The 144,179-nt window shown below is 44.6% G+C and overlaps 3 protein-coding genes, 1 long non-coding RNA gene and 1 pseudogene across 4 annotated transcripts in view; 4 read left to right on the top strand and 1 right to left on the bottom strand.

The window, feature by feature from the left end:
* Nucleotides 1–5,483, top strand: part of LOC120051813 (vesicle-trafficking protein SEC22b-B-like) — a 7,262-nt gene extending 1,779 nt beyond the window's left edge. Inside the window, exons 2-5 of the mRNA XM_038998698.1 lie at nucleotides 2,495–2,604; nucleotides 2,800–2,960; nucleotides 3,513–3,659; nucleotides 4,550–5,483. Coding sequence (XP_038854626.1) covers nucleotides 2,495–2,604; nucleotides 2,800–2,960; nucleotides 3,513–3,659; nucleotides 4,550–4,704 — 573 coding nt within the window. The 3' untranslated portion in view covers nucleotides 4,705–5,483. The remainder of the gene's footprint in view (nucleotides 1–2,494; nucleotides 2,605–2,799; nucleotides 2,961–3,512; nucleotides 3,660–4,549) is intronic.
* A 41,652-nt stretch (nucleotides 5,484–47,135) lies between these two features.
* LOC120052473 (neurogenic locus notch homolog protein 2-like) lies at nucleotides 47,136–105,376 on the top strand. Its single transcript, XM_038999405.1, has 34 exons — nucleotides 47,136–47,434; nucleotides 57,024–57,105; nucleotides 77,259–77,524; nucleotides 78,096–78,437; nucleotides 80,868–80,990; nucleotides 81,155–81,388; nucleotides 81,544–81,699; nucleotides 81,840–82,037; nucleotides 82,150–82,263; nucleotides 82,361–82,474; nucleotides 82,606–82,839; nucleotides 85,792–85,902; nucleotides 86,010–86,202; nucleotides 86,297–86,442; nucleotides 86,567–86,680; nucleotides 86,797–86,916; nucleotides 87,030–87,182; nucleotides 87,369–87,597; nucleotides 87,853–88,054; nucleotides 88,141–88,294; nucleotides 88,472–88,656; nucleotides 88,757–88,889; nucleotides 89,033–89,284; nucleotides 89,381–89,493; nucleotides 90,120–90,661; nucleotides 94,093–94,446; nucleotides 94,582–94,724; nucleotides 94,948–95,152; nucleotides 95,424–95,505; nucleotides 96,213–96,366; nucleotides 96,492–96,811; nucleotides 97,530–97,677; nucleotides 100,418–100,515; nucleotides 102,928–105,376. The coding sequence occupies exons 1-34, from the start codon at nucleotides 47,362–47,364 to the stop codon at nucleotides 104,329–104,331; spliced, it is 7,491 nt and encodes a 2,496-aa protein (XP_038855333.1). The 5' UTR covers nucleotides 47,136–47,361; the 3' UTR covers nucleotides 104,332–105,376.
* A 4,576-nt stretch (nucleotides 105,377–109,952) lies between these two features.
* On the top strand, nucleotides 109,953–115,514 carry LOC120052474 (annotated as a pseudogene).
* A 4,234-nt stretch (nucleotides 115,515–119,748) lies between these two features.
* Nucleotides 119,749–121,721, bottom strand: LOC120051814 (protein FAM78B). Its single transcript, XM_038998699.1, has 2 exons — nucleotides 121,459–121,721; nucleotides 119,749–120,271 (listed from the first exon to the last, which is right to left on the bottom strand). The coding sequence occupies exons 1-2, from the start codon at nucleotides 121,719–121,721 to the stop codon at nucleotides 119,749–119,751; spliced, it is 786 nt and encodes a 261-aa protein (XP_038854627.1).
* An 8,012-nt stretch (nucleotides 121,722–129,733) lies between these two features.
* On the top strand, nucleotides 129,734–131,329 carry LOC120051815. The gene is made up of 4 exons (XR_005477325.1): nucleotides 129,734–129,945; nucleotides 130,084–130,236; nucleotides 130,724–130,860; nucleotides 131,225–131,329. It is a non-coding gene; the product is annotated as an uncharacterized LOC120051815 (long non-coding RNA).
* The last annotated feature ends 12,850 nt before the right edge of the window (nucleotides 131,330–144,179 follow it).

The following is a 144,179-nucleotide window of genomic DNA, read 5'->3' on the forward strand; positions in this document are numbered from 1 at the left end:
GTACTTTTTGGAGAAATGTCCTCTAGTCTGATGAAACAGAAATATAACTGTTTAGCCATAATGACCATTGTTATGTTTGGAGGAAAAAGGGTGACGCTTGCAAGCCGAAGAACACCATCCCAACCATGAAGCACGGGGCTGGCAGCATCATGTTGTGGGAATGCTTTGCTGCAGGATGGACTGGTGCACTTCACAAAATAGATGGCATCACGAGGAAAGAAAAGTATGTGGATATATTGAAGCAACATCTCAAGACATCAGTCAGGAAGTTAAAGCTTGGTCTAAAATGGGTCTTCCAAATGGACAATGACCCCAAGCATACTTCCAAAGTTGTGGCAAAATGGCCGAAGGACAACAAAGTCAAGCTATTGAAGTGGCCATCACAAAGCCCTGACCTCAATCCTACAGAAAATTTGTGGGCAGAACTGAAAAAGTGTGTGCAAGCTAGGAGGCCTATAAAACCTGACTCAGTCACACCAGCCCTGTCAGGAGGAATGGGCCAAAATTCACCCAACTTATTATGGGAAGCTTGTGGAAGGCTACCTGAAACGTTTGATCCAAGTTAAACAATTTAAAGGCAAAGCTACCAAAAACGAATTGTGTGTATGGTAACTTCTGACCAACTGGGAATGTGATGAAAAAAATAAAAGCTGAAATAAATCATTCTCTCTACCATTCTGACATTTCACATTCTTAAAATAAAGTGGTGATCCTAACTGATCTAAGACAGGGAATTTTTACGAGGATTAAATGTCAGGAATTGTGAAAAACTGAATTTAAATGTATTTGGCAAAGGTGTATGTAAACTTCTGACTTCAACTGTGTATATATATATATATATATATACACACACACACAAAAAGTATGTGGACACCCCTTCAAATTAGTGAATTTCAGCCACCCGTTGCTGACAGGTGCACAAAATCGACCACACAGACATGAAATCTCCATAGACAAACATTGGCAGTAGAATGGCATTACCGAAGAGGTCAGTGACTTTCAACGTGGCATCTTCATAGGATGTCACCTTTCCAACAAATCAGTTAGTCAAATTTCTGCCCTGCTAGAGCTGCCCCTAGGAACAACAACGGCTCAGCCGCAAAATGGTAGGCCACAAGATCACAGAACGGGACTGTCAAGTGTTGAAGTGCGTAAAAATCATCTGTCCTCGATTGCAACACTTAGTACCGAGTTCCAAACTGCCTCTGGAAGCAACGTCAGCACAATAACTGTTCGTCAGGAGCTTCATGAAATGGGTTTCCATGGCTGAGCAGCCACACGCAAGTCTAATATCACCATCCGCAATGCCAAGCGTCGGCTGGAGTGGTGTAAAGCTTGCCACCATTGGACTCTGGAGCAATGAAAGCACGTTCTCTGGAGTGATGAATCACAGTTCAACATCTGGCAGTCCGGCGGACGAATATGGGTTTGGCGGATGCCTGTGGAGAATGCTACCTGCCCCAATAATGGTCTGGGGCTGTTTTTCATGGTTAGGCTCCGTAATTCCAGTGAAGGGACTTCTTAACGCTGCAGCATACAATGACATTCTAGATGATTCTGTGCTTCCAAATTTGAGGCAACAGTTTGGGGAAGGCCATTTCCTGTTTCAGCATTATAATGCCCCCGTACACAAAGCGAGGTCCATAAAGAAATGGTTTGTTGTGATCTGTGTGGAAGAACTTGACTGGCCTGCACAGAGCCCTGACCGCAACCCCACGAACACCTTTGGGCTGAATTGGAACGCCAACTGCGAGCCCGGCCTAATCGCCGTGCCCAACCTCACTAATACTCTTGTGGCAGAATGGAAGCAAGTCCCCGCAGCAATGTTCCAACAGCTAGTGGAAAGCCTTCCCAGAAGAGTGGAGGCTGTTATAGCGGCAAAGGGAGGACCAGCTCCATATTAATGCCCATGATTTTGGAATAAGATGTTCAACGTGCATGTGTCCACATACTTGTGATCATGTAGTGTAGGTAGTGAGTCAAAGACCAATTCTCAATGCAGAACAGCCATTTGTATACTGTGCTGAATGATGTTGTGATAGTGTATCTCCTCTGGTTAATCAAATCGCTAAGTCCATTGAGTAAATTCTGCTCCCTTTAGTTAATTTGTGATGGTCTACTTCATTCATCCTTGTTACTTTCTTGTAGTTGTAGCAAATCAGGCAGCCATGTATTTCTAGGACATGTGTAGTATTTATGAGTTGCAGTAGGCTACATATGAGTCTTGCCACCTGCTTGAAGAACTTTAACACGTTTCCCTTGCTTTCTTATCTGCTCTCCCAAAGGGAAGTGAGAAGGTTGGTCTTTTCTCTGCACTGTAACCAATGTTTGGACATCATACATATTGTTATTGTTCCTGTGATGTGTTACTGTGTTTACCATACCCAGACCACCCGCTTCTTTGTCGATAACATTTATATTGATCCCAATCATTGGTTCAGTGTCCTCTTAAATATGCTTGGTTGCATAATCTTGCTCTGTCCTCCGTGTTTAGTTGGGTCGGGACCTGCAACAGTACCAGAGCCAGGCTAAACAGCTGTTTAGGAAACTCAACGACCAGAGTCCCACACGTTGCACATTAGAGGCTGGCTCCATGTCCTTCCAGTGAGTTCAAACCAGTTAGAGGAAAGACGCCACACACACAGACACTCGCGCACTCTCTCTTGGCAAAACACTCATCACAATTAAAATACCATTAACATACTTACCGTATACCATGCACTAATAAGCAGGTATCCACTGACCGTTATGCTTCTCAGACACTCCACTCTCATGTTTCCCTCATGGTTCTCCCAACAGCTACGTCATAGAAAAAGGAGTAGTCTACCTAGTGCTTTCTGAAGCAAGCTTTCACAAAAAACTTGCCTTTGCTTACCTGGAAGACCTGCAGGCAGAGTTCCATGAACAGCACGGGAAGAAAGTCTCCACTGTGTCCCGACCGTACTCCTTCATTGAGTTTGGTGAGATTCAATTAAATATATCATCATTAGAATCCCTACTAACAACCCAACGTTGATTAAAGGTCCAATGCAGCCATTCTTATCTCAATATTAAATTATTTCTGGGTAACAATTAACGACCTTAATATTGTCAAAAATAGCTTCTTAGCAAAGAGCAATTTCCCAAGCACGAATTTTGCTACCACTGTCTGGAGGTGGTCTGAGTGGGGAGGGGAAAAATCTAAACTAGCTGTTATTGGCAGACAGGTTTGGAACTCTCTTATTGGTCTATTAACTAATTTACCACCTGGTGATGTCACCAGGCAGTCCAAAACTCCATCCCACCACAACAGGCTAAAATTAAACGCAGTCTTTTCAAACAGCTCTTACACTAAAATGGCATTATCATAATTTTCTGAATTGTACAGTAGTATTCCAACCTCGTAGTGTGGAAATATATAAAACATAGGAAAATCATATTTTTGACTGCGATGAACCTTTAAAGGATACCCTAGCATGAATTATGAAAAAATATGCCATAAATTCCTGCAACGTTTTCCTCTCTGTCGACAGACACCTACATTCAGAAGACCAAGAAGTCGTACATAGACAGCCGAGCCCGCAGGAACCTGGGCAGCATCAACACAGAGCTGCAGGATGTCCAGAGGATCATGGTGGCCAACATTGAGGAAGTGTTGCAACGAGGGGAGGCCTTGTCTGGTAATGTCTGTTTACTTGTCCTTCTTATAGATTTACAGAAATAATGTAGGTCAGGGGTACTGAACTACTATTTGAGAAGGTCTGGTCACACAAATGTCCTCAGTGGCAAAGGTCCGGATGGATATTGTCATCTATCGGCATAGTAACAATCCCCACCGCGCAACCCATCCGACTCAAAACTGTTCAAAATGTTCACACCCTTCTTGTTGGCGAAGACAACCGAAGTTTGCTAACTTCCAAGATCAAGCTTCTTGGTTACAGCAGAGACAATCAATCCACTCCTGGATCAAGTTCACTGTTGCCTAAATGTGTTTTGTTTGTCAATTATTATTATTACGTTACATTTTTTTGTGGAAAGAAATAGCACCCCTTGTGTGCACTGCTGGTAAAACCATATACCGCAGTATGGTATGGTAAGGTATGAACATCTGGATACTGCCCAACCCTACTATCTAAGGTCTGTCAGTGAATGACATAACAAGAGGAAAACTGCCCATACACTATCAAATTTCAAATTGCACCTTGGGGGAGGGGCCCAAGGTCCGCCAGTTGAGCATGGCTGATGTAGGTCCTCGATGTATAACTGAAACACCTTTATCTATGATTCTCTGATGTCTAACTTGGGCAGGGCTTATTGCATTATCATGAATGCACATCATTGCAGCAAAACACATTGTTAAAATGTAAATGATGTTGGGTAGAATTCACTAGATTAACTAATAAAAGGGAGTGCCACTTCTCAGCTACATACTGTTTGTCAAGTTGTGACAAAGAATAGTGTTTAAGTCACAAGAGGAAGCAGATGCCATTCTCACTTGTGTTAAATGAGGATTTGTTCTGGTTTCTGTTCCCTCTCTTTGCTCACCTGGATCCACTTGCATCACATCCAGCTCTGGACTCCAAGGCCAGTAATCTGTCCAGCCTGTCGAAGAAGTACAGAAGTGACGCCAAGTACCTGAACACTCGCTCCACCTATGCTAAGCTGGCTGCCGGAGGGGTCTTCTTCATCATGCTCATCGTCTACGTCCGCTTCTGGTGGCTCTGAGAAGGGAGAGGAGACAGGAGGGGTTGGAGAAGAAGAGCTGATAGGAGTTTAGCTGTGGTCTTACATTCCATCCAATATGGGATCCCTCCTTTTAACACAAGACTGTTGAAGTAGACAGACACTGCATGTTATTTTTCCAACTGTCTGTCCATAGATCTATCATGTAATTACAAATGTTATGTTTTATTAACAATTACATAGTCATCCTGTAGTGGTAATGCCTTGGAGTTGAGTGCTTGTATTGCGCTTGAGTGTGTGACAGAGGACATTTTATTTTCCTGTGTGTGTGTTACCAAAACCTGTATGATAACAATTCTTCTCTTATCGATTTAATTGTGTATACTGTGTAGCAGTACAGAAAAAATCGACATAATTCTATTTACCCAGAGGACATCATAAGGGCTTTGGCATTAATAACACTACTATTATGTTGGTTTGGTAGAGATTTCTTAAATGTTAACCTGCTTTACTGGGGTGATCAATCACATTACCTGTGGTATTGGCTGCAGAAATAATATGTCTCATTCACCTTCATCTCCACACTGAGTGGACCAGTTTAACACCAGACATATTCATCGGTTGATGTCTTAAGGGTTAATTTATTTTATTTTGGAAAAAGTTTACACAAGTTGAAGGCTCCATGTAAAAACATGTTTTATCTAGATGAGAACGATAGCTAGCTTATGCTATGTAGCTGGCTTATGCTAATTGTGGCAGGGTTAATGGATTTCAACTTAACTGTTTCATTTGCTATGAATAAAGTGATTTGCACAAAGGTATTTGATTTCTACTAGAAAATACAAAGTTGCTCACAAATCAGGATCAATATAGATCAGTGGAGGCTGCTGAGGGGAGGATGGCTCATAATAATGGCTGGAATGGAGTCAATTTGTTCTTAAATGACTTGCCTAGTTAAATAAATAGAAATGGAATGGTATCATACACATCAAAGATGTGGCTGATACCACTCCATTGACTCCATTCCAGACATTATATTGCTGTCCTCCCCTCAGCAGCCTTCACTGATGTACATATTATACAGTACTAATAGAAACGGTTGTATTCCTGCCCGGTGTTGTGCTTGTTCATGAACTTTGGACACTTAGCCAGTAGTGGTCCTTACGTACCACCAGGTCAAACTCAGACCTCTAAATACATAAGAGGAAGATGTGTCAACAGCTCAGTTTTCTAAATAAGGGAACTATAGTGAGGTGATGCATTCAAATCGTTATGTTTGTTTAAAAGGACCAACTACTGGTAGGCCTCCTGGTTCATACATCAGCTCTTCAAGCTATGCCTATCCCAGCCAGCAGCTGGTGTCCTTTGCTTATGATAATCTTGCAACTGAAAATGGCATACTCTTGCAGCTTGAAACACTGTTGCGGCAAAGACGTTTGCTGCACAAAATCAAAGGGTAGTAATGGCTGGAAAATATATACTGCTGCTTCTAGGGTAGAAAAAAAACACAAAATGCATTACATACATTTAGAAAGTACTGCAGCCTGTTTCTGCTGACATAGTTTGAACAGGAAGTGGGCATAGCAGAAATGAGAAGCAGCAGAGTAGCGTCAGCTAAGATGGTTTTGGATAAATTAAGATGTCCCACTCAAGCCGTTTACCCCTGAAAAAAATGCTCACAGTTCCGGTCTGCTTAAAGGGTGGCTCTCCCATAGGCACCAATGCATTAGCAGCTGGGTCTGGTCTGCTTAGTTCATTGACTGTACATGAACCAGAATAAAGGAGCGAGTGTGATGCCTCGCTTTCTTCTCCGTCTCTGGCATCAATAGCGTGCAGAGCTAACCACAGGGCACAGCCTGACTTTTTCACCTCTCATCTTCAAGGGATACACATCTTCAAGGGAAGTGTGTGTTACTAATCTTGTAGTGACAAAGTAGATCTTATCATATCCAAGAGTCTTCACAGGAAGGACATGTCAGATATTTTTATTTATTTAACTAGGCGAGTGAGTTAAGAATAAATTCTTATTTACAATGACGGCCTACCCCAGCCAAACCCTAACCCGGTCGATGCTGGGCCAATTGTGCACCGCTCTATGAGACTCCCAATCACGGCCAGTTGTGATACAGCCTGGAATCGAACCAGGGTCTGTAGTGACGCCTCTAGCACTGAGATGCAGCACTGCACCACTCGGGAGCTAAATGATAATGTTACTTAATGGACTCAAACTGATAACACACAGCCTGCAGTCATCACTATAGTAATCATTATTCTAGTCTGTGTTACATTGCTGGAATCAGCCCATATGCTTCATATGAGCACTTGAGAGAGTAAATTAATGCATTGTTTGGTTTTCGCCAGGCATAATGGGTCCCATGTCATCCAAAAAAAAGTCCACTTTCACAGTAAGAATCTCATACCATCGGTCAAGCATGGTGGTGGTAGTGTGATGGTTTGGGGATGCTTTGCTGCCTCAAGACCTGGACGACTTGCCTTAATAGAAGGAACCCTGAATTCTGCTCTATCAGAGAATTTTACAAGAGAATGTCAGGCCATCTGTCTGAGCTGAAGCTGAAGTGCAGCTGGGTCATGCAGTAAGACAATGATCCAAAACACACAATCAAGTCTACATGAAAATGGATAAAAAGCAACACATTTTAAGTTTTGGAATGGCCTAGTCAAAGTCCAGACCTATTCCCTATTGAGATGTTGTGGCAGGACTTGATATGAGCACTTCATGCTTGAAAACCCACAAATGTCACTGAGTTAAAGCAGTTTTGCATGCAAGACTGAGTCAAGATTCCTCCACAGCGATGTGAGAGTCTGACCAACAACTACAGCAAGCATTTGGCTGCAGTCATTGTAACTTAAAGTGGCACAGTTATTGAGTGCAAGAGGGCAATACTTTTTCACACGGGAATTGGGTGTTGCATGACTTTGTTCATTAAGTAAATAAAATAAGTATACATTTTGTTTGTTATTTGTAAACACAGGTTCCCTTTATCTAATATTAGGTTTTGGTTGAAGATCTGATAACATTCACTATCAAAAATATGCAAAAATAGAGAAAATCAGAAAGGTGGCAAATACTTTTTCATGGTACTGTATGTCACTAACTGACAGTCACTCAATTAGCCCATGTCAGTAAAAAAAATTTTAGATTGGTAAATTATTCTAGTTAGTCTAGCCAGCTATCTAAACTTGTAGTAATCATGGCTGAATTACCGACAGTGCACGGAGGGCATGTGTTCAAATTCAGGAAATAAACTTAAATAACAATTCAAAATTTGTGAAAACTGCTTTTATTTTCAATGGCTTCTCAATAAACTGAGGAGTAGAAGCTATTTATTTTAAAAGTTTTTCCATTTTTTTATTTTTAAATTAGAATCACTTCCTGATTGACTGCCTTCAATTCTAATTGGCCCCAGCCCTGGTGCCCAGGGGCCCTGACCTCACTCTTACTCAGATATCATATTAACATGGCATGAGTCATGGCAAAATGTGAAGGGAAATTAGCTTTAAAACGGACCTTTTGTTAATAAAATACTTATTCTGCTAACAGATCCCTATGTATGTTTTAAATTATAGTTTTTAATCCCGGAGGTGAGTTAATGTGAGTTAATGTGTAGCAGCTAATCGTATAGCTAATAGGCTATGTGTTTGTAGATTGCCGAATGAAGCTACTGTGACATTTCGAGTAAAACAAATCTAATTGTGATGTTGTATGAACATCAAACTCAGCCCCAAAACCATGTTATTTGGTTTAGGGATTCTAGAAGAAGAATAGTGCCCACGTATGTAGTGGAGGTCGTTTGGTGAACTACACTGACATAAGTAAACCATCAGTGTGCTAATTTTGGTCTCCAATCTCAAGTTTGTGCATTTATTGTATGTTCAAGGTCCCAGACTTTTATGCAGAGTGTGTATCCAGAAGGATCTCTTTGGTATAACGGAGGTGAGATTCCTACTGTTCCTAGGTGAGGCTCACTTAAACCCTGCCTACACCAACTCATTCCAGCTGACCTGTGCTATGGTGGGGAGTTGGTCAACCAGCTCAATGCTGGCCTCTCAGTGGCAATGCAGGCCAGCTCGGGTAGATTCTCCCCCATAATGTTAGATGGTTATGATGCTGGTGGATTACCAGCAGGCAGGGAGATGGTGCATGTGGTCTCGGTCCAGCTACAGACACTAATGGACAGCTTTGATGGAAAGGCTGAGCCAAGGTAGTGCATGAACATGATTAAGCCCCTAATGGACCCTTTGACCAATGAGTTCCTTAATGTCATTGTGGAGAGTATGGACATAATGGCAGAGAACTTCAATGTTCTTTTGGATTTAACCAAGAAGATTAAAATCTTGGGGTCTCATTTTCTATCTAAACTTCAAGCTGAACTTGATGTTTCATCTGGAAAAGAAGAGCCCACTAACTCTCTCAAAGACTCTGGATCCTCTACCAGTGCGGTGTCCAGAAAACTTCAGACTCTCTCTAGCCCTGACTTCCAGTCTAACGCCCTTGCAGTGGTGAGCACCATACTTATGAGAAAGGTCAGCAGCTCTTCTGGTGTGCTTATTTCCTGAAGGCATTCTTGTGTTGCTCTCATAGTTCTGACGCCTGTAATCTCCACAACCAAAGGGATTATTAATACATTTATGGGAGACATGGAGGCCATAGCACAGTCATGTGAAGCATGTGATGAGCCAGCTTCTCTCAATAACCAAGAGACAGAGTTTTCATTGAGGAGTGTCTTCTCTGCAACCCACAGAGTCTATGGCCGTATGGACTTCCTTACACTTTTTGTTCCAGACCAAGGCGTGGCTAAAGATGCTCCTCTTCAGGAGTTTTCAGACACTCTGCAAAAGGACAACGTTTCCACTGGTGAGGAGCAATTACCCACCACCCAACTCAGTAGAGTCCCCAGTGAGAGCCAACCTTTACCAGCTATCTGTCTTCCTGATCTAGACGACAGCAATCAAGAGGTGCTCAGCAGCCTTGTGAACATCTTTAAGACAGAGGTCTCAAAAGTGGAGAGCAAATCTTCAACAGTAGCAAGTTCCCTGGGTTGGTTTGTGGATGGTGTTCTCACTATTTCCCAGTCCCCCTCAACCTTTCAGGACTTGAGTCTTCAATTTTCTGAACTGAGCTCAGGAGAGAGTGTAATATTCACACAGTCATTGGCTAGTCTGAGTCAGAGCAATCAAATTCCTCTAGCAAGGAATTCCAGGCAAAAGAGGCTATTAGTAAAGTGCTTATGACATCCAGTAATTTCCTTATTATGCAGGATAGCCATACTAGTCTTCAGGAAGGTCTTCGGACTGGCTTGTCATCTGGCTTATCATCAGAGATTGCCTTCACATCCTCTCAGGACACAGCCTCTGGAATAATGGGAACCTTTGTCAAAGGGGTGGCGACTATTTTCCAGAACACTGAGTCCACTAAGTGGCCAACAGAGTCAGTGCTAGGGGGGAGTTTCAGAGACCTCAACAGTGGCCTCCCAGGGATTGACTGTGAAAATATCAGAGGAAAAGCTTTGGTCAATGGCTAAGAACATCTGCACCAATGTGCAGAAGAATTAAGGATTTCCTCACAGGGGTGAAGCCATTATGTCCTAAACAAACAACAAAGGCTTCAAATGCCTCTTCCAAAGAGAGACCCTCAGAAAAATCCTGGTCACTATCCAGAGTGAAATATCCACCTCAGAGAGAATGAAGACATCCAGGGAGCTCCTTTAGATCAACATCGATGTTGAAGGAGGAAGAGAGAAGTGAGGGTGACAGCGAACAAGTCTGTCAAGAGACACCCAGGACCCACTCATCATTGTCTACATCTTAAAGGAGTCATAGCCCAGCATCCCGGAGGCGCCTATTCACTGTTGACGTTGAGACTGGTGTTTTGAGGGGAATATTTAATGAAGCTGCCAGTTGAGGACATGAGAGGCGTCTGTTTCTCAAACTAGGCACTCTAATGTACTTGTCCTCTTGCTCAGTTGTGCACCGGGGCCTCCCACTCCTCTTTCTATTCTGGTTAGAGCCAGTTTGTGCTGTTCTGTGAAGGGAGTAGTACACAGCGTTGTATGAGATCTTCAGTTTCTTGGCAATTTCTCACATGGAATAGCCTTCATTTCTCAGAACAAGAATAGACTGAAGAGTTTCAGAGGAAACTTATTTGTTTCTGGCCATTCTGAACCTGTCATCGAACCCACAAATGCTGATACTCGAGATATTCAACTTATCAGGTATGAAGGTAAGACCCAGATGCAGACCGCGTCAAATAAACAAGAGTTTAATATTCCAACAGGGGCAGGCAATAGACAGGTCAAGGCAAGCAGGGGTCAGTAAACCAGAGGTTGGGCAACGGTACCAGGCGGCAGGCAGGCTCAGGGTCAGGGGCAGGCAGAGTGGTAAGGCAGGTAGGCTCGGAGTCAGGACAGGCAAGGGTCAAAACCAGGAGGGTGAGAAAAGAGAGACTGAAAAAAGCAGGAGCTGAGACACAAAATTCTGGTTGACTTGAACAAACAAGACAAACTGGCAACGGACAAACAGAGAATACAGGTAAAAAAATACACTGGAAACAGTAGACAAAGGGCTGTGAGACATGGGTTTGACTCTGGACACATGAAAGGTGAGATGTATACCAAGGGTACGGGGCAACAGAAGATGAACAGCAGAGGGGCTAATGATCTTGGAGATGGGGAATGGGCCGATAAACCGGGGGGAGAGTTTGTGGGATTCCACCCGGAGGGGCGTATCCCGGGTGGATAGCCATACCTTCTGCCCGAGACGATACCGGGGAGCCGGGGTCTGATGGCGATCCACTTGTTGTCAATACCTGGAGGTGGTCTTGAGGGCCGACCGGGCTCTCCTCCAGGTACGATGACAGTGGTGGACAAACATCTGGGCAGAAGGTATGCCCACCTCCTCTTCCTGCTCAGGGAATAGCGGTGGCTGATACCCCAGAGAACATTCAAACGGTGATAGGCCCGTGGCAGAACAGGGAAGGGTGTTGCGGGCGTATTCCAACCACACCAGCTGCTGGCTCCAGGTGGTAGGGATGACGGAGACCAAGGAGGTCTCAAGGTCCTGGCTGGCTCGCTCCGACTGGCCGTTAGACTGGGGGTGGAACCCGGAGGACAGGCTAGCCGACGATCTAATGAGGATGCAGAACGCCTTCCAGAACCGGGACGAGAACTGAGGGCCGTGGTCGGAGACTATGTGCACAGGCAGTTCATGGATCCGGAAGACGTGCTGCTCCATGAGCTGGGCTGTCTCTTTGGCAGAGGGTAACTTGGGGAGAGGAATGAAGTGGGCGGCCTTGGAAAAGCAATCCACCATGGTCAGGATGGCAGTGTTGCCATCAGACGGGGGGAGACCAGTGACAAAGTCCAGAGAGATGTGAGACCAGGGGCGATGAGGGATGGGCAGAGGTTGGAGTAGGCCATCTTGAGCTTGTCGAGGGGTCTTGTTCCGTGCACAGACCGTGCAGGCAGCGACAAAGGTGGCGACTTCCGGAACCATGGTAGGCCACCAAAGCGTTGTCACACGAAGGCCAGGGTCCGCCGGGAGCCTGGGTGTCAGACAAGCCTGGAGGAAAGGGCCACTCCAGGACCGCAGAGCGGACAATGGCCGGCACAAACATCCGGTTATCCCGGCCCCCCCAGGGTTCAGCTGGGACCGCTGGGCAGACAGGGGGGATGCCAAGGTGCTGTAACCCCGGATAAAGCGCCGATAAAAGTTGCCGAACCCCAGGAAGCATTGCAGCTGCACCCTGGACGTAGGTTGAGGCCAATCACCCATTGCTTTCACCTTCTTAGGATCCATCTTGATGCTCCCAGCAGAAATGATGTAGCCCAGAAAGGGAATGGTGGAGCGATGGAACTCGCACTTTTCCGCCTTAACGAACAACTGGTTCTCCAGAACGCGGTGGAGAACCTGCCAGACATGGAGCACGTGTTCTTGGGGGGAGTGTGAGAAGACGAGGATGTCATCAATGTGGAGAAAGACAAACCGGTTCAGCATGTCGCGGAGAACGTCATTTACCAGAGCCTGGAACACGACAGGGGCATTGGTGAAGCCAAAGGGCATGACCAGATATTCGTAGTGGCTGCTGGCTGTGTTGAAGGTGGTCTTCCATTCGTACCCCTCTCGTATGCGCATCAGGTGGTAGGCGTTACGTAGATTCAGCTTGGAAAACACAGTGGCCCCCTGGAGCAGCTCGAAGGCCGAGGAAATGAGTGGTAGCAGATAACGGTTCTTAACAGTGATATCATTGAGTTCCCGGTAGTCAATGCACAGGCGCAGGGTCTTGTCCTTCATCTCCACGAAGAAGGACCCTGCACCAGCAGGAGAGTAAGAGGGACGGATAAATCCAGTAGCTAGGGAGTCCCCAATGTAGTCCTCCATAGCCTTGGTTTCAGCTCCCGACAGCGAGTACAGACGCCCCTGGGGCGGCGTGGTGCTAGGGAGAAGGTCAATCCCACAGTCATAGGGACAGTGCGGCGGAAGGGAAGTGGCCTGGAACTTGCTGAACACCTCCCGGAGATCCTGGTATTCCGCGGGAGTGGCGGAGAGATCCGGAACCACCTCCGAGGACCCAGGAAGACATCCCGGGGCATGTTGTGCCAACTTCAGACAATGGGCGTAGCAGAACAGACTCCAGCCCATGATGGCACCTGTAGACCAGTTGAGGAGTGGGATATGTCACTGGAACCAGTAGACTCCCAAAACCACGGGGATCTGGGGGGACTTGATGAGCTGGAACTGAATTGTCTCGCTGTGATTCCCTGACACCTGTATGTTGATGGGAGTGGTGTTATGGGTAACACAACCTATAGAGCGCCCGTCCAATGCTCTACATCCACGGAAATGGGAATGGGGATGTTCAGCTTGGAAGCCAGTGTTGCGTCCAAAAAGCTCTCATCGGCCCCAGAGTCAATGAGGACCCGGAGAGATTTGGACTGGTTTCCCCACAACAGAATGACATGAAAGAGGTGCGAGTAAGGGAAGCTTTTACCGGCCACGAGGACACAAAATTACCAAAAGTCCCACAATAGAGACAGCTCCTTGTGCTGATCTGGTGTTGCTGTTCTGCTGGTGACAGCCCAGCCCTGCCTAGTTGCATGGGCTCGGGAAACAGTGTCTTGGCCCTCCTCGGTGACTCTTGAGGAAGGTCGGGAAATCTCGGGTGCTCTTGGCCATGGGACCATTAGGGACTTCCGGGATGACTCGGAGGCGAGGTGGAATCCCTGGAAGTGCGAGTGAAATCGAATTTCCTCTCCATCCGTTGTTCCCGCAATCGCCCATTGATGCGGATGGTCGAAGTGATGAGGGAGTCAAAATCTGTGGTTAACTCCCAAGCCGCAAGCTCGTCTTAACCTCCTCCGAGACGTTGTGCAGGAGCATGTCGAACAGTGCTTCCGGGTTCCACACACTCTCCACTGCCAACGTACGGAAATCCACCGCATAGTCGGCCACAGTGCGGGCAGCTTCTCTCCCGGAAAACGGGGCATCAAAGACCTTCCTCACCTCTCCCACGAACCCCTCCAGGCTCGCGCATATGGCCGGCTGCTGTTCCCATACGGCGGTAGCCCAGGTGAAAGCCTTTCCAGACATCAGGGTGATGAGGTAGGCTATTTTGGAACGATCCGAGGGAAAGGAGGAGGGCTGAAGCTCGAAAATGAAGGCACACTGAGCTAAAAACGCCCGACAGGTGCTTGGCTCTCCATTAAAGTGTTCCGGAGGAGGTAACCGAGGCTCCCGGGAAGGTGGAGTGGCCGGTGGGGTGGCGCTGCTAACTGCCGAGTTGCTGAGGGGCAGTGGGGTTACCACCGTGGCAGGCTGCCCCCCAGATAACCCGCGGAATTGTTCCAGCAGCATGCCCGGTCATGGCGCTCAGCCAACGTTTGGACCCCCTCCATCAATACACAAAGCAATTCCTCGTGCCTACCAATGGAGGCTCCTTGGGAGGAGAGGGTGTTGCGCAGCTGGTCCGGGTCTGCTGGGTCAGTCATGGCCAGTTCGTACTATCAGGTATGAAGGTAAGACCCAGATGCAGACCACGTCAAATAAACAATAGTTTAATATTCCAACAGGGGCAGGCAATAGACAGGTCAAGGCAGGCAGGGGTCAGTAAACCAGAGGTTGGGCAACGGTACCAGGTGGCAGGCAGGCTCAGGGTCAGGGTAAGGCAGAGGTCGGATAAAGTAGGATCTGAGACAAAACGCTAGTTGACTTGAACAAACAAGACAAACTGGCATCAGACAAACAGAGAACACAGGTAAAAATACACAGGGGATAATGGGGAAGATGGGCGACACTTCGAGGGGGCTGGAGACAATCACAAGGACAGGTGAAACACATCAGGGTGTGACAACTAGTCTAAAGAAGGACAGTTTTATTGCTTCTTTAATAAGCCCAACAGTTTTCAGCTGTGCTAACATAAGTGCAAAAGGGTTTTCTAATGATCAATTAGCCTATTAAAATGATAAACTTGGATTAGCTAACACAACGTGCCTTTGGAACACAGGAGTGATGGTTGCTGATAATGGGCCTCTGTATGCCTATGTAGATATTCCATTAAAAATCAGCCGTTTCCAGCTACAATAGTCATTTACAACATTAACAATGTCTACACTGTATTTCTGATGTGATGTGTTATGTTATTTTAATGGACAAAAAATTAGCTTTTCTTTCAAAAACAGGGACATTTCTAAGTGAACGGTAGTGTATATGTTTTTTATGTTTGTGGATTACCCAGTTAAAGATTTCACCAAGACCCACAACCTCAGGGGCAGCATTTGTAACCAGAAAATGAAATTACAGAGTGCATTGGATTGATGAAGTAGGTCTATGGGTAATGGATGCTCGGCTCGTAAAATACGGTGATTTGATGTATTAACATTACTGTGAACATACCTATTAGGTGAGTAACATGGTGATGTTCCTCCTCATCAGCTTGGACCAGTATTTCATCTCACGAGCGAGCAGCCTTCTGTCCTCCGGGCTCACTGAAGAGGTGTCAAACCCTGCCAGAGAGCACTGGGACTCTGGGGAGGTCGCCCCACTCCTCAGGTTCAGCCCAAGGATACAAGCCAGCGCTGGCAGCAGAATCTTGAGGACCGTCTGAGTCACAATCTTAATTATCTTCAGGCACATTATGGAGAGCTGCTCGAATGTCAGCTGTAGCCAACAAACATTGTAGTGTTTTGTCAATAGCTCAAATAAGTATAGCCTCTCTGATTAAACCCTATTCCCAATATAATGCACTACTTTTGACCAGAACCCTAAATGAAGAGACATGTTATTATTCATGACATGCTGGGTCACTCTCCATTGGCTGGATAAGAAAATAAACATATTTTAGTTTGTGTTCACTGGTGTTAAAGAAGTTACAGAGTCACCAGATAGCCATTAGGTAGAACAAAGGTGTCTACTCCATTAATGTGATTACCAAGTATATTTGTATTTGTATTTATTATTTATCCCCATTAGCTGCTGCCAAAGCAGCAGCTACTCTTCCTGGGGTCCAGCAAAATTAAGGTAGTTTATACAATTTTAAAACATTACAATACATTCACAGATTTCACAACAGACTGTGTGCCCTCAGGCCCCTAGTCCACCACTACCACATATCTACATTACTAAATCCATGTGTATGTATAGTGCGTATGTTATCGTGTGTGTGTGTGTGTGTGTGTGTGTGTGTGTGTGTGTGTGTGTGTGTGTGTGTGTGTGTGTGTGTGTGTGTGTGTGTGTGTGTGTGTGTGTGTGTGTGTGTGTGTGTGTGTGTGTGTGTGCCAATGTTTGCCTCACAGTCCTCGCTGTTCCATAAGGTGTTTTTTTAATCAGTTTTTTAAGTCTCATTTTACTGCTTGCGTCAGTCACACACGATAACATAGAGCTCCATGTAGTCATGGCTCTATGTAGTACTTTGTGCCTCCCATAGTCTGCTCTGGACTTGGGGACTGTGAAGAGACCTCTTGTGGCATGTCTTGTGGGGGTATGCATGGGTGTCCGAGCTGTGTGCCAGTAGTTTAGACAGACAGCTCGGTGCATTTAACATGTCAATGCCTCTCATAAATAAAAGTAGTGATGAAGTCAATCTCTCCTCCACTTTCAGCCAGGAGAGATTGACATGCATATTATTAATATTAGCTTTCGGTGTACATCCAAGAGCCAGCCGTGCTGCCCTGTTCTGAGCCAATTGCAATTTTCCTAAGCCCTTTTTTGTGGCACATGATGCATTTGTTGTTGGCTTATGGTTAGAGTTAGGGGTACAGTTAAAGTGAGGGTTAAGGTTGTGTGTAGTGATTGTTGTTGTTTTATGTGAGTTTTTTTATATACAGTATGTTTTTTTATTTCACCTTTATTTAACCAGGTAGGCCTGTTGAGAACAAGTTCTCATTTACAACTGTGACCTGGCCAAGATAAAGCAAAGCAGTGCGACACAAACAACAACACAGAGTTACACATGGAATAAACAAACATACAGTCAATAACACAATAGAAAAGTATGTATACAGTGTGTGCAAATGAGGTAATAAATAGGCCGTAGTGGCGAAATAATTACAATTTAGCAAATAAACACTGGCGTGATAGATGTGCAGAAGATGAATGTGCAAGTAGATTGAAAGACAGGGGACGTACTCATCAGTTAGACTCAGGAAGTTGAGGAGGACTGGAGCACAGCCTTTCTCTATATTAAGAGAAGGCATTATAGTCCTCTGAGCCTCCTTCTCCAGCTGCTCAATGAAAGACCTCCGGTGCTCGAAGCCACACCAGATTTGATATCTTATCTTTCTCTCTTCGTCTTATTTCCTTCACCTGCACTGACTTGATAGCACTGGACCGCATAAGGCTATTTACCCACCTGTTAATTGTGGTAGTACTAATAGCTCTGTTAAAAACACATCCGTGAACTGTCCCCAGACTCAATCGACTGAGCTGTCATTATCCTTGACATAACAACTACACACGACGTCACAATTAAAATATGTCTAGACACATTGTCAATGTCATCAGAAACACAAGTCTTTGATTTTGAGAGCCTGATCCTACTAAATTTGAATGTCCAGTTTTGTGCTTGTTAATATCAGGCATCAACCTGATTCTCGTCATCTCCACGTGCAAAAGGTGACACGCACAACACTGCATGGCTCCCATCAAATAGCCAATCCACTCCATGTAAGGCTTACCTAGTTGATCGCATTTTATAGGTCAACTCTTGAATTAAAAATACATTTAAACAGCAGCCCCGCCACTTAACTATAGGCTTAAAGCTGAGGGGTGTGCCTGGAGAAGTGTAGCATAACAACTCTCAAATGGTGGAGCCATTTGACCACCATTTAAACATGTTGTTTAAGATGGGATTTAAATGATAAACATCTGTAAATATCATAGCCTATCTGTAGCAATTAAGATCAGCCAAGCAGTGCCTTTTTACGTTCAGTAGGCCTAGGTCTACCTGTTTGCGGCGTGGTTCCACATTCCCTTTGATTAGGCCAGTGAAACCCAGCTCAGGCGTGGTCCACTTGCTCCATTGTAGACCCTGTTATTCTTCGATTTTTTTTAAAACCTTGACATGGTCAAATAACTCAAGCATAGATTGGTCACTTTTTTTCTAATTTGGCACACAGAAACTAGAGGCCTTGAGTAACTTGGTCAAAAATAACTACATGGATTGGCCTATACGTCGCGCTGTTATAAGCAGTCTCACTTAAACCCTCATATTATCCCGAAGAACACAGTGGCCTCCATCATTCTTAAATTAAAGAATTTTGGAACCACCAAGACTTCCTAGAGTTAGCCATCTGGCCAAGCTGAGCAATTGGGGGAGAATGGTGGTCACTCTGACAGAGCTCCAGAGTTCCTCTGTGGAGATGGGAGAACCTTCCAGAAGGACAACCATCTCTGCAGCACTCCACCAATCAGGCTTTTATGGTAGAGTGGCCAGACAGAAGCCACTCCTCGGTAAAAGGCACATGATAGCCCGCTTGGAGTTTGCCAAAAGGCATCTAAAGGACTCTCAGACCATGAGAAACAAGATTTAACTCTTTGGCCTGAACGCCAAGTGTCACATCTGGATGAAACCAGGCACGATCCCTAGGGTGAAGCATGGTGGCAGCATCATGCTGTGGAGATGTTTTTCAGCGGCAGGGACTGGGAGACTAGTCAGGATCAAGGGAAAGATGAACGGAACAAAGTACAGAGAGATCCTTGATGAAAATCTGCTCCAGAGCGCTCAGGACCTCAGACTGGGGCGAAGGTTCACCTTCCAACAGGACAACGACCCTAAGCACACAGCCAAGACAACGCAGGAGTGGCTTTGGGACAAGTCTCTGAATGTCCTTGAGTGGCCCAGCCAGAGCCCGGACTTGAACCCGATCGAACATTTCTGGAGAGACCTGAAAATAGCTGTGCAGCAACGCTCCCCATCCAACCTGACAGAGCTTGAGAGGATCTGCAAGGAACAATGGGAGACTCCCCAAATACAGGTGTGCCAAGCTTGTAGGGTCATACCCAAGAAGACTTGAGGCTGTAATCGCTGCCAAAGGTGCTTCAACAATGTACTGAGTAAAGGGTCTGAATACTTATGTACATTTGATATTTCCTTTTAGATTTTTTATACATTTGCTAAAATTTCTAAAAACCTGTTTTTGCTTTGTCATTATGTAGTTTTGTGTTTAGATTGATAAGTTAATAAAAAAAAACGATTGAATCAATTTTACAATAAGGCTGTAATATAACAAAATGTAGGAAAAAGGCAAGGGGTTTGAATACTTTCCGAATGCACTGTAATGAGTTTAAGAATGATTACCTGCTGCATTCAAATATAACCAACCTACAGCACTAGACTAAACTTCACTTGCGTCATCCTTGTGGTATTGAAAGATCAAAATATAATTTCTTTATCACATGCTTCGTAAACAACAGGTGTAGACCAACAGTGAAATGCTTACTCACGGGCCCTTCCCAACATTGCAGAGAAAAAACAATATAAAATAATATAAAAATATGAAAAATAATAACACGAGAAATAAATACACAGTCAGTATCGATAACTTGGATACTGGGTAAGTACCGAGTCAATATGCAGGGGTACAAAGTAATTGAGGTAGATACTGCATGTATATATACTGTAGGTAGGGATAAAGTGACTAAGGCGACAGGCTAGATAATAAAACGTAACAGCAGCATATGTGACAAGAGTTAGTTCAAAAAGGGTCAATGCAGATAGTCCGGGTAGCTATTGATTAACTATTTATCTAGCTATTTAGCAGTCTTATGGCTTGTTCAGGTTCCTGTTGGTTCCAGACTTGGTGCATCTGTACCGCTTGCCATGCGGTAGCAGAGAGAACAGTCTATAACTTGAGTGGCTGGAGTCCATTTTTAGGCCTTTCTCTGCCTGGTTTAGAGGTCCAGGATGGCAAGGAGCTCGGTCCCAGTGATGTACTGGGCTGTACACACTACCATCTGTAGCGCCTTGCGGTCGGATGAGAAGCAGTTGCCATACTGCCAGGATACCCGGGCCAGGTCGATGAAGTGTTTTAGGGAGCGTTTGACAGTGATGAGGGGTGGCGCTTGACTGCAGACCCATTACGGATACAGGCAATGAGGCAGTGATCGCTGAGATCCTGGTTGAAGAGAGCAGAGGTGTATTTGGAGGGCAGGTTGGTTAGGATGATATCTATGAGGGTGCACGTGTTTACGGATTTGGGGTTGTACCTGGTGGGTTCATTGATAATTTGTGTGAGATTGAGAGCATCAAGCTTAGATGTTAAGCATGTCCCAGTTTAGGTCACCTAACAGCACGAGCTCTGAAGATAGATGGGGGGCAATCAATTCGCATATGGTGTCCAGGTCACAGCTGGGGGCAGAAGGTGGTCTATAGCAAGCGGCACCGGTAAGAGACTTGTTTCTGGAGAGGTGGATTTTTAAAAGTAGAACCTCAAATTGTTTGGGCACAGACCTGGATAGTAAGACAGAACGCTGCAGGCTATCCCTGCAGTAGATTGCAACTCCGCCGCCTTTGGCAGTTCTATCTTGTCGGAAAACGTTATAGTTAGGGATGGAAATTTCAGGGTTTTTGGTGGTCTTCCTAAGCCAGGATTCGGACATGGCTAGGACATCCGGGTTGGCAGAGTGTGCTAGGGCAGTGAATAGAACAAACTTAGGGAGGAGGCTTCTAATGTTAACATGCATGAAACCAAGGCTTTTACGGTTACAGAAGTCAACAAATGAGAGAGCCTGGGGAATGGGAGTGGAGCTAGGCACTGCAGGGCCTGGATTAACCTCCACATCACCAGAGGAACAGAGAAGGAGTAGGATAAGGGTATGGCTAAAGGCTAAAATAACTGTCCGTCTAGTACGTTCAGAACAGAGAGTAAAAGGAGCAGATTTCTGGGTACGGTAGAATAGATTTAAGGCATAATGAACAGACACAGGTATGGTAGGATGAGAATACAGTGGGGGTAAACCTGTGCATAGAGTGACGATGAAAGAGATATTGTCTCTAGAAATATCATTCAAACCAGGTGATGTCACCGCATGTGTGGGACATGGAACTTAAGTGTTAACTAAGGCGTATTGAGCAGGGCTAGAGGCTCTACAGTGAAGTAAGGCAATAATTACTAACCAAAACAGCAATGGACAAGGCATATTGACGTTAGGGAGAGGCATGCGTAGCCAATTGATCATATGAGTCCAGTGAGTGGCTTCAGGCAGCTAGCAAGCTAGCAGAAGGGCCTTCGAGGGACGTCGGGACGGAAGAAAGTCTGTTGTGGCCCCCTCGTGCTGTGACGCCGGGAGACGGATCAGTAGGGCTCCGTGTTGTAAATCAGGCCAATTGGCAAAATAGGTATAGTGGCCAAAGAATTTGTCCGGTGAGCCTCTTCAAACCTCTCTAGGGTACGTGAGATGTTAACGTCCCACCTCTTCAACAGCCAGTGAAAGTGCAGGGCGCCAAATTCAAAACAACATAAATCCCATAATTAAAATTCCTCAAACATACATGTATTTTACACCATTTTAAAGATACACTTGTTGTAAATCCAGCCACAGTGGCCGATTTCAAAAAAGCTTTACGACGAAAGCAAACCAAACGATTATGTTAGGTGAGTGCCTATTCACAAAATAACATAGCCATTTTTCCAGCCAAAGAGAGGATTCACAAAGAGCAGAAATAGAGATAAAATGAATCACTAACCTTTGATGATCTTCATCAGATGACACTCATAGGACTTCATGTTACACAATACATGTATGTTTTGTTCGGTAAAGTTCATATTTATATCCAAAAATCTGAGTTTACATTGGCGCCTTACGTTCAGAAGTCACAAAACATCCTTTGATTTTGCAGAGAGCCACAGCAATTTACAGGAATACTCATAATAAACATTGCTAAAAGATACAACAGTTATGCATGGAATTTTAGATGCACTTCTCCTTAATGCAACCGCTGTGTCAGATTTCAAAAAAGCTTTACGGAAAAAGCAAACCATGCAATAATCTCTGAGTAGGCTCTGAGTCGGTGCTCAGAGCCCAATCAAGACACAAATATAGCCGCCATATTATGCAGTCAACAGAAGTCAGAAGTAACAATATAAACATTCACTTACCTTTGATGATCTTCATCAGAATGCACTCCCAGGAATCCCAGTTCCACAATAAATGTTCGTTTTGTTCGATAATGTCCATCATTTATGTCCAAATTCCTCCTTGTTGTTCTAGTGTTCAGTACACTTTCCAAACTCACGACGCGCGGGCAGGTCCAGCGGAAAGTACGGACAAAAAGTTAAAAAAGTTATATTACAGTCCGTAAAAACATGACAAACTAAGTATTGAATCAATCTTTAGGATGTTTTTAACATAATTCTTCAATAATGTTCCAACCTGAGTATTCCCGTGTCTTCAGAATTGCGATGGAACAGAGCTCGCTCTCACGTGAACGCGCATGGTCAGAGCATGTTCAGGTCATGGCAGACCTTACTCATTCCTCTCTCCTTCGGCACCACTAAACAGTAGAGGCATCAGACAAGGTCCTAACGACTGGTTACATCTAGTGGAAGCCTTAGGAAGTGCAACATTACCAATATCCCATTGTATCTTCAATAGGAGCTGAGTTGAAAATCGACCAACCTCAGATTTCTCACTTCCTGGTTGGATTTTTTCTCAGGTTTTTGCCTGCCTGATGAGTTCTGTTATACTCACAGACATCATTCAAACAGTTTTAGAAACTTCGGAGTGTTTTCTATCCAAATCTACTAATAATATGCATATTCTAGCTTTTATGGCTTTGTAGCAGGCCGTTTCCTCTGGGCAAGCTTTTCATCCGGACATGAAAATACTGCCCCCTACCCCAAAGAAGTTTTAAGCTAACAGTCCGATGTGCTCTAGACAGCTAGCGGGCCGCGGCTAGCAGGCTAGCAGATGGGCCTGGCGAGGCTAGCTCCAGGCCAATTAGTTCTTGCTTCGGGACAGAGACGTTAGCCAGGGGTGGCCACTTGGATAGCAGCTAGCTGCGATGATCCAGGTGAGAAAAAGAGAAAAGGTTCAGAGCTTGCGGTAGGAATCCGGAGATATGGGGAAAATAAGTCTGATTTGCTCTGGTTTGAGTCGCGCTGTGCAGACTGGCAAGAGTTGTCCAGGCTAAAGGTAGCTGATGACCTCTAGCAGTGGCTAGCTGACTACTAGCTAGTAGCTAGTTAGCTGGCTAGCTTCTGTTGGGGGGTTCCGGTTCAGAGGATGGATCAGCAGGGCTCCGTGTGGTATACCAGGCCAATTGGCAAAATATGTATAGTGGCCAAAGAATTTGTCCGATGGGCCTCTTAAGCTAACAGTCCGATGTGCTCTAGACAGCTAGCGGGTGGACATTCAGGGGACGTCGCGATGGAGGAGTCAGTTGAAAAACCCCCTCGGGCGGAATTACGTCGGTAGTCCAGTCGTGATGGGTCGGCGGGGGTCCAGGTATTGTAGCCCAAGGAGTGGCTGATGGGTCTCTTCGCCTTGCCAGGAGATGGGCATAGCAGATGGGCCTAGCAATAGCTAACTGACTACTAGCTAGCAGCCAGTTAGCTGGCTAGCTTTTGATGGGGGTTCCGGTTCTTAAGTATAAAAAATTGCAGATCCGTACCACATTGGGTGAGGCGGGTTGCAGGAGAGTATATTCAGTCCGTAGATGGAAAGTGATATTAAAATATATATGAAATATATTCGAAAAAAAACAAGGAAAAACGATATTTACACGGGACAAGACAAAACACACGTCCGACTGCTACGCCATCTTGGTTCCATTCTCCAATTGATGTGGATGAGGGCATATTCGGCCCTCCGTTTCCTGTAGTCTATGATCAACTCCTCTGAGGGAGAGGTTGTTGTCCTGGCACCACACTGTCAGGTCTCTGACCGCTTCCCTTTAGGCTGGCTCATCGTAGTCGGTGATCAGGTCTACCACCGTTGTGTCGTCTGCAAACTTGATGATGGTGTTGGAGTCGTGCGCGGCCACGCAATCGTGGCTGAACAGGGAGTACATGAGGGGACTAAACACGCACCCCTGACGGGCCCCCGTGTTGAGGGTCAGCATGGCAAATATGTTGTTGCCTACCCTCACCACCTGGGGGTGGCCCGTCAGGAAATTCAGGATTCAGTTGCAGAGGGAGGTGTTTAATCCCAGGGTCCTTAGCTTAGTGATGAGCTTGTAGGGGACAATGGTGTTGACCACTGAGCTGTAGTCAATGAACAGCATTCTCACGTAGGTGTTCCTTTTGTCCAGGTGGGAAAGGGCAGTGTGGAGTGCAATAGATAATGCATCATCTTGTGGATCTGTTGGGGCGGTATGCTAATTGGGGTGGGCTTAGGGTGTCTGGGATGATGGTGTTGATGTGAGCCAGGAACAGCCTTTCAAAGCATTTCATTGCTACAGATGTGAGTGCTACGGGGCGATAGTCATTTAGACAGGTTACCTTGGCGGTCTGCTTGAAACATATAGGTGTTACAGACTCGGTCAGAGAGAGGTTGAAAATGTCAGTGAAGATACTTGCCAGCTGATTAGCGCATGCTCTGAGAATGCATCCTGGTAATCCTTTCATGCATGGCTCAGTGTTGCTAAACATGCTTTGTTATCCAACTGATCTTGTGTCCTTTCTAACCTCGTTCATTGCTGCCCGCATCTAAATTATAAGGTTAATTATTTAGGCTACATGGATGATTCAAGGTGGAAGATTAACGCTGCTGCAAGGTTTGTACAGGTAGTCTATCACTTCCAGACCAGGTAGGCCTAGTCTATATGATGCTTTGTAGGCTGCTGTATGACTAGCTATAGTAAATTAAAATATTCTTGTAAACTGGCATTCAATTCATGAGATGCCATAGCCTACACACAGAAACGGGCTCTCCTATAATCAAACTCATGGCTCCTGACAAATAAGATATCAAAATTGTGCTATTTCTTACTGAGGCACTTATCACCCAGCTAGCACATTACGTTCTGAGAACCATATGTTTCTTCGAGTTTGGTCTTTCTTAGAGTTTGGTGAGTTTTGTGAGTGTGGTTGTCCTGTGGTTATTTTGCATACAACCTTCCCACAACGTTCTGGGAATGGTGCAGGATAGTTACTTGGCTTTGGAACTTTCTCATCACATTTAAGGATCTTGACAAAATAACATTATTTTCTTGGTATTACTTTAACATAATGTTTCCTAAAAGTTCAAACATGGTTACATTTATTTACATTTTTGGTCATGTTCTAGGAATGTTCTCCATCTGGTTTGACATTGGGAATGTTCTCCAATAGTTCAGAGGATGTTAAGACACAACGTTCTCCTGTGGGAATTTCAATACTTCAGCAAAACGTTTCCACCAGGTTTCTTCATGGTTCTATTTAAAGTCATGTTTTCTCAAATTGTTCTGACAACGTTAGGAAAAAACATTCTTCTGTGAGAATTTCAGTACTAACGTTTAATTTCAGCATAACGTTTTCTACAAGTTTCCTAATGGTTCTATTTAAAGTCATGTTCTCAGAATGTTTAGAGAACGTTAAGAAACAACGTTCTTCTGTGGGAATTTCAGTACTTCAGCATAACATTTTCTGCAGATTTCCTCATGGTTCTATTTAAAGTCATGTTCTCAGAACATTAAGAAAACTTTCCATTGAAACCACAAGAAAGCATTAATAACGTTCAAAGAACGTTCAAAGAATGTTATTTCAAAACATATACATTCCATTCTCAGCGTCAACAAAACTCTCTCTGTCCTCTATCTTGTTCAGTGTGTTCAGGTGTGTTGGCCACGCCCACTATTTACACTCCTAGAACAAGCAAAATGTTCTCTTCTGTTCTCAGAATGTTAAAAAAAAACATTCAGTTTTACCAGTCAGGAAACTTATGACTTCGTTCCCAGAACCAATGGGAAAGAAAAAACGTACGTACTCACAACCTCCAACGAACCAAATGTACTAGTAGGGCAAGGTTTAAAAAAACATAACTTCGTAAAAACCGACATAAAAAGCACATGAACTATATTTTTGAGCACATCTTATAGAATCACGTAGGCCTACCTTACTGTTATCCTCCATATCTCAATTATGTTGAAGGAACATCAACATCAACTTCTGTTTCGAGTAACTTTGTTTTAATCAGGCTGCTTCTTCTCCATTAGTGATCTCCTGCCTACTGAAGTTCATACATGAAGTTCACTGCCCCTATGTCCCCTGTTATGTGTCCACATACTGTAAGTTCTCCAAAACTGTAAAAGTGTCATTTGGAAACAAAGTAGAAAATTAGTATGTGATGATTTATGCAATGTCTTCACCTCAGACACATATCTACTATGTAGCATGAGCAGCATAGAAGGGGGACGGGGGGAGTAGAATTCCACCCCATGGCATGATCCTTACTATGGGAGAGCTGAAATGTCAGGCTGATAAAAAGACTGAAGGACTTGTGAGAGCAATATACTGCTCTACTTTCTGTCCTTTTTCCCTCCTCTGTATGTTACCATGGCAGCAGTAACAGTCATGTGAATAGGAAGCTGATTGGATTAAAATACTTTGTGTGATCAGGGATCAGGAAAACTGCACATGCACTAAACGCACCATAAACGGATTATATATATATACACAGACACAGGCAGACACACACACAACATACGTACACACACATTCACGTTAAGTTCATAGCGCATAGCATCCAAATGTAGACCACAGTGACATAGACACAATAGGCAATGCATGCCCCGCTTACTTCATTAAAGAAGTTTACTGCAAAAAACACTTACAAACAGGCGAATAGGTACCCTTAGTCCTTCATGTCTCCTGCACTTCTTAATTTAAAAAGCAGCAGCACCTTGAAATTTATGACATCCGAGCCACATTCTGTAGACCTTGTTTGAGTGGAAATTCAATAACAGATCGATATTTCAAGCTTATGAAACATGGATTCAGTCCAGACCAGGAGTCTTACTAGACAGGATGTGAGGATATAAAGGCCCACACACACAACTGTCCTGTGTAAATTACCCTGAGTTTAAATGTGCATGTGACCCTGAAACTTACAGGAAGTGGTATCAGTTTTTACTATAGTAGTACAAGGCTCTCTATTGTAGTTCTACAACTTCAATATAATTATATTTACTATAACGGAAAAATATAATTTAAAAAAGTATTGTCACCTACTGTTATGGATAATTATATGATGCTGACAGTAAATGGGAGTTCCTCCTTTCCCCTGGTCAGTATTGAATAATATCAATAACAATCAATGTCATGCAACCAGTGTGTCTCCTCCCAGCTGTCCTGATGCTTCCCTGTCCCTTCCTGTTCCTCTTCTCTCACACTCCCTCCCATCCAGGCACATGGAGGCAGCAGCTGTACGGCAGTGGACGGGGTTGTAAAGTGAGGGCCGAAAGAGGAAGTAAGGGGGACCTTCTGAGTTATTACCCTCCAACGTACACACGGGGGCCTGGGAACTGTCCTCTTCTCACAGAGGACCACGGTGCAGCGTGGAGCAGGGCTGTTCTCCGGGCCTGCTTCCCCCATCACCCTCTGTGTACTTTACCACCCCATCACAAGTCCACAGCCGTCATAATGAGACATGAGAGTATACAGTATGGACAACAAGACACCGTTTGCTCCATAATAAAACCATTTGCTTACCATTGCTTTACAACAGATTTGTTCCCACCATGATCACATGCAGGTACTGCGTGGCCCTAAACACACGTCACAATGGGAGAATTTATGGCAAAGTCACAAGTCTGGCAACAGAAATAGAAAATGTGCACTATGTACTTTATGTCTGAATGGGTCAGATATTAGGTCACTGTCTGCCATTATATTGGGTACACCGAGATATTGACCATTTACAATTTCACCTGACTGTGGAGGCCTATGGTTCTTGTGTTGAGATGGTGATGCACCATCTGAGTTTATTAATAGTGTCCTATGTGGATCCCTGGCCTCTTCTCTGAGCTAGAACGGTGAGGTGTGAATACCAGTCATGCCTATCCTCTAACAACTCGTGAATTTATGATACAATTAACCCCCGCCTGGAGAAACGACAGGCTCACTCACTTTACACTATCTCTAGGCTAGTGGCAAAGCCCCACATTTATTTTTAGATACCCATACCCAAGGTATAACAAAACACAAGCATGTGTTTCCATATCTGTAAGGTCTCTTTGTAAGGTCTCCCATGTACTGCAAAAGTGGTTAGATTGATAGATATCCAGCGCTGTATAGTTCTGCCTGACAAAAATGCATACAGTTACAATGTTTTTGATGTTGTGACTTGTAATTGGCTCTAAGAAAACTAAGTGGGCTCAGACATGTTCCTTAAAGGATTTTGAAAATGTAGCCCCTAGTCTTGCAATTAAATCAGGTGGCCATCACAGATGATCTTCATATTTAGCCTCAGATCCAATATGGCGTCCAAAATCCAATATGGCTATCATAATAACTTTGATGGAGGTTAAATCACCTGTAAATATGTTTTTTTGTTATTATTGTGTACAACACTCATGCCTATAAATACTGTTGGTGTGAATAATTTTTAATCTGAATCCAATATGTCCAACATGATTACACTCAAACACTGTCGCCTGATTGTAAGTAGCCCCTGTTAATTTTGTATTGTGTTATTCTGTCTTTAAAATGGTTTCGTAAGGCTCTTGGTATATTTTATCTAGGACTATGAGTGGCACTGCCATGACTCTGTTGTGTTTGAATAGCCGAAGCCAACTAGTTTTTCAATGTGTGTTCATGCTTTAATCTCATTCACACACTTACAGCATATCAACAATGGGAAATTCCACAAAATATAATAACAAGCCTTTCACAACACGAGCACACATTAGTGTAACCAAGTTACAGGAAAGTAACCATAGTACAACAGTTAGCTACTCTAATAGTTTATATGTATAGCCCTCGTTTCCCCACTACAACTAAGTATGCAAGGTTGATTCAAAGTCTTTGAGGTGACCAGGACATGAGTGTGTCCTTAACGGGTGTGGAGACAAATTAGCCAGTGGTGGTAGTAGTTCTGGGGCCTGACCAGCAGCAAGTGGTGGTTGTAGTTCTGGGGCCTGACCAGCAGCAAGTGGTGGTTGTAGTTCTGGGGCCTGACCAGCAGCAAGTGGTGGTTGTAGTTCTGGGGCCTGACCAGCAGCCAGTGGTGGTTGTAGTTCTGGGGCCTGACCAGTAGCAAGTGGGGGTTGAAGTTCTGGGGCCTGACCAGCAGCAAGTGGTGGTTGTAGTTCTGGGGCCTGACCAGCAGCCAGTGGTGGTTGTAGTTCTGGGGCCTGACCAGCAGCCAGTGGTGGTTGTATTTCTGGGGCCTGACCAGTAGCAAGTGGGGGTTGAAGTTCTGGGGCCTGACCAGCAGCAAGTGGTGGTTGTAGTTCTGGGGCCTGACCAGCAGCCAGTGGTGGTTGTAGTTCTGGGGCCTGACCAGCAGCCAGTGGTGGTTGTAGTTCTGGGGCCTGACCAGCAGCAAGTGGTGGTTGTAGTTCTGGGGCCTGACCAGCAGCAAGTGGGGGTTGAAGTTCTGGGGCCTGACCAGTAGCAAGTGGGGGTTGAAGTTCTGGGGCCTGACCAGTAGCAAGTGGGGGTTGAAGTTCTGGGGCCTGACCAGCAGCCAGTGGTGGTTGTAGTTCTGGGGCCTGACCAGCAGCCAGTGGTGGTTGTAGTTCTGGGGCCTGACCAGCAGCCAGTGGTGGTTGAAGTTCTGGGGCCTGACCAGCAGCCAGTGGTGGTCGTAGTTCTGGGGCCTGACCAGTAGCAAGTGGTGGTTGTAGTTCTGGGGCCTGACCAGCAGCCAGTGGTGGTTGTAGTTCTGGGGCCTGACCAGCAGCCAGTGGTGGTTGTAGTTCTGGGGCCTGACCAGCTTGCACAGCTAACTGGTCATTCTGTGCAAGCTGACTGGCGGGGCATTGGGGCTGTGGTGTGATCCGTTTCCATTTCTACAGTTCGCTATAGGCAGTTAGCAGATGCAGCTTGCATACCAAAGAGAACCAATGACTAACAGGAATGCTATCAAAGTCTGAATGGTGATGCTGGGGATACTCCAGTAGTAGAATGGGTGGTTGTCTGGTTCTGAAGGAAAGTCTGTGAAAGGGCTGTCACAAACAGACTTTGCAAACTTTCCAATGCCTAATTGTGGGTGGAGTTTTTTATGTTGAATGTGGCAAAAAGTCTTGCAGGTCACATCCTACATATTTCTTTATATTCCTTTGGAAGTCAGATAGGATTATAATTTGGTTGATATTAACTGTGGGTGGTTGGTATTGATTACGGACTGTGGCATGCCCAGCAGGAGATGAGGAGAGTAACTGAACCGGTAAGGGTGAACTCAGGTTAATTAGAGGCTACTTGGAGTGTAGGTCATAGACTATGACTAAGAATCATTGGTTGTGAGGAACGAAGCACAGCTCCACACACATATACATTTGAAGATGATCACTGGGCTTTGATGAACAGTAAAAGGGTTGCAGAGGAGGTGGAGCTGATGAAGCATGGTCCACAAAGACCACTATCTCACAGTCAATACCCAGCCACCATAAATGATCACATACAGCAAGTTTTACCATCCTACAGTGCCTCTTGTTTGCCATAAATGGCATGTCCGTACAAGGATGTTGGGATTACTGTAGTTTCCCAAACCAATGCATGAGTCACCCCAGCATGAATGCTCATTCTTCACATGTGAGTCCAGTTCAAGTGTCACATGGGCTGGCCAGCCAGGGTTAATAGCAAAATAGGTACATATGAGAATAATGCACGGCAGAAATTTCCAGACAGCATTTTCGCTGTGGAATGACCTCCTGACATGTGGCAGTCCAGTTCCATGGTGTCTCTGACTCTAGTAACTGCCTGAGGGGAGGACTGATGGTGGAGTGGGCCTATCATGGACATTTCTGGGAGATTCAGGATGACATTGAAATTGGGGAGGTGCAAGTCCTATGACATGAAGGCCCAATAAGTTGATGGTATTTCTTATCAAATGAGTGTCAGGTTGTGTTGGTTCATTGTAGTGAACACCTGTCTTATGGCTTGTCATGTGTGGTTGCATCCTCCCCATACACCATAACTGTCACCAAGTCAACATATATGGCAACTCCAGGCCAGACAGTCAGGATATTGGATATGATTGTCTGGAAGAAGCAAAGTGGCAGGTCAACCCAAACAGGATAAGAGTGCACCGGAACATCCTAAAGTGCATCACAAATGCAGTGAGCCAGCAATAAGGTTATGTTGGATTCAGGCAGATGTATTGGACTAGCAATGAATCAAAGCTCACATCTAAATGATAAGGAGGTGACTTAAGAGCCCAATCCTGGAGGGGCAAGTTATACCACAGTGGGGGCAAGTTGTAGAGTTAGGGAGAGGATGTTAGAGTCCAGGGGTGGATTTTCTTACCTTTCGTTGGAGCCTCCTAGTTGTCTTATTGATCCTCAAAGAGGCTTGTGACTAAGAATACTTGGTGTTGCCATGCCAAGCTGTCTGCTGCATTTTATATATCCAGATAAAGGTGTTTGAGTGTATATGTTGGGCATATTGGATTCTTAACATACAGTAGTTGACATACACAAAAATAGTATTGAGTACAGGTCAGAAGTACAGTACACAAATCTGAAAAATGGCTCTCATTTAAAACATGTACAGATACAGGTGATTAAACCACCATTTAATGGTAATGTGGCAGCCATATTGGATTTGGAGTCAAATCTAGGGGGGCCCCCTAACGTAATTGCAAGAGTAGGGGCTAAACATATAACATCCACAGAGGAACCTTTGACTGGGAAAAATGACAATTTTCAGTGTCTGAGCCCACTTGCCTTAGAGCTGGTTACAATGGCCATAACATCAAAAAACATGTATGCCTTTTTCTCAAGCAGGACCATACCACAGTAGGTTGGTGGCACCTTAATTGGGGAGAACGGGCTTGTGGTAATGACTGGAGCGGAATCAGCGGAATGGTATCAAATACATCAAATGGTTTCCAGGTGTTTGAGGCCCTTCCATTTGCTCCGTTCCGGCAATTATTATGAGCCATTCTCCCCTCAGCAGCCTCCACTGGCACCATACAGCACTGAATGAGAGCAAATTTGAACAGCAACCAAAAAGTGAGGTTTATATTCATCATAAATATTCATAGTTGATATTTCAGACTATTGTATCTGTGTGTTTACAGGTCTATATTTCCAAGATGCATTAAGATATCCTAATGTTGTTGTTTGTGTATGTAGTGCAGACAACTGACTACTTGCTCTTTTTGTTGCAATATCAGAGCTTGCAGTATTGGGTTACATGAGCTTAGGTCACTCACCACCCCTCCAGCCAGGCATTATTCTGCACTGTTTGAGTTAAGGGGGTGTGTCAAAAATATCTATCACTTTAACCATTTAAAAAATATTTGTATTTTTATATGGGAGACCTTAGTGAAAAACATGGCTGTGCTTTGTTATACCTCGGGAAGGGGAATATCAAAAACCAAAGCCCTTTTTGAGCATTGGCTACTAGCCTACTCAGTGTGTCAAACTCGCACACACAAACACGTACAAGTACAAACACACACACATATGCACTCATGCACACACCAGTGCATTCACTTGCACAAGCCTGATAAACACTCATCACTGACTTACAGCACCAGTACTTCTCTGTACAATGTTTTCCCGCCATTTTATTTTCATTTTTTCTCTCTCTTCCCCCTCCCACTCCCTTCCTCTCTCACGTTCTCACCCAGTCAGTGTGTTAGTGTGGTTAAAATGTCATAGACTATGTTAAATTAGTTTGACCTCAGTGTACCCTGGGGCTAGAGAGGCAGGGGGAGGGAGCTGGCACTATGAACTCCAACGTCAGCCCATATACCAAATCAAATGACTCCAACATACACATGCATTTGTTATGGTGTATTAAAGAGGTCCTGGTATTGACCTCAGTACTCCCCCTATTATTCCTCTAACTAATCTGCTCCAGTCACATCAGCTTCAACCCTACCACCCTACAAGCAGACCTGGACCCTGTGGCAGACAGTTCCACATTTCATGTCTTTGAGCCTCCAGGTCATAAATATTACTTTGAGAAATAAACCCTGCAGAACCCAGCTCACACTGCTGGGGCCATCTTTTTCCCACAGTGCAGTATAAATAGCCCAGGGTAGAGTAGGGTGGGGTGACGGCAGGGCCGCTCAGGGAAGATCCCATGCACAGCAGCACATTCTAGCCCACCTAGCCCTGCCAGCACCCAGGTCACCTTTCAGGACCTATGCCTCCCCTCCCACTTCCCCAAAGAACCTCACACCTTCAAACTGCTTCCCCGCCGACCACTTCTTTCTCCACACCCCCCTTAGCAGGACCCATTTGCTCTGAAGGCATCCAGCCTATATCCTGCCTGCCTGGTCACTGGGTCGTCGGTTCGCGCTCACTGACCCTCTAATCCTGACCACTGTGGAACGCCATGACTTGGCACGTTGGCGCGCCAATGACAACACAAGCACAAGCAAGAGCCTCATGCACTGCTAACCAACTTGTTCTGGTGAGGTTTTGAAATAAGCAGATTTGCATATATGAACATCAAGTGCAATATGATATTGTGTGCTGCTGTAGAACCTGATGGAGTTTTGTATGGGATTTTGTAATAGGTCACTCGCTGTATATCTCAACCAGTGTGTGGAGACACTACGGAGACCAAGGTCTCAGGCCGCATCTCTTATCTAATGGACATTTACCCTGCCCCCAATGGACATTTATCATTGTTACAGTTGTAAATATGTATATATATATATATATATATTATTTGTTATTATTGTTTCATTCTCTTCTCTTTTTGACCTGCACTGTTGGATTTCTGAGCTTATGAGTTTCACTGCAATTACGTCTGCGAACCTGTGGATGTGACTAATAAATTAATCTAATCTAATCTAAATGTCAAATCTTACAGGAAGGTCAACAAAAAGAATGCTGTGGTAGCCATGCTGGTTGTGTGCCTTGAATTCTAAATAAATCACAGACAGTATCACCAGCAAAGCACCCCCACACCATCACACCTCCTTCTTCATGCTTCACGGTGGGAACCACACATGCGGAGATCATCCATTCACCTACTCTGCGTTTCACAAAGACACGGTGGTTGGAACCAAAAATCTAAAATTTGGACTCATCAGACCAAAGGACAGATTTTCACCGGTCTAATGTCCATTGCTCGTGTTTGCCCAAGCAAGTCTCTTCTCCTTATTGGTGTCATTTAGTAGTGGTTTCTTTGCAGCAATTCGACCATGACGGTCTGATTCACACAGTCTCCACTGAACAGTTGATGTTGAGATGTGTTTGTTACTTGAACTCTGTGAAGCATTTATTTGGGCTGCAATATCTGAGACCGGTAACTCTAATGAACTTGTACTCTGCAGCAAAGGTAAATCTGGGTCTACCTTTTCTGTGGCGGCCCTCATGAGAGCCAGTTTCATCATAGTGCTTGATGGTTTTTTGCGACTGCACTTGAAGAAACTTTCAAAGTTCTTGACATTTTCCGCATTGGCTAACCTTAATTTCTTAAAGTAATGATGGACTGTCATTTCTCTTTGCTTATTTGAGCTATTCTTGCTATAATATGGACTTGGTATTTTACCAAATAGGGCTATCTTCTGTATACCACCCCTACCTTGTCACAACACAAGTGGTTGGCTCAAATGCGTTAAGAAGTATAATAATAAATTCCACAAATTAACTTTTAAGAAGGCACACCTGTTAATTGAAATGCATTCCAGGTGACTACCTCATGAAACTGGTTGAGAGGCAAAGGGTGGCTATATTTTGATTTGTTTAACACTTTTTTTGGTTACTACATGATTCCATATGTGTTATTTAATAGTTTTGATGTCTTCACTATTAATCTACAATGTACAAAATAGTAAAAGTAAAGAAAAACCCTGGAATGAGTAGCTGTGTCCAAACTTTTGACTGGTGCTGTGCACATGAGATGAGTAAAGCAGTATGTCAACATTATTTAAACATGATTAAAATGACTAGTTTTCCATTAGTAAAGTTGCCAGGGATTTGAAGTCTATATAGGGCAGCGGCCTCGAAGGTGCAGGGTTGCGTAACCGGGTGGAAGCCGGCTAGTGATGGCTATTTAACAGTGTGATGGCCTTGTGATAGAAGCTGTTTTTCAGTCTCTCGGTCCCAATTTTGATGCACCTGTACTGACCTCGCCTTCTGGATGATAACGGGGTGAACATGCCGTGGTTTGGGTGGTTGATGTCCTTGATGATCTTTTTGGCCTTCCTGTGACATCGGGTGCTGTAGGTGTCCTGGAGGGCAGGTAGTTTTCCCCCGGTTATGCATTGCGCAGACCGCACCACCCTCTGGAGAGCCATGCGGTTGCGGGCGGTGCAGTTGCCGTAACTAAAAGGATATTGGGTTTGAATAATACTGTGAAATTGTGAGATTTTTGTTTTTAATTGTGGGATAGAGTTTTGGCCTGCCTGGTGACAATAGACCAATACGAAAGAGAGTTCCAAAATTCTCTGACAATAACTGTCACGTTCCTGACCTTATTTCCTTTGTTTAGTCTTTGTTTAGTTGGTCAGGACGTGAGCTGGGTGGGCATTCTATGTTTTGTGTTTCTATGTTGGGTTTGTTGTTTGGCCTAATATGGTTCTCAATCAGAGGCAGGTGTTTGTCATTGTCTCTGATTGGGAACCATATTAAGGTAGCCTGTTTTCACTGTTTGTTTGTGGGTGATTGTTCCTGTTCGTGTGTTCATCTGTTCTGTGTTCCCATGTTCAGGACTGTAGCATTTTCGGTTCCTTCTGTCAGTTTGTTGTTTTTGTTCGTCGTTTAAATATCCTAATTAAAATATGGATTATCATCACGCTGCATTTTGGTCCTCCTCTCTTTCACCCGAAGACGATCGGTAAAGAATCACCCACCAAACCCAGACCAAGCAGTGTGGTGTCATGACGTTGGGTTGGGGGTAGGTTTACGACAGTCATAAATACCTCTTTCCCCCTTTTTCTCTCTCCCCACTATAACTGATGTGACATAAGGAAACCCATGGGTTAACATAGAGATTCTGGGTAACATCAGAAGTTGGGGGAAATGAACTATATTCTGGTAATCCACCAGACGACGGGTCCGGAACGGCGATCCCAATCCGGACCTCCGCTGCCCAGCCATGGAGCAGACTTCTTCATTTGCAGACACCCTACCCGGGTCGACCACACCAGAGGGGGGACTGCGACAGCGATCACCAACTGGACATCTGCTGTCCAGCCATGAAGCAGACTTCTTCATTTGCAGACACCCTACCCGGGTCGACCACACCAGAGGGGGGACTGCCACAGCGATCACCAACTGGACATCTGCTGTCCAACCATGGAGCAGACTTCTTCATTCGCAGAAACCCTACCTGGGTCGACCACCAGATGGGGACCACAACGATGGTCCACAACCAGGACAACCCACGGTCATTTGTATGTTGGTTTGCAACATGCAGGTTAATCGCAAGATTGAACCCAACATGGGGGGACTGTCATGACGTTGGGTTGGGGGTAGGTTTACGACAGTCATAAATACCTCTTTCCCCCTTTTTCTCTCTCCCCACTATAACTGATGTGACATAAGGAAACCCATGGGTTAACATAGAGATTCTGGGTAACATCAGAAGTTGGGGGAAATGAACTATATTCTGGTAATCCAACCAACTGTACATATGCGGTGGTACTTAAGATATATTATGTCAGTTCGGTTGCCCTCTGACACATTCTCATCAATGATAGAATGACATAAACGCTACTGTGAAAAGTCTAAACGTCAGAGGTATCGGATTCACATGGAATTGTTGTTTAATTCAAATGTTTGAATATGACATTGTTTGTGAAGAGGTGAAATGTAATTTTACCTTCCAAATGAGAGATCTGTGTTTTCATAAATTTGGCTTCTGCTCAACGAGGGGCCCGCCCCTGTGAAGAGACCTGGGTAATAGACTTTTCAGACACACCCCTCTACCTCCACTATATAAAGCCAGTGACAAAAATGTAACTTCCTGTTCCGGGTACATTTTGGATGACGATCCGATGTCAAGATGGTTCAGACAATAACTACAGAACTAGGCCAACATCAGCATGGACTTTGATTGTGAATGGTATGAACTTTGAACTCGTGTTCACTACAGAAGTGATATCTCCTAGCCGTTGAGTTGGCAACAGCTGCTACAAACGCAGGTTAGGAAGGACAGTCCGAGTATCCCGTCTTCCACACACAACGTTACTACAAAGTATCCCGTGACAACCAGAGACATTCTCCAAAGGACAGAGGACTCGGGTTGGCGATACGTTCTTCCATCTACCACCAACCTACTGAAGCGCAGCTCAGAGTAAATATTCATTGCATTTTCCTCTTCAAATGGCGGTAATTTAGAATGCATCAGATACTGATTTACGAGAGCACAGCTTTTGCCCTGTTCCGAATCTCCCGCTCTTTCACTAAAATCCCGCCCCTTCCCTTTGTGTAACAAGCTGTCATATCTATTCCGCCCGCTAGGGACGTTTTCTGTATGACGTAATTTGTGATCAAGTTATGATCTAATTGTATATGTGTGATTCTGTGTGATTGGTTAGGTATTTAGTAAATAAATAATTAAACCCAATTTTGTATTGCTGATTCAACTTGTTAGCCAGGATTCTTGCAGATAATCAAGGACTTACAACTTTCAGATGAGACTGAATATAATGACGATTAATGTGACGGCTATTTAGTAAAATATTACAAAATCTTTAAGAGTTTATTCGAAAGATAACAGCTCTATAAATATTCTTTCGTGGTGTCCCTCTCTAGTTAATTAATATTTACCTGATTAGTTCAATCAGGTAATATTAATTACGGAGAAATAATTTTATAGAATAGCATGTCATAGCAATCAATCTGGCATAGTCAAAGACACGACAGTGGTAACGGGCAGCAGCGACAGCAGCAGCAGCGTACTCAGGACTTCTGGACATGGGAAGAAATTCTGGACGGTAAGGGACCCTGGGTTCAAGCTGGAGAGTATCGCCGCCCTCGTGAAGAGCTGGAGGCAGCTAAAGCCGAGAGGCGGTGGTATGAGGAGGCAGCACGGAAGAGAGGCTGGAAGCCTGAGAGTCAGCCCCAAAAATTTCTTGGGGGGTGGGCTAAAGGGTAGTGTGGCGAAGTCAGGTAGGAGACCTGCGCCAACTTCCCGTGCTTACTGTGGAGAGCGAGAGTACGGGCAGACACCGTGTTATGCGGAAAAGCGCACGGTGTCTCCTGTACGTGTGCTTAGCCCGGTGCGGTACATCCCAGCGCCACGTATCGGCCGGGCTAGAGTGGGCATCGAGCCAGGTGCCATGAAGCCGGCTCAACGCATCTGGTCTCCAGTGCGTCTCCTCAGGCCGGTGTACATGGCACCAGCCTTACGCATGGTGTCTCCGGTTCGCCAGCACAGCCCAGTGCGGGCTATTCCACCGGGGAGCATTCAACCAGGTAAGGTTGGGCAGGCTTGGTGCTTAAGAGCTCCAGTACGCCTTCACGGTCCGGTATATCCGGTGCCACCTCCTCGCCCCAGCCTAGTACCACCAGTGCCAACACCACGCACCAGGCTTCCTGTGCGTCTTCAGAGCCCTGTTCCTCCTCCACGCACTCGCCCTGTGGTGCGTGTCTCCAGCCCGGTACCACCAGTTCCGGCACCACGCACTAAGCCTCCTGTGCGTCTCCAGAGCCCTGTACGCCCTGTTGCTGCTCCCCGCACTAGCCTTGAGGTGCGTGTCCCTAGCCCGGTACCACCAGTTCCGGCACCATGCACCAGGCCTACTGTGCGCCTCAGCAGGCCAGAGTCTGCCATCTGCCCAGCGCCGCCTGCGCTGCCTGTCTGCCCAGCGCCGTCTGAGCTGCCGCCTGCGCTGCCCGTCTGCCCAGAGCCGCCTGCTCTGCCAGTCTGCCCAGCGCCGTCTGAGCTGCCCGTCTGCCCAGCGCCGTCTGAGCTGCCCGTCTGCCCAGCGCCGTCTGAGCTGCCCGTCTGTCCTGAGCCTTCAAAGTCGCCCGTCTGTCCTGAGCCTTCAAAGCCGCCCGTCTGTCCTGAGCCTTCAGAGCCGTCCGTCAGTCAGGAGCTGCTAGAGCCGTCCGTCAGTCAGGAGCCGCCAGAGCCGCCCGTCAGTCAGGAGCCGCCAGAGCCGCCCGCCAGTCAGGAGCCGCCAGAGCCGCCCGCCAGACAGGAGCCGCCAGAGCCGCCCGCCAGACAGGAGCCGCCAGAGCCGCCCGCCAGACAGGAGCCGCCAGAGCCGCCCGCCAGACAGGAGCTGCCAGAGCCGCCCGCCAGACAGGAGCCGCCAGAGCCGCCCGACCAGACAGGAGCCGCCAGAGCCGCCCGCCAGACAGGAGCCGCCAGAGCCGCCCGCCAGACAGGAGCCGCCAGAGCCGTCAGCCAGCCAGGAGCTGCCAGCCAGGAGCTGCCAGAGCCGTCAGTCAGCCAGGACCTGCCAGAGCCGTCAGTCAGCCAGGACCTGCCAGAGTCGTCAGTCAGCCAGGAGCTGCCAGAGCTACCTGTCACGCCGGCGATGCCGGAATTGCTCCTCAGTCCGGAGCTGCCCCTCAGTCCGGAGCTGCCCCTCAGTCCGGAGCTGCCCCTCAGTCCGGAGCTGCCCATCAGTCCAGTGGGGTTAATTTGGAGGGTCGCCGTTAAGAGGAGGCCACGGAAGCGAGGATTAACTATGGTGGGGTGGGGGCCACGTCCAGCGCCAGAGCCGCCATCGTGGACAGATGCCCACCCAGACCCTCCCCTATAGGTTCAGGTTTTGCGGCCGGAGTCCGCACCTTGGGGGGGGGGGGGATACTGTCACGTTCCTGACCTTATTTCCTTTGTTTAGTCTTTGTTTAGTTGGTCAGGACGTGAGCTGGGTGGGCCCTTCTATGTTTTGTGTTTCTATGTTGGGTTTGTTGTTTGGCCTAATATGGTTCTCAATCAGAGGCAGGTGTTTGTCATTGTCTCTGATTGGGAACCATATTAAGGTAGCCTGTTTTCACTGTTTGTTTGTGGGTGATTGTTCCTGTTCGTGTGTTCATCTGTTCTGTGTTCCCATGTTCAGGACTGTAGCATTTTCGGTTCCTTCTGTCAGTTTGTTGTTTTTGTTCGTCGTTTAAATATCCTAATTAAAATATGGATTATCATCACGCTGCATTTTGGTCCTCCTCTCTTTCACCCGAAGACAGCCGTTACAATAACAGTTCGTTTTCAGTTTTCCCCTCCGCACTCAGACCACTCCCAGACAGTCCTAGAAAAATTATTGCTTGAGAAATTGCTCTTGCTAAGAAGGTATTTTTGTTTCTATTTGACCATTTTGATTGAAAACTATCACAGTAAGGTACTTAATTGTTACCTAGAAATGATTTGATATTGAGAAAAAAACGGCTGCATTGGGCTTTTAACATTGGCTGATGTAAGCTCAAGTCACACCAATGTGATTCATTGCAATTTGCATCTTATTTTGGAATCCCGTTTCAGCTACTGTATCTCTTAATCTCTAGCATAGACTACAAACACTAAAGACATTTTGATGATATAGTAAGAAAACAGTTGCATCCAATGCAGTGTCCACTCTTGAAATATCTGTTCGGTGACAGTGGGCAAATCTTGTCTCTCATCTACTAGGATCTTGTAACTCATCTAGTCCTTTAACTGATAGCCACTGTATATCCACAGTACATACCCTTACTTATACTTTAACATCTTAACATGCAACGGTCCTGCTCAGTGCTCTGTCTTACAGACATGTATAGCTGTCTGTAAGTCTAAACAGGTCAGTGACAGGTCGGTGAGAAAGGGGTCATAATCTTCCCTAAATATACCCGTTGCTTCCTGTCACCCGGCTCCCATTTCACTTGAAGGGACATTAAGATGGGTGATGTTTCCGGCATGGTGTGCGTGAGGGTCAAGCCTGGGGGGGGGGGGCATCGACACTTCAACACTTTAGGTCCACTGCCCTGTGGTCTTTGATCTTTGTTGGTCTCTGTTCTGTCGACCAGTCTAGGATGCCACAACGAGGGGCCATGTTTGATGAATGAGGTTAATTAAATAACGCCAGCTATCACTAACTGTAACTATTTCTATCCATTTGTATGTATTCACCTCTGTTTAGTGGATCAGTCCAGGAGGCCACTAGGCGAAATGTTTTGTAGATGAGTGTAGTGAATTACATGTAAACAACTCCACCAACCATCAGACTTCATGTCTACATGTCTAACTATATATTATATATATATATATATATATATATATATATATTGCCAACTATGCCCCTACAGAGCGTTATTTCCTTCTAGAATGACAACCAGTGATTTGGTTTCCCACGGTTATCAAATCGGGGTGGGGGAGTTGTGGTGTGAGGGGGGGACCAATCCACGGGCAATTACTCTGCAGCCCTTTATCTGCCCCCTGACACCAATGTCCACCGCTATAAATCTATTGTCCGACAGCAGGAGTCTTCCTGATGATCACTACACTGGTGTGAACTGCACTGCTCCAAAATCGATTGGCAAACACACATGTTGAATCTCCAGTACTACACATACACAGAACTATACAGAACATTTCAATATCTATTGGCCTACATCTTCCTTAATTGAACAGATCAATTTCTTTAACTTAATAGATTGTATCCTTGTTTTGCCTCCCACATCAGGAAATGGGTGCTACAAAGACAAATTGTTCAGGTCATCCTTTGTGACACTGCACTGTTCAATCAAAGACTCTGAAGTGAGTGGGGTAGTTTCCGGCTATATATATATACAGTGGGGAGAACAAGTATTTGATACACTGCCGATTTTGCAGGTTTTCCTACTTACAAAGCATGTAGAGGTCTGTAATTTTCATCATAGGTACACTTCAACTGTGAGAGATGGAATCTAAAACAAAAATCCAGAAAATCACAATGTATGATTTTTAAGTAATTAATTTGCAGTTTGTTGCATGACATAAGTATTTGATCACCTACCAACCAGTAAGAATTCCGGCTCTCACAGACCTGTTAGTTTTTCTTTAAGAAGCCCTCCTGTTCTCCACTCATTACCTGTATTAACTGCACCTGTTTGAACTCGTTACCTGTATAAAAGACCCCTGTCCACACACTCAATCAAACAGACTCCAACCTCTCCACAATGGCCAAGACCAGAGAGCTGTGTAAGGACATCAGGGATAAAATTGTAGACCTGCACAAGGCTGGGATGGGCTACAGGACAATAGGCAAGCAGCTTGGTGAGAAGGCAACAACTGTTGGCGCAATTATTAGAAAATGGAAGAAGTTCAAGATGACGGTCAATCACCCTCGGTCTGGGGCTCCATGCAAGATCTCACCTCGTGGGGCATCAATGACCATGAGGAAGGTGAGGGATCAGCCCAGAACTACACGGCAGGACCTGGTCAATGACCTGAAGAGAGCTGGGACCACAGTCTCAAAGAAAACCATTAGTAACACACTACGCCGTCATGGATTAAAATCCTGCAGCGCACGCAAGGTCCCCCTGCTCAAGCCAGCGCATGTCCAGGCCCATCTGAAGTTTGCCAATGACCATCTGGATGATCCAGAGGAGGAATGGGAGAAGGTCATGTGGTCTGATGAGACAAAAATAGAGCTTTTTGGTCTAAACTCCACTCGCCGTGTTTGGAAGAAGAAGAAGGATGAGTACAACCCCAAGAACACCATCCCAACCGTGAAGCATGGAGGTGGAAACATCATTCTTTGGGGATGCTTTTCTGCAAAGGGACAGGACGACTGCACCGTATTGAGGGGAGGATGGATGGGGCCATGTATCGCGAGATCTTGGCCAACAACCTCCTTCCCTCAGTAAGAGCATTGAAGATGGGTCGTGGCTGGGTCTTCCAGCATGACAACGACCCGAAACACACAGCCAGGGCAACTAAGGAGTGGCTCCGTAAGAAGCATCTCAAGGTCCTGGAGTGGCCTAGCCAGTCTCCAGACCTGAACCCAATAGAAAATCTTTGGAGGGAGCTGAAAGTCCGTATTGCCCAGCGATAGCCCCGAAACCTGAAGGATCTGGAGAAGGTCTGTATGGAAGAGTGGGCCAAAATCCCTGCTGCAGTGTGTGCAAACCTGGTCAAGAACTACAGGAAACGTATGATCTCTGTAATTGCAAACAAAGGTTTCTGTACCAAATATTAAGTTCTGCTTTTCTGATGTATCAATATACTTATGTTTTTAATTACTTAAAAATCATACAATGTGATTTTCTGGATTTTTGTTTTAGATTCCGTCTCTCACAGTTGAAGTGTACCTATGATAAAAATTACAGACCTCTGCATGCTTTGTAAGTAGGAAAACCTGCAAAATTGGCAGTGTATCAAATACTTGTTCTCCCCACTGTATATGTCCTTGGTTATTAAAAATACTTGAGTTTTTTGTGAGAACAGTAATTAATGAGCATGTGGCAGCCAGACACCAATGCACCAAGAAAGGATTGAAAAAACTAAAGCAGAGAGACATAAAGCAACCCGTATTCTAGTAGTACATCCATTGTTCAGAGTTGATGCTGAGGTATAATGCCATGTGTTATAGCTGACCAAGTAGGGGTTTTCCAACTCTATTATGATGCATTTATTTATTTTCTCTTAAGTCCCTGTTTCTTTTTCATCAGTGCAATAGTAATGAGGAACTGCAGTAATCGGCTAGTTCTGCACATGGCTAAGCTAGAGGCCCACACTCTCATACACACTTCGGAAGGCCACATCCGGAGTTACATCATATGAATAACAGTACACTAGACAGTGACCAACTGTAATGTTTCCTTTTACATTACTTTGGACACATATGACCGCAGACTCCATTGTGAAATGTATATCATAGTACCTGTTTAAGTCTGTGTCATTTTCATGTAACTTGGGATTTTCACATTTGGGATAGAGTGTTTTTTCACAGGGCCCACTCATGATTTATCATTAAACTCTTTTGATATTTTTTACTTGCATGAATTGTTTCTACAGCAGTGAATTTGTGTCCTGGCTGTTAAACTAGTGTTTCATGAAGCCAGATGGGAGAACAGAGAGAAAGATAAATGGATGTTACTGTAAATAAAGGAATAGAAAGCGAGCAAATGTGTGATCAGTTTTGTTCCTTTTTTTGTGCTTTACCTAACATTTACCATGCAGCCTTACGGCTTGTCTTGACATTGATTACAGCAACAATAGAGTTAGGTTGAGAGCATCCTGTCGGGCTGTATCACTGCCTGGTACGGCAACTGCACCGCCCACAAGCGCAAAACTCTCCAGAGGGTGGTGCGGTCTGCCCAACGCATTACCGGGGGAAAAACTTCCCGCCCTCCTGGACACTTACAACACCCAATGCCATAGGAATGCCAAAAAGATCATCAAGGACATTAACCACCCGAGCCACTGCTTGTTCACTCCACTATCATCCAGAAGGCGAGGTCAGTACAGGTACATCAAAGCTGGGACCAAAAGACTGAAAAACAGCTTCTATCGCAAGGCCATCAGATTGCTAAACAGCCATCATTAGCACATCAGAGGTGGCTGCCTATAGACATAGATTAGGAATCACTGGCCACTTTCAGAAATGGACCACTAGCCACTTTAATCATGTTTCCGTATTTAGCATTACTCATCTCATATGTATAAACTGCACTCCACAATATTCTACGGTATCTTAGACAGTTTTAAATTGTGTTTACATATTGCATCACCCATTTCATATAAATCTACTGTATTGTATTCTATACTACACCACTGACTGTTAAAAAGCCATCTCCAGCACATCAGAGGCTGCTGCCTATAGACATAAATTAGGAATCACTGGCCACTTTAAGGAAATGAAACACGAGCCACTTTAATAATTTCGGGGTGGCAGGTAGCCTAGTGGTTAGAGCGTTGGGCCAGTAACCGAAAGGTTGCTGGATTGAATCCCTGAGCTGACAAGGTAAAAATCTGCCCCTGAACAAGGCAGTTAGCACACTGTTCACCGGTAGGCTATCATTGTAAATAAGAATTTGTTCTGAACTGACTTACCTAGTTAAATAAAAATTGGAGGATGATCGCAACAGTCAACAAAGAGCTATTTGAAAGTTTAAACCATCAAATTGTTTGGGTTGGCGACAACTGAGCACTGAAGGCGATCCTTGGTAAAGATTGCCACTCCCCAACATTTGGAAGATCTGTCTTGCCGAAAAAGGTTATAACCAGAAAGGTTAACATCAGTATTCAAAACACAAATTACCAACACATCTGGATTGGAGGGGTGAACCCACACTTTCAATTGATCCATTTTAGGCAATAAGCTTCTAGTGTTAACGTGCAGAAAACCCAGGCCTTTACAGGAGCAGAAATCAGTGAAGCAGATATCAGAGCAGAATTGGGGCTAGCAACAGTAGATGGGCCAGGATGTACATGCACATTTCCAGATATCATCAACAGTAATACAATCAAGGCACGGCATAGGAGAGGGGAGCTCTGCAGTGCTGATTTATGACATCTGAATGTGCATCAGACGGCAACAAGATCATATTGTACAGCAATTTCATCAGGTAACATGAATACAAAGCCGGCGAGAGGTGGTTAGAATGGGATGGGAGGCCAAAAGTCTGTGTAACCAATAGAGAGTCAGAGTCCCGAGTGTGAGAACAAACATAGTCTGTCCCACTGGGTAAAGAAAGTTCTTGGCCAACAAAGAAACTCATCTCATATGTATATACTGTATTCTATTCTATACTATACTGTATCTTAGTCCAATGCCGCTCTGACATATATGTATATATATTCTCAATCCATTCCTTACTTAGATTTACGTGTTTTTTGGGTATATGTTGTGAAACTATTAGATATTACTTGTTAGATATTACTGCACTGTCGGAGCTAGAAGCACAAGCATTTCGCTACACCCGCAATAACATCTGCTAAACACGTGTATGTGACCAATACAATTTGATTTGATTTAAGTGGAACCCCTGAGGAGATCAATTTGCTCCCCCTGGTCCCAGCTCTTTCATGAGGGGTCAATAGGGACAGACGGACGTCCTGGATTTAATGTCTATGGTCCCAACAGCAGGGGTCCTGCAAAGTTTCTCTAACAGGGTGTGAAAACAAACAATGGGATGAGCTCTGTGTTTAGGTCATGGGTCAGTGATTTACACCTGAATCAGAATGATGTGACCATAATAGCCTGCAATAACTGTTGTTAGTATCTGTGAATATAAAGTAATTCAGTTTATTGTTATATTGGAGGTTGAATGATACCAATAAAGTGCTGCTCTTGTTCTCAAACCTCATGATGGAAGTAGGCTATGATATCACAAATCACAAGACAGCCTATTTCTAATACTGTATGACAAGGCCTACAATTAGTCAAATGTATAGCCTATCACACCATATACTGTAGGCTACCAGATTGCACTGTGACTGCAAGTTTATTGATGTTGCTTATTTGTTTTACTAATCTGGTTATTGAAAGTAATATTGTTCATCAAAACAACATTGACAGTAAACACTATGGTATAGTTATTGAAGGGAAATATTCTGATCACCTTCATGAGTCACAAATACCAGTAAACCTGCCAATGAGGGCAACCTGTAGTAGTACAATTAGGAAAGAGTGGGAGTTAAAAGGCTGAACGGAAAAGCGTCAACATCTAGGCCCAATGTGGGGAGAAAAAAATCTATGAACGGGTTAAATTTCAGTCATACGAAGCTTTGAGAGGTAGAAAATATGTGAAAATTCCTCCGCCGCGGCGACAGAGAAAAATAAAAGTAAAATTCGAAAAGTGGAATTCTAAAACAGTTCCACAATTACAAACACTAAAATATCTCAGTAATCAATTTGTAATGCAATGTTGGTTTGGTGAGTGTCAAGTGTATCTTCAAATGTGCCGACACTCATATATACTGCTCAGATAGATCCTCCTCTGTAACTTCTGCGGAGGAATAGATTTTCCTCTAAGTGACTTCAGTGACGAGGTGAGGAGTGAAGAAACTGAATACAGTGCTGTTGTCTTTTATAGGAAAATAGAAACAAAAACGAAGATTTGAAAGTAAAAACAGACGTGGACGAAACAAGGGGAACGGGGCCTTTATTATTTTAACTCCGTAATAGTATTGTTCTTGACGACAGATTTAGAAGTTTAGTTCACCTAACCGGAGACAGAGCTCAGCCTCGCGCTGGCGACTCTATGTGGATTTTACAGAAAATATGGGCCAATTACCCGTTTTCTCTTCGGGCAAAGTCTTAGTCATCGTCGTCTGCTGCGTTCGACTTTCTTTGGGTAAGTTACTGAGATAAGTTTAGCTTTTGATACATTTCTATGACCTAAATCGTATTCTCTCGCTAATTACTTAGCATCTGCACACGCTTCTGCATAATAACATGGGCTGATTAGGCGACTTTTGGATCCAAAGTAACACATGTCGATATTAATACTTTGTCACGTGCCTCTTAACCATCAGTTTAGTAACTTTGTAACAAATAAAGTAGTCAGAAGCAGCTCGCGACAAGGTGAAGAATGGGAAAAAGCTACAGCACAGTTGTACTGTTTTGTTTGGCAGTTTATTCTTTAGAGTACATTGCATACGTCTATCTTAAATCTAGTGTAACCGACAGTACACACACAATATCAAGTAAGATTTGTGGATGGTGTTTAATTACAAATTATATTTAGTTGCCACAATTTAGCTATTGACACCTATGCTCGATGTCTCGCAGCGCTGCCCAGATGTTAGTTAACCAGCGCGCCCGCCCAATATAGTTAGTGAAAGGAATTCAAAATGGTTTTGTTGTGTTAGCTACAAATAAATATATATTTTGTCATTTGAGTTTGATGGAGTATAGATTTGACATGTTTGTTCTTCTTTAGTTCGTGTTGGGCGTGTTTTTAATGCTTATTGCGGATTGGCTACTTTTGGCTCATTTTTTATGACAACACAACTATAACATCACATATTGATGATAATCACAATTATCATAACTCTAACAGTAGTATTGTTAATACAGTACTTTTAATCGTTACACAATGAAAAATTGGGCTAATAGCAATGATATCCATACTGAAATTGTTACTATTACTATCTGCTCTGTACTATTATTGCTCCTTTGTGAAAGTTCCCAAATTCAACAAAGTACTGCTACAGACTCAAAGTCATAGCACAGAAATGGTGGTTAATAACAAAACACATTAATTCCAGCCAGGTAAGGGACATTAACATAAAAGTGATTACATGAGCCATATTTCTGCCTCGACCTCATGTATGTATGTGACCATAATTTCTCACGTTTTGGACAGAGGATTGACACAAAAGAACACAAGACAACGTAAAGCTGCTGCAGGCAGGAGAAGAAATGGGTGGAATGTTCCTGTTGGTGTTTCACATTCCTCCCTCTTTCTCTCTCTCTCTCTGACCCTCTCATGCTTTCTCTCTCTCCCTCTCTCTCTGACCCTCTCATGCTTTCTCTCTCTCCCTCTCACACACACCACGCACACACTCACTCACCCATCCACTCTTACAGCATAGAAATCGGCTGTTGCCTCCCTATTGTGTCAAGCAGATGATGTCCCTTGAGGATGAAGCTTCTGACTTTTTTTTTGTGGCACACGACTTGGTGCTGCCTGCCTGCCTCCACTGCGTGGGTCCATGGCTGCATGTATTTACTCAGTCCTGACAGCATGCCTGTGCAATGAAAAGCCCCGTGATTGTGCATGTTACTGCATTGCTTGTTCTGCAGTCTGACCCATGCTGGAGCCTGGTGTGAAATGTGATTTATCTGTGACATGCAGCGTCCTCCACGTGGAACACAAGCTTCTGTTTATTGACCTGCCTGCATTACTGAGCTGCTGAGCACTGGCTCTTCACAATGCCAGTGGAGGGCACAGTGGTCGGAGCATCAGTTCATCCCAGCTCAGTCTGCCCCCAGACAATTGTAATATTTTTCTATGTTTGTTGATTCTTCTTCTTAACCCATTCTCCTCCCTAAGCTATATGTACATATTAGAAGAAAACACATGTTTTTTGCCTGTTTCTTTTGGTTGTTGTAGTAGTAAATTACCTCAAGTTACAGCAGCAAAGAACAGCTGTGTGATAAGAACGGGATAGGAGTGTGCTTCAGATAGGTATTTAGTCGAGTAGAGGGGAGGCGATCTGATGGAAAGGGGGGCTTGGTGTGGTTAATGGGAGGTGCTGCTGTGAAGAGTGGGGGTGATTACAGAGGGTTGTGACTGCACTGTTGAGCAGGTTAGCAAATGAACAGAGAATTAAGATGTCCTACATTCCTGCCCCAGCAGAGCTTAATAATCCTGGAGCCATGAGGGCAGAGCGCTGGTGCCCATGTCCACGGCGCTACACTACACCCCAGCACTGCAGTGTGAAGGCCACTCCGCCTGCAGAGGATGGCCCTCTGTATACACAGATTTAGATCAGGGGTGCTAATTCTTCTTCCTAATTGTAACAGCATGGTGTGTCACCTCCCTCGCTGTATATCATCAGGACTTTACTGTTGCTGTTGGAACTGGGCAATTTGTAACGTCACCTCCCTCGCTGTATGTGACCTACTAGTCCTAGTACAAACCCAACTTGATGTTGATGCTGCTGTTTTTGTGGGCCACAGACATAAGTAACCCTCGGGCAAAGTCGTTTAGCTTAGTTTCTGTGCATGCTAAGTCAACTAGGAGTAGTACTGTTGACCAATCACCGACGAAGGGGCGTAGACTTCAGTTACTGAACTTCGACTTGCCTCAAGATGTTTTTTTGTGTGCACAAACTGCTGGAAAAAAACCTTTCAAAGACAAAAATTAACCAAAACATCACACAATTTAGTCATAATATATGTGCAAACTGTTTCAATTTGGAAGCATACGGTAAGCTTTAGCCCCAAATAAATTAGCCTATGATATTAGTGCACATAAAGACCAGGGAAGTTTCTCTATTGTTTAATTAAAAAAAAAAAAAGATTCTGCAACCCAATATCTTTTTATTTTACTTATTTTTTTGTACTTTTAACCTTTTCTCTCCCCAATTTTGTCCAATTTGAAGTTACATTCTTGTCCCATCGCTGAAACTCCCATATGGACTCGGGAGAGGCGAAGGTCGAGAGCCATGTGTCCTTCGAAACACAACCCTGCCAAGCCGCACTGCTTCTTGACACACTGCTCGCTTAACCCAGAAGCCAGCTGCACCAATGTGTCGGAGGAAACACCATACAACTGGCAACCGAGTCAGCTTGCAGGTGCCGGGCCCGCCACAAGGAGTCGCTAGAGCGTGATCGTACAAGGACATCCCGGCCGGCCAAACCCTCCCTAACCCGGACGACGCTGGGCTAATTGTGCGCCGCCTCATGGGTCTCCCGTTCACGGCCAGCTGTGACACAGCCTGGGATCGAACCCGGGTCTGTAGTGACGCCTCAAGCACTGCGATGCAGTATCTTTGACCGCTGTGCCACTCAGGAGGCCCCTGCAACACTATTTTTAACAATAAAATATAACAACGATAGCTTAATTGTCAACCCAACATGCATGACAATCACTGGATTGGTTGCACATGAGAATATTTAGAATCACAACATGAAAAGATGAAACAACTTATTTCTTGAATACCATCTCAGTAGACTATTTGACCTTTTTAACAAATCACTGCGAATTACGTTATAAGATGATACTCATTTGTTCTATTGTGTGACGCTGCGGGAAAAAATTGGTGCAACCAAATCATGGGCTGGTGCCACGTACTGAAAAACTTAGTGCCATCAGGGGAAATGTTAGTCTGGAGCCCTGCCATGGCAACTGTTTGCTTGTCGTCTGTTAGATATGGCTGCACTGTCGGAACTAGAACAACAAGCATTTCGCTACACTCACAATAACATCTGCTAACCATGTGTATGTGACCAATAAAATTTGATTTGTTTTGCCAACGGATATGGGCTATAGCAATTCCAGGAAACTGGGTTACTTCCTCAGTTGGTGCGAACAACTTCCTGTCCTCCCCAATATGGGACTGGAGCCTGTGCTTGGGGACGCCCATTCGTGTGCACTCTTTGTCAGTCCGTCACTCATTCCCTCCCCGCAATCAGACTCAACTAACAGAGCCTCCCCTCCCCAGGGGTTTGTAGTGGTTTCAGTGACAAAGCAGTGGTGCGTGTTGAGGGAGGAACCAACGTGTGCCAGCCAGCTGTACAGCCAAATACCAAGGCCCATGACCCTGACTAGACATACTCTTCGTTTGTATGTCCTTGATCTGTTCTTAAAATGGACAGAGAACAACATACAGTGCACAGAGACAAAACGAGTGAGAGGGAAAGAGAGCGAGCGAGAGATTCACTTCCATTTCTACGAATGTGGGGATTCCATTGTCTAGCCCACACAGTCTGTCTGACCGCAGTCACACATGCTCCTGCTCGCGCCACTACACGTGTGTAGTGGAGTCGTCGTTACTGGCCCTTTCTCTGTGTGTGTGTCTGGTCTACTAGCCTGGCCTGAAGGACGATGAGTATGTTTTAGTCATCTCATCTGTGTGTTAAATACCATTTGCCCCCCCCCCCTCCCTTCCTCTTCAACCAACCCCAATTTCCTTTTTTTCCTTAGCCGCCTGGTTCTTATCATGTCTACAATCCCAAGAAAATTCCCCTAGACCAGCTTTCACCGATAGAATAGGAGAGCCTCCATTAGGGAGAAGAAAGAATGTCAGTTGTAGTTAAACAGGCTGGTAAAAGTTATTTGTCAGCGGGGTCTGTGACGCGTGGTGGTATTGTTTGTTTGCTTGTTGGGTCTGTGTGAGAGCGGTGGGGCCGAGCTGCAATGGGGGGGATCCTCTCCTCCCTCCCCACCCTCTCCCAGAGCCAGAGCCCGGGCTGGTGGCCTGCTTCAGAATGGAAATCGAGTAATTAGTGTCAGCCTGTCCCAAATCCTGTGAGATCATTACGCCTGGCGTTGTGACAGCGTGCGTGTATGTGGACTGGAGCTCGTCAAACCAGTCAGGGGAAAGAGATTTCTCCGCTGCTTACTCGCTCACTCTCTCCTTCTCACCCTGTCTCTCCCCGTTGCTCTTTTTAGCATTCCTCCTTATACTATTTTGATATCCTTATTAGAGGTCGACCGATTATGATTTTTCAACGCCGATACCGATTATTGGACGACCAAAAAATGCCGATACCGATTAATTGGACTATTTATTTATTTATTTGTAATAATGACAATTACAACAATACTGAATGAACACTTATTTTAACTTAATATAATACATCAATAAAATCAATTTAGCCTCAAATAAATAATGAAACATGTTCAATTTGGTTTAAATAATGCAAAAACAAAGTGTTGGAGAAGAAAGTAAAAGTGCAATATGTGTCATGTAAGAAAGCTAACGTTTAAGTTCCTCGCTCAGAACATGAGAACATATGAAAGCTCGTGGTTCCTTTTAACATGAGTCTTCAATATTCCCAGGTAAGAAGTTTTAGATTGTAGTTATTATAGGACTATTTCTCTCTATACCATTTGTATTTCATATACCTTTGACTATTGGATGTTCTTATAGGCACTTTAGTATTGCAAGTGTAACAGTATAGCTTCCATCCCTCTCCTCACCGCTACCTGGGCTCGAACCAGGAACACATCGACAACAGCCACCCTCGAAGCAGTGTTACCCATGCAGAGCAAGGGGAACAACTACTCCAAGTCTCAGAGCGAGTGACGTTTGAAACGCTATAAGCGCGCACCCCGCCCACTAGCTAGCCATTTCACATCGGTTACACCAGCCTAATCTCGGGAGTTGATAGGCTTGAAGTCATAAACAGCGCAATGCTTGAAGCATTGCGAAGAGCTGCTGGCAAAACGCACGAAAGTGCTGTTTAAATGAATGCTTACGAGCCTGCTGGTGCCTACCACCGCTCAGTCAGACTGCTCTATCAAATCATAGACTTAGTTATAACATAATAACACACAGAAATACGAGCCTTAGGTCATTAATATGGTCGAATCCGGAAACTATAATCTCGAAAACAAGACGTTTCTTCTTTCAGTGAAATACGGAACCGTTCCGTATTTTATCTAACGGGTGGCATCCATAAGTCTAAATATTCCTGTTACATTGCACAACCTTCAATGTTATGTCATAATTACGTAAAATTCTGGCAAATTAGGCGGCCCAAACTGTTACATATACACTGACTCTGCGTGCAATGAACGCAAGAGAAGTGACACAATTTCACCTGGTTAATATTGCCTGCTAACCTGGATTTCTTTTAGCTAAATATGCAGGTTTAAAAATATTTACTTCTGTGTATTGATTTTAAGAAAGGCATTGATGTTTATGGTTAGGTACACTTTGGAGCAACGACAGTCCTTTTTCCAGAATGCGCACCGCATCGATTATATGCAACGCAGGACACGCTAGATAACTAGTAATATCATCAACCATGTGTAGTTATAACTAGTGATTATGATTGATTGATTGTTTTTATAAGATAAGTTTAATGCTAGCTAGCAACTTACCGTGGCTTCTTACTGCATTCGCGTAACAGGCAGGCTCCTCACGAGGCAAGTGGTTAGAGCGTTGGACTAGTAAGGTTGCAAGATTGAAACCCTGAGCTGACAAGGTAAAAATCTGTCGTTCTGCCCCTGAACTAGGCAGTTAACCCACCGTTCCTAGGCCGTCATTGAAAATAAGAATGTGTTCTTAACTGACTTGCCTTGTTAAATAAAGGTGTAAAAAAAACAAAAAAACATTTAAATCGGCAATTTCGGCGTCCAAAAATACAGATTTCCGATTGTTATGAAAACTTGATATCGGCCCTAATTAATCGGCCATTCCGATTAATCGGTCAACCTCTAATCCTTATCCTCAGTTGCTCATTGTCTGTCTTTCTTTACCCCTGTGTATTTTGCTTCCTGCTTTATGTCTATTTCTCTCCTTCGTGTCTAAAAAGTTAAGAATTGTGGCTGGCTGGAGCAGTTTTTTTTCTGAAGTATTTCCTATTTAATGAGCCAATGTCAGTAGAGAGAGAGTGAAACCCCAGACGCGAACTTCACTGTTCAATCATGTGCATATTTTTGGCACTTCTTTTTAACCACAGTGACCACCAATGAGACGGCATAGGAAAAGTATGTCTGCTTCTAGAGCTTCCAAATACATTTTAGGCCTAAGTACTGTATATCATTTCTTGACATGCATTTTCATGCAAATATCCCATTAATAATCAATGCACAGCCTATTTATGCCTATGGCTAAGCTATGTGCATTAACCGCATATCACAAGTTAACCTTGAATGATCAGTCATATGGAGATGAAAGTGAAGGATCCAGACAGGGAGTGACCTTAGTGTGATCTGTGATGTCGTACTGTCTCGTAGCATGAGTAATGGGGGGTATTATGTTCGTGGTCAGTCATCATGCAAAGTCACACATGATATCACAGCCTAGCTGTATGCAGCACAGCAGTATCTGGTGTGATATGTCAGCTGATATTTACTGGCCTTATGAGATGTGTGTCTTGCCTCAGGTGTTCCAGTCTCATTCTGTTGCTCTAAATTGTAGTGTGGTTGTGTTTAATACCATTGTTCCTAAATTTGATTTTAACCAATAACCACTATGATTGACTGAGTTTATATCTGTGATTCTTGGACCTTGGGAGTCTGATTCCAACCAGCACTCGGTTGTTCAAATTACTAGGCTTGTCCTTTAAAATCGAAGTAGCTCCAGATGTGTGTGTGAGCGTTCATGTACTTCTTCCTTTCAGAGTGGTGCATACAATATGTGACGGTCTTGTCACAGGAAGTAGTGTTATGCTGAGCACACTTCCTGTGCATTGATGACGTGGCTGTCATGTGAGGATTGGCGTTGCTGTGAAGTCATTTGACCTGCCCTTTCTTCCAGGAAAGAGTGCTGTGTTTTGGGTTTCCCAAACTCGGTGCTGAGGCCCTCCCAGGTTGATTATAACAGTGAACCCCAGGCTAAGATTCAGACTAAGTTAAATCAAACATCAATGGAAAAAAAGCTGTTCTTAAAAAAAAGGGTATTATTTCTGTTTTTACCTCAAACCTCCTGCGGGCTGGATTGAATGGGCCTTAGTTTGCCCCTCCCCCCCCCCCCCCCCCACACACCTTTCTAGGAGCTAATTTTACATTTAAGTCATTTAGCAGACGCTCTTATCCAGAGCGACTTACAAATTGGTGCATTCACCTTATGCTAATGATTTTCACAAACACATGTTCTTTTGCTTCCTGTTAAATATATATATATTTTAAGTAGGTACACGATGGTCTGAAATGCTGTCAGCTTTTTTCATACCTCAAGTTTAATCAACACTATCAGCCCACATATTAAATTGATATTGACAACATCAACATGCTATTTGGCATACCACCACTTGGCTTGGGCGGTATCCAGATTTCCATATTGTAATACAGTCCTCTTTTCCTGGGATTTCCGGTATTACTATCATAGCACACAACGGTGTGCTAAAAACGCAAGAAAAGCCCATTGGACGTCTCTTACTGGAATGCTAACAAAATGTGCACAAACTAATAGCGAAATCACAAAGACAACTAACAAACTAATTGCAAAGACGTGCAAATCCAGCTCATAAAGTTGTACAAGCATAGCTAGTAGCTACCGACTGTCATTTTTAGTGAGTGTGGACATTTTACAAGTGAAAGTGAATGAGAAATTGTACAAATTAACAAAGTTGTCATGCTTGCGTTTCTGAAGGAATAGCAGCATGTGTACATTGAGCAGAGGGGAGAAGAACGGAGGAGGGGGAGAAAACACTAGTAGGAATCACAAGGAAAAAATTGGAGCTGTCCAGGCAACTCATCCAGAGCTCTTTGACTTCTGGCAGAAAGCCATTATAAGATATCTGATGGCAAACATTTAGTAGTGAATTGCATACAAGTGAAATGTCATCACCTCATGTTCGCAACACAACGGAGACTTGGCGATAGATATAGAACGCTATGGACGTCTCCCATTGTGCTATTTACAAACAAACACGTGACTGGTTCAACTGTTCTGGGGAACTACGGTAAGCTTCATACTGTAAAATAATGTTACGGGTGAAATGAAGTACGCAATCTGCTTTCTCCTAACGTTCTGCACAAATTGACTGCAGGTATTCATTAATAAAGTAGATACAAAAACTTCAAATAAATAGTTTTGATGGTATTAAAAAAAACATCCCAGTGGCTTTTTCCAAATACCCTGGTATACGGTATACCGCCCAAGCCTAACTACCACCTGGTATGCATCAGGAGCACTTGAGTGCCGTCTCTGGTTGCATCCTCCCCACACAATAGAGGAAGTTTTTTTTTTTTTTTTAAACATTGTTTTTTAACCTTTATTTTGACAGGGAAGTCACGCTCAGCCTGAGTGTCTGATTAGCAGTTTCCCAGACCCCCCCCCCCCCCCCCAGGTGCACGTATATATTGTTTTTTGCCCTAGTACTACACAGCTGATTCAAATCATCAAAGCTTGACGAAGAGTTGGTTTGATTCAGCTGTGTAGTGCTAGGGCAAAGACCAAAAGGTGCAACCGGGGGGGCCCCAGCACTGAGTTTGGGAAACCCTGACGTAGATGAGCATTGTGGTCTCTATCAAGGCTCACTGATGCCTCTGTCTGCTGCATGTTCACTGGCTGGCCCATGTGGCTCTTGTAGTTTCCTATATTACTATAATCACCTGGGGTTGGGTGGCAGGAGTGGTAAGATGTGCTTGAGTTTGGATGGCATAAGGCTGAAATATATTAGGATTTTTTTTAAATGCATGTTTTCAAGAGGATTCTGAATAAACAGATAGATGAAGGCCTATTGGAAAGAATCACAAAAGCTATTCATCAGGTTGTGTGTTCTTGACTGATGTGTTGTATTCCTGTCTGTTGCAGCTCTCCAGTGTCTGGATGCTGTTAAGCCGTGTGTCAACAATGCTACGTGTGCCACCTTCACCAACGGGACAGGATACTGCAGGTAAGACTGGCTTGGCTGAGGAGAAACCTCTCAGGTGGTTGTTGGGTCCAGTACCAACCCAAGGATCACTGAGTAATAACAATACTGGCAGCCCCACCAAAGCATACTTCCACCTCCAAGCTGTTTTTTTGTAGAGATTACGGGGGATCTCCCAAGTCGTACATTTTCAAAGGGGTCTCGTGTTGCCAAATTAATCAAGACTCTTCCACTGTATTCAATGGCAGTGGTTCAATGGGTCACTGTCTAAATCCAGATTGGGTATTGCTTTTTAATGTTCTGTAAAGGTCTGCAGTTATTTTGGTTTGTCATGATATATGCCTAGTGCTTTTGACAGTGCTTGTAATTATGAATTTACTTAGCATAGAAAGAAGGGACACTCCCAATCTATACACCAATTATAGAAACACACAGCTGGGTCATGAACCTATCACGTTGCATGTAATGGGATGTGAGTCACGCTCTGTTTCTGTTCCCAGACCTGTGGAATCTGAAAAGTTTGCTGCTTCTGAAATAAATAGAAAACATCTAGGCTATAGTCAATGTTTTCAATTCAACTATAAAGCAAATAATGTTCCCCTACAGGTGTATGGAGTCCATTATTAGGGCCCTATAAAGTCTGCTTTATCTTTTCCTAAATTCTGTTTCTTCCATTTTTGTTTTTCCAGGTTTCATTTTTGGGGGGTTTTCACTCTCAAAATCACATCTTTTGGATGTTTTAAGTGCTTAAACCCCATCAGGAGACCACTTTTGGGGTCTGGGAAAAATCGAATAAATGTAGATGCCCTTTAATTCAACTGAGCACCAGGAAGAGAGACTTGTTTGGTTAGCTGTGTTTCTGTATCACACATGTAATTGCAGAGTTTGCTAAATACATCGCCACTGGATAATCACATTTTATTGGCTACATAGACCGAATACAGCTGTTGTAGACTTTACTGTGAAATGCTTACTTACCAGCTCATTCACAACAATGCAGAGTTAAAAAGTAAGACAAATATTTGCTAAATAAAATCATAGTAACAGAATAAATAATCAATGCACAGGCATCCCTGTGCGTTGCCTCTTCAGAAAGTTGAAGGAAATACGAATCACTGAATCATTTTTGAATGTCTTGGGCAAATTTAATACATGTTGTAGTAAGTTGAATACATTATTTGATTTCATACTAAGTTCAATACATTTTTGAATGTTGTTGAATTCCGTTTTAATGTCTAGATTCCGTGATTCCGTCTGCGTTCTCCGCTTTATGGATTTTATAGGATCCTACATTGTGTTCGCCTCTGGTGTAGAACAAGACACTGACCTAAGCTAGGCCTAGCTTTCACTTGCTGCGGGCGATTCCCTGATTCACCTCTACGCAGACGACACCATTCTGTATACTTCTGGCCCTCCCTTGGACACTGTGCTATCTAACCTCCAAACGAGCTTCAATGCCATACCACACTCCTTCCGTGGCCTCCAACTGCTCTTAAACGCTAGTAAAACCAAATGCATGCTTTTCAACCGTTCGCTGCCTGCACCCGCCCGCCCGACTAGCATCACCACCCTGGACGGTTCCGACCTAGAATATGTGGACATCTATAAATACCTAGGTGTCTGGCTAGACTGTAAACTCTCCTTCCAGACTCATATTAAACATCTCAAATCCAAAATCAAATCAAGAATCGGCTTTCTATTTCGCAACAAAGCCTCCTTCACTCACGCCGCCAAACTTACCCTAGTAAAACTGACTATCCTACCGATCCTCGACTTCGGCGATGTCATCTACAAAATAGCTTCCAATACTCTACTCAGCAAACTAGATGCAGTTTATCATAGTGCCATCCGTTTTGTTACTAAAACACCTTATACCACCCACCACTGCGACCTGTATGCTCTAGTCGGCTGGCCCTCGCTACATATTCATCGCCAGACCCACTGGCTCCAGGTCATCTATAAGTCCATGCTAGGTAAAGCTCCGCCTTATCTCAGTTCACTGGTCACGATAACAACACCCACCCGTAGCACGTGCTCCAGCAGGTATATCTCACTGATCATCCCAAAAGCCAACACCTCATTTGGCTGCCTTTCCTTCCAGTTCTCTGGTTCCTGTGACTGGAACAAATTGCAAAAATCGCTGAAGTTGGAGACTTTTATTTCCCTCACCAACTTTAAACATCTGCTATCTGAGCAGCTAACCGATCGCTGCAGCTGTACATAGTCCATCTGTAAACAGCCCACCCAATTTACCTACCTCATCCCCTTACTGTTTTTATTTATTTACGTTTCTGCTCTTTTGCACACCAGTATCTCTACTTGCACATGATCATCTGATGATTTATCACTCCAGTGTTAATCTGCTAAATTGTAATTATTCGCTCCTATGGACTATTTATTGCCTGCCTACCTCATGCCCTTTGCACAAAATGTATATAGACTCATTTTTCCCCCTACTGTGTTATTGACTTGTTTATTGTTTACTCCATGTGTAACTCTGTGTTGTTGTCTGTTCACACTGCTATGCTTTATCTTGGCCAGGTCGCAGTTGTAAATGAGAACTTGTTCTCAACTAGCCTACCTGGTTAAATAAAGGTGAAATAATAAAATAAAATACATTAAAAAAAATCAGTGGCTGTAATGAGAGCGACTAGGAGGACAAGTGAGCCCAAGACAAAGAACACTGAACAGACCGCTTGAGTCACACACTGGCTTTAACGGTGACTTGTGTAACTGGCTGACTGCCCCAGAAGGAAGTTTCAACATTTGAGTTTGTCCCTCTTCTCTATTATCTATTTTAATTAATTTAGTCCTTTGTCCCATATCGGGCAGCGGGTTGCTCCTCCTTAAGAGAGGAGTCTTTCAGTCCAAGGCCAGTCGGGTGACAGAGGAGGGCAACTGTTAGACTGATTAACCAGTCAGACGGCACACACAGTCCCAGCTCCCTCCCTCCTGCCTGCCCGCTGGCTGACCTCAAAAGAGTCATTGTATGAAAATCCCATTATGTGTTTATTAGACTTCCAACATATTAAGGCAAGCAGTGAAAAAACAGTGCCTGGTCCATCTCCCTCAAGACAAGTGCAATTATGGACTGTGCAGCAGCCCAGGGGTCAGAGTTAATTATAAAGACTACTATTGTGTTGATATGCTGTCTTCGGACAAGGCCAAACACTGCTGGGGGACGAGGGAGGCAGGCTGAAATGTGCTCCAAGACAGATTGATAGCTGCCAGTTGGCTTTTGTGCAAAGGGAACAGGAGGATACAGAGAAGGAATTAGGGGAACTTTCAGCTGATGCTTAGTAATGCTTTTTTGTGGAGGTGACACCCAAGCACTCATTTTTGTCTGTCTTTTTGCTTACTGGGAACCTAATGAGAGAAAGATGAGTCTGGGAGGGAGAGGCTGGCTGGCAGAACAGGGTGTGTTTAAGCTGTTGAACCGGTGGGACTACAAGCCTTCAGCCAGGGTGTGAGAAAGAGGCGTGTGTCACCACTGTGTGTTTGTGTGTCACTGTCTGTTGAGCCTGGGCTTTCGTTAGTGCCCAAGTGTACTGGTAAGTCACAGCAAAGTGTGTTGATCTTTATTTATTATTTGATATATTTGACATGTGATAAGCCCACAGAGGGCCAGGGAGATGCATGTGATAATCTGAAGGACTCAAAAGGGCCACTTGATGTCTTGAGAGAAATTACATCAAATCCTTGAGTTATCAAAATTCTGGTAAACTTAAAAGTTTTCCAATAAAAAATGTATATCTATCTATCTCTCTCTTGCTCTCTCACTCTCTCGCTCTCTCTCAGGATAGATTTAGAGTTGGGCCTATTACCTCATCACAGCAACCCTAGTGAGAGAGTGATGGCATCCAAACCTTTTTTTCCCTGAACAAGATCCCTTTGTCTACTGCAGTGCCATGGTGCAAACTGATTAATTATCTCTCTCTCGACTGAACAGAGAAGGAGAGAGAGAGTTTGGTGTGTAGTAGTTGGTTTGATCTGACAGAGAATTTTGCTTGGGGCAGAGAGAGGAAAAAAAGAGGGAGTAAAGAAAGGAGGATGCCTCTTTAGCAGTAATTTGAGGAGAGTATCTCAGAGCTGACTTGTCACTGATGAGAGGGGGATGGGGAGGAGAAAGGAGAGGGACAGAAATTACCCTGTCACTGCCCCTTCCTCATCACTCTGTCTATCAATCATCCCTCATTCCGCCGAGCTAAATGCCTCTGGACACATCTCACCTGGCCTCTTAATCCTTCGCTCTCTCTCTCTCCCTCAATTTACCCCCCTTTTCATTATTTCCACCATCTCTTTCTCTTCATTTAACCCCTCCACCCTACTTTTTGTCTGTCTCAGACCCTCAAATCCTCTGTTACCCCTTGCCTTTGCCCCACTGACTTAACCTCACCCCATTTTTACCCCTGTCAATATATGTCAGTTCTCTTTCATCATGAGCTTGCCCTACAGAGAGCCATGATGTGATTTCCTATCCCCATTGAGCCTCCCATAGCCTCAGGTGAAACAGGAGAGAACCAGAAACTCCAGCACAAGGGAGGAGGGAGAGCTGAGTGGAGGAGCACTGCGTTAGCTTAATCTCTCCCTCACTCCTTTCACTGCAACCACTCTGTTCCGCTTCTCCTCTACTCCAGCAGACCAGCACGCGCACAACCACAGTAGCTCATAACACACACTGAGTGGCCAGGCAAACCCATGACCAAAACCTGAGTTAACAAAACCCTGTGATTTTGAAGAAACAAACCCAGGCCGTTGATTTTCCACCCAGTCCACTTGCCCACCACAGCTCAATGAGATGTACTGACAGAATGAAACCACACAGATAAGAGACTAAAGACAGGCCCGGGGCACCTTGAGACAAGATAGTGGCTGGCCTGGCCCTGGGACAGTGGGGCGGGGAAAGAGCTGAAGTGTGGCTGGCACAGAGGGCTAAGAAAGGGGTCTGCCGGTGGGGGTGTTGGTGGATGTTAGAGTGGGGTATGACTAGGCCTGTGTGTATGGTCTATGGCAGGGGTCTTGATGGGGTGGAGACGAGACCATTCATCATTGTCAACTCACTAGATAGGGTCAGCATGGCCTGCTGGCCAAGAGGGACTGCCCCTTTTTGTGTGTTTCACCCATACACCCACTCTCAATCTGAAAGGGAGGAACCCCTACAGAATAGTGGGGAATGTAACAACCAGATTCTAAACCCACAAGACACTGCAGTGGCAAGAGCTGTGGTGATAATGACAACAAAGTAGGCTAACCCTGTGAAGTTCAAATGCCCAGTGGTTGCATGACTTCAATGAAAGATGTTGGCCTCAGGCCTCCTAGAGATTCATAACTAAATGACACCACACAACAGAGGAAAACAGATGGAGCATACAGAATCAAAATGGATTCCTTATTTCATCTGTCAGATCTTGATTCTTTTGGAGTGTTCTTTTAAATATAGTGTGCTATTTTACCACAGCCCAAAGTCAGTCTCCACTCTCCGACAGTCTCTTTTTCTCTCCTCTCCTCCTGCCTTTCATTCCTTCTCTCCCATCTCCCTACAAGCCACACATTTTCTCATCATTTCTTGCCGTTCGCAACTTCGCCCCCCCCCCCCCCCCCCCCCAATCGCTTGCTGTTTTTGCAGCCTTTCTTCTCTTTATGAAAGTGTTTGCCTCCAAAAATACTACTCTAACATTTCCTCTGAGCATAGAAGGTATTGAGCAAAAAGGAATGAGAGAAATTGTTTTATTGTAAAGAAACCAAGGAAGACTTTTCCTATTATAGGAACATCTCAAAATCTCAACCTACACCATTATTTTTGGTTTTGAATTGAAACTTTCTACTAGAGGTCGACCGATTTAATCGGAATGGCCGATTTAATTAGGGCCGATTTCAAGTTTTCATTTTTTGACACCGATTTGGCCGATTTTTATATATTTTTTATTTATATATATATATATATATTTTACACCTTTATTTAATCTTTATTTAACTAGGCAAGTCAGTTAAGAACATATTCTTATTTTCAATGACGGCCTAGGAACGGTGGGTTAACTGCCTAGTTCAGGGGCAGAACGACAGATTTTTACCTTGTCAGCTCGGGGGATTCAATCTTGCAACCTTACAGTTAACTAGTCCAACACTCTAACCACCTGATTACATTGCACTCCACGAGGGGCCTGCCTGTTACGCGAATGCAGTAGAAGCCAAGGTAAGTTGCTAGCTAGCATTAAACTTACCTTATAAAAAAACAATCAATCAATCATAATCACTAGTTAACTACACATGGTTGATGATATTACTAGTTTATATAGCGTGTCCTGCGTTGCATATAATCGGTGCGTATCGTTGCTCCAATGTGTACCTAACCATAAACATCAATGCCTTTCTTAAAATCAATACACAGAAGTGTATATTTTTAAACCTGCATATTTAGCTAAAAGAAATCCAGGTTAGCAGGCAATATTAACCAGGTGAAATTGTGTCACTTCTCTTGCGTTCATTGCACGCAGAGTCAGTGTATATGCAACAGTTTGGGCTGCCTAATTTGCCAGAATTTTACGTAATTATGACATAACATTGAAGGTTGTGCAATGTAAAAGGAATATTTAGACTTATGGATGCCACCCGTTAGATAAAATACGGAACGGTTCCGTATTTCACTGAAAGAAGAAACGTCTTGTTTTCGAGATGATAGTTTCCGGATTCGACCATATTAATGACCTAAGTCTCGTATTTCTGTGTGTTATTATGTTATAACTAAGTCTATGATTTGATAGAGCAGTCTGACTGAGCGGTGGTAGGCAGCAGCAGGCTCGTAAGCATTCATTCAAACAGCACTTTCCTGCGTTTTGGCAGAAGCTCTTCGCTGTGCTTCAAGCCTATCAACTCCTGAGATTAGGCTGGTGTAACCGATGTGAAATGGCTAGCTAGTTAGCGGGGTGTGCGCTTATAGCGTTTCAAACGTCACTCGCTCTGAGACTTGGAGTAGTTATTCCCCTTGCTCTGCATGGGTAACGCTGCTTCGAGGGTGGCTGTTGTCGTTGTGTTCCTGGTTCGAGCCCAGGTAGGAGCGAGGAGAGGGATGGAAGCTATACTGTTACACTGGCAATACTAAAGTGCCTATAAGAACATCCAATAGTCAAAAGGTTAATGAAATACAAATGGTATAGAGAGAAATAGTCCTATAATTCCTATAATAACTACAACCTAAAACAACTTACCTGGGAATATTGAAGACTCATGTTAAAAGGAACCACCAGCTTTCATATGTTCTCATGTTCTGAGCGAGGAACATAAACGTTAGCTTTCTTACATGGCACATATTGCACTTTTACTTTCTTCTCCAACACTTTGTTTTTGCATTATTTAAACCAAATTGAACATGTTTCATTATTTATTTGAGGCTAAATTGATTTTATTGATGTATTATATTAAGTTAAAATAAGTGTTCATTCAGTATTGTTGTAATTGTCATTATTACAAATTTAATTTTTTTTAAAATCGTATCGGCTTTTTTTGATCCTCCAATAAATCGGTATCGGCGTTGAAAAATCATAATCGGTCGACCTCTACTTTCTACTGTAGAATATATATATATATATATATACATACAGTTGGCTCCAAAATGACTGGCACCCCTGACTGGCAATGCACAAACAATACTTAAAAAAATACCAACAATATAATTATAGAGAGAAACTCAAAATACCAACATATGAGAAATACTGTACTTTATTAATGTTTCAATGGAACCAACCAAAATCATTCAATTATTTAATACAAAATAATTTTAACCAAAATCAAGATTTCATAATTATTGGCACTCCTCATTTAGTACTTAGTGCAACCACCGCTGGCAAGGATAACAGCATGGAGTCTTTTCCTGTAATGTTTGACAAGGTTAAGGAATACATTTGGAGGGATTTTGGACCATTCCTCTATGCAGATCCTTTCAAGATCCTTCACGTTCTTGGGTTTGCGCTTATCAACTGCCCTCTTCCACTCAGCCCACCGGTTTTCGATTGGATTGAGGTCCGGCGACTGAGATGGCCATGGCAGAACATTGATTTTGTTGTCACAGAACCATTTCTGTGTGGATCTTGAGGTATGTTTCGGGTCATTGTCTTGTTGGAAAGTCCACCTACGGCCAAGTCCCAGCCTTCTGGCAGAGGCAACCAGATTGTCAGCCAAAATTGCCTGATACTTGGTAGAATTCATTATGCCATCAATCTTAACCAGTGCCCCTGGACCTCTGGAATTAAAACAGACCCAAAATATCACTGACCCCCCCTCCATATTTCACCGTGGGTATGAGGTGCCTCTCCTTGTATGCATCTCTGTTTCGACGCCAATCATGCCGATGCTGTATCTGACCAAAACGTTCAATATTGGTCTCATCTGACCAGAGCACCTTCTTCCAGTCATAATTTAAATGACGTTTGGCAAACTCCAAGCGCTTGCGTCTGTGTCTTGGGGTCAGAAAGGGCTTTCTTCTGGCAACCCTTCCAAAGAGCCTGTGGATGTCGAGGTGGCGTCTGATGGTGCTTTTTGAAACCTGGTAACCCCAAGACGTCACCAAGGCCTGCAATTCTTTCACAGTGATTCTTGGGGATTTTGTTGCTTCTCTCACCATCCTCCTCCCTATCCTGGGGGGCAAAATGCATTCGCGTCCTCTGAGGTTTTCTACTGTTCCACATCTTTTGAATTTTCTAATAATTGCCCTGACAGGTCTCAGTGGTATATTCAATGGTTTGTGGATCTTCTTGTAGCCATTACCAGATTTATGAAGGTCTACGACCATCTGTCTCTTTAACTGCTAGTTCTTTTGTTTTCTTCATGGTGTTGGATGACAGCGGGATATTGCATGTGTGTTACCTCATTTTTATACCCTGGTGAAACAGGAAGTGATGTAATGGCTCAATATAGTTCCTTAAGACTTAGATAAACTTAAATAAGTGTAATTTAATTAGTGGTTTAATTTTGGTAGATGTTATTTGCAATAATCTTTAAGGGTGCCATTAATTGTGAAACCTTGATTTGGAGGACATTGATTTTTAATTAAATCAATAAATTATTTTGGTTGGTTCCATTGAAACATTAATAAAGTACAGTATTTCTCACATGTTGGTATTTTGAGTTTATCTCTATAATTATATTGTTTGTTTGTTTAAGCATTGTTTGTGCATTGCCAGTCAGGGGTGCCAGTAATTTTGGAGCCCACAAATAAAAATATTGCAACCTGCAGGTAGAAAATATCCTGATTTAAAAAAAAAAAAAAAAATCCTATAAATCACATTGGTTACACATGGCCTGTCTGCAACGAACTTGAAACATTGAATGAACTATTTAACTTGGGTCCACCTGAAGCTTGCACTAGGGAACTTTCAACATTGCATATACAATTCTGGGTCCTCAGTTTCCTGCACCAGTGAGCTCGGGACAGACACAGCTTTAGGCAATTTGCGGAAGGGATAAGAAGCAATGCTTGACTTGGGCAGGAGCTCACCGGAGCTGAGTACCGGCACCTCAAATGTTCTACTGCTTGAGCACCTGTTCCTCTTTATAGAATATTATCATAAAAGTATTGTGGAGCTCCTGCACCTAAATATAAACAGTCCCAGCACACAAAATGAGTACCAGAACCTATTTCAGTCCAAGTCAAGCCCTTGATAATAAGTAATCAGGTAGGCCAATTTTATGACGTTTCCACAGGATCAGAGCATGACATTTTTCTCTTTCATGCTGAGTGGTTATCAAAAGGGAAAGCGCTGGAAAGATATTTCATATAGGCTACATTTGAGAGAACTATTGTCATTCTCAATTGATGTAAAAACAGACTTTGTTAACTTGCTGTTTTTGAGGCTAATAAAAAAATTCATGAGAAATTAAGACAATCAGAACTAGTATCAGATCCCCCAAATGTGCACAGTTTATGAGCCTACATTTGCACGCAGGCCAGGTAGCCTAGGCCTACTTCTATGCATAATCAGGTGCGTGTCCTTACATGCTAACTAGATCAGGCATGTGCGTGTGTCCGCCATCGCGCACATGTTGATTTTGTCCAACCACACCAGACGCGATCAGGTTGAAATATCAAAACAAACTCTGAACCAACTACACTGCTCAAAAAAATAAAGGGAACACTTAAACAACACAATGTAACTCCAAGTCAATCACACTTCTGTGAAATCAAACTGTCCACTTAGGAAGCAACACTGATTGACAATAAATTTCACATGCTGTTGTGCAAATGGATTAGACAACAGGTGGAAATTAGAGGCAATTAGCAAGACACCCCCAATAAAGGAGTGGTTCTGCAGGTGGTGACCACAGACCACTTCTCAGTTCCTATGCTTCCTGGCTGATGTTTTGGTCACTTTTGAATGCTGGCGGTGCTTTCACTCTAGTGGTAGCATGAGACGGAGTCTACAACCCACGCAAGTGGCTCAGGTAGTGCAGCTCATCCAGGATGGCACATCAATGCGAGCTGTGGCAAGAAGGTTTGCTGTGTCTGTCAGCGTAGTGTCCAGAGCATGGAGGCGTTACCAGGAGACAGGCCAGTACATCAGGAGACGTGGAGGAGGCCGTAGGAGGGCAACAACCCAGCAGCAGGACCGCTACCTCCGCCTTTGTGCAAGGAGGAGCAGGAGGAGCACTGCCAGAGCCCTGCAAAATGACCTCCAGCAGGCCACAAATGTGCATGTGTCTGCTCAAACGGTCAGAAACAGACTCCATGAGGGTGGTATGAGGGCCCCACGTCCACAGGTGGGGGTTGTGCTTACAGCCCAACACCGTGCAGGACGTTTGGCATTTGCCAGAGAACACCAAGATTGGCAAATTCGCCACTGGCGCTCTTCACAGATGAAAGCAGCACATGTGACAGTCTGGAGACCCCGTGGAGAACGTTCTGCTGCCTTCAACACCCTCCAGCATGACCGGTTTGGCGGTGGGACAGTCATGTTGTGGGGTGGCATTTCTTTGGGGGGCCGCTCAGCCCTCCATGGGCTCGCCAGAGGTAGCCTGACTGCCATTAGGTACCGAGATGAGCTCCTCAGACCCCTTGTGAGACCATATGCTGGTGCGGTTGGCCCTGGGTTCCTCCTAATGCAAGACAATGCTAGACCTCATGTGGCTAAAGTGTGTCAGCAGTTCCTGCAAGAGGAAGGCATTGATGCTATGGACTGGCCCGCCCGTTCCCCAGACCTGAATCCAATTGAGCACATCTGGGACATCATGTCTCGCTCCATCCACCAACGCCACATTCCACCACAGACTGTCCAGGAGTTGGCGGATGCTTTAGTCCAGGTCTGGGAGGAGATCCCTCAGGAGACCATCCGCCACCTCATCAGGAGCATGCCCAGGCGTTGTAGGGAGGTCATACAGGCACGTGGAGGCCACACACACTACTGAGCCTCATTTTGAATTGTTTTAAGGACATTACATCAAAGTTGGATCAGCCTGTAGTGTGGTTTTCCACTTTAATTTTGAGTGTGACTCCAAATCCAAACCTCCATGGGTTGATAAATTTGATTTCCATTGATCATTTTTGTGTGATTTTGTTGTCAGCACATTCAACTATGTAAAGAAAAAAGTATTTAATAAGAATATTTCATTCATTCAGATCTAGGATGTGTTATTTTAGTGTTCCCTTTATTTTTTTGAGCAGTGTATATTAATTTGGGTCATGTCGAAATGCATGAAATATTCAGGGCCGTTTAGCTATCTAGATTGCTGTTGCTAGCTAATTTGGTTATTTATTTTACCTGAAATGCACAAGGTCCTCTACTCTAATAATGAATCCACAGATAAAAAGGTCAACCTAGTTAGCTTCTAGTAATCTCTCCTCCTTCAGTCATCTTCTGACTTTATATGGCGGTTGGCAACCAACTTTAAGGTTCATTACCACCACTAACTGGAATGGAGTGTGGACTGCAGTACAGTTTTCTATCACCCATGTGGGTATATGTTCCTAAAAACCAATGAAGAGATGGGAGTGTGGACTTGCAGCACATCAAGTGTAAACATTTATTTATTTTAGCACCAGGGTATGCAGCCGCGCTTGAGCAGTTTGGATGAAATGCTTGAATAACATGTACACTACCGGTCAAAAGTTCTAGAATACTTACTCATTCAAGGGTTTTTCTTTATTTTTACTATTTTCTACATTGTAGAATAATAGTGAGGACATCAAAACTGTGAAATAACACATGGAATCATGTAGTAACCAAAAAAGTGTTAAAAAAATCAAAATGAGTTTTATATTTGAGATTCTTCAAATAGCCACCCATTGCCTTGATGACAGCTTTGCACACTCTTGGCATTCTCTCAACCAGCTTCACCTGGAATGCTTTTCCAACAGTCTTGAAGGAGTTCCCACATATGCTGAGCACTTGTTGGCTGCTTTTCCTTCACTCTGCGGTCCGACTCATCCCAAACCATCTCAAATTGGTTGAGGTCGGGGGATTGTGGAGGCCAGGTCATCTGATGCAGCACTCCATCACTCTCCTTCTTGGTAAAATAGCCCTTACACAGCCTGGAGGTGTGTTGGGTAATTGTCCTGTTGAAAAACAAATTATAATCTCACGGCATCCCATCTGGTTAGGGTTTAGTATCACTGCAGAATGCTGTGGTAACCATGCTGGTTAAGTGTGCCTTGAATTCTAAATAAATCACAGACCGTATCACCAGCAAAGCACCATCACACCACCTCCTTCATGCTTTACGGTGGGAAAACACATGCAGAGTTCCTCCGTTCACCCACACCGCGTCTCACAAAGACGGCGGTTGGAACCAAAAATCTCCAATTTGGACTCCAGATCAAAGGACAAATTTCCACCGGTCTAATGTCCATTGCTCTTGTTTCTTGGCCCAATCAATTCTCCTCTTCTTATTGGTGTCCTTTTAGTAGTGTTTTCGTGGCAGCAATTTGACCATGTAAGCATGATTCACAGTCTCTTCTGAACAGTTGATGTTGAGATGAGTCTGTTACTTGAACTCTGAAGTATTTATTTGGGCTCCAATTTCTGAGGCTGGTAACTTATCCTCTGCAGCAGAGAACTCTGGGTCTTCCATTCCTGTGGCGGTCCTCATGAGAGCCAGGTTCATCATAGTGCTTGATTTGACTGCACTTGAAGAAACTTTAAAAGTTTGAAACTTTATGGATTGACTGACCTTCATGTCTTAAAGTAATGATGGACTGCCATTTCTCTTTGCTTATTTGAGCTGTTTTTGCTATAATATGGACTTGGTCTTTTACCAAATAGGGCTATCTTCTGTATACCACCCCTACCATGTCACAACACAACTGATTGGCTCAAAAGCATTAAGAAGGAAATAAATTCCACAAATTAACTTTTAAGAAAGTACACCTGTTAATTGAAATGCATTCCAGGTGACTAGCTCATGAAGCTGGTTGAGATAATGCCAAGAGTGTGCAAAGCTGTCATCAATTTTGGCTACTTTGAATAATCTCAAATATAACATATTTTGATTTTAACACTTTTTTTGGTTACTACATGATTCCATGTGTTATGTCATAGTTTTGACGTCTTCACTATTATTCTACAATATAGAAAATAGTAAAAAATAAAGAAAAACCCTTGAATGAGTAGGTGTTATAAAACTTTTGACCGGTAGTGTATGTCTACATTTATTTTACGTAATGGGAGCGGTGTGGTCAGCATGTTACTCAAGATTGACAGTAGCGCTCCAAACAAAAGACAATGAATATATTGACAACTCTTAAAAGGAATTAAATAAGTGTAGCCTAGGTTGTGCGCTCTGCAAACATGTCCACTAGTACAATGACAACGATAAGACTGTAACAATAATATATTGAATGCAATTAACAGAAAGTACCGTAACCAAACAAACATTGTAAATGTGTGAATCAGACAGGTGTCTCATGTGCCATAATAGTTTTTTTGATATATTTGCCACTGCTCAACTAAAAGAATCTCTATCGACCAACAGCCTATCGACAAAACAATTAACCAGTCGACTAAATGGGGTCAGACCTACATCCAATCAAATTTTATTGGTCACAGATTTGCAGATGTTATCACCAGTGCAGCGAAATGCTTATGTTTCTAGCTCTCACAGTGCTGCAATACAATGACAGTAAAATATTTATCAAAAGAGCAAGAAATTGGACGTATCAGAATATATGGACAGTATATGAATAGAAAAGATGTGTACAGCAGTAGTTGTATAGGATGGCCATGACTAGAATACAGTATATGCATATAAAGTGGGTAAAACCGGATGTAAACATTATTAAATTGACCAGTGGTCAATGACTATGTACAGTGCATTCGGAAAGTATTCAGACCGCTTTACTTTTTCCACATTTTGTAATGTTACAGCATATTCTAAAATGGATTAAATTGTTTTTTTCCCCTCATCAAGCTACACACAATAAACAATAATGATAAAGCAAAAACAGGCTTTTAAAAAACATATCACATTTTACATAGGTATTCAGACCCTTTAATCAGTACTTTGTTGAAGCACCTTTGGCAGAGATTACAGCCTCAAGTCTTTTTGGGTATGACGCTACAAGCTTGGCACACCTGTATTTTGGGAGTTTCTACCATTCTTCTCTGCAGATCCTCTCAAGCTCCCTCAGGTTGGATGGTGAGAGTTGCTGCATAGCTATTTTCAGGTCTCTCCAGAGATGTTCGATCAGGTTCAAGTCCGGGCTCTGGCTGGGCCACTCAAGGACATTCAGAGACTTGTCCCGAAGCCACTCCTGCATTGTTTTGGTGTGCTTAGGGTCGTCCTGTTGGAAGGTGAACCTTCACCCCAGTCTGATGTCCTGAGTGCTCTGGAGCAGGTTTTCGTCAAAGATCTCTCTGTACTTTGCTCCGTTCATCTTTCCCTCGAATCTGACTAGTCTCCCAGTCCCTGTCTCTGAAAAACATGCCCCATGATGCTGCCACCACCATGCTTCCCCGTAAGGATGGTGCCTGGTTTCCTCCATATGTGATTCTTGGCATTCAGGCCAAAGAGTTCAATCTTGGTTTCATCAGGCCAGACAATCTTTTTTCTCATTGTCTGAGAGCCTTTAGGTGCCTGTTGGCAAACTCCAAGTGAGCTGTCATGTGCCTTTTACTGAAGAGTGGCTTCCATCTGGCCACTCTATCATAAAGGCCTGATTGGTGGAGTGCTGCAGAGTTTTCCTTCTGGAAGTTTTTCCCATCTTTACAGAGGAACTCTGGAGCTCTGTCAGAGTGACCCGATTGCTCGTTCTAGGAAGAGTCTTGGTGGTTCCAAACTTCTTCCATTTAAGAATGATGTAGGCCACTGCATTCTTGATGACCTTCTATGCTGCAGAAATGTTTTGGTACCCTTCCCCAGTTCTGTGCCTCGACACAATCCTGTCTATTGGAGCTCTACTGACAATTCCTTTGATCTCTTGGTTTTTACTCTGACATGCACTGTCAATTGAATTTACCACAGGTGGACTCCAATCAAGTTTTAGAAACATCTCAAGGATGATCAAGGGGAACAGGATGCACCTGAGCTCAATTTTGAGTGTCATAGCAAAGGGTCTGAATACTTAAGTAAGGTTATGTTGAATACATTTGCAAAAATTTCTTAACCTGTTTTCACTTTGTCATTGTGGAGTATTGTTTGTAAATTGATGAGGATTTTTATTTGATAAATTTTAGAATAAGGCTGTAACGTAACAAAATGTGGAAAAGGTAATGGAGTCTGAATACTTCCCGATGGCACTGCATATAGGACAGTAGTCTCTAACGTGCAGGGTAGAGTACCAATGATGGAGTTTAGGCATCAGTGAGCGGGCGGGGGTCCATGAGAGAGTTGGAGAGGCAATCCCCAAGCCCTAACCCACGCCCCCATTGACAGGACAGGGAGAGGTCAGCCATCAGAGAGCCGAGGGAGAGGAGGTGCATTGACGGGACTGGGGCTCTCTAATGTGAACCAGCTGTAGAAACCTGACACCCCGAGAAGAGAGGGAGAGGAAAGCTGCTGCGAACTGCACTTAGAGAAGGACAGGGAAGAAGGTTGAGTGGGAGGGAGGGAATGACAAATCCCACATGGAGAATAACAAAGAATCCTATAGATGAGTTTGGCTGCAGAACCACTGAGTTCTTCCTGAATGTAGAGCTGACTACTGTGTGGTGAGGAGCAGTCTGGACTGTATTTGACTGTAGGGCCTTGTGCACTGCTTTGTCCCATTTCTTTTTTTGTTAATGTGTTTTATTCGTTTCTTTCAACATGCTTCAGCACATTGCAGTGAACAGACTACACAGGCCAACATGGTTTGTTGTCTTATAAGTCATATTAGGTCCTCTCCTGTTTTCACCTAGAAACTCCCAATAATAATGCTGTTCTTTGGCCTTGTTCTTTAGCTGTAGGGGGATTTTTGTTAGGGTGCAATATTATATTAAATAGAGCATACAAAGCTGAAGGACAAGACATTTCTTTCTGTCAACAGAAATAGAAAGGATACAGAAATTATAAACCCAATTAAATGAAATCAAACTTATGTAATGTTTTCTTTCAACACAGTTGAATTCCAGAGAGATTTTATTTTTTGTTAAATATCATGTTCCCCATTACTCATACATTATAGGTCTTCTGAAATATAAAACGATTACCTACATGGACATGGTCAGCTTTATTTGACAGGCTGCTAAAGTGATCTATGTCAGGGGCCGTGTCATCATTGTTTCAGAGGGTTGAGAGGTTGCCTTGGAGTAGAGTGGAGGGGAGAGTAAATTCCCAGGGTAGCACATATTGTTGTGATATCATTGACAGGCTGTGCTTAGTTGTGTGTGTTTTTGGGTGGGGTGAGGGAATAGTGTAACCAAAGACAAGGAGAGGAGTGCTGAGACTGAGGAGACACGGGAGGGATGAGAAGGTATTATAGGGAAGTAGCCTAGTCATGCCTGTGGAGCATGTCCAATCGGAGAGAGGTGAGGAGGTCTGTGTTACAGCTCTTTGAAGATCTGTTTTTTAAGGTTGTGCGTGTATGTGTGAAACAAGCATGTTAAAACAGGTATGTGAATCCTCTGAAGCCTGCGACTGTGTGATAAATATTAGGGTTACACTTATACACTTTCAGTCGATCTACTCTGGAGTTCTCACTGTCATGAATCATGACAGCCAGAGTTTCCCATGCTCTCTCAACCTAATATTTTCAAGCTGTGTTTGGGTGTAGTGCAGAATATATGTAGTACGTGTGAGACATTTAAAAATGATTCCCATCTCCATTTCAAAAGATTCACATTTTTCCCGTTTACTGTGCTCCGACATGTTTGTCATTCAATGATCTGTGAAATAAAAATGTATTCCTTTTTGAGAAAAGGAAGTGTGTGTGTGTGTGTGTGTGTGTGTGTGTGTGTGTGTGGGGGGGGGGGGGGGGGGGGGGGGGGACGTGTGTAAGTGAATGGAATTTATTCCGTTCCAGCCATTACTATGAGCCTGTCCTCCCCAATTAAGATTTCACCAGCCGCCTGCGCTGAGCCCCTTCAGGGAGGTAGGTGTGAAGACCTATATCTGATAGTCAGCCGTTTACTCTATGGCTGAGAGTCTCTTGACAGTATATTGGCAGTGTGCCAGACACACACTCCGGTGTGCTGAGAAGCAATAGAGCCCTGAGACCGTGTCTGTCTAGAGCAGCGTGACCACTGATCATGCTTCAACCTCCATCGGTCTGTGACCACAACCAGTAGACAGAACTTAAGAAAATAGACAATACAAAATACAATATACACAGACTTCGAGCTGACTACAGTACAAAATGACAATGTCAAACTGAGAGGGACATGTGAAGAAACAGTGAAAGTATGGGGCAGAGTGGGGGTTTTCAGTTGTCCTTTTGTGCAATATTGTAATTCCCACTCTGCTGTTAGTCATGTCGTTAAATCACTTCACATAGGGCATTTCTTTCTCTGTTCTTCTCTCTATGTCTTGTGACTTAACACACACACACATACACACACACACTATCTAGCGATGGTGAGCTGGCCTTATATGTCCTTGTTTTTATGTTTACATGTATTTGTGCAACTTCACATACGATTGTTCTTGTTTTTTGTTTTTGCCACTTGGCCAACTTCCATCTAACACCGCATCGTTGCATCCTTCTGCATTTTTATTTTTTAAACTTGACCTTGCTGTCACCCTTTCCCCTGCTCAGCTCTATTCAAATGATTTACAGTAGCTCCAGTGACATGAACATGATTAGTCTAACTATTCTGAACAAAAATATAAACGCAACATGTAAAGTGTTGGTCCCATGTTTCATGAGCTGAAATAAAAGATCCCAGAAATGTTCCATACGTACAAAAAACGTATTTCTCTCAGGTGCACCTTGTGCTGGGGACAACAAAAGGCCACTCAAATGTGCAGTTTTGTCACACAACATGCCACAGATGTCTCAAGTTTTGAGGGATCGTGCAATTGTCATGCTGACTGCAGAAATGTCAACGAGAACTGTTGCCAGAGAATTGAATGTTAAATTCTCTACCATAAGCCACCTCCAATGTCGTTTTAGACTTTGGCAGTATTTCCAACGGGCCTTACAAACACAGACCACGTGTAACCACGCCAGCCCAGGACCTCCACATCCGGCTTCAATGCTGGCACGCTGGAGAAATGTGCTCTTCACGGATGAATCCCGGTTTCAACTGTACCGGGTAGATGGTGGGGTTATGGTATGGGCAGGCATTAGATACGGAAAACAAACACAATTGCATTTTATCTATGGCAATTTGAATGCACAGAAATACTGTGACGAGATCCTGAGGCCCATTGTTGTCCCATTCCTTCGCCGCTGTCACCTCATGTTTCAGCATGATGATGCACAATTCCTGGAAGCTGAAAATGTCCCAGTTCTTCCATGGCCTGTATATTCACCTGATACCCATTGAGCATGTTTGGGATGCTCTGGATTGATGTGTACGACAGCGTGTTCCAGTTCCCGCCAATATCCAGCAACTTTGCACAGCCATTGAAGAGGAGTGGGACAACATTCCACAGGCCACAATCAACAGCCTTGATCAACTCTATGGGAAAGAGATCTTCCGCTGCATGAGGCAAAGGGGGGTCACACCAGATACTGACTGGTTTTCTGATCCACACCCTTTTTTAAGGTACAGTATCTGTGACCAACAGATGTGTATCTGTATTCCCAGTCATGTGAAATCCATAGATTAGGGTCTTATGAATTTAATTCAGTTGACTGATTTCCTTAAATGAACTGTACCTCAATCTTTGAAATTGTTGCATGTTGCCTTTATTTTTGTTCAGTGTAGTATTTTTCCCTGTATTCATTACATTATCCCACATAACCTCTCTGACTTAGTGAGCTCCAGAAGTATTGGGACAGTGACAATTTTATTGTTGTTTTGGCTCTGTACTCAAGCACGTTGGATTTCAAATGATACAATGACTATGAGGCTAAAGTGCAGACTGTCAGCTTTAATTTGAGGGTACCGTTTAGAAATTAAAGCACTTTTTGAACATAGTCCCCCCCATTTTGCTGAGACTCAAAATTGAGCTCCAGTGCGTCCTGTTTCCATTGATCGTCCTTGATGTTTCTACAACTTCATTGGAGTCCACCTGTGGTAAATTGCCACTTCCATCTAACACCACCTCGTCGCATCCTTCTGCTTTTAAATATTTTGAGAACTTGACCTTGCTGTCAACCTTTACCCCGCACAAAATAATCTGAAACACAACCAAAACAAACGGCAAATGCATCCAACAAGTTTGCAGAGTCACAAGCTTGATGTAATCATTGCGTGCTATGAATATGGGACCAAATACTAAACTTTTGACTACTTTAATACACATATCAGTGGATTTGTCCCAATACTTTTGGTAACCTAAAATGTGAGGACAATTTCTAAACGATTCACCCGATATGGATGGTTATACCCTCAAATTAAAGCTGACAGTCTGTACTTTAGCCTCATAGGATTTGAAATGATAAAATGACTAAGTGCTGGAGTACAGAGCCAAAACAACAAGTGTGTCACTGTCCCAATATTTTAGGAGCTCACTAAGATTCTTACGCTATGACTGATTTGTACTGTTGTCCACTATTGCTGCTCCTGTTCCTCTTTGATCTATAGTGTTTGTTCTGTAGGTTTCTATAGCTGATAATGTCCTGTTTGTGATGTATTGATGAGACAACTTCTATTGTCCTTTGTCTACAGGTGTGCCGCAGGTTTCCTGGGTGATTACTGCCATCACAAAGACCCATGTCACCCTGGTTACTGTCTGAATGGGGGGAATTGCTCTGTGGCTGTGTCGGGCATCCCGGGCAGCCCTACCTGCTCCTGTCCCCTGGGCTACACCGGGCAGCACTGCCAGACCCCCCAGAACTCCACCTGCTTCCCCAAAAACCCATGTGCCAACCAAGGAGTCTGCACCCTGCTCTCCCTCGACAAGTACAAGTGCCAGTGTGCCCACGGATGGACAGGTCAGCTTCTCTCTGACTCAAACTGTTGCTTAATACTGTACGAGCGCTCCTGCTAAGTGCTGTGCAGTTCACTAGTCCAAATCCATTCTTTCCACTATGTCGTCATTTGTTTGGTGCATGTATTCAGGACAGCCCTTAGCTTTTGCATTGATCAGAAGCTTTTGCATTGATCAGAAGTCTGTTTTGTATGTTGTGGCTATGATAAGTAACCAAGGACATGAGGCAATGTAGCCTAGCGGTTAAGAGCGTTTGGCCAGTGACCGAAAGGTCGCTGGTTTGAATCCCTGAGCTAACAAGGTGGAACAATCTGCCGTTCTGCCCTTGAGCAAGACAGTTAACCCCCAACAACAACTGCTCCCCAGGCACCGATGACGTGGACGTCGATTAAGGCAGCCCCCCACACCTCTGATTTAGAGGGGTTGGGTTAAATGCAGAAGACACATTTCGGTTGAATTCATTCAGTTGAGCAACTAACTAGGTATCCCCTTCCCCACTATTTCCCCTATTTCTCTGTTATATAACCTCGGCCCACTCATCTCTTTTTCCACTGCCTCTCTCCCTGTGTGTCCAGGCATGCGCTGTAATCGTGAGGACAGCTGTCTGTCGGGACCCTGTGCTAATGGAGGCACCTGCAGCTCTCTGTCTGGGGGCAAGTTCAGCTGTACCTGTCCTCCAGGTTACTGGGGTCCTCGCTGCCTCAACGACACTGACGAGTGTGCTGCCTCTGCCCCGGTATGTCAGAACCAAGGGGGGTGTGTCAACACCCCCGGCTCCTACAGGTGTAACTGCGCCCCCGGGTTCACTGGCCGCCAATGTGAGACCCCTTACATCCCCTGCTCCCCCTCACCCTGCCTCAACGGGGGCACGTGTCGCCCAACCTCTGAGACCAGCTACTGGTGCCACTGCTTGCCAGGTAAGAGAGAGAGAGAGGGAAAGAAAGATGGAGAAATGCCTAGTGAGGCCTGTATGAATGCAGCTTGTTGCAATCAATGTTTGAGGTCCAAGCACTAGAATCCTACGGGCGCTATAACACTAGACACTATGTATTAAATCCCTACTGTTCCCAATGGCGTTTTGTGGGCACAACAATCAACTGTCAACCCTAGCCCATGTTATCTGTTTACAATATAACTTGTCATCACTATGTAAATTATACATTATATGACAGAGATTGCCAGCAAGATTGATAGTAGTGAAATACTATATATAGAAAAGTATGTGGAGACCCTTTCAAATTTGTGGATTCACCCATTGCTGACAGGTGTATAAAATCGAGCACACAGCCATGCAATCTCCATAGACAAACATTGGCAGTAGAATGGCCCTTACTGAACAGCTCAGTGACTTTCAATGTGGCACTGTCATAGGATGCTACCTTTCCAACAAGTCAGTTTGTAAAATTTCTGCCCTGCTAGAGCTGCCCCAGGCAACAAGTACTGTTATTGTGAAGTGGAAACGTCTAGGAGCAACATCGGCTCAGCCGCGAAGTGGTAGGCCACACAAGCTCACAGAACGGGACTGGCGAGTGCTGAAGCGCGGAGTGCGTAGAAATCCTCTGTCCTCGGTTGCAACACTCACTACCGAGTTCCAAATTGCCTCTGGAAGCAACGTCAGCGTAAGAACTGTTAGTCAGGAGCTTCATGAAATGGGTTTCCATGGCCGAGCAGCCGCACACAAGCCTAAGAGCACCATGCGCAATGCCAAGCATCGGCTGGAGTGGTGTAAGGCTCGTTGCTATTGTACTCTGGAGCAGTGGAAACGTGTTTTCTGGAGTGATATACAGTGGGGAGAACAAGTATTGATACACTGCAGATTTTGCAGGTTTTCCTACTTACAAAGCATGTAGAGGTCTGTAATTTTTTATCATAGGTACACTTCAACTGTGAGAGACGGAATCTAAAAAAATCCAGAAAATCACATTGTATGATTTTTAAGTAATTAATTTGCATTTTATTGCATGACATAAGTATTTGATACATCAGAAAAGCAGAACTTAATATTTGGTACAGAAACCTTTGTTTGCAATTACAGAGATCATACGTTTCCTGTAGTTCTTGACCAGGTTTGCACACACTGTAGCAGGGATTTTGGCCCACTCTTCCATACAGACCTTCTCCAGATCCTTCAGGTTTCGCGGAACCGTTACGTATTTTGTCGAACGGTTGGCATCCCTAAAATGCTGGCAAATTAATTACGGTCTTTGTTAGGAAGAAATGGTCTTCACACAGTTCGCAACGAGCCAGGCGGCCCAAACTGCTGCATATACCCTGACTCTGCTTGCACAGAACGCAAGAGAAGTGACACAATTTCCCTAGTTAATATTGCCTGCTAGCATGAATTTCTTTTAACAAAATATGCAGGTTTAAAAAAAGATATACTTGTGTTTTGATTTTAAGAAAGACATTGATGTTTATGGTTAGGTACATTGGTGCCACGGTAGTGCTTTTTTTCACGAATGCGCTTGTTAAATCATCACCCGTTTGGCGAAGTAGGCTGTGATTCGATGATAAATTAACAGGCACCGCATTGATTATTTGCAACGCAGGACAAGCTAGTTAAACTAGTAATATCATCAACCATGTGTAGTTAGCTAGTGATTATGTGAAGATTGATTGTTTTTTATAAGATAAGTTTAATGCTAGCTAGCAACTTACCTTGGCTCCTTGCTGCACTCGGGTAACAGGTGGTCAGCCTGCCACGCAGTCTCCTCGTGGAGTGCAGTGTAATCGGTGTCCAAAAATGGCGATTAACGATTTTGTTATGAAAACTTGAAATCAGCCCTAATTAATCGGTCCACCTCTAGTTGACGGTGCTGATTTAAGAACTTAAACATGAAGTCATAAAAACAGCAGCTCTTTGCTGTATTCGTTGACAGTCTCTCTCTAGTCATGGTTTTAAACATTTTGAAATCTCACAGTATCAACTTTGCTGTAGATTTCTTATGCCTGCTACTTTACTGCAGACATGGTAATCTGAGCCATCCGATTGGCGAGAGGTAGGCCTATAGTGCACAAGGCTTTATCGTTGGGTTATTCACAGAAATGTTTGGCGATCGACTAGGAATGCTTTGGAGATTTCCAGTCGATGGCGAGCGACCGGTTGGTGACCACTACTCTAGAAAGTTGAGTGAAGGTCAATCTCGTTCTTCTCTCCGTGGGCTGATATTCTGTGCGGCAGTCTCGGAGCTACTGCGTGCCTGCCCGCAGCTAAGAGGGAACATTGGTGCCAACTGTAAAGTTTAGTGGAGGAGGAATAATGGTCTGGGGCTGTTTTTCATGGTTCGGGCTTTCATGTAGTGTAATTAGCCTAAGTATCATATCTGTCTTTGTCTCTCTCATGGCAGGCTTCAATGGTACTAACTGTGAGAACAACATTGACGACTGCCCCGGCCATCAATGCCGAAATGGTGGGACCTGCATGGACGGTGTCAATACTTACAACTGCCAATGCCCCCCAGAATGGACTGGTAAGGATAAAGAATAGTCCATGGTTTTGTGTCTGTCTGGTTGGCTTTTCTTCTTTGTTTCAGTTTTTCGTTCAGTGTCTGTGTTTCTTTGTCTGTGGTTTCTCTCTGTGTCCAAATTGGGGGAGTTTTTTCTTCTCGAATGTCCAACTTTTTTCCCCCTACAGGTCAGTTCTGTACTGAGGATGTGGATGAGTGTCGCCTGCAGCCCAACACATGTCAGAACGGGGGGACCTGCAGCAACATCCAGGGCAGCTACACCTGTGTATGTGTCAACGGCTGGAGTGGCCTGGACTGCTCTAAAAACATAGATGACTGTGCTACGGCTGCCTGCACCAATGGCTCCACCTGTATTGACCGTGTGGCATCCTTCCTTTGTGTCTGCCCCTATGGAAAAACAGGTGTGGGACAAAGCCTGTCTATAGTATAGATATATACAGACATCTTTTATGGACAGACTGATGGATAAATAGAAAGAGAGTGTATTAATCCACAAGGGTTATCTATAAGCACAGAAAACACACAGGCTGACTGACTGTTGAGTATTCCCTACCAGGTTTGCTCTGCCACGTGAACGATGCCTGCATTAGTAGCCCGTGCCGGGACGGGGCGCAGTGCGACACCAACCCCATCAACGGCATGTTCAACTGCAACTGTGCCCCAGGCTACATAGGAAGCACCTGCAATGACGACATCAACGAGTGCATCATAGGTGAGGGACAGATCAGAACACATGATACCTAGAGTGATTTTGTAATTTGACTCTACAGACTATTCTTTAAGAAAAATCCTTCCTTTCCCTTTGGTACTTTCGTTACTCCTTTATAGTTGTGTGTATTTAACCTCTCTCAGGCTTCCCCTCAGGTCCAAACCCCTGTGAGCATGGAGGATCGTGTGTGAACACAGATGGCTCGTTCACATGTAACTGTGCGAGAGGTTATGGTGGGCCGCGCTGTGAGACAGACATCAATGAGTGTGCGTCCAGCCCCTGCCAGAACGACGGCACCTGTCTGGACCGCATAGGAGACTACAGCTGCATCTGTATGGAAGGTGTGTGTGATCAGTGATTCCCTATCTCTTTCTAATTACACACACACACACACACACACACACACACACACACACACAGTACTGTTGTGTAATATTCTCTCTCTGTTTCAAGGATTTGAGGGAACACACTGTGAGATTGACATCAACGAGTGTGCCAGCTCTCCATGTCTGAACCAAGGGATCTGTCTGGATCAAGTCAAACGCTACGTCTGCCAGTGCCCTCTAGGTTCGTCTGCCTTTTTCTAATCAAATTCATTTGTCATAGTGTTTCAGAAGGTTTGTATCTACAGTATTTGAAGCTGGGTTCCGTCCCTGGCCTTTAGGATTCAGTGGGGAGATGTGTCAGATCGACATTGACGAGTGTTCCAGCACACCATGTCTCAACGGGGCCAAGTGTATCGACCGTCCCAACGGCTACGAGTGTGAATGTGCTGAAGGTACTAGACAGCCTTCACTATCTCAACTTTAATTAACGTACCTTTCTCACATTTTTAAACATGATGTCTAAACTAAAGCATTAATACAGGGAATCTTTAACTGTTACTCAAAGTTTGGTTTCCCCTCCCAGGCTTCTCGGGGCCGTTGTGTAAGGAGAACATAGATGACTGTGACCCAGAGCCCTGTCACCATGGGGTTTGTCGTGACGGCATCGCCACCTTCTCCTGTGACTGTGACCCGGGCTACACCGGCTCTATCTGCAACGTCCAGGTCATGGAGTGCCACAGCAACCCCTGCCAGAACCGTGGACGCTGCATCGACCTGGTCAACAAGTACCAGTGCAACTGTCTGCCTGGCACCTCGGGTGAGCAGAGACAGAGAATGGGTGGACTATTTTCATTTTATTGAGCAAAAACTTTGTAATAAGAGGAAAGCAACAAGAGAATGTTTGGACAAACAGAAAATAAACTTACATCTGCTAAACCATTGCCTCTCCCAAAAATATGAAGTAAAATAATAGGGGGAAAACGATCTCGAATGGCATTGAAATGACTATATACAAAAGTATGTGGACACCCCTTAAAATTAGTGGATTCGGCTATTTCAGTGACACCCATTGCTGACAGGTGTATAAAATCGAGCACACAGCTATACCATCTCCATAGACACACATTGGTACAAGAATGGCCTTACTGAAGAGCTCAGTGACTTTCAATGTGGCATGTTATAGGATGCCACCTTCCCAACAAGTCAGCTCATCAAATTTTTGCCCTGCTAGAGCTGCCCCGGTCAACTTTAAGTGCTGTTATTGTGAAGTGGAAATGTCTAGGAGCAACAACTGCTCAACTGCGAAGTGGTAGGCCACACAAGCTCACGTAGAAATTGTCTGTCCTCGGTTGCAACACTCACAACCGAGTTCCAAACTGCAACGTCAGCATAAGAACTGTTCGTCAGGAGTTTCATGAAATGGGTTTCCATGGCCACACAGCCCCACACTTGCCTAAGATCACCATGCACGCCGCCATTGGACTCTGGAGCAGTGGAAACATTTTGTCTGGAGTGATGAATCACGCTTCACCATCTGGCAGTCCGATGGACAAATCTGGGTTTGGCGGACTCCAGGAGAATGCTACCTGCCCGAATGCATAGTGCCAACTGTAAAGTATGGTGGAGGAGGAATAATGGCTGTTTTACATGGTTCGGGCTAGGCCCCTTAGTTCCAGTGAAGGGGCATCTTAACGCTATAGCATACAATGACATTCTAGACGATTCTGTGCTTCCAACTTTGGGGCTACAGTTTTTGGAAGGCCCTTTCCTGTTTCAGCATGACAATGCTCCCATGCACAAAGCGAGGTCTATACAGAAATGGTTTGTTGAGATCGGTGTGGAAGAACTTGATTGGCTTGCACAGAGCCCTGACCTCAACCCCATCCAACACCTTTGGGCTGAATTGGAACGCCGACTGCGAGCCAGGCATAATCGCCCAACATCAGTGCCCGACCTCACTAATGCTCTTGTGGCTGAATGGAAGCAAGTCCCTACAGCAATGTTCCAACATCTAGTGGAAAGCCTTCCCAGAAGAGCGGAGGCTGTTAAAGCAGCTAAAGGGAGGACCAACTCCATATTAATGCCCGTGATTTTGGAATGAGATGTTCAACGAGCAGGTGTCTACATACTTTTGGTCATGTAGTGTACTTCATTTATAGTTCCTTCACTCTGACCTGTTTGCTAACAGTCATCGAAACAAAAGCTAGACAGTCAGGGAGCGTCAAAAATGCCAAAAGTGATGTATAGAGCAGGTGTGTTCAACCGGCGGTCTGCACTGCATGGGGCTCTGCATAAAAAGAAGAAGAATTTGCTGTTGTGAAAAAAGTGTTTATTTAAAAAATATATATAAATATTGCTAGCAACAATAGAAAAACTAATGTAATTACATACAGTGGAAAAGAGAGATTTTATTTCTAATTACTTTATTTCTCAACAAATTACATTCACTGGCGTATTTGACTGGATCACTGGAGTAAAGTCTACACCCACTGTATTAGGCACATTTGACAAATAACATTTTATAACACTGCTTTTTCAACAAGCGCTGCTGGTTAGCTCTCTTGACTTGGTCATGTGTTGGCAAAACTGTATGTCTAACCTTTGATTAACCAGCTAAATAGCTGATCTTAGTGAAAATGTGTTTGGAGTTACCTTTCTAGCTTATTGGCTGTGTTAGTTTACACGTCCTCTTCCAATTATGTATGGACATCAAAACAATCTACCAAATCTATTAATTTTTAAATGTTGATCACTTCTCCTTTCCATTATCATTCACCTGATGATAAGACAAGACCTGTTAAAATGTTTTCTATGATGGGGTTCCCTGGGTCGCTGGTTTGCCTGGGAGGGTTCCCTGGGCAAGAAAAGGTTGAAGACCTCTTGGATAGAGGACCATTTTTTTGCGGCCCTCCGGACCTCAGTGAATACCAAATGTGACCCGTGCGGCAAAATGAGTGTGACACCCCTGGGGTAGAGCAAGAGCACAGCGAAGGGAGAGAGGAGCAGCAGAGCACCTTTAAGTTCATACGTTTTGGAGTAGAATGTCCTTTTAAATTGTCACCAGAAATGGCCTCGCAGTCATTCTACCAAAAAGATCTCCTGGTGGGGTATCCCCCACCCCACTACCTTAGCCACCACTGCTGAAAAAAATCCCAGGGAAAACACTGTTATGTGTAAAACTCTGGTCTTGAACATGACCAGACTATAGTTTGTAAACTTTAGTAGACCATGACTTCATTGGTGTCATGTAGCCCCAACTTACACTGCTGCTCAGAAGGTGCTCTCAGCCCCAAAGCTATGTGCTGCTCTGAACCTGAAACACCAGCAGTTCCTACTCAGTTCTGTTGTGGTCTGTGGTGTGGAAGGGGCTTCCTGTAGCTCTCAGCACAATGCACTCAAACAGGAGTGGAACAGTCATAAGGGTCGTCCGAGCTCTGCCCTGCTGTGCCCAGCACGCTGCAGTGGCCTGGGGGGATTAGTGCGGCCAGAGCACTGGTGCTGTACACACACACCGACCGAGACAGACACATACAGCCAGTCAGCCAGCCAGTTAGCTAGCTTAGGTCACACACACTTTCACTCGCTCAGCTCTCTTTGGAACACACCTGTTAAGCACTATCAGCTAGTCCACAGCTCCCCCTGGTGGAGGCCATTGGAACTGCGTCTACCTTGTGTAATGGAGAGCCTGTTCAAGTCACTTCAAAATGCATCCTTCCTTTCTTACATTAGACTCAAGACTAAATGGTTTGTCTTCTGGTTTTCTTCTCAGGGGTGAACTGTGAGTTCAATGTTGACGACTGTGCCAGTAACCCCTGTGAATATGGAGAGTGCCAGGACGGGATCAACGAGTACAAGTGTGTCTGTGCTCCAGGATACGCAGGTAAACACACACTTCTCCCTCTCATCTATTCAGATGCATTTCCATGTTAATGACAGCCTGATTTTTTCCAGTGAATGAATGAACTTTCTGAATTCCTTCTCTCACAGGTGTAAAATGTGACGTGGATATCCATGAGTGTAATTCCAGCCCGTGTATGAGTGGGGGTACGTGTGTGGACAAGGTAAACGGCTTCATCTGCCAGTGTCCCCCTGGCACCCACGGCCCCTTGTGCCACTCTGGCACCAACCACTGTGCCCCCCAGCCCTGTGTACACGGAGACTGTGTAGAGCAGCAGAGCGGGTACGCTTCTCCTCACCTTATCTCTCTATCTCTTTCTTGAGTTACGTACTTCATGTAAAATAATATTCCTACCCCTCCCCTGGTCTGTATGTAGGTACAACTGTGAGTGTGATTCTGGCTGGGTGGGGCAGCACTGTGACCAGGAGAAGGATGAGTGCCAGTCCAGCCCCTGCCAGCACAGAGGCACCTGTGTGGACAGACTCAACGGATACTCTTGCCAGTGTCGCCCCGGATTCACAGGTCTGAATCAGGGTTTCATTTATCCTTTATTAATATACAGATGATCCCATTAAACTGCAGTACCTAACAGATACACGTGTTTTTCTGTTCACCATTTTAGTTAAAAACATCCCTCTCCCCTCAGGTGTGAACTGCGAGTTCAACATGGAGGAGTGTGCATCAAGCCCGTGTGAGAACCATGGTACCTGTGTGGACGGAGTCAACACCTACAGCTGCCTGTGTGATCCTCCATACTCCGGTAACAACACCAGCCACACTACTGTACTATCCAGGACACATTCCCTCTGTTGGAGCTGAGTTGATTTGTATCGTGGCCATTTTGGATATTACCAATATTGCTATGTACGTCCACAGGAAAACACTGTGAGGACGAGTTGGTTCCCTGTGCATCTCATCCATGTGAGAGGGGAGGTGTGTGTCAGCCAACCCCAGACTACACCTTTTACACCTGTCGATGTTCCAGCGGCTGGCAAGGTGAGTATTCATAGAAAGAGAGAAAAGGTTTGTTTGTGTGTGTGTGTTGGGGGACATTTTCTACCATTCAGTTGTTGCGTTGATGTTAATTGAAATGGTATGTTTGTGAATAGGCCCCCGCTGCACTGAGGATGTGGATGAGTGCATGAAGAACCCATGTCAGAACAGGGCCCGTTGCATCAACAGCCAGGGCAGCTACGTGTGCAAGTGTCGACCAGGCTACAGCGGTCTCAACTGCCAGACCAACATCGATGACTGCTCCCCCAGTGAGTTATCACACATTTCTCTTTTACTTTAATTTGTACTTTCAACACGTATACTACTGCATATTGGGTACTCTCCATGAGCACCTTGTACACTCTCATCTCCGTAGTTAGTTACTATTCTGGGTCTTTTAAACTTCTTGTCTGACTCCAACCCTTTCTTTTTATGTGTCTCTCTCTCCCTCTCAGACCCGTGTCTGAACGGTGGTTCCTGTGTGGACGAAGTGGGAGGGTTCTCCTGTGACTGCCGGCAAGGGTTTGATGGTGAGCGTTGTGAGGCAGAAGTGGACGAGTGTGCCAGTCAGCCGTGCCAGAATGGAGCTGTGTGCCGGGACTACGTCAACAGCTTTGTCTGTGTGTGCCGGCCAGGTTTCGATGGAATCCTCTGTGAACACAACATCCCAGAATGCACTGAGAGGTGGGTTACAAAGGACTGTAACTATAGTCACAATTTTAAAGGGTTTAACGTTGAGATGCACTCAGAATTATTCTTCGATGAGTTTCCTTTTTGATATGTGGATTGGGACACATTTAGATGTATAGAACATGTATTGAAAATGAATTTCCTTTGCAACGCACAAGGAATTCCTATCTACCTACATATGTTCGACTTTCCATCATGCATGACTACATCTCTCTTTCTCTCTCTCAATTTGTTTCTCCCTTCCTCTAGTTCCTGTCTGAATAACGGGACCTGTGTTGATGACATCAACACCTTCTCGTGTCGTTGTCGTCCTGGTTTCTACGGCACCTTCTGTGAGTATGAGCAGAATGAGTGTGACTCTCAGCCCTGCCAGAACGGAGGAACCTGCACTGACGGCCTGGGCTCCTACCGCTGCACCTGCCCTGTGGGCTACAATGGACAGAACTGCCAGGTAGAGTGTGTGTAGTATGGTTCTTGCCTGGTTCTTCATTTGAAAATCAATGCTAAAATTGTACACTCACTTTTCTCTCCATGCAGAACTTTGTGAACCTGTGTAGCCAGCCACTGTGCCAAAATGGAGGGTCTTGTTCCCAGTCAGAGACCACCTGGTTGTGTCACTGTCCTGTGGGCTGGACTGGCATGTACTGTGATGTCCCCAACATGTCCTGTCAGGACTATGCTGCTCGGAACGGTGAGCAGGCAATGCCTCTATAGTACCATTTCTTTCATTCAGTCACCTCTCTGTCACCAGTGAAATATGAAACTTATATAGGTAAAGATATATTTAAGGTAAAGACCATTTGAAGATATATTACTCATAATGCGTCTCTGGTTAACGTGTCTTTGTGTGTGTCTTTGTCTCGGCCAGGTATACAAGTGGAGTTAGTGTGCAAGCACTCGGGTCGCTGCGTGAACGTGGGTAATGCCCACCAGTGTCAGTGCCTGCCTGGTTACACGGGCAGCTACTGTAACGAGATGGTGGATGAGTGCCTTTCCAACCCCTGCCGCAACGGGGCCACCTGCATGGACTACCAGGGCACATATGAGTGTATGGTAAGTTGTGTATGAATGTGTGTCTGCGTGTGGGATCTAAGTATTGCACTTACTGTACTGCACCCAGGGAAACATCTAAAAATGTATTAATCTGTTCCAGTGCAAGGCTGGCTACCAGGGGGTGAACTGTGAATATGATGTGGATGAGTGTCACTCTAATCCTTGTCACCACGGAGGAACCTGCATCAACCTCATAAACCGCTTTTCCTGCGCCTGCCCACCTGGCACTAATGGTAAGCAGATACCGGAAGATACTCTTGCTTTATCTATCTCTTTCTGACCCATTGGTTTTGCATAATGTACAACTATAATTCTGACCTCTGAACTGATGGTCTTCCCTCCCACTCTCCTCTCTCTCTCCTCCCCTTCTCTGTAGGTGTTCAGTGTGAGGTGAATGTGGACGACTGTGCTCCCAAGCCTGGCTCCTGGGAGCTTCGCTGTCTGAACGGGGGCCAGTGTGTGGACGGGGTGGGACGCTACACCTGCTCCTGCCCCCCTGGCTTCGCTGGGGAACACTGTGAGGGGGATGTCAACGAGTGTCTCTCTGGTCCCTGCCACTCTCCTGGTAGCCTGGACTGTGTACAGCTGGCCAATGACTACCAGTGCCGCTGTCGCTTGGGCTACACAGGTAGAGTGCCCCTCTGTATATGTTAGAAAGTATCAAGTTACCTAGCTTACCCCACATTCATGCTGTATAACATGACATGTCTGTCTGTTGTCCTAGGACGCCACTGTGAGTCCATGGTGGACCTGTGCCAGTCGAAGCCGTGCCATAACAGTGGCACCTGCTCCATGAACATGAGCTCAGTGCATGGATACACATGCATCTGTCAACCAGTAAGTCATATAACGTTACTCTACCATTTTCAATGTTTGTTTTCCAACTGCCAGACTGCTGTGTTACTAAGTACTCCATGTGCCAGCTTGCTGGTCTTTCTCTCTTTGTTTTGAATGGATTTCCAATTGCATTGTGCTGTATAAAATTGTATTTACCTCTAATGTAGATATGGAGTGAGTTTTCTTTCCCTACTGCAGGGTTTCCAAACACGGTGCATGTTTTGGTTTTTGCCTTAGCACTACACCGTTGATTTAATTAATCAACTCATCATCAAGCTTTGATAATTTGAATCAACTAGGTAGTGTTAAGGCAAAAACCAAAACGTGCACCCCTTGGGTTTCCGAGGACCGAGTTTGAGAAACCCTGACCTGCTGGCTTGTTTTCCAAACCACTAACCCCTTCCTTCTCCTTATTGTCACACTTGCTTCAGAGGGTGAAACAACACAGGTCAGGTATGACTGAGAACAGCAGTGTTCTAGGAAGATACCAAAGTTAGTAGATTCTCCCAGCTTTTCTGACTAGTCAACTGCAGTAATGCATGTTAGATATGTAAAACGGAGACCACAGGTATCTGTCTAGCCAGTCTGTTCACATGTCTGATGCCCACTCTGTTCCGACCCCTCAGGGCTTCACTGGCTTCAACTGTGGAGAGGTGGAGGGCTACAATTGTGCCAAGCTGCGTTGCCAGAACGGTGGGCACTGCCAGGAGTTTCAGGTTGGTCGTCCGCACTGCCGTTGCCAGCCAGGCTTCAGTGGGCCCCGCTGCGAGACCGTCCACAGCTGCCAGAACCGGCCCTGTCTGAACGGGGGCACCTGTATGACGAACCAACTCTACCAGTACAGCTGTCACTGCCCAGCCCACTTCTCAGGCAGGCACTGTGAGAATGTCATCTTCGATCCGTCTCCCAGCACCCCCGCTTCCTGCCCCTACGTAGAGTGTGAGCAGCATTCTGGGGATAAGGTGTGTGACCCGCAGTGCAACAGCCATGAGTGCCAATGGGACGGAGGGGACTGTTCTCTATATTGGCGCCAGCCATGGGTCAACTGCACCGCCCCGGTGCCCTGCTGGGAGCTGTTCCGCAACGGCCGATGTGACCCCGAGTGTGACAACTCTGGCTGCCTCTTCGACAGCTTCGAGTGTCAGGAGAGCGCACAGTCTTACTGCAAGTAGGTACAAGAGTTGGCAACAACATAAAGACATCAATACACATGTACACTGAGTATACCAAACATTTAAGAACACGTTCCTAATTTTGAGTTGCACGCCCCCTTTTACCATCAGAACAACCTCAATTCGTCGGGGCATGGAATCTGCAAGGTGTCGAAAGCGTTCCACAGGGATGCTGGCCCACGTTGACTCCAATGCTTCCCACAGTTGTGTCAAGTTGACTGGATGTCCTTTGGGTCGTGGACCATTCTTGATACACCCAGGAAATTGTTGAGCATGAAAAACCCAGCTGTGTTGCAGTTCTTGACACAAACTGGTGCGCCTGGCACCTACTACCATACCCCGTTCAAAGGCACTTCCATTTGTTGTCTTGCCCATTCACCCTCTGAATGACACACATGCTCAATCCATGTCTTAACTTTTTATGGCTGGGGCCAGTATTGAGTAGCTTGAATGAATAAGGTGCCCAGAGTAAACTGCCTGCTACTCAGTCCCAGAAGCTAAGATATGCATATTATTAGTATATTTGGATAGAAAACACTCTGAAGTTTCTAAAACTGTTTGAATGATGTCTGTGAGTATAACAGAATTCATATGGCAGGCAAAAACCTGAGAAAAAATCCAACCAGGAAGTTGGAAATCTGAGGTTTGTAGTTTTTCAACTCATCGCCTATCGAATATACAGTGGGATATTGGTCATATTGCACTTCCTAAGGCTTCCACTAGATTTCAACAGTCTTTAGCACATTGTTTGATGCTTCTACTGTGAAGGAGGGGGGAATGAGGGCTCTTTGAGTCAGGGGTCTGACAGAGTGCCATGAGCTGACCACGCGAGTTCACGTGCGTTCCATTGCATTTCTGAAGACAACGGAATTCTCCGGTTGAAACATTATTGAAGATTTATGATAAAAACATCCTAAAGATTGATTCTATACATCGTTTGACATGTTTCTACAGACTGTAACGGAACTTTTGTACTTTTCGTCTGCTCGCGCCTCATGAATTTGGATTACTGGGCTAAACGTGCGAAAAAAAGGAGGTATTTGGACATAAATTATGTACTTTATCGAACAAATCAAACATTTATTGTGGAACTGGGATTCCTGGGAATGCATTCTCATGAAGATCATCAAAGGTAAGTGAATATTTATAACGCTATTTCTGACTTCTGTTGACTCCAACATGGTTTTGTTGTCTGAGTGCTGTACTCAGATTGTTGCATGGTTTGCTTTTTCTGTAAAGTTTTTTTTAAATCTGACAGTGAAATCTGACAGTAATTCTGTGCATAACACTTGTATCTTATATTAAAGTTTATGATGACTATTTCTGTAAATTGATGTGGCTCTCTGCAAAATCACCGGATGTTTTGGAAGCAAAACATTACTGAACGTAACGCGCCAATGTAAACTGAGATTTTGGGATATAAATATTAGAGGTCGACCGATTTTATGATTTTTCAACGCCGATACCGATTATTGGAGGACCAAAAAAAGCCGATACCGATTAATCAGACGTTTTTTAATTTTAATTTTGTATTTTTTTGTAATAATGACAATTACAACAATACTGAATTAACACTTATTTTAACTTAATATAATACAGCAATAAAATCAATTTAGCCTCAAATAAATAATGAAACATGTTCAATTTGGTTTAAATAATGCAAAAACAAAGTGTTGGAGAAGAAAGTAAAAGTGCAATATGTGCTATGTAAGAAAGCTAACGTTTCAGTTCCTTGCTCAGAACATGAAAACATATGAAAGCTGGTGGTTCCTTTTAACATGAGTCTTCAATATTCCCAGGTAAGAAGTTTTAGGTTGTAGTTATTATAGGAATTATAGGACTATTTCCCTCTATACCATTTGTATTTCATTAACCTTTTGACTATTGGATGTTCTTATAGGCACTTTAGTATTGCAAGTGTAACAGTATAGCTTCCATCCCTCTCTTCGCTCCTCCCTGGGCTCGAACCAGGAACACAACAGCCACCATCGAAGCAGCGTTACCCATGCAGAGCAAGGGGAATAACTACTAGAAGGCTCAGAGCGAGTGACGTTTGAAACGCTATTAGCGCGCGCTAACTAGCTAACCATTTCACTTCGGTTACACCAGCCTCATCTCGGGAGTTGATATGCTTGAAGTCATAAACAGCGCAATGCTTGACGCACAACGAAGAGCTGCTGGCAAAACGCACGAAAGTGCTGTTTGAATGAATGTTTACGCGCCTGCTTCTGCCTACCACCGCTAAGTCAGATACTTAGATACTTGTATGCTTGTATGCTCAGTCAGATTATATGCAACGCAGGACACGCTAGATAATATCTAGTAATATCATCAACCATGTGTAGTTAACTAGTGGTTATGATTGATTGTTTTTTACAAGATAAGTTTAATGCTAGCTAGCAACTTACCTTGGCTTACTGCATTTGCGTAACAGGCAGTCTCCTTGTGGAGTGCAACGAGAGAGAGGCAGGTCGTTATTGCGTTGGACTAGTGAACTGTAAGGTTGCAAGATTGGATCCCCCGAGCTGACCATGTGAAAATCTGTCGTTCTGCCCCTGAACAAGGCAGTTAACCCACCGTTCCTAGGCCGTCACTGAAAATAAGAAGGTGTTCTTAACTGACTTGCCTAGTTAAATAAAGGTATAAAAAAAAAAATCGGAAAATCGGCGCCCAAAAATACCGATTTCCGATTGTTATGAAAACTTGAAATCGGCCCTAATTAATCGGCCATTCCGATTAATTGGTCGACCTCTAATAAATATGCACTTTATCGAACAAAACATACATGTATTGTGTAACATGAAGTCCTATGAGTGTCATCTGATGAAGATCATCAAAGGTTAGTGATTCATTTTATCTATATTTCTGCTTTTTGTGGCTCCTCTCTTTGGCTGGAAAAATGGCTGTGTTTTTCTGTGACTAGGTACTGACCTAACATAATTGTTTGGTGTGCTTTCGTCGTAAAGCCTTTTTGAAATCGGACACTGTGGTGGGATTAACAACAAGTTTGTCTTTAAAATGGTGTGAAATACTTGTATGTTTGAGGAATTTTAATTATGAGATTTCTGTTGTTTGAATTTGGCGCCTTGCACTTTCACTGGCTGTTGTCAAATCGATCCCGTTAACGGGATCTTAGCCGATCTCAGCCATAAGAGGTTTAAGGCTTAAAAATATATTTTTAACCTGTCTCCTCTCTTTCATCTACACTGATTTTGAAGTGGATTTAACAAGTGACATCAATAAAGGATCATAGCTTTCCCCTGGATTCACCTGGTCAGTCTGTCATGGAAAGAGCAGGTGTTCATCATGTTTTGTACACTCAGTGTGTATGTCTTATTAATTACATTCAAATTTCAAAGCTTATTAACCCATAGGAACTCCTAGAGTCTTCTGAATTCCCTAACCCTCTCCCTTGTCCTATATACAGGTATGATAAGTACTGTGCGGCCCACTATGCCAACAAGATCTGTGATAAGGGCTGTAACACGGAGGCATGTGGCTGGGACGGCCTGGACTGCTCTGGGGACACCCCTGCTGTTGTGGCTGATGGAACGCTGGTGATCGTAGTGTTACTGCAGCCTGAGGAGCTAATGAGAGACATGAGAGGCTTCCTGCGCTCCCTGGGAACCCTGCTGCACACCAACCTCCGTGTCAAGATGGACGACCAGCAGAAACCTATGTTGTATCCGTACTACGGCCTGGAGCACGACGATGCCAATGAAGTACAGCCTTCTACAATGAAGCTTAGAGGCAAACGGGAGCTAGACAAGGAGGTTATCGGGTAAGGAGATGTGTATTTATCCAGTCTGTCTCCCTCTTTCTCTGTCTCTCTCTCTTTCTCTACTAGATAAGATGAGGTGTGTGTATAGTCTTCCATGTTGGAAAGTAAGACTAACGGAAGTTGTGTTTGCTGCAGGTCTAAGGTGTACCTGGAGATCGATAACCGTAAGTGTTCTGAGCGCTCCATGGACTGCTTCTCCAGCACAGAGCTGGCTGCATCCTTCATCGCTGCTGAGTACTTGAAATCTGAGCTGCCCTACCCTGTGGTCTCTGTCAACAGTAAGTCCCTCTCCTTTCTTCCCAGTGTGATTTCTGAGACACATTTAAAACACCCTAATGGTTATGTTACATCGGCACACAATTATCTTTGATCACAGACCTGATTAAACCCACTTATCATGTTCTTTGGTACCAAATGGACACTCGGTTCCATGCTCTGAATGCAGAGTCCATTTCAGATAGCATCACCTACTTAAGAGTTCCATGTCTCCTCCACCACCAGGTGACCCTACGGAACCCCATAAGCCCCCCTTCCTGCTCTACCTGGCTGTGGGAGCAGCCGTCATCATCCTGCTGATCTTAGTGCTGGGCGTGCTGGCCGCCAAGAGGAAACGCAAACACGGCGACCTCTGGCTCCCCGATGGCTTCCTGGCCAAGAAGGATGACAAGAGGCGAGAACCCGTGGGCCAGGACGACTTCGGCATGAAGTGAGTGGAGAAAAGACAGAAGTTGCGTCTGAAATGGCACCCTATTCCATGTATAGTGCACTACATTTGACCAGGGCCTGCATACGGTCAATATATATTTATTGTTTTATTAAATTACTGCACTACACCGGGAATAAAGACAAATGTGTACCTCTATACTGTACCATACTCTAGTATGTTCAGAATGATACTGAACTGAGACAAATGTTTGACTGGTGTACCATAATGTAGGGTGTAATTCTCTGACCTCTTTTTCCTCTCCTCCCTGCAGGAACTTCAAGACCCAGGATGGAGGGATGATGGATGGAGGCCAGAGGTGGATGGAAGAGGAGGCTCCTCCAAAGAAAGTAAGGGTGAGCGAGAAGAGGAACCATTCTTGGCAGCCATTTTGGGTCAGAACGCTCACCAGCTACTGCGTCGTTCCAGGAAATTAGTGACTTTTGCCTCCCTTTGATATTTTAAGTAGAAATGTTGGACAAATATTGAAATCTGAAAGCCTTGTATATTAAAGGAAGTGCCTTTTTAATATAGACTATATGTAAAATTAAATAAATCCGAGACATTTTGACATGTCCCTCTAAGCAACCTCTGTGACTTCTAGCAAGATTTTAACCCACTTAACCCCAACTTTTCTCCAACATTGTAAAGCCCTAGTTATTTTGTTGTTTTAACATAGTCATTTCGACAGGTTATTATTCATTTCATGTGATAAGTGATTCATTTTAAGGTCAACCTTTTTACGTGAACTGAACTCTTGTTTCCATATGGTGAAAATATTCCAAAGCAGGTGAGCTGGTTGTACTCTTTTTGTGGTGGAAAACTGAGCGAGTTGAGCATAACACGTCAACCCTATTACCAGGAGTTAGGTTTTATTTAACCTCTTGAGATGGAAAAACATGTTTTTTTTAATGTGGTCTTTATGACAGAAAGGTAAAATTAGGTGAAATCCACGAAGTTACAGTACTCTAAAGGCACCTAATTGGCGGAACAACCCTACTATACATAATGGCATTGAGTCAGTGTCTAAAAATCTCTCCCCCTTTGCCTCCCTCTCCCCCAGACTGAGGACAAGCCCCTGCTGCCCATGGGTGTGGATGGAGGAGTGGACAGACGGGAGTGGACCCTGCAGCACCACAAGGCTGCTGACATCTCTCTCACTCCACCACAGACTGATCTGGAGGCAGACTGCCTGGATGTCAATGTCAAAGGACCAGGTAGAGTTTAAGATTGAATAGGATTGGTGTCAATCAAGTGTAAGGATACCTAACTGAGAAGTGATTGCTGTGTATGTAACTCTGTCGTTTTTTGACTCTGACCAAATGGCAAAAATATTTTCCAGATGGCTTCACCCCCCTGATGCTGGCCTCTCTACGAAACGGAGGGGCATCTGATTGCGGCCTGCAGGCGGAGGAGGAGGAAGAGAGCGGGGGAGACGAGCCGGGACCCAATGCCATCTCAGACCTCATCACCCAGGGTGCAACACTCATGGCCCAGACAGACCGCACCGGGGAGACGGCGCTCCACCTGGCTGCTCGCTACGCCCGGGCCGACGCTGCCAAGAGGCTGCTGGACGCTGGGGCAGACGCCAACGCTCACGACAACATGGGTCGCACCCCTCTCCACGCTGCTGTGGCAGCCGATGCCCAGGGAGTGTTCCAGGTGAGAGGCTAGAAAAACAGACTCATTGGAGCAGCTGCGCTCACATGGGCACCAGTTCAAAAATCTTATTGCGCTTATTGAGTTAAAGTCTCCATGCAGTCTTTTAAATGTTATTTTGAAATCATCACTGTATGTTTAATAAATCACTGTGGGTTTATGTAATGGAAAATAACTTGAAATATACTGAACAAAAATATAAACGCAACATGCAACAATTTCAAAGATTTTACTACGTTACATATAAGGAAATCAGTCAATAAATGATTTAGGCCCTAATCTATGGATTTCACTTTACTGGGCATAGGTGCAGCCGTTGGTGGGGCTGGTCAGAATAATCAGATTGTGATGTCATTCTGTGGCCCAAAAACTCTATCCCACCTGAACAGATTGAAATTCCAGGTGTTTTTTAAATTTTTAATTAGGCTCTTACAATAAAAGGGCATTATCACCATTTTTGTTTTAAATTTCATTGTTATTACAACCTCAGTGTGGAAATATCATTAAATGTGCAATATGCAGAAATTGTTCCGCCATTTCCTGGTTGCTAAATTTCTAATAGTTCGCCTAATTTCAGTTTGTGATAAAACAAGAAATGTATAGTGTAGAGAATCATTGTACCATCTAAACCACTGTTAAATATATACTGAGTGTACAAAACATGACAGAGGAAAATAAAGTTTTTGACTGCACTGCCCCTTTAACACTGTTCCCCTCTCAGATCCTGATCCGTAACCGGGCCACGGAGTTGGATGCCAGGATGAACGATGGCACCACACCTCTGATCCTGGCTGCCAGGCTGGCTGTGGAAGGCATGGTGGAGGAACTGGTACATTGCCACGCTGACATCAACGCTGTCGACGACCACGGTGAGCACTGGCATTGTTTTTACATGTATCTTGTATGATTTTACATTTGTTTTATACAGGTGGGATTAGAGATTTGTTCTAAACTGAGACTAACTGTTCAGTAATACTTAAATAGGAAATGTTGTTTTAGTGATTTTCTCATTGAGCACTGCCATACAGGGCAAGAATTAGGAAAGACCTTGGGACTGTAAGGTTCTATCTGCGCAAAGCATAGTTCTGAGATTATTATTTTTTTACCTTTATTTAACTAGGCAAGTCAGTTAAAACCTCTCTAGGGTAGGTGGGACGTTAGCCAGTGATACTGCAGGGCGCCATATTCAAAACAACAGAAATCACATAATTTAAATTCCTCAAACATACAAGTATTTTACACCATTTTAAAGCTACACTTGTTGTAAATCCAGCCAAAGTGTCCGATTTCAAAAAGGTTTTACGATGAAAGCACACCAAACGATTATGTAAGGTATGAGCCAAGTCACAGAAAAAGACAGCCATGTTTCCAGCTAAAGAGAGCATTAACAAAAAGCATAAATAGAGATAAAATGAATCACTAACCTTTGATAATCTTCATCAGATGACACTCATAGGACTTCATGTTACACAATACATGTATTTTATGTTCGGTAAAGTTCATATTTATATCCAAAAATATGAGTTTAGGCAAGACGCTACTGTATCACTTGGCAAAAAGCCTGAGAAAATGCATAGCGCCACATTAAAATGAATGACTATGAAAATTACTATTAAATCAAACTTTCATTAAATCACACATGAAAGATATCAAATTAAAGCTACACTGGTTGTGAATCCAGCCAACATGTCAGAATTCAAATAGGCTTTTCAGCGAAAGCATACGATGCTATTAGCTGAGCATAGCACCATTGTAAACAAAAGAGAGAAAACATTTCAACCCTGCAGGAGCGACACAAAACGCAGAATAAAAATATAATTCATGCCTTACCTTTGACGAGCTTCTGTTGTTGGCACTCCAATATGTCCCATAAACATCACAAATGGTCCTTTTGTTCGATTAATTCCGTCGATATATGTCCAAAATGTCCATTTATTTGGCGCGTTTGATCCAGAAAAACACCAGTTCCAACTTGCTCAAACATAACGACAAAATATATCAAAGGTTACCTTTAAACTTTGCCAAAAAATGTCAAACTACTTATGTAATACAACTTTAGGTATTTTTTAACGTTAATAATCGATAAAATTGAAGACGGGATGATATGTGTTCAATACAGGATTAAAACGATATGTAGCATGCCTTCTGTTTGATTGAAACGCATGTCTAGGACACCAGGAGTGCCTCGACTTCAAGATGGCCGTATTTCTTCATTACACAAAGGAATAACCTCAACCTATTTCTCACGACTGTTGACATCCAGTGGAAGCCGTAGGAATTGCAAGCAAGTTGCTTAGAAATCTGGTGTCCCAATAAAAACTAATTGAAAAGACGGTGACCTAAAAAAAATAAAAAATAAAAAATGAATGGTTTGTCCTCGGGGTTTCGCCTGCTAAATAAGTACTGTTATACCCACAGACATGATTCAAACAGTTTTAGAAACTTCGAAACCCAGATAGAAAACATTCTATCCAAATCTACTAATAATATGCATATCTTATCTCCTGGCGATGAGTAACTGGCATGTTTTTCATCCAAATGTGAAAATGCTACCTTAGAGAAGTTAAGAACAGATTCTTATTTACAATGACTGCCTAGGAACAGTGGGTTAACTGCCTTGTTCAGGGGCAGGACGACAGATTTTTACCTTGTCAGCTCGGGGATTTGATTTAGCAACCTTTCGGTTACTGGCCCAACGCTCTAACCACTAGGCTACCTGCCGCCCCTATTAAGCATCGTTTTCAGATCTCATAACTGTTTTGTAGTGAACTCTTCTTTCATAACCCATTAAGGTCCTCACCTTATAGGTACCTAAAGTGCAGAATATCAAAATCAGGAGACATTTGTAAATCAGTTTTTTTTAGGGGATGCAATTGAAGATAGAACCTTATGGCTCTGACATGTCAATCTGGGTTCAGCCACAAGGATCTTTCTGAATTAGACAGAAAACTGTAGCTATTTGAATACATGATAAATTATAGAATAGCATTATTTTACCAAGACAGTCAGAACACATCAAATACATCAAGAAATGTATTATGATAATCAGACAAATTACTGTCATCACTGAATGACTGTGACAACATCATTTACTTGTTTTTTGCTTACGTGCCATTATTGCTGGCTAGACTAGCCCATACATGGAGAGAGATGGCAAGAACGTGTGCTGATTGGTCTGTCTATTTGTTCAGGCTTGTGATTGGATTGCAGATAGAACCTTCTAGTGGCAAGTTCAAATAGTTTTATGCGGAGAGAACTTTTTAGTTTTTCATTTTTTCACTTAAAATGAACTATCAAACATTTTACTTCACAGACATATGAAGAACCATCTAAATATGAATTATGTGATTTTAACTATTTAAAAAAACAAAAAAAGTCTACTTTATAGTCCCATGGTTTCAATCTCGCTCTCAATGGAGCCCAGTTACCATTACAATTCCATTAAAGCTGGGTCATGAGTTTGTATTGCGGTTTTGTCATTCGCATTTCGGTCATGCCATTGCTTGAGGACTAACCTTCTCCAAAAAATAAAAAGTGGGCAGTCAAAATAGTTTTGTGCCGTAACAGAGCAATTTGCATGTCTGTCTTTGACTCATATTCCTCTCTCAGGTAAATCTGCTCTGCACTGGGCAGCTGCTGTGAACAATGTGGAGGCCACTCTGGTGCTGCTGAAGAATGGAGCCAACAGAGACATGCAGGACAACAAGGTTTGTACTACCTCAGTTTGCATTTCACGTCTCTACCTTGTATTGCACACGTTTTCAAATTTCAAAAGTAGTCTTTAAGTCAAGCTACAGTGCATTCAGAAAGTATTCAGACCCCTTCACTTTTTCTATATATTTTTAAGTTACAGCCTTCTTCTAAAATTGATTAAATACATTTTCCCCCTCATCAATCTACACACAATAATACCACATAATGACAAAACGAAAACTGTTTTTTAGAATTTCTTGTAAAAAAATTATTACAAAAATAACTTATTACTAAATTATTCAGACCCTTTGCTATGAGACTCGAAATTGAGCTCAGGTGGACATGATTTGGAAAGGCACACACCTGTCTATATAAGGTCCCACAGTTGACAGTGCATTTCAGAGCAAAAACCAAGCCATGAGGTCTAAGGAATTGTCTGTAGAGCTCTGAGACAGGATTATGTCGAGGCACAGATCTGGGGAATAGTACAAAAACATTTCTGCAGCATTGAAAGTCCCCAAGAACACAGTGGCCTCCATCATTCTTAAAACTTCTTATGGCTGCATCCCGCTACCGGGATCGATATGACAGCAGCCAGTGAAAGTGCAGGGCGCCAAATTCAAACAACAGAAATCTCATAATTAAAATTCCTCAAACATACATGTGTCTTATATCATTTAAAAGGTAATCTTGTTGTTAATCCCACAAAAGTGTCCGATTTTCAAATATGCTTTTCAGCGAAAGCACTACAAACGATTATGTTAGGTCACCACCAAACCACAATAAACACAGCCATTTTTCCAGCGAAAGATAGCTTTCACAAAAAGCAGAAATAGGGATAAAATTAATCACTAACCTTTGATTATCTTCATCAGATGACACTCATAGGACTTCATGTTACACAATACATGCATGTTTTGTTTGATAAAGTTCATATTTATAACAAAAAATCTGAGTTTACATTGGCGCGTTACATTCACTAGTTCCAAAAACATCAAGTGATTTTGCATAGCCACATCGTTTCAACAGAAATACTAATCATAAATGTAGATGATAATACAAGTTATACACATGGAATTATAGATATACCTCCCCTTAATGCAACCGCTGTGTCAGATTTTTTTTTAACTTTACGGAAAAAGCAAATCATGCAATAATCTGAGACGGGGCTCAGAAAAATAGTCAAATTAGCCGCCATGTTGGGGTCAACAGAAACCAGAAAATACATGATAAATGTTTCCTTACCTTTGATGAACTTCATCAGAATGCAGTCCTAGGAATCCCAGGTCCACAATAAATGCTTGATTTGTTCGATAATGTCCGTTATTTATGTCCAATTAGCTACGTTAGCGCGTTAGCGGTAAACAATTCCAAAGTCACAAAGCGCATCCACTATAACGTGACGAAATGTCCAAAAGTTCCGTAACAGTCAGTAGAAACATGTCAAACCATGTACTGAATCAATCTTTAGAATGATGTTAACATACATCTTGAATAACGTTCCAACCGGAGAATTAGATTGACTTCAGAAGAGCGGTGGAACGGAGGTCCTCCTCGTGAAGGCGCATGTGAAAGCATGGTCAGCTCGTGGCAGACCTGACAAGATTCTCTGGTCTGATGAAACCAAGATTGAACTGTTTGGCCTGAATGCCAAGTGTCACGTCTGGAGGAAACCAGGCACCGCTCATCACCTGGCCAATACCTTCCCTACGGTGATGCATGGTGGTGGCAGCATCATGCTGTGGGGATTTTCTTCAGCGGCAGGGACTGGGAGACTAGTCAGGATTGAGGGGAAAATGGAGTAAAGTACAGAGAGGTCCTTGATAAAAACCTGCTCCAGGGCGATCAGGACCTCAGACTGGGGTGAAGTTCAACCTTCCAACAGGACAACGACCCTAAGAGCACAGCCAAGAAAATGCAGGCGTGGTTTTGGGACAAGTCTTTGAATGTCCTTGGCCCAGCCAGAGCCCGGACTTGAACCCGATAGAACATCTCTGGAGAGACCTGAAAATAGCTGTGCAGCGACGCACCCCATCCAACCTGACAGCGCTTGAGATGATCTGCAGAGAAGAATGGTAGAAACTCCCAAAATACAGGTGTGCCAAGCTTGTAATGTCATACACAAGAAGACTCGATGCTGTAATCGCTGCCAAAGGTGCTTCAACAAAGTACTGAGTAAAGGGTCTGACTACTTATGTAAATGTGATATTTACGTTGTTATGGGGTATTGGTAGATTTGAGAAGAGGGGGAAAAAAGTATTTATTCCATTTTAGAATAAGGCTGTAATGTAACAAAATGTGGAAAAAGTGAAGTGGTTTGAATACTTTTTGAATGCACTGTATGTCCCATATTCTATCACGAGGATAATGTTTTATTAGCTTGGTACATGCCTTCATGGGTTGTTTCTCCTGTTGTGTTCCTTCAGGAGCAGACCCCGTTGTTCCTGGCAGCCAGAGAGGGTAGTTTTGAGGCGGCCCAGGTTCTGCTGGACCACTACTCTAATAGGGACATCACAGACCACCTGGACCGGCTGCCCCGCGACACCGCACAGGAGCGCATGCACCATGACATCGTACGTCTGCTTGACCAGTACAACCTGGTCCACAGCCCTCACAATGGCCCCAACCACATGGGCGGGGGACACTCTTCCTTGGTCTGTGGCGGCAATGGCGCTGGCTACATGGGCATGCGACCCGGACCCCAGGGCAAGAAGAGCAGGCGCGGTGGGGCAAAGGTTGGAGGGGTGGGTGGGGCTACAGCAAAAGAGCTGAAAGACATGAAGGCCAAGCGGAGAAAGAAGCCAACGGGAGGAGAAGGGCCTGCAGTGGGAGGAGCCAGTGGCAACGGCACTAAAGCTGCAGGAGGGCTGTCGGAGAGCTCGGTCACCATGTCCCCTGTCGACTCCCTGGAGTCTCCACACTCATACATAGGAGATGCTGCCGGGGCCTCCAAAACGACCAACTCTCCTCTCCTGGGCAGCCCCTCCTCCAGGCCCCTGTTGCCCCCAGTCAGCCACATGCTGAGCCAGCAGCAGAGCTGGGTGGGCCTGAAGCATGGCTACGGTGGCCACATGTTCAGCCTCCTCCCCCAGCAGATGGGCAGTGGCCACCCTAGCATGTCCCAGCACCACGGCCAAGGCCTGCTCACCCCTATGAATGTCACCATGAGCCGTGAGCAGCTGCCTCCCATTGTTACCTTCCAAATGATGGCGCCGGGGGGCGGGCAGGCCCTGCTGAAGCAGCCCCAGCCTGGGCAGGTGCAGTCCCAGGGCCAAAACCAGGGCCAGCCCCAGGGCCAGCCCCAATCTCAGCAGGGCCCTACTCACCTGCACTGCACCCAGGGCATGTTGTACCAGATGCCCAACATGAGCCTCCAGCACAGCCTGTCTCACAGCCTCCCTCACCCTCACTCCCATGGCCTGGCCCACGGCCACGGCATGGTGCAGGATGGCCAGTCACGCCAACAGCTCCCTCCCTATCAGGCTATGCAGAGCCCCGTGGATAAGTACCCAACCCCTCCTTCTCAGCACAGCTACGCTACGGCTGGCTCGGAGAGCACCACCCCAGGGTATCCGGCTCACCCGCCCAGTGAGCACCCTTACCTCACCCCCTCCCCTGAGTCCCCTGACCCCTGGTCCTCCTCCTCCCCCCACTCCAACTCAGACTGGTCTGACGTCACCACCAGCCCCACACCCCTGGGGAACCCCCATGCACTGCTGCCTCTCCGCCACACACACATTCCGGAGCAGGTGCAGCTGCAGCCGCAGTCCCAGCAGACACAACAGAACCCCCAGCAGCCTCAGCGTGGCAACATGCAGGTGTTTGCATAGACAAGAGGACTCTCTTAAAGTGCCCAACTCTTAAATGCTTTGTTGATCTTAGTAGTTACAACACTTAAACTCTTATCCATCACTTCTTTCGTCATTTGCTCTTGTCTTATCGTCTCTCTGGTTACAGTAATCATTTTTACACTTCATTGTCACATGATTTTCTTCAATTTTGCACTTAAAGATAGTGTATAGTCTTGTATGAGTATTGTCAACTAAAACCAAAAACTGTTTAAGTACCTTTGACATTTAAAAGTGACGGATCATCAGAAATCAAACAAGGAACCAGAGCCAAACGGTGATCATGTAAGGAAAATGGACTGTTCAAGAAGACACCAAGACAGAATCGACATTAGATATTGCCTAACTCTGCTTCTTATTGTCATCCCTCTTGGGACGTTTCTTTGGGCTGAGACTTATTTTTTTACTTTTTTTAAGGAAATAATTGCTCATTTAACATGCTATCATTTTCATTTACTGTTTTATGTAGACCTCTGCCAAGGCCATACAGTTTCATTGAAAATTAACTTGACTTTTTATATGATGGGTTGCGTTCGCTTATGTTAAGATGTGTTCACTAAGCGAAGACTGCCTTATGGATTCTTATTATGGAATGTATCTGATTAGGATGTGGTGATGCTATTTGAGGGGCTATTGTGTGGTTAGAAACACACACACAAGCTAAAAACATGCAGATACATCTCTTCAATGTGTGGTTCTAAGCTAAACTGTGGTGTAAATAGTTGTCATGTACACTGAGTATACCAAACATTAGGAACACGTTCCTAATATTGAGATGCACCCCTTTTGCCCTAAGAACAGACTTCTTGATACACACAGGAAACTGTTGAGCATGAAAAACACAGCAGCATTGCAGTTCTTGACACAAACTGGTGCACCTGGCACCTACTACCATATCCTGTTCAAGGACATTTGCATTTTTTGTTTTGCCCAATTCACCCTCTGAATGACACACGTATACAATATGTCTCGAGGCTTAAAAATCCTTCTTTAACCTGTCTCCTCCCATCTACAAAGATTTTTTTTTAAAGTGATTTTAACAAGTGACATCAATAAGGGATCATAGCTTTCACTTGGATTCATCTGGTCAGTCTATGTCATGGAAAGAGCAGGAGTTCTTAATGTTTTGTACACTCAGTGTAAGTTCCTGTATTCTTTTTCATTATTGCCTTTGTTACAGTGTAGCCTTTGTCTCTCCCCTACACCTTAGGGAGGATGTCAGTTAGTGGGGGCTGTGGTGTTCTGTGTCAGGAGAATCTGTGTTACTGAAGAGTTTAAGATGTATGGTACGGTTATGGATACAAAAGAAAAGATTGTGACTGAAAAATCAAATGAAAGAAAAAGGCATCGTTTGATGTTGCACTGTCTCTCTCCATGTTCTCTCACCATGGGGGTTTCACTATGGTGTGTGAAATAAGACGAGGACAAAGATGCTTTACATTATGTTACTAAGTCAATCACTTTGATAGAACAGTTGAGCGTTGAGGTACAGTATTTCTTCCAACATCATGTAATCACTTTTTTGCTTAATTACAATCAGTGTATTTGTGTATCTTTTTTTTGTGATTCATAAACCAAGTCGTTTAAGATAAAAACAATTGTATAATGAGTATTGTTGTCATCCTAATGTTTCTCATATGAGCACAGCCTTATGTGAATGCTCTGTGATTACAGACAATCATTGATTGTTTCTATTTTGTACCGATAAATGGAACATCAATGTCTCCAAGACCAAAGTGATTCATTGCAAATCCATGACATTGGTGACTGTTGAAAGTGTTCTTTGGAAATGTTGCATTTTGGAGGTATTGTCTAATCAAAGTGGATTATTTTTACAATGTATTTGAAAGATTAATGTGGCTTTGACGGAGCAAAATCCAAATACAGTAATTGATTATTGTTATACCTTTTATTTAACTAGGCAAGTCAGTTAAGAACAAATTCTTATTTTCAATGACGGCCTAAGAACAGTGGGTTAACTGCCTTGTTCAGGGGCAGAACGACAGATTTTTACCTTGTCGCCTCGGTGATTCAATGTTGCAACCTTTCGGTTACTAGTCCAACGCTCTAACCACTAGGCTACCTGCCGCCCCGTCACACATGGTAAGGTATCATGCGAGTGCCTTTATGAGAACTACATACCAAAATCCCCAAAATCCTTTCCCATTCCCCCTATCTGGCACTTAATATCCCCCACTACAAATTACTTCTGATGTACTATCCACATAATCAAATCAGCAGAGCTCGTGGAGCATGGTATTTACACCTAAATGCCGCATTATGCAAGGCTATTTTTTTAAGTGCTGTATATAAACACGTTTTGAATGTTTGTACTTTTTCTGCTAACCATATATACACGTTATATGAAGTAGCTTCCCCTCATATTTGTATGATGAGGAAAATATGCCTGTTTATAAAGAACAAAACCTGTCTGATATGAAATATACTAAACAAATGATGCATATTATAGATCTAAAAAGTCTGACTTTATTTCTGTATATCTGCCTATTGTGCACGTACGTGTCATTCTCATGGTAAAACACAGGAATTGTTTTTAAAAATGAAAATGAATAAACTGTTCAAAACAATGCATATTACAATAGATTTGTTTTCTGTATTACACTATGGCATTGAACCAATTCACTGATAAAGCAATAATTAAAGCAAATCATGGGCATTAATATGGAGTTGGTCCCCCCTTTGCTGCTACAACAGCCTCCACTCTTCTGGGAAGGCGTTCAACTATACATTGGAACATTGCTGTGCGGACTTGCTTCCATTTGCCACAAGAGCATTAGTGAGGTCGGGTGCTGATGTTGCCACAAAACTGTTGCCACAAAGTTGCAGTCACACATCGTCTAGAATGTCATTGTATGCTGTAGCGTTAAGATTTCCCTTCATTGGAACTAAGGGGCCTAGCACGAATCATGAAAAATAGCCCCAGACCATTATTCCTCCTCCACCAAAGTTTACAGTTGGCACTAGGCATTGGTGCACGTAGCGTTCTCCTGGTATCCGCCAAACCCAGATTCGTCCGTCGGACTGCCAGATGGTGAAGCGTGATTCATCACTCCAGAGAACGCGTTTCTACTTGGCAGCGAGTCCAATGGCGGCGAGCTTTACACCACTCCAGCCGACGCTTGGCATTGCGCATGATGCTTTTAGGCGTGTGTGCGGCTGCTCTGCCTTAGAAACCCATTTCATGAAGCTCCTGACAAACAGTTTTTATGCTGACGTTGCTTCCAGAAGCAGTTTGGAACTCGGTAGTGAGTGTTGCAAATGAGGACAGACGATTGTTACGCACTACGCTCTTCAGCACTCGCCGGTCCCGTTCTGTGTGCTTGTGTGGCCCACAGGGTTGTGGCTGAGCTGTCGTTGCTCCAAGACGTTTCCACATCACAATTACAGTACTTGTTAACCGGTGCAGCTCCAGCAGGGCAGAAATTTGACGAACTGACTTGTTGGAAAGGTAGCATCCTATGACGGTGCCACGTTAAGTCACTGACCTCTTCAGTAAGGCCATTCTACTGCCAATGTTTGTCCATGGAGATTGCATGGCTGTGTGCTCGATTTTATACACCTGTCGGCAGCGGGTGTGGCTGAAATAGCCGAATCCACTAATTTGAAAGGTTGTCCGCATACTTTTAGTGTAGCATAGCCGCTTCATGTAAAAGTGGAGAACACAGTAAAGACCTAATTAATCCAAGTATGTGTACAGTAACTGCATACGTGGAATGTGTATGAAAGTGGGCATTACAAAACAAGTGGGAGGCTCAACACCAGTGGGTGTGTCAACCTAACAGCTAATTGGGCAGATTGGTTGCCACTCAAGACTTTGTTTTATGTGGCTGCTTCCTTCCTTGTATCCTTTTAGCTAAGCAGGTTAGGATCATTAACGTAGCAGGTTAGTATTATTAACGTGGCAGGTTAGGAATACTAACATAGCAGATTAGGAGAATTAACGTGGCAGGTTAGGAAAATTAGGGTAGCAGGTTAGGATAAACATGGCAGGTTAGGTGAATTAACGTGGCTGGTTAGGAGAACTACCCTAGCAGGTTACAAGAATGAGGTTAAGGTTAGGAAAATGATCTGCCCAATTAGCTGTTAGTTTTCGATAGACCCACTTGTGTTGATCCTCCCACTTGGGAGGGTTGTGTTCGAGACACTGGTTCAAGAGCATCACATACATAATACACATTATAGGTGTCATATTTATGGGCATGTGGCAGCACTGTAGGATGGAGATTCCAAGATGTGGGACGTGTGCACAGAGAAATGCATAGTTTCGGTGAGAAAAGTTGTGTGTGTCATCTGTACAGGTGCCCATGTTGCTGGGGATCTGTGATGTCTGGTGTGAGGGAGGCAGGTTGAGGTGGCCAGGTCAGAGTAGTGCAGCAGATGTCGTATGCTGAGACAGTGAAGAAAGTAGAGGAGTGTGGATCAAGGGTGAGGGATCCTGAGAGGATCCCTGTGAATAGTAGATCTGTGCCAGAACAGAGGGATAGGCCAATGAGTGATTTCAGTAAGGTTGGCTTCCTAGTGTTCATAGCAATGGTTATCAACTGTACCGCAGAGATGGAACGTAAAGTCACAGAAAATAGATGTTGTGGTGGCAGCTCCAGAGAAGTACTTGGGGGTACGAGGTTTGAATTCAGGAAAAAATAAAATAATTACAGGGTGTGTTGAGTGGTATTGTACCGTCCTCTCAGGTCGTTGGCCTGGGGTAGGATCAGATAGGGTTACCGTCCTCTCAGGTCGTTGGCCGGGGTAGGGTCAGGTAGGGTTAAAGTAGTGGAATAAGGTGGTGGGTTTTATTGTTTGCCCTTTTCTCATTTTGTATCACAAAGTGTAAAGGATTTGTCAAATCAAAATCAAATTTTATCTGTCACATGCGCCGAATACAACAGGTGTAGTAGACCTTACAGTGAAATGCTTACTTACAAGCCTTTAACCAACAATGCAGTTTTAAGAAAATACCTTTTTTTTAAAGTATGAGATAAGAATAACAAATACTTAAAGAGCAGCAGTAAATAACATTACTTTAGTTCATTTGGTGGCAGTAATGCAACATATTGGATGTCAACAGTCATTAAAATAAGTCACTCGGCAGTCTCCGACACTGACGAACAAGCCTGCCACCATGGGTTTTCAGTAGAACCCTGTCCACCCATCCAGCAGGTGGCAGTAAAGGGCGAGCGGAAGGTTAGTTCTTGATGTTCTTCTAATCAGATGAGGAAGACAAAAATACTGTACAAGTCGTGTTAGAATACTCATACTAACATACTGTATACTACATACTTAATGAGTATATACTACATACTATTAGTTCATTTTAGTATACTGTAAACGAATGGTATCGTTCATGTGTTGAGCGTACTAGAGCTTCGCCTGTCTACCGGAAGTTGATGCTGTTGCTATGCAACCTCTTGCTAGCATGACAAATGACTAGCTAGACATTTTACGATTTTGGGTGTGTTGGTAAATTCAATCTGGAGTGCCAAAGTGCGCCAGAGTTCGTAAATCGTTGTCAGATTGTCAGTTCATAAATTCAGAGTGTTTTGCTCTCGGAGCGCACACTGGGAGCTCTGGCCAAGGGGGGTTGATTGAGCGTTCAACGGCAGTCAAGCACCCAAGCGTGTCAAGGCTGTGTTCAAACAATGATTTATCAATGACCAGCTCAATTAATCCCTACCATTGTGACAATGAGTCATCATAATGCTGCATAAAACTTACATTATCCCAGGGGCGTTGGCAGACACAATGTAAGTAACTTCAATTATGTCCCCCTAATTACCTCTGTTGATCCTACAGCTATTGTATGCAGTAATCATGAGCCTATGAAACAGAGTTATACCAAATATGTTCTATGTATGCAGATGACTCAACACTATACACGTCAGCTACTACAGCAACTGAAATAACTGCAACATTGAACAAAGAGCTGCAGTTAGTTTTGGGAATGGGTAGCAAGGAATAAGTTAGTCCTAAATATTTCCTAAACTAAAAGCATTGTATTTGGGACAAATCATTCACTAAGCCCTAAACCTCAACTACATCTCGTAACGAATAATGTGGAAATTGAGTAAATTGAGGTGACTAAACTGCTTGGAGTAACTCTGGATTGTAAACTGTCATAGTCAAAACAGTAGCTAAGATGGGAGAAGTATGTCCATAATAAAGCGCTGCTCTGCCTTCTTAACACTATCAACAAGGCAAGTCCTACAGGCCCTAGTTTTGTCGCATCTAGACCACTGTTCAGTAGTGTGGTTAGGTGCCACAAAGTGGGACTTAGGAAAATTGCAGTTGGCTCAGAACAGGGCAGCAAGGTTGGCCCTTAAAAGTACACGGAGAGCTAACATCCAACAACGTCGGTATGAAGGGGCAATGGTAGAATACCGTTGTTGTGAGCCAGCCTGGGTCAATGGACGAGAGGACTTGAACCAAAGACAGTACAATATGGTTTAGAAACTCTGCTTGAAATGTGTGTCTAACAGACCGCTGAGTTAATTAGCTACTCAGGGCAGCTAAGCTAACGTTAGCTAGCTTGCACTACAACTCACACTTCAAGAATTACGGCTCAAGTTCAACTTTTGTATAACCTAGCTAGCTTTCTTCCGGTGCCACCAGGTAGGTCTGCAATCCTTGCATTATCAAACTGGGTGAGAATGATGAGTCAGTGGCGCGAGCGTAACGTTAGCTTGCCTGCTTCCTTGTTGATGAATGTGAGAAGACGCCTGCACAAACTAGCTAGACAACTTTATAGGAAGGTGTCACTTGTTTTGACTGTAATTAAACTGAATAAACAAAAGTTGAAGTATTAATGTAGTCATTGTTGACTTTCTGTCATTATGCATGTAGCCTGACTTTTGTCTGTAAAATCATTGAAAAGGGGATTCTACAATCATGGCAATGTCCAAACGGACCTTACCACACTACAATTAAAAGTCAGTTAATCTTTGATGGACAAGGAAACTGTCATATATGGTATCTGCTGGTGCCCCTGGTCTTGTGGACAAAGAGAGCATTGTGTTGCTGTTTTTGAGCCAGCAGTAGGCCAGCATGTTTGTCTGGCCAATGTCAGTGTAAGCTAATTTTTCTTCACACCACTGAAGCTTGTCTCCAGTGCCCGACCACAGGAGCAAGAGTTGCAGCCATTTGGCCCATTGGTCCTTCCTTTGAATGTTTCAAGACTGCCCCCTCACCTTGCAGCAGGTAGGCTAGTTCTCATTTGCAACTGCGACCTGGCCAAGATAAAGCATAGCAATTCGACACATACAACAACACAGAGTTACACATGGAATAAACAAAACATACAGTCAATAATACAGTAGAAAAATAAGTCTATATACAATGTGAGCAAATGAGGTGAGATAAGGGAAGTAAAGGCAAAAAAAGGCCATGGTGGCGAGGTAAATACAATATAGCAAGTAAAACACTGGAATGGTAGATTTGCAGTGGAAGAATGTGCAAAGTAGAAATAGAAATAATAGGGTGCAAAGGAGCAAAAATAAATAAATACAGTAGGGGAAGAGGAAGTTGTTTGGGCTAAATTATAGATGGGCTATGTACAGGTGCAGTAATCTGTGAGCTGCTCTGACAGCTGGTGAGGGAGATAAGTGTTTCCAGCTTCAGAGATTTTTGCAGTTCGTTCCAGTCATTGGCAGCAGAGAACTGGAAGGAAAGATGACCAAAGGAGGAATTGGCTTTGGGGGTGACCAGTGAGATATACCTGCTGGAGCGTGTGCTACGAGTGGGTGCTGCTATGGTGACCAGTGAGCTGAGATAAGGTGGGGCTTTACCTAGCAGAGACTTGTAGATAACCTGTAGCCAGTGGGTTTGGCGACGAGTATGAAGCGAGGGCCAACCAACGAGAGCGTACAGGTCGCAGTGGTGGGTAGTGTATGGGGCTTTGGTGACAAAACGGATGGCACTGTGATAGGCTGCATCCAGTTTGTTGAGTAGAGTGTTGGAGGCTATTTTATAGATGACATCACCGAAGTCGAAGATCGGTAGGATAGTCAGTTTTTCGAGGGTATGTTTGGCAGCATGAGTGAAGGATGCTTTGTTGCGATATAGGAAGCCGATTCTAGATTTAATTTTGGATTGGATATGCTTAATGTGAGTCTGGAAGGAGAGTTTACAATCTAACCAATCTAACTAGGTATTTGTAGTTGTCCACGTATTCTAAGTCAGAGCTGTCCAGAGTAGTGATGCTGGACGGGCGAGCAGGTGCGGGCAGTGATCGGTTGAATAGCATGCATTTAGTTTTACTTGCGTTTAAGAGCAGTTGGAGGCCACGGAAGGAGAGTTGTATGGCATTGAAGCTCGTCTGGAGGTTATTTAACACAGTATCCAAAGAGGGGCCAGAAGTATACAGAATGGTGTCATCTGCGTAGAGGTGTATCAGAGAATCACCAGCAGCAAGAGCAACATCATTGATGTATACAGAGAAGAGAGTCGGCCCGAGGATTGAACCCTGTGGCACCCCCATAGAGACTGCCAGAGGTCCGGACAACAGGCCCCCCGATTTGACATACTGAACTCTATCAGGGAAGTAGTTGGTAAACCAGGCGAGGCAATCATTTGAGAAACCAAGGCTGTCGAGTCTGCCAATAAGAATGTGGTGATTGACAGAGTCGAAAGCCTTGGCCAGGTCGATGAATACGGCTGCGCAGTAATGTCTCTTATCGATGGCGGTTATGATGTCGTTTAGGACCTTGAGCGTGGCTGAGGTGCACCCATGACCAGCTCTGAAACCAGATTGCATAGCGGAGAAGGTACGGTGGGATTCGAAATGGTCGGTAATCTGTTTGTTAACTTGGCTTTCGAAGACCTTAGAAAGGCAGGGCGGGATTGATATAGGTCTGTAGCAGTTTGGGTCTAGAGTGTCACCCCCTTTGAAGAGGGGGATGACCGCAGCAGCTTTCCAATCTTTGGGAATCTCAGACGATACGAAAGAGAGGTTGAACAGGCTAGTAATAGGGGTTGCAACAATTTCGGCAGATCATTTTAGAGAGGGTCCAGATTGTCTAGCCCGGCTGATTTGTAGGGGTTCAGATTTTGCAGCTCTTTCAGAACATCAGCTATCTGGATTTGGGTGAAGGAGCAATGGTGGGGGCTTTGGCGGGTTGCTGTGGAGGGTGCCGGGCAGTTGACCGGGGTAGGGGTAGCCAGGTGGAAAGCATGGCCAGCCGTAGAGAAATGCTTATTTAAATTCTCAATTATAGTGGATTTATCGGTGATCCCTGCAGACCAGAGTGACCCTGCTGTCCCCAACATGGTGTCGTCCAGGCTGAAGTACCTGTCTCTGTGGGTGCTGGTGTTCCAGACCACCTTTCTGGTGCTGACCATGCGCTACTCCCGCACGCTACAGGGGGACGGCCCCCGCTACCTGGCCTCCTCTGCTGTGGTGGTGGCTGAGCTCATGAAGATCATCACCTGTGTGCTGCTCATATTCAAGGAGCACAGTGAGTGTCCTCAAAGATAATACAACTGTTTAAAAATATACATGTGCAAGTATACATTTAGGCAAGCTGGCCCTCCATTTGTCTCCCTCTCAAGTTTCAAGTTGTATTAGTCATATATGTACATGATACACATGGCATACACTGTCCAATGAAATGCTTTCTTTCACTCTCTCCTGTCTGGCTGTGTTTCTTAGGCTACAGTATTCGGGCTCTGAACAGTATTCTGAGGCAAGAGATCACTCACAAGCCTATAGAGACCCTGAAGCTGGCCATTCCTTCTGGGATCTACACCCTATAGAACAACGTGCTCTATGTGGCTCTGTCCAACCTGGACGCTGCCACCTACCAGGTAAGACAACCTGTTATGGAGTGTGTGCACAGGAGGTTGGTGGCAACTTTCATTTGGGAGGACAGGCTCATAGTAATGACTGGAATGGAATTAGTGAAATGGTTTCCATGTGTTTGATGCTATTCCATTTGCTCCGTTCCAGCCATTATTATGAGCCGTCCTCCTCTCAGCAGCCTCCACTTAGTGTGTGTTTGTCTCTTTTGTAATTGTGTGGACACATGCATATGTTTCTGTGTGGGATATCTACTTGTGTCTGGGGTAGTGTACTTTTTATTGTCTTTAAATGGTGTCCCCTGCTTTCCCCTTGTCTCTCTCCACCAGGTGACGTACCAGCTGAAGATCCTCACCACAGCCCTGTTCTCAGTGTCCATGCTGGGCCGGAGGCTGGGTGTGTACCCGTGGCTCTCCCTGCTCATCCTCATGGCTGGGGTCGCACTTGTACAGGTAAACTCTACTCTAACTCCTTTACAATCCACTTTTTTTAAACCTGCATTCAGTGACTAAATTGTTTTAGTGCAAGTGTGTGTGTTTTTGTGTGTCCGATGTCTAGTGGCCCTCTGAATCCCTCGGGGCCACTGAGAAGGAGCAGATGTCTGAAGGGTCCCAGTTTGTGGGCGTGGTGGCGGTGCTGGTGGCCTGCTGCTCCAGTGGCTTCGCTGGGGTTTATTTTGCGAAGATCCTCAAAGAGACCAAATAGAGCGTCTGGGTCCGCAACATCCAACTGGGTCAGCATGAAAGGTTTCTACTATAGTAGGGTTTTCTTGCTATAAGGGCACTTTTTCATCCCAGAATTGCCCCATTATTTTTAAAGATATGTTATTCATGACAGAGCTCCAGTATCTCTACCGGGTCCTTGAAAGGAGGTTTTACAGTGTTTTTTCCTTTTCACTGCTCAGAAACCCTGTGTTTGTCTCTCAGCTCCTTTTCTGCCAAATGAGTCTTCCTGCTGAGTTTATTTTTACCTCTGAACGTGTGAAGCGTGTGTTAATTCTCCTGTGATTCATTTCCTGGTGTGAACTTGTGCTAGTTTCCTGTATCAAGTGTATGTACAGAGAATAGACTTGATTCATCCTCATAAAGAATGGATGAGTGTAGTGTTTTTAGCATGAATGTATTCATGTCTATGCATGTAGACATAATTTGTCTTTGATTTCCAGTCAAGCACCACTGGTTATTGTTTTTTGATTAATGCAGGCAGGGTTATGCTAAATCTACTTTCCTATCAATCCTACATCAGTTCAAACTGTTATATCATCAGACACTGGCTGCGTTTTCACAGGCAGCCCAATTCTGATATTTTTTCCACAAATTAGTCTTTTGACCAATCACATCAGATCTTTTTTCAATCTGATCTGATTGGTCAAAAGACCAATTAGTGAAAAAAAATATCAGAATTGGGCTGCCTGTGAAAACGCGGCTATATGTAAACATCGGTACAATGCCTGTGTAAACGCAGCCCAATAAGTTCCTCAACTAAAAAAGTGTGATCAGGAAGTTGCCACCACAGAGAAATAGACCCATGAGTCATGACCAAGCTCAGCAGTGTACTGGACACACCTGCCAGGCAGGTTATTGCACTGAGTCAAAACTGGTTGGGTAGGGTCCCCTGTCTTTATATTATTGTCATCATCTTAATAATGAAGATGATGGATAAAACAAAAGACACAGGCAGGGATGTTTTCTGACTTGTGCATTTCCCTGAAGGCCATAATGTTCACTCATGGCTTGTGACAATAGTCCGGATGTGTTGGACTCCACAGACATACTGATGAACTATGTTACTGCTTCACTGCTGTAGACCTCTGTACTTTTCCACGCATTTGCGTAACCTGATTTGTGTGTTATTTGGGGAAGTGGGGAAGGTTGACTTTATTACTGTATTTACCAATCATTAGGAACACGAAGTCCATAAAAGAAATGTTTCCTACGTCAAAGACGAGTGTGTCATTCTATATCACGATTCTGTTGTTGTAACATTGTGCGTCATATAATGCTCCCTTGTAGAAGTTTTACAAGTGCTCTGAGCCATGATATGAACAGACACAGTCAAACTGATGCACTCCCTATTGTTTCTGCCACTAATACATTTTCTGAGTGAGTGCATATTGTGCATGAGACCCCCTGTAACACATACATCCATGAACTCAATGTGCAACTGAGGGGGGAAATGATTACATTTGCAGAGGGATTTAAATAGGTTCTATAAAAAAAGACACATTTTACTTGAATCATTTTATTGAATTAAAAACACTGCTTGCATGCAAAAGCTCCCACCCATCCATTCTGAAACCCTGTAAAGTACCACCCCACGGTGTCCCACTACATCCTCCAGTCCGCGTCATTCTGTTCTCAGGCACATCTTACTGTGAGTGACTGGCTCTCAATGGACGTTTGTCACCATACAGTGGCCACCATACACGGTATGTGATATGACCTCCAATCTAAACAAATGGTTTGTAATATACCACTCGTCCCTCTTATGATAATGACTTGGGTGTAGTCACAGAGGGGATGTGTGAATAAGTGTGTGTCTGCATGTGTGTTTAGTCACAGAGGGGATGTGTGTGTTTGTCAGTGTAAAGGCTAGTATGGTTTGCACCTCAGTAATGAGCAGCATGAGGAGTTCATATTGGTTGCATTCCACTGTTCAGACGTTGCATGCATCAACCAATGGTTGCGTGCCACGTCATTGACTGTCATCGACTGACAGATTGCTATAACGTAGGACGCGTCCCTCTGCCCTGGCGTTGCTCACGCCTGCCAGAACTTATGCCTAGATAGGTATTTTACGTATCAGCTAACCATATCATATGTTATGGCAATCTGTCAGTCGATGACACAGTTGATGATGTGGCATGCAACCATTGGTTGATGCATGCAACGTCTGAACAGGGGAACGCAACCATAATGCTGTGGTTAGCTGAAACTTAAAATATTCACACGCTGTAAGATCTGGCATGCGTCAGCGAAACCTGGGCAGAGACACATGCCCATTACATTCTCAGTATGCTCTTCATCTACTACCTAGCTTGGCCCACTCAGTCTGCTCTTCATCTACTACCTGGCCTGACCCACTCAGTCTGCTCTTCATCTACTACCTGGCCCACTCAGTCTCCTCTTCATCTACTACCTGGCCTGGCCCACTCAGTCTCCTCTTCATCTACTACCTGGCCTGGCCCACTCAGTCTCCTCTTCATCTACTACCTGGCCTGGCCCACTCAGTCTCCTCTTCATCTACCACCTGGCCTGGCCCACTCAGTCTCCTCTTCATCTACTACCTGGCCTGGCCCACTCAGTCTCCTCTTCATCTACTACCTGGCCCACTCAGTCTCCTCTTCATCTACTACCTGGCCTGGCCCACTCAGTCTCCTCTTCATCTACTACCTGGCCTGGCCCACTCAGTCTGCTCTTCATCTACTACCTGGCCTGGCCCACTCAGTCTCCTCTTCATCTACTACCTGGCCTGGCCCACTCAGTCTCCTCTTCATCTACTACCTGGCCCACTCAGTCTGCTCTTCATCTAATACCTGGCCTGGCCCACTCAGTCTGCTCTTCATCTACTACCTGGCCTGGCCCACTCAGTCTCCTCTTCATCTACTACCTGGCCTGGCCCACTCAGTCTCCTCTTCATCTACTACCTGGCCCACTCAGTCTGCTCTTCATCTAATACCTGGCCTGGCCCACTCAGTCTGCTCTTCATCTACTACCTGGCCTGGCCCACTCAGTCTGCTCTTCATCTACTACCTGGCCTGGCCCACTCAGTCTCCTCTTCATCTACTACCTGGCCTGGCCCACTCAGTCTGCTCTTCATCTAATACCTGGCCTGGCCCACTCAGTCTGCTCTTCATCTAATACCTGGCCTGGCCCACTCAGTCTGCTCTTCATCTACTACCTGGCCTGGCCCACTCAGTCTGCTCTTCATCTACTACCTGGCCTGGCCCACTCAGTCTCCTCTTCATCTACTACCTGGCCTGGCCCACTCAGTCTCCTCTTCATCTACTACCTGGCCTGGCCCACTCAGTCTCCTCTTCATCTACTACCTGGCCTGGCCCACTCAGTCTGCTCTTCATCTACTACCTGGCCCACTCAGTCTGCTCTTCATCTAATACCTGGCCTGGCCCACTCAGTCTGCTCTTCATCTACTACCTGGCCTGGCCCACTCAGTCTCCTTTCTGCATCTGAAAAGTTGATTTCCAAAACGCTATATCCACCAATTTTTTACATTTGTATTTTTTCACCAGAAATTATTTTTTCACCTTCATGTGTTTATAAAATATTACTTTTCTCATATTTTTTATTCATAGATTTTAGATATGTATGAAAATGTTTTTTGGGGGGAAAAACGCTATATATCCATTGTTTAGCTCGAATGGAATGTTTCTATCCTGTATATTTGACTGTGATATGTGGTTGTCCCACCTAGTTATCTTAAGATGAATGCACTTACTGTAAGTAGCTCTGGATAAGAGCATCTACTAAATTACTAAAATGTCAAATGTAAATGTTTTACATATAGATCTCATATTACTGTGTTTAATTATTTTTGTAAAATAAAATATATAAAGATATCAAAAATGTATCATTTGTACATTTCTTTATTAAAAATGTAGCTATTTGTTACATTTCATTCTATAAAACCTAGCGTAACTACTTATTTCTCAGAGAGTGAGGTGGATATATAGCATTTTGCACAACAAAAATATAATTTGTCTCTCTGAAATGAAACCATCAAGTGATAGATTTAAATAAATGCATGTCTGTCATTGAACATGCCATGATTAGATAGTGAAAAAACACATAAATCTCTTTCATTATTTCTTTAAACAATAAAAGCTAATTTACCAACATTTCTGAAAATGAATATATAGCGTTTGTAATGAAACTCCTCTACTACCTGGCCTGGCCTACACTGCTGTTCTCATTGGGCCTGCTGTAGATTGCTCTAGAGACCCTGTCTTTCCCCTCTCCCAGTAACACATCCATCCCTTTCTGTAACTGTACTGAGCATGAAGGCTGACTTTAAATGTACCACAATCTTTGTTCTTAAATATAAAATACATTATACACCTCAATCTCACCTGTATTATACCCATAAAGCCACATACATGTACTCTTGTGCCTCTCACACCTTGGACTAGTCTCACATGGCAACGCATTCTCCACATACTGCATTACCTTTAACCAGAGCCAAAGAGTAATAGGGTGCCATTTGAGACACAGCCCTCTACATCACTGTCATAGACCCAGAGCAATCTGTGATTAAAGATGGCTGCTCTGTCATCTCGGTGAGGCAGCATGGTGTGCAATAGGTTACAGGCTGCTCCCCTGGAGTGTAGCCTACTCTGAAGCCCGCTGGGCCTGGCACACCCACAAGTCCTCCCTGCTTCTCCAGGCCAAATGACTTTATTAAGGCAGAGGTCCATCTGTGGGTCTGTCCTGTATTTATACTCGATCCAAGCAATGGTCTTCTCCCTCTCTACTCAAAGGCAGTGTGGAGATTTAAGGCAGTTGTCCATATTGATCTCATCATGGCTGGATGTCCGGACCCATAGTTCCACCTCCCCTCCCTCTCTCCTTCCTTCTCTACTTAGGAGGGATGACCACCAGAGGCGGGCCCTTCCTGGGCCTCCACATCAGCACCTGGGCGTCGTTGGCGTTGGGCCTCCCCAGGGCGTTGGGGGGGATAGGTTCCATGCGGGTTAGGACGCGAGGCTGGTCCTGGTGCGTCCGGCCCATCAGGGTGGCTCTGGAGCCCAGGGGCATGGAGGGGTCCACCAGGATGTCCACCCGCATGCGCCACTTGACCGTCTGCAGCAGGATCTTCTCCCGCGTGGCCGTGTTGAGGGCCACCAGCCATGTGGTGAAGCTCTGGTCCCTTTTGATGCGAGTGAGCAGGGGAAGGTTGCTGTCGCTGATGGGCACTGCCCAGGTCACACTGGGGTAGAAGTTATCGTTCATGCTGACGGTAAAGCGAGAGGGCTTGGAGGTGGGCCCCGCCAGGGTGACCGTCTCGGTGGTGTTGCCGTACCAGGGGTAGCTCACCCCATCTGAGTCACTGATGGCCCTCACAAGACCCTCACACAGCTCTGGTAGCTCCCAGCTAGACCTGCAGGAGGACAAAGGGTCAGATTACAGTTTAACAGATGGTGGGTTGGAGCCTGTTCTTAGTTGGTCCCTGATTGACATTGTGTTGTGGCTTGTAACACTGTAGGGTCACGAGAAGTTTCAAAAGGCTTTAGGTGTCTCACACAAACACATTTGGGAATTAGACATTCTCGAACAGAACAGAGGAAGACAAACAAATACATACTGTATGTGTGATAAATGGAATCAGCATGTCCATCTCTATTCTACCTCAGGGCTCCATACTGTATGTGTTCAGTGCGTTAGTAGTAGATTCATATCTCATTGTTTGTTGGCCAATGAGGGGGTGTCAGCTGGTGTGACCTGATGCCACTGTCTCCCCCTCAGAATAACTCCATCTGTCTGTACACTGTGTTTTTCTGCACCCCAAGACACCCCACCTCCAGCCAGGGTTAAACATCCCCTCACATATGCCTCCTCCAGTGAAAAATACCCCCAGGCAGTGCTGGAGGCGGAGGTATGTGTTGCTCGTCAGTGGGTGTGTGATTGTGTCTCCGGTAGAGGAGGGAGCGTGGGAGTGTCAGTGCGTCTCTCTCTCCCTCCATTGTTCCGGTGAACACAATGTGTCTAGAAGCAGTTGTTTAGCTCCTCAGTTGTTTCTATTTTGATGCTGAAATCACAGGAACACAATCAATTGGTGGGCGTTTGAATGAAAGACGGTGACAGCATAGTTACCCTGCTGTGCGCACAAATGCTCTGCAACACATGCACCCACACAGCCATACATCAACTGTTGCATTGCATTCACGTCATTTTTGATGCCTCACAAAACCGATTTAGACATTTGTGGCATTTAAGATTTCTCTCTCTCTCTCTCTCTCACACACACACGCACGCACGCACGCACGCACGCACGCACGCACGCACGCACGCACGCACGCACACACACACACACACACACACACACACACACACACACACACACACACACACACACACACACACACACACACACACACACACACACACACACTGGAACAATGACTAAGGTCTGTTCCTTTGCTTTGGCACCTGCCCAATGCACCAGAGAGTGACAGTTTAGGACATATCATCAGGGGAAGGGTGGAGCATCAGTCCCCTGTGACAGAGGACAGTCAGCAGCTAGCCTCCTGATGGGGGAATTCAAAACAGAAGGAGAACTCAACTTACATGCCGATGTCGTTGTAGGTGTTGTAGAATTCCATCTGTGTGCATGCCTGGATCCAACCCACCACCCAAGTCTCATTACGGGGAATAGGGGGCATAACTATCCGCGCAGAGGCCTTGAAATAGGGCGTCTTGTAGCGCAACACTATAGGCGAGTTCTCCTCAATGATTGTTGGGCAGTGGTCGATAGTGGCGGAAACGTCGTAGACCACTATGTTTTCACGTTTGATGCGCGACTTACAGGTGATGCTCTGTATGCAGCCCATGATGAGGTTAGGGTTCTAGCCAGGGGGACTTGACGGGATGATAACACTGTGGACTTGGGATAAATGTGTCATCAATCTCTGTCACGTCCCATCGACTTCCAGACGCTATAGTTAAAATGGCACATTAGTCAATGCATTTTATGCATCCAAAAACGCAATCAGTTCCATCCACATTTACGCACGAAGACGAAACAGATAGGTGGCCTGATCTTGGGATAGGGGAACAGATGAAATAACAGCAGTTGGTGATATGGGATCCTCTCTATGTCTCGTATCGCAGGTGTAGCCTGTCGGTGTCTGTGTGGCACTGCCCTCTCTTGCAGTCCGGGCTTCCGTGGGCTCCAGCCCCTCAAAATGATTGTTACCCGCGGCCTTTGTATTCAAATCCACACGTCCGCTTGCAGGTCTGTGCCGCTTGATCCTCTTCTTTCTTCCCCGGGCTGTCATGTCACAAGCCGGAGGAGAGCGGCGGACTCAGAGGCGTCGTGTCGATGTCCCCGTCGGGTGGTGGTCGTGATGCTTGTTGATGCGGCGCTGGCGGCTCACAAGGTGCACTTGATCGGAGCGATGACATTGACAATCTACACCACCCAGCATTCCTCACTATGACAGTAAAACGATGGATAAAAACAAGGCCAAAGCGGAGAATTCCCGCATTTTTCATTTAACGCTTGCTTCCTCTCTGCAGAATTGGCTGAACAACAGCCTCTCGCCTCGATAAATCAGAGGGTGTGAAAAACAATTGTTTAAGAAAAGAGAAATTCTATAGCCTACCACAGTTCTATCCAATCAGACAATCAATGTATCGAATTGTCGCCGCATGGCTTGATGAACTCAGACACATTACGGATTCATTAGGGATTCTGTCTTGTCTCCTCTTTTCTCCGAAAGCAATGCGTCCTCTGGCGCTGTTCAGCTTCCCTGGTGCTGATGATGATGAGTGAACCAATGAAAAGCAGAGGTAGACTGAGCGCGTGGTAGTGCCGGGGTCCATTATTTGGCAGTAACAGTCTGTACATTTCCTCCATAGCTTGAATGGCTATAGCGTATGCCTGACCAATTGATGATTTCATTTTTTATGCGCGACATACTCACACCAATTATGCAATGGCAGGCTTTTGTCTACTCTATGCCATTATTTGAAGGCAGCGCAATCAATAAGATTAGGCTATAATTGTATGATTATATCATATAATTTTAGGGCAAATTTAAATAGATTTTTGCAGGAGAGCTTGATATTCTTAAAAAATAAATAGCACTTTTCTGATTGAAGGCCACAAGTTATACCCTTTATGAAAAGCCTACTAATCTTTGTTTGACATGATGATGAACCACAGTCGAGTTTTTTACATAAATAAAGGTAGGCGTGGCATTCTGAGCAGACAATGACGCCCAATTTCAGTTAACTACGACAAATGGGAGGTTCTACACTTGTAGCGACATGTGACATGGCATTTCAGTTTATGGGATTGGCCCTGCCAGTGAATCTGATGTAGACGGTAATAACAAAGCACCTCCCATTACTGGCACGCTGGGACTTCAGTGATCCCTTTGCCAACACCTGACCACACCGCTCGCATGCTTGTTGATTTTGTTCACACACACAAGACGCGATCAGGACATGCAGGTTGAAATATCATGACTAACTCTGAACCAACTATATTCGTTTGGGAACCGGTTGAAAAGCATGAAACATTTATGGCAATTTAGCTAGCTTGCTGTTGCTAGTTAATTTGTCCTGGGATATAAACATTGGTTTGGTATTTTCCCTGAAATGCACAAGGTCCTCTACTCTGACAATTAATCCACAGATAAAAGGGTAAACTGAGTTTGTTTCTAGTAATCTCTCCTCCTTCAGGCTTCTTCTTCTTATCTGGACTTTATATGGTGGTTGGCAACCAACTTTAAGGTGCATTACCACCACCAACTGTGCTGGAGAGTGGACCTCAGTTCATCTTTCAATCACCCACTTGGGTATATGCTCCTAAAAAATGAGGAGATGAGAGAGGCGGGACTTGCAGCGTGTCAACCATCACAAATAGAACCAAGTTATATTTTAGCGCCTGGCTACACAGACGCTCGTTGACGTGCACGAGCAGTGTGGGTGCAATGATTGAATAACATGTACATGTACATTTATTTTGCAATGCTCGCGCACGCGACGCAAGCAGTGTGTTCAGCATAGAGTTGGTAAAAGATTACTCCTGGCTTCAAGTACTTTTATAAAATAATTTGATTGTGATCAGTGGTGGAAAAGTACCCAATTGTCATACTTGAGTAAAAGTATAGATACCTTAATAATAAGTTACTCAAGTAAAAGTGAAAGTTACCCAGAAAAATACTACTTGAGTAAAAGTAAAAAAGTATTTGGTTCTAAATATACCTAAGTATCAAAAGTAAAAGTAATTGCTAAAATATGCCTAAATCAAATGGTGTACTTACTTAAAAGCCCTTAACCAACAATGCAGTATTTTACATTTTAAATTTTTTATTTTATACCCCCTTTTTTCTCCCCAATTGGTAGTAGTTACAGTCTTGTCTCATCGCTGCAACTCCCGTACGGACTCGGGAGAGGCGAAGGTCAAAAGCCATGCGTCCCCCGAAACACAACCCAACCAAGCCTTACTGCTTCTTGACACAATGCACATCCAACCCGGAAGCCAGCCGCACCAATGTGTCGGAGGAAACACCGTAAACCTGGTGACCTGGTCAGCGTGCACTGCGCCCGGCCCACACAGGAGTCACTAGTGCACGATGAGACAAGGATATCCCTGCCGGCCAAACCCTCCCTAACCCAGACGACGCTGGGCCAATTGTGCGCTGCCCCATGGGCCTCCCGGTCGCAAAGCCATAATCTCTGGTGGCACAGCTAGCACTGCGATGCAGTGTCTTAGACCACTGCACCACCCGGGAGGCCCTCAACAATACAGTTTTAAGAAAAATAAGTGTTAACTAAAAAATTGAAATAAAAATAACATTTAATTAAAGAGCACCAGTAAAATAACAGTAGCGAGGCTATATGTAGGGGGTACCTGTATAGAGTCAATGTGCGGGGGCACTGGTTAGTCAAGGTAATTAAGGTAATATATACATGTAGGTAGAGTTAAAGTGTCTATGCATAGAAAATAAACAGAGAGTAGCATCAGGGTAAACAGGGGGGGGGGGCAATGCAAATAGTTTGTGTAGCCATTTGATTAGCTGTTCTGGAGTCTTATGGCTTGGTGATAGAAGCTGTTAAGAAGCCTTTTGGACCTAGACTTGGTGCTCCGGTACCGCTTGCCGTGCGGTAGCAGAGAGAACAGTCTATGACTAGGGTGGCTGGAGTCTTTGACAATTTTTAGGGTCTGCCTCTGACACTGCCTGGTATAGAGGTCCTATATGGCAGGAAGCTTGGCCACAGTGATGTACTGGGCCGTACGCACTACCCTCTGTAGTGCCTTTGTAACGGATGTGAAATGGCTAGCTAGTTAGCTGTGGTGCGCGCTAATAGCCTTTCAATCGGTGACGTCACTTGCTCTGAGACCTTGAAGTAGTGGTTCCCCTTGCTCTGCAAGGGCCGCGGCCTTTGTGGAGCGATGGGTAACGATGCTTCGTGGGTGACTGTTGTTGATGTGTGCAGAGGGTCCCTGGTTCGCGCGAGGGGACGGACGTAAAGTTAAAACTGTTACACCTTGCGGTCGGAGGCAGAGAAGTTGCCATACCAGATAGTGATGCAACCACTCAGGAAGCTCTCGATGATGCAGCTGTAGAACTTTTTCAGGATCTGAGGACCCATGCCAAATCGTTTCAGTCTCCTGAGGGGAAATAGGCTTTGTCGTGCCCTCTTCAAGACGGTCTTGATGTGTTTGGACCATGATAGTTTGTTGGTGATGTAGACACCAAGGAACTTGAAGCTCTCAACCTGCTCCACTACAGCCCTGTAGATGAGAATGGGGGCGTGTTCGGTTGACCTTTTCCTGTAGTCCACAATCATCTCCTTTGTCTTGATCGTGTTGAGGAGATGTTGTTATCCTGGCTTCACACTGCTAGGACTCTGACCTTCTTCCTATAGGCTGTCTCATTGTCGGGGCTCAGGCCTACCACTGTTGTGTCGTCTGCAAACTTAACGATGGTGTTGGAGTCGTGACTGGCCCTGAGGAGCCCCCGTGTTGAGGATCAGCGTGGCGGATGTGTTGTTACCTACCCTTACCACCTGGGGACGGCCCGTCAGGAAGTCCAGGATCCAGTTGCAGAGGGAGGTGTTTAGTCCCATGGTCCTTAGCTCAGTGATGAGCTTTGAGGGCACTATGGTGTTGAACACTGAGCTGCAGTCAATGAACAGCATTCTCACATAGGTGTTCCTTTTGTCCAGGTGGGAAAGGGCAGTGTGGAGTGAAATAGAGACTGCATCATCTGTGGATCTGTTGGGGCGGTATGCAAATTGGAGTGAGTCTAGGGTTTCTGGGATAATGGTGTTGATGTGAGCCATGACCAGCCTTTCAAAGCACTTCATGGCTTCAGACGTGAGTGCTACGGGTTGGTAGTCATTTAGGCAGTTTACCTTAGTGTTCTTGGGCACAGGGACTATGGTGGTCTGCTTGAAACATATTGGCAATACAGACTCAGTCAGGTACAGGTTGAAAATGTCTGTGCAGACACTTGCTAGTTGGTCAGCGCATGCTCGGAGTACACGTCCTGGTAATCCGTCTGGCCCTGCGGCCTTGTGAATGTTGACCTGTTTAAAGGTGTTACTCACATCGGCTACGGAGAGCGTGATCACACAGTCGTCCGGAACAGCTGATGCTCTCATGCATGCTTCAGTGTTGCTTGCCTTGAAGCGAGCATAGAAGTAATTTAGCTCGTCTGGTAGACTCGCGTCACTGGGCAGCTCGCGCCTGTGCTTCCCTTTGTAGTCTATAATAGTTTGCAAGCCCTGCCACATCTGACGAGCGTCGGAGTTGTTGTAGTACGATTCAATCTTAGTCCTGTATTGACACTATGCCTGTTTGATGGTTCGTCTGAGGCCATAGTGGGATTTCTTATAAGCTTCCGGGTTAGGGTCCCGCTCCTTCAAAGCGGCAGATCTACCCTTTAGCTCAGTGCGGATGCTGCCTGTAATCCATGGCTTCTGGTTGGGGTATGCACATACAGTCACTGTGGGGACGACGTCATCAATGCTCTTATTGATGATGCCAGTGACTGATGTGGTGTACTCCTCAATGCCATCAGAAGATTCCCGGAACATATTCCAGTCTGTGCTAGCAAAACAGTCATGTAGCTTAGCATCTGCGTCATCTGACCACTTCTTTATTAACAGAGTCACTGGTGCTTCCTGCTTTAGTTTTTGCTTGTAAGCAGGAATAAGGAGGATAGAATTATGGCTGGAATATGTTCCGGGATTCCTCCAATGGCATTGCAACTGGATCCTGGACTTCCTGACGGGCCGCCCCCAGGTGGTAAGGGTAGGTAACAACACATCCGCCACGCTGATCCTCAACACAGGGGCCCCTCAGGGGTGTGTGCTCAGCCCCCTCCTTTACTCCCTGTTTACTCATGACTGCATGGCCGGGCACGACTCCAACACCATCATTACATTTGCCGATGACACAACAGTGGTAGGCCTGATCACCGACAACAACGAGACAGCCTATAGGGAGGAGGTCAGAGACCAGGCCGTGTGGTGCCAGGACAACAAACTCTCCCTCAATGTGATCAAGACAAAGGAGATGATTGTGGACTACAGGAAAAAGAGGACTGAACACGCCCCCATTCTCATTGACAGGGATGCAGTGGAGCAGGTTGAGAGCTTCAAGTTCCTTGGTGTCCACATCACCTACAAACTAACATGGTCCAAGCACACCATGACAGTCGTGAAGCGGGCATGACAAAATCTATTCCCCCTCAGCAGACTGAAAAGATTTGTCATGGGTCCTCAGATCCTCAAAAGGTTCTACAGCTGCACCATCGAGAGCATCCTGACTGGCTGCGTCACTGCCTGGTATGGCAACTGCTCAGCCTCCAACCGCAAGGCACTACAGAGGGTAGTGCGAACGGCCCAGTACATCACTGTGTCCAAGCTTCCTGCCATCCAGGACCTCTATACCAGGCGGTGTCAGAGGAAGACCCTAAAAAATGTCAAAGACTCCAGCCACCCTAGTCATAGACTGTTCTCTCTGCTACCACACGACAAGCGGTACCGGAGCGCCAAGTCTAGGTCCACGAGGCTTCGAAACAGCTCCTACCCCCAAGTCATAAGACTCCTGAACATCTAGTCAAATGGCTACCCAGACTATTTGCATTGCCCCCCCCCCCCTCCACACCACTGCCACTCTCTGTTGTCATCTATGCATAGTCACTTTAATTAACTCTACATACTTGTACATACTACCTCAATTAACCGGTGCCCCCGCACATTGACTCTGTACCGGCACCCCCCTGTATATATTGTTATTTTTTACTGCTGCTCTTTAATTATTTGTTACTTTTATCTCTTATTCTTATCCATAATTTTTTTAACTGAACTATTGGTTAGGGGCTTGTAGGTAGGCATTTCACTGTAAGGTCTACACCTGTTGTATTCGGCGCATGTGACTAATAACATTTTATTTAATTTGATTTACAAATGATGCATTTGTGTTTAGTGAGTCTGCCAAATCAGAGGCAGTAGGGATGACCACGTGTTATCTTGATAAGTGTGTGAATTGGACCAATTGGACCACTTTCTCTATCTTTGAGCAGTTGACTCAAAGATAGAGAAAGACAATAGTTGATCATTTTGGATAAATGAGAAATAGCGAGAGAGATTTCGTAATTTTAATTTCACTTACTTAGCTAGCAAATGCAGCTAGCTAGTTTAGCCTACTGAAACACCCTTCTCAAACAGAGGGATGCTGTGTTAGCTAGCTGGCTATGACTATCCAACACAACACTGGAACTTTTCCAAGTCAAGGTAATCTTTTGGGTTTACAAATGTATTGCCACCGGGGCCCGCCGGTATAACTGCTTACTGACTGTACACTGTAACGTTACTGCATGATTGCAGCAGGTTTACTAATGCATTAATTCTATTAGCTATGCTGACTATGATGTTACTTTCGCTAACATGGTGACAACGATGTAGGCTGTGTGTAGCGGTTTGGAAAAGTTTTTTCGCCTGGTCACATTCAGCTGATGTGTTGTACTTTAAAGTCCACATGCGAAGGTGAGAGGACGAGAGCGCATAGATGCGAGAAGGAATACAACGTGGCTGCTATGAAAGTGAATTGTGTTTACGCTTGATCAGGGGTGTATTCATCCCTCCGATTCTGTTGAAAAACTTTTCTTAAACAGATGCAAACTGAACAAAACGGGGATAAACATACCTGATTTTGTCCAATAGAAACTCTTGTTTGCAACTGTTGGACTAATGATTACATCCTATATCAGCTAGATGCAGGCAAGAGTGTGCATGGCACTTTTGAATATCATTGTATGTCCATGTGTCACTGTCTGTCACCTCAAATTTGTCTCTTGAACTGTGTGCCCCTAAGTTGGTAACTTAGGATGTAGCAAACTCATGAGTGTAGGGAAAATGTTGTAGCCTAAACATATGGCTGTTACATTGAACTGGGTGAATGGAGTATGAATGACAGTCATCCATTATGGTGTAATAGAAATAAGGCCATGCTCATAAAAAATGTTTTTGTCCCTAATCTTAAATGGCACTGACCGCAACTGATTTTAAGTCATAGGTGTCCTCCTGACAGGACTGGAACTCTGTAATAGCTACAGTTGATAAAAGTTTATAACCCTGGGAGCCAATAGGGGTTTCCCGTGGGGTTTATGTTCTACACTGACCTGGGTTGACCTGGGCTGGAATGTAGATATGTCAACATTGGGGTTCAAAGGGCATAAGCACTCACATAAACACCAGTCATTTCGGTCATACACGGTCCCTCCCTTTATTGACATCCAACAGAGGATAACCTAGTTTGAAAAGTCACAGTGCAGGTATTAACTATTCACTGCATTCCAATGCCCTCCTTAATGAAACAATTCATTGCTTTGACTTGTGTATTTTCCTTTTTTTCTTAGGTCTTCCCTTGTTCAAGTATTCCAGGCTTATGGCTGCACTCACCTGTCTGCAGGCGACCTCTTGCGGGCCGAGAGGGGTCAGGAGGGCATTGAATATGGACAGCTGATCGGAAGCTACATCAAGGATGGCAAGATTGTTCCTGTGGAGATCACAATCAACTTACTGAGGAAGGTACCTCATCATCTTGTTTGCAGTTAATTGAGTAAACCCTGCCTTATTGTTTTTTCCTTTTTCAAATTTGACACCTACATACAGTCATCAGATCCTGTTTGTACCCTCCCAACTCCCCTGCCCCCATCCTTCTCCCAGGCGATGGAGGAAACGATGCAGCTGGACCAGTCAAAGTTCCGCTTCCTAATTGATGGCTTTCTGCGTAACCAAGACAACTTCCAGGGCTGGACCTGTGTCATGGAGGGGAAGGCTGACGTCCAATTCGTCCTCTTCTTTGACTACAGCAATCAGGTGGGAGGCAACTAACTACATCTCCTGGAATAGCAGGGAAAGAGCTGTGTGATCTCTGATACGTTTCTCCTAAATGCAGCAGTCCATATGAAGAAATGATCTGACCCAAGACAAAGGGGTCAGTCTCTATTGTGTATGTGGTATTGTGAATGGTAAAGTCAGCAGGGTTGCCTGTGTGTGTATGTGTGTGTGTGTGTGTGTGTGTGTGTGTGTGTGTGTGTGTGTGTGTGTGTGTGTGTGTGTGTGTGTGTGTGTGTGTGTGTGTGTGTGTGTGTGTGTGTGTGTGTGTGTGTGTGTGTGCAGGTGTGTGCAGGTGTGTGTGTGTGTGTGCAGGTGTGTTTTGACAGGTGTCTGAATTGAGGGGAGAGCAGTGGACGCTAAGACGACAACAGAGGGTGTCTAGAGAAGCGGTAGGGCCTCACCTACAACAAGCCTCCAGGCATTTATTCTTGTGGTACTGAGATGTCTTGTCTTATGGATATGCCAGGATGTGTGTCTCGTGTATGTTCCTGGTCTGCACTGAAGGGTCCAGACATACCTGCAGTCAACCTGGCCCGTCATAGAGCTGAATGAACAACAGAGGAAAGTATGCACCGTGGATGCCTCTCGCAGTGTGTGGAGGAGGTCAGTAAGGTCATGTACACACACAACACATACAAACACACACACACACTATATACTGTATATAGTCAAAATGTAATACTGTATATTACATGCAGAGTAATATGTTCCCAGGCTGTTCACAGTCACACAGACAGTGTCACATATCTGTTGCACTGTCTTCCTATGACCACATGTGGATCGCCACATCACTATGAGCTGCTGGGGCAACTCAGCAGGCCACCCCAGCTGTCCGAACATGTGTGGCTGACAAGTGAAACACTCTTCTCATTCTTTCTATGTACAGTGTTGTGTGATTGTGGTGTTGTTAATTGAAAATAATAATTATCCTCTAAAAGCTTAATTAATCGTATCCTGTTTCCTCCAGGTATTTGCTGAAGTTAAGAGAATTTAGCAGCTTCCTGTCTATCCACCGATGCAATTAACCCTGCACTAACAGCAAGTTGGGTCTATTGAGGTTATGGTTACCACCACCAAATAAAATGAAATCCTATTTTATTTGTCACGTGCTTTGTAAATAACAGGTGTGAACTAATAATGAAATGCTGACTGATGGGCCCTTCCCAACAAGAAAGAAAATTGAGAAAAAATAGAAAACGTTAACACTTAATAATAATATTAGATACACAATGACTAGCGATAACTTGGCTATATACAAGGAGTTACAGTACTGAGTGGATATACAGGGGTACGAGGTAATAACTTGGCTATATACAAGGGGTTACAGTACTGAGTGGATGTACAGGGGTACGAGGTAATAACTTGGCTATATACAAGGAGTTACAGTACTGAGTGGATGTACAGGGGTACGAGGTAATAACTTGGCTATATACAAGGAGTTACAGTACTGAGTGGATATACAGAGGTACGAGGTAATAACTTGGCTATATACAAGGAGTTACAGTACTGAGTGGATATACAGGGGTACGAGGTAATAACTTGGCTATATACAAGGAGTTATAGTACTGAGTGGATATACAGGGGTACGAGGTAATAACTTGGCTATATACAAGGAGTTACAGTACTGAGTGGATGTACAGGGGTACGAGGTAATAACTTGGCTATATACAAGGAGTTACAGTACTGAGTGGATGTACAGGGGTACGAGGTAATAACTTGGCTATACACAAGGAGTTACAGTACTGAGTGGATGTACAGGGGTACGAGGTAATAACTTGGCTATACACAAGGAGTTACAGTACTGAGTGGATGTACAGGGGTACGAGGTAATAACTTGGCTATATACAAGGAGTTACAGTACTGAGTGGATGTACAGGGGTACGAGGTAATAACTTGGCTATATACAAGGAGTTACAGTACTGAGTGGATGTACAGGGGTACGAGGTAATAACTTGGCTATACACAAGGAGTTACAGTACTGAGTGGATATACAGGGGTACGAGGTAATAACTTGGCTATATACAAGGGGTTACAGTACTGAGTGGATGTACAGGGGTACGAGGTAATAACTTGGCTATATACAAGGAGTTACAGTACTGAGTGGATGTACAGGGGTACGAGGTAATAACTTGGCTATATACAAGGAGTTACAGTACTGAGTGGATATACAGGGGTACGAGGTAATAACTTGGCTATATACAAGGGGTTACAGTACTGAGTGGATGTACAGGGGTACGAGGTAATAACTTGGCTATACACAAGGAGTTACAGTACTGAGTGGATGTACAGGGGTACGAGGTAATAACTTGGCTATACACAAGGAGTTACAGTACTGAGTGGATGTACAGGGGTATGAGGTAGTTGAGGTAGATATATAACTAGGAATAAAGAGACAGATAGTAAACAGTAGCAGCAGAATACGTAATGAGTCCATAAAAGTCCTTGTAAAAAGGGTCAATGCAGATAGTCCAGGTAGCTATTTGGTTAAGTATTTAACTAACTATTGCCTTGGGGGTAGAAGCTGTTCAGGGTCCTGTTGGTTCCAGACTTGGTGCATCAGTACCGCTTGCCGTGCGGTAGCAGAGAGAACAGTCTATGACAAGCCAATAATGATTATTTTGAATGAGTGTGTTATGCAAAGGGGTTTAATTATGAGGATTGTTGTAAAGCAGTGGCCATTGGGGTGTGGGTCACTGCAGTCTGTTTTGTCAAGATATAGCCTGTCTGCACCTAGCCTGCCTGCACATATTTTTTATCTATTTAAAGGTCCATAGCAAATAGCAACCACATGTTTTCATTTTTATTTGATATACTGTACATTACATTACCAAAAGTATGTGGACACCTGCTCGTCGAACATCTTATTCCAAAATCATGGGCATTAATATGGAGTTGGTCCTCCCTTTGCTGCTATAACAGCCTCCACTCTTCTGGGATGGCTTTCCACTAGATGTTTGAACATTGCTGTGGGGACCTTTGGAATACATTCCAAAGGTGTTCGATGAGGTTGAGGTCAGGGCTCTGTGCAGGCCAGTCAAGTTCTTCCTCACCGATCTTGACAAACCTTTTCTGGAAGAACCTCACTTTGTGCATGGGGGCATTGTCATGCTGAAACAGAAAAGGGCCTTCCCCAAACTGTTGTAACAAATTTGGAAGCACAGAATCGTCTAGAATGTAATTGTATGTTGTAGCGTTAAGATTTCCCTTCACTGGAACTGAGGGGCCTAGCCCGAACTATGAAAAACAGCCCACAGACCATTATTCCTCCTCCACCAAAGTTTACAGTTGGCACTATGCAGGTAGCATTCTCCTGGCATCTGCCAAACCCAGATTGGTCCGTCAGACTGTCAGATGGTGAAGCGTGATTCATCACTCCAGAGAATGCGTTTCCACTGCTCCAGAGTCCAATGGTGGCGAGCTTTACACCACTCCAGTCGACGCTTGGCATTGTGCATGGTGATCTTAGACTTTTGTGTGGCTGCTCGGCCATGGAAACCCATTTCATGAAGCTCCCAACAAAAGTCATTGTGCTGATCGTTGCTTCTAGAGGCAGTTTGGAACTCGGTAGTGAGTGTTGTAACCGAGGACAGATTATTATTTTTTCTACCCCCTTCAGCACTCGCAGTCCCGGTCTGTGAGCTTGTGTGGCCTACCACTTGGCTGAGCCGTTGTTGCTCCTAGATGTTTCCACTTTACAATAGCAGCGCTTACAGTTGACCGGGGCAGCTCTAGCAGGGCAGACATTTGACGAACTGACTTGTTTAAAAGGTGTCATCCTATGACGGTGCCACGTTGAAAGTCACTGAGCTCTTCAATAAGGCCATTCTACTGCCAATGTTTGTCTATGGAGATTGTGTGCTCGATTTTATACATCTGTCAGCAACGGGTGTGGCTGAAATAGCCGAATCCACTCATTTGAAGGGGTGTCCACATACTTATGTATATATAGTGAGTCTTACTGTGCACTGTTAACTCTATTACTACAGAATCTCAGTTATAGTTGCAACTCTGTAATCTAAGCAGCGAAGAATTACTTCATATAATAAACCACCTTGGATCAAAGTAAACGTGTTTAATTGACGTGGCCAGTGGAGTGCTCCTCTGCACTGCCTACAACAGTCCAATAGAGGGTAGTATGGGTGTGTCTGTAACTATCCATTGTCTCCATGTACAGATAGCCTTTCTGCTGACATCTTTCTAGTGAGTCCTAGTTTTGACATCCTGACCTGACCTCTGTCATATAATGCTTACCTTTTGTTTTATTCCCCATCTCAATGTTTGATGGTCCTCCTGACCAAAAATACATTGACATTACAGCTAACCCTAGAACTCATTAATCTATTTTGTAATCCACATTTATGTTTGAATAAAGTGATAGTAAGGAAGTGAGCTTTATGAGTGCAGTCTACAATCCCATAATTCCTGGGGTTTCTCGGAGTTTTAGGATTGAATGCTTCGCTACTTTGCACCTCAGGAAGTGAAGTCTCCCTATTCCAGATATGACCGAATGGATGTCTCAGACTGGGATGACATGCACCAGCGAAACAGAACTTCTGACACTGCACTAATGAGGGGTGTGTGTTGGTGGCTAGCTAGGTGTCTACCAGGTGAATGGCCATTTGTGTGCCTAAAGTCTTGTGGAACATAATGGGTGCTGATCCCACCTCTTTGAGCTGGGCTTGGGCTCTTAAAGGACAATGGAATGACAGGGCGAGGGGTGTGGGGGAGGGAGATCTTTACTGGCTGTTAAGGAGATGTTAAAATGACCATAATCCTGTGCAGGGGACAAATTTAATTTATACCAACATTTTAAATATTTAACATAAAATTGTTTGAAATCTATTTTTAATATAGTTTTTTTATAACTCTGGTACTATTTTCACAAGTATGTGGTAAAATGTCACAACTCAGTACAAAACTAGAAACCTATCATCAAAAAGGCTGTTTTTTCAAAACTTTAAATACATTTTCAATTGACAAAGTACAACACACAAAGTCCCACAGTAACTATTTCACCAACCAGTGTTTCATCTAGAAATATCTTTCATATAACATTATTGCCTTTCACAATGCAATGCTCACAATACTTTATATGATTCTCTTCTCATTTGTTTAAATACATTTGACCATCACTTAATCCAACTGTGCTTAACGGTTAATCACTTAACCGCTTGGTAAACCTATAGATTTTAAACAGGTTGTCTACTATATATGAATTTTGAGAACTACAGAAATAAAATGTGTGTTTGTAAAGTATAAACATCTAAATGACATGTATGATACATGATAACGATACATAATGACTACTGGTTATTGCTAATTGATTTCACATAGTGGTAAGCACAGTTGGTCTCCATATGAAAGGGGGTGTGTGAACACTTGCAATTTCTTTCAACATGGAGCAGATAGACAGCAAGGGAGAGGAAGAAATTAAAGAGCCAGTGGACAAGGGACCCGTCAAAGAGGTCAAAGAGGTGGGCAGGGGCCCCGTCAAAGAGGTCAAAGAGGTGGGCATGGGCCCCGTCAAAGAGGTCAAAGAGGTGGGCATGGGCCCCGTCAAAGAGGTCAAAGAGGTGGGCATGGGCTCCGTCAAAGAGGTCAAAGAGGTGGGCATGGGCTCCGTCAAAGAGGTGGGCATGGGCCCCGTCAAAGAGGTCAAAGAGGTGGGCATGGGCCCCGTCAAAGAAGTGGACATCAGAGAGAGGGAGGCAGATGGCAGGGAACTGTTGTGTCTGTCCGGGCCATCGTTGTTGACCATGTGGTAAACAGAGGCTGCCAGATTAGTTCACCTCAATCTGAAAAGATCAACTCTCTATTCGATCATGAGAACATTTCGCCAAGAAAACCGGTAAGTCTGCATGATATGCACTATGCTTTAGCATTACGCTTACAGTAAATGACATATTGTAATGTATGTAAATTCACAAATCATGTTACAGTATTCTTACAGTATGATGTATTGACAGTATACTCTGTTCTACCCTCAGAATTGACAGAAGACCCCAAGGTGGTGGCTGTGGCCGTGTGCTGACCAACCAGCAGGATTGGGCAGTGGTGGAAATGGTAATGGCCAGGAATGACATGAGCCTCGCCAAAATAAAGCAGTCCATTGAGGAAAACAATAACAACTTTGCCAATGGGTAATCCATCAGCCTACCAACAATCAACCACCTTTTAATGGGTAATCCATCAGCCTACCAACAATCAACCACCTTTTAATGGGTAATCCATCAGCCTACCAACAATCAACCACCTTTTAAAGAGGCACTAGGTATCTATGACACACATTTACCTGGTGCCTGTTGAAAGAAACAACGACCGGGTGAAACAACTGTGGGCCGAGTATGTTCAGGTACAGCACTATATGCCGTACTACTGTTACTATTTGATGCACATGCTACTTCACTATCATATTGGAACTATACTGTAAAAATAACTAACCCAAATATATGTTTAGAGGGTGATGGTGCTTGATGCTGCTGTGAACCGTCACAACTATGTCTTTGTTCATGAAGCGGGCTACAACCTGGCCAAAACGCGGCACCGTGGGCGGAACCTCATCGGCCAACGGGCGACCTTCCAAGTGCCTGGATAACATGTGGGAAACATCTCCATGTGTGCCGCTATCTCTGAAGATGGTGTGGTAGGATATCGGCCGTTACTTGGATCCTAAAACTCTGCACACCCATTGTGTTTCTCAGATAAATTGAGCAGGCCTGTCAAGGTGATGGGGTCACCTATGTCATTGTGTAGGACAATATCAGGTTCCACCTTGCAGAGGTGGTTCAGGCATGGTTTGGGGCCCATCCCCGATTCATGAACCTATACCTGCCCCCATGCTGTCCTTTCCTCAACCCTATTTGTTTTTCAGCATGGTGGAAGGTTTAGATCGCCATCCCGATGAGCGTGCCACCCTCTTGGCCATGGATGAGGCATGGACGACATCAATGTAGACCCATGTCAAGCTTGGATTCTCCATGCCAAAAGGTTTCTCCCGCGGTGCATGAACAATGAGGACATTCACTGTGATGTGATGAGAATGTATGGCCAGATGCTCAAGACATGCTTGATGCAAATGAATGCGTGCCAAACGTTATGTTTTATTTTCATTCATTTCATTTGTTTCAAGTAATTGTTTACATTTCATTACAGACAGTACACGTAGGTTACAATTACATCTGAAAAATACAATGTTTTTTTTGCATGAATGATTATAAAGGATGATTGCATTGATCACACTTTTGATTACACATTGGATAGATATTATGGAAATTATAGATTTTTGGTAAATTTTGTTGGGTAATGTAAGTGTACTGCATAATGTGAAAACTGTGTAATCTACTTTCAGCACTTCTAAGGGTGATTTGAAGCCCGTATTTTGCATTGTTTGCTATTGGTTTAACTGGTAGTTAAAACAACTGAATTGAAAAGATATCATTATGTTGTGGTGATTAAACCAATGTTCTCCTTACATTTCACAACAAACTTAGATTTTGGTGTACAGAGTGTAATCACCTAGCCTGTCTGTGTACTAGGGAGGTGGGGTGTACAGAGTGTAATCACCTAGCCTGTCTGTGTACTAGGGAGGTGAGATGTACAGAGTGTAATCACCTAGCCTGTCTGTGTACTAGGGAGGTGAGGTGTACAGAGTGTAATCACCTAGCCTGTCTGTGTACTAGGGAGGTGAGGTGTACAGAGTGTAATCACCTAGCCTGTCTGTGTACTAGGGAGGTGGGGTGTACAGAGTGTAATCACCTAGCCTGTCTGTGTACTAGGGAGGTGAGATGTACAGAGTGTAATCACCTAGCCTGTCTGTGTACTAGGGAGGTGAGGTGTACAGAGTGTAATCACCTAGCCTGTCTGTGTACTAGGGAGGTGAGGTGTACAGAGTGTAATCACCTAGCCTGTCTGTGTACTAGGGAGGTGGGGTGTACAGAGTGTAATCACCTAGCCTGTCTGTGTACTAGGGAGGTGAGATGTACAGAGTGTAATCACCTAGCCTGTCTGTGTACTAGGGAGGTGAGGTGTACAGAGTGTAATCACCTAGCCTGTCTGTGTACTAGGGAGGTGAGGTGTACAGAGTGTAATCACCTAGCCTGTCTGTGTACTAGGGAGGTGGGGTGTACAGAGTGTAATCACCTAGCCTGCCTGTGTACTAGGGAGGTGGGGTGTACAGAGTGTAATCACCTAGCCTGCCTGTGTACTAGGGAGGTGAGGTGTACAGAGTGTAATCACCTAGCCTGCCTGTGTACTAGGGAGGTGGGTGTACAGAGTGTAATCACCTAGCCTGTCTGTGTACTAGGGAGGTGGGGTGTACAGAGTGTAATCACCTAGCCTGTCTGTGTACTAGGGAGGTGAGATGTACAGAGTGTAATCACCTAGCCTGTCTGTGTACTAGGGAGGTGAGGTGTACAGAGTGTAATCACCTAGCCTGTCTGTGTACTAGGGAGGTGAGGTGTACAGAGTGTAATCACCTAGCCTGTCTGTGTACTAGGGAGGTGGGGTGTACAGAGTGTAATCACCTAGCCTGTCTGTGTACTAGGGAGGTGAGATGTACAGAGTGTAATCACCTAGCCTGTCTGTGTACTAGGGAGGTGAGGTGTACAGAGTGTAATCACCTAGCCTGTCTGTGTACTAGGGAGGTGAGGTGTACAGAGTGTAATCACCTAGCCTGTCTGTGTACTAGGGAGGTGGGGTGTACAGAGTGTAATCACCTAGCCTGCCTGTGTACTAGGGAGGTGGGGTGTACAGAGTGTAATCACCTAGCCTGCCTGTGTACTAGGGAGGTGAGGTGTACAGAGTGTAATCACCTAGCCTGCCTGTGTACTAGGGAGGTGGGTGTACAGAGTGTAATCACCTAGCCTGTCTGTGTACTAGGGAGGTGGGGTGTACAGAGTGTAATCACCTAGCCTGCCTGTGTACTAGGGAGGTGAGGTGTACAGAGTGTAATCACCTAGCCTGCCTGTGTACTAGGGAGGTGGGTGTACAGAGTGTAATCACCTAGCCTGCCTGTGTACTAGGGAGGTGGGGTGTACAGAGTGTAATCACCTAGCCTGCCTGTGTACTAGGGAGGTGGGGTGTACAGAGTGTAATCACCTAGCCTGCCTGTGTACTAGGGAGGTGAGGTGTACAGAGTGTAATCACCTAGCCTGCCTGTGTACTAGGGAGGTGGGGTGTACAGAGTGTAATCACCTAGCCTGCCTGTGTACTAGGGAGGTGAGGTGTACAGAGTGTAATCACCTAGCCTGCCTGTGTACTAGGGAGGTGGGTGTACAGAGTGTAATCACCTAGCCTGTCTGTGTACTAGGGAGGTGAGGTGTACAGAGTGTAATCACCTAGCCTGCCTGTGTACTAGGGAGGTGGGGTGTACAGAGTGTAATCACCTAGCCTGCCTGTGTACTAGGGAGGTGGGGTGTACAGAGTGTAATCACCTAGCCTGTCTGTGTACTAGGGAGGTGAGATGTACAGAGTGTAATCACCTAGCCTGTCTGTGTACTAGGGAGGTGAGGTGTACAGAGTGTAATCACCTAGCCTGTCTGTGTACTAGGGAGGTGAGATGTACAGAGTGTAATCACCTAGCCTGCCTGTGTACTAGGGAGGTGGGGTGTACAGAGTGTAATCACCTAGCCTGCCTGTGTACTAGGGAGGTGAGATGTACAGAGTGTAATCACCTAGCCTGCCTGTGTACTAGGGAGGTGGGGTGTACAGAGTGTAATCACCTAGCCTGCCTGTGTACTAGGGAGGTGGGGTGTACAGAGTGTAATCACCTAGCCTGCCTGTGTACTAGGGAGGTGGGGTGTACAGAGTGTAATCACCTAGCCTGCCTGTGTACTAGGGAGGTGAGGTGTACAGAGTGTAATCACCTAGCCTGTCTGTGTACTAGGGAGGTGAGGTGTACAGAGTGTAATCACCTAGCCTGTCTGTGTACTAGGGAGGTGGGGTGTACAGAGTGTAATCACCTAGCCTGTCTGTGTACTAGGGAGGTGGGGTGTACAGAGTGTAATCACCTAGCCTGTCTGTGTACTAGGGAGGTGAGGTGTACAGAGTGTAATCACCTAGCCTGTCTGTGTACTAGGGAGGTGGGGTGTACAGAGTGTAATCACCTAGCCTGCCTGTGTACTAGGGAGGTGGGGTGTACAGAGTGTAATCACCTAGCCTGCCTGTGTACTAGGGAGGTGGGGTGTACAGAGTGTAATCACCTAGCCTGCCTGTGTACTAGGGAGGTGGGGTGTACAGAGTGTAATCACCTAGCCTGTCTGTGTACTAGGGAGGTGAGATGTACAGAGTGTAATCACCTAGCCTGCCTGTGTACTAGGGAGGTGGGGTGTACAGAGTGTAATCACCTAGCCTGCCTGTGTACTAGGGAGGTGAGGTGTACAGAGTGTAATCACCTAGCCTGTCTGTACTAGGGAGGTGGGGTGTACAGAGTATAATCACCTAGCCTGTCTGTACTAGGGAGGTGAGGTGTACAGAGTGTAATCACCTAGCCTGTCTGTGTACTAGGGAGGTGGGGTGTACAGAGTGTAATCACCTAGCCTGCCTGTGTACTAGGGAGGTGAGGTGTACAGAGTGTAATCACCTAGCCTGCCTGTGTACTAGGGAGGTGGGGTGTACAGAGTGTAATCACCTAGCCTGCCTGTGTACTAGGGAGGTGAGGTGTACAGAGTGTCACAAGCCGGCTCATAGCCTGTGACAAAAATGAGGGGACACGAACAACAGGTATAGGCCAATTTAAAAGTGTTCTTTATTATAAACAAAACTATTAACTTAAAACTAAGAAAAAGGAATGAGGTGTGGAAGTATTATAATGTAAGGTGTATGTAAAGTGCATGGGTGCGTGAATAAGTGTGTGTGAACATGACTGAGTGAAAACTATGCAAAACTACAAAGGAACAAACAAATCATGAGCATACCTGGAGGAGCAGAGAGAGAGAGAGAGAGAGAGAGAGGTGATTAGTAAGCAGTTTTATACCCTGAGCCCAGGTGGCTCCAATCACTAACGACCCTCCTCTGCCTGCAGGAGGAACCGCCCCCTGCACTGCAGAGGAGGAGCCGTGACACCCCCCTCCTTAAAATGAGGGTCCCACCCTCAACCCAACTTCCTCCAACATATTCAAAATAATTCAAATTTCCCAAAAAACAAATAAACAAAAATACCAATCCCGGCTCCTAGCAGTAGCCCCGTGTCCCCCAGCTGACTGTCCGCCCCTCAAACTCAGCAGCCCTGGTACCTGGGGAGCAATTTAAGAGAAAAGAGGCGCAGACAGCCCGTAGGGGTCAGCAGAGAAAAGATACAAGCTAGGTTAAAGGAGCACGGGACAGAGCATCAGCAATGATATTATCCTTACCACTAATGTGCCTAATATCAAGGTTGAATGGTTGCAAGAACAAAGCCCAACGCATCAGGCGCTGGTTGGGGTTTTGCAGGGACCTCAGAAAAACAAGTGGGTTGTGGTCAGTGAACACCGTTAAAGGGGTCAAACCAGAACCAACATAGACCTCGAAGTGCTGTAAAGCCCAAATGAGACCTAAAGCCTCCTTTTCAATTACAGAATAGTTTCTGATACTTATTAAATTTTCGGGAGAAGAAACTGACTGGACACTCAACCTTGTCGTCATTCTCCTGGAGAAGCACAGCCCCAGCACCGATTTGACTGGCGTCTACCTGCAATTTGAAAGGTTTCCCAAAATTTGGTGCTGCCAACACAGGTGCCAAACACAAAAGAGTCTTAACTGCATCAAATGCCTCTTGACACTGGGTGGACCAGATAAATTCAGCCTTGGCCTTCAACAGATTGGTCAGTGGGGACACTACTACCGAAAAGTTTTTACAAAAAGCACGGTAGTACCCCGCCATTCCCAGGAAGCGCATCAGTTCTTTCTTTGTAGAGGGCTGTGGGAACTGCCTCACAGCCTGAACCTTGGCTTCCACGGGACAGACAAATCCCTGACCCACAACCTTGCCTAGGTATGTGACTGTAGCTTTGGCAAACTCACATTTTGCCAAATCAATACCATTGTCCAACATAGACTGCATCTCTGTTTCCAGTTTCAGTCTCTTCTCCTCAGATACACAATAAAATCCAATTTGATAGGCTTAGCATCTCCGATGTCTATATCATGCTCAATTAAGTGGGTTTGCGATGGAGTGTCAGAAAACAAAACAGGGTAGTTTCTAATAAGAGCTACCAATTCATCACGTTTCTCAGAGTCTAAATGATCTACCAAAACCCCAAGGTTTTGCAAAGTCTGGGAGTTTTTCAACCGACCTTGTAAGACCTGGTTTGGCTTACTTGTACACTGACACGTATGACAAGTTTTAATAAACTGAGATACATCCCGCTTTAAACGTGGCCAGAAAAAATAACGAAGTATACGATCATACGTTTTACGAACACCCATATGACCTGCCACATCACCATGTGAAGTTTGCAACACTTTATTTCGCAAAGTAGTAGGTACAACTATTTGAAAGACTGGTTCTCCTAGACCCTGATCATAGTGTGGAACCCATTTCCTGACCAACAGCCCATCAAGAAGAAAATAACACTGAGCACTATTCCTCACCACTGAATCAAGAACCACTTTATCAAACAGATCAGCCAAAGTAGTATCGGCTTTTTGCTCAGCCATCAATGAATCTCTAGAACTAGTCAACTGTTCTGTCTGGAGTTTGACTGGCAACTCAAGACTTTCTGGCTTACTCTCAATCTCCTTACGAGAGGCTGCGCGGGTAACCGCACAAACTGGAAATACCTCAGGAGACACACAGTTCTGATCCGGAGATTCCCTTGCAGGGGACACTGAAGGTTGCTTCTTACAGATGTTTAATTTGCCATCTGCCCACACCTTACTACCTGCCAAGTCATTCCCCAAAATCATGTGTACTCCCTCTACTGGCAACTGGGGTCTAACCCCAACATCTACATCACCCTCTACCAGACCACATTTTAGGGTAACTTCATGTAAAGGACAAGAGAATGGAACTAAACCCATACCACATACCATTACACAACAGCCAGTATCAGACTCTTTAGAGAACGGCAAAACAGATTCCAGAATAAAAGAATCTAAAGCTCCAGTGTCTCTTAGGATCTTGATTTTAACATTCTGGTTGCCATCTACCAGGGACACTACACCATCTGAAATAAAGGCTGAAAAATCACAGCGGGAAAACTGAGAATCAAACTCAACTAGTGGCTGAAACAGCTCACCCTGGTGGTCAGAGGCTGTAACAGGACTTGCCATCACAGCAGGTTTAACTTGAACTGACTGTTTTGATTTAAGCAGAGGACAATTTTTCTTCCAATGTCCTTCAACTAAGCAGTAGCGACAGGTATTAGCATTAACCGGTGCTTTAAATCCTCCAGACCCAAACTTCTGCTGAGGCCTTTGGAAAGATGCCCCCAAAAAAGGTGACCTACTATTCCTAGGAGTAAAGTTATTCTTATGGTACATGTCACTGTTTGACTCAAAATGGCTTTTATGTGTTAGCCTGTACTCATCTGCAAGGATTGCTGCATCACTTGGAGACTTAACTTTACGTTCATTCATGTATGTAGCAACCTGGTCAGAAACAGAATTTTTGAACTGTTCTAACACAATCAAATTAGACAGACCCTCAAAAGTACTAACTTCAGAAGCTGTACACCAACGATTAAATGCAGAAGTCAAATCACAAACAAACTCAGAATAGGTTTGTGAATCTAACTTTTTCCTGTAACGAAAACGTTGACGATATGCCTCTGGCACAAGCTCGTAGACCTTCAGAACTGCTGATTTAACTTTAGCATAAACTTTACTGTCAGCTACACTCAGTGCTGCAAAAGCCTCACGTGCTTTACCTGTAAGTACACATTGCAACAACATAGTCATGTCCAAATCTGACCAAGCTCTAGCTTCCGCAATACGCTCAAATAAAG

The sequence above is a fragment of the Salvelinus namaycush genome, chromosome 8, assembly GCF_016432855.1.
Source record: "Salvelinus namaycush isolate Seneca chromosome 8, SaNama_1.0, whole genome shotgun sequence".
In the NCBI taxonomy this organism is placed as follows: domain Eukaryota; kingdom Metazoa; phylum Chordata; class Actinopteri; order Salmoniformes; family Salmonidae; genus Salvelinus; species Salvelinus namaycush.

Excerpts from the sequence above, each read along its gene's own strand:
- LOC120051814 (XM_038998699.1), bottom strand. The coding sequence starts at position 121,721 with ATGGGCTGCATACAGAGCATCACCTGTAAGTCGCGCATCAAACGTGAA. Across the intron at positions 120,272-121,458 it reads ACCTACAACGACATCGGCAT|GTCTAGCTGGGAGCTACCAG; the intron begins GTAAGTTGAGTT and ends GTCCTCCTGCAG.
- LOC120052473 (XM_038999405.1), top strand. The coding sequence starts at position 47,362 with ATGGGCCAATTACCCGTTTTCTCTTCGGGCAAAGTCTTAGTCATCGTC. Across the intron at positions 47,435-57,023 it reads CTGCGTTCGACTTTCTTTGG|CTCTCCAGTGTCTGGATGCT; the intron begins GTAAGTTACTGA and ends TGTCTGTTGCAG. Across the intron at positions 86,917-87,029 it reads ATGTTCCAGCGGCTGGCAAG|GCCCCCGCTGCACTGAGGAT; the intron begins GTGAGTATTCAT and ends GTTTGTGAATAG.